Raw genomic sequence first — 114,923 nt, forward strand, 5'->3', positions numbered from 1 at the left:
AGGTGCCAGTGGTGTCCCCACGATGGGCATAACTGTGGCCACCCTCCCCTCCTAGGCACGTACTGGGCTCCAAGGGTGTTTTGTTCCCCCTGAAGTTAAGCAGACACATAAGCACTGATGGGCAGGGGTGCATGCTCATGTCCCCAAGTGCACACTGATGTCCTATCACTTGTGGCCATCAGGATCTGCCTGGGCTCAGGTACCTGCTTCCTGGTTTCGGCTTGGGGCATAGTCTTAAGAAAAAAGACGTGGTGTGGCATCTTGCCCCATTCCCCTCCAGCAAGACCCCTAAATGTGCGCATTGTTTAAATATCTGCTTGGCTTTAAGGAGGAGAATAAACGCAAGCATCAGCTTCAGCACCCCATACACCTGGGCGCTTGGCCCTTGCAGACACCTGGCTGCATCCCGCTGCAGCATGCAGGCTGTGTCCACAAAACCTTTTGGCCTTCTGACAGTGACCTGATCTCTCGTTCACACTGCCCTAGGGTTGTGCGGGGACACGGTCCTGGGGAATTCAGGCTGCGCACTTTGATTTGCTTGAGCATAGCACGCCGGGGTGTTTGGCTGAATGAAGATGCATCGCTGAACTGGCGCCAGGAGCCGGCACGCAGCCGGCACTGAGATGCAAAGAGCAAGCGGGGAGGGTTCCCCTGCTCTGCAGATCCCACCGAGGTCACATGTCAGGGAGATGAACCCTTCGTAGCTGTTAAAAATCTCAAGTCTGGAATTGCAGGGGATTATCTGGCTGTTTTATTCTCCGCTTGTTTTCCATTGAACACGTTCTGCAGACGAGGAGAGGGAGAAAGAGGAGGTGGAGGCGAACAGGAGGGAGGGGAGGTGGGAGAGAGTCAATTGACAAAGTGAGGTTATTAATTTTTCAGAAAAGAAAATGCATTCTACATTTTGAGGAGAAATATTGATACGTGGTTTAACGCTCTTTTATTTCTTTCACTCTCTTCTTCACCACTCTAGTTTGTGTTCTGCAGGTCTTGTGTTTGCAGAAGCCCCTGTCTTCGGCAGTCATTTCTTGTCTGTGAACCAAACCTCCTTGGAGGCAGCTTCCCACTCCTTTCTGCAGGCTGAGCGGAAGGAGGGTGCAGGATCAGTGCCGCGGGATGACTTCAGGGGCACGGTGCATCTGCCTTCCCTCAGGGGCTTGGCATCCTCTGGGCTGAGGTGTTGTTTGAGGCAGGAATTCTTGCAAGCCACCAAACACCTGAACACCTCCTTTCAAATTCCCTTTGAAGCTGTGGTTATTCGGGGGGCGGGGGGGGGGGGGGGGGGGGGGAAGGGAATAGAAAGCCCACGGGTCTATTCCCATCCTCCCTCGCTTTCCCTGCTCAGGTCTCCGTGGACATCATGGCTGTTGCTCTGGGTCAGTGCAGCTTTTCCAACCTCTTTTTGCTCTTCAGTCCCTTCTGCATCTTTTTTCATCCTTCTCCATCTGCTCCTCTGCTCCCCTGCTCCTTCCCCCTGCATTATTTAACTCCTGGAGGTCCTCACCCACCACCATCGGCCCCACTGGCCCAAAGTCTTCCTGAAATGCCACAGCGAGGACCCCAGCACCTGGCGGAGAAGGCAGACCTACAAAACCCCCGGCACATCCAGGTGACACCCGGATGTTTGTGCACCAGCTGGATAAACTGGCCAGAAAACAGAGTGTCTGGAGCAAACGTGTGCATTTAGCCCTTTTAACGCTACATAAATGAAGGGCAGGAAACAAAAACTTCATCCATTAACGTAATGACAGGTATTTCCCTGTTCTTAGGCTGGGCCTAGTCGAGCAAAACACTTAAGTACATGATTAATTTGAAGTCTAAGAGACTTAAGCATGTGCTTAAGCGTTCTGCAGCTCTGGACCTAACAACAGAGGTTTCTACAGAGCAATCCATGCTCATGACATGTTACAGTGGTAGTTAGATGTATGGATTAAGGGTGCCATAAACAGTTGAGATATTCTGTTTAAACAATCATTTGTTGACAAGACTATTCTAAGCCCATCGAATCCCTAAGTGATAGATGTATGTTGTCTTTCTGAGTCTCATGCTGTATCAGCCATTGATTTTTTCAGCCTGGATGCTAAGGTAACCTTTACCTGAGAGCTTAAGCAGAAAGCAATGGGTGTATGCTCACTGTGCCAGCCACTGTTTGTATTGCTGGAGCGAGAACAAAGCGAGGGCTCATCTTCACATCCTTCCGCACTGCACGGGGCTGCCCTGGGCTGCTGCAAGACCGGGGACGAAGCAGCCCTCCCGGCTGGGGTTGCTCAGTGCTGTCACAGCACATTCATGGAGCCAGCTTGGAGCCCTGGCCAGGGGATGTTTCCCCAGCCGCAGACACGCAGCCCCTCCCCAGGGTCCTGCTCCGGCCCCAGCCATGTCTCGGGGTGGTTTCCCGTCCCCAACCCACCCGGACACCCAGGGGAGGAGCCCCATGTCCTTGCCATGCCGGCAGCTCACCACTCAGCAGCCATTTCAGATGTTTGTCCCCAGAGACCCACAGGTGTCCCAGCAGCTCCATCCCCGTGCGGGCACCATGTCGGATGCCCTCCTCTGAGATCTGTTTTAATCACATTTATACAGTGTAACCAGGGGAAGGAATCTATTGACAGTCTGTCTTCACATTTCTGTCAATTCTTCCGTAGACATCATTAAATCCAAGAGTGGATCTTAATTTAACATGTTAGCTAACGGGTTATTTAATTAGTTTTCAATACCCCCCAAAAAAAGTGGGTGGTGGGGAAATGGACTATGTATTAAGGGGAAAAAAAAAAAAAAAAAAAAGGAGAGAGAGAAAGATGATGAGCACATCCAGGTTTCCCGGATCTGCAGAGAAATTGTCTCCTCAGCCCCTTCGCCCCTTCTCTCTCACAAGAAAGAGCCCTGTTGCGTTTCCCCTTCTCCCCACTGTGTTCAATAATAAATGAAAATGGTAAAAAGCAATTCATACACAGGCTAAGTGTCTGGATTTATTATCAAGACAATTACACCGAGGAGAATTCCCGGAAAATTACTCTTCGAAGTCTTTCTCTGCCACCCCCTCCTAGTTTGGATAAATACAGCAGCAATTACTGCTGCGGGAGAGAGGAGGGCACGGGGAGAGGGGTGCCACCGCTCCATGCCCCAGCCGGGCTTGCTCTCAGGGTGCCACCTGCCATCGGGGTGGATTTGTGCCCAGGGCAGGGGGGGACTTGGGGTGTGGGTTTGGGGGGAGCGGATGCGTGTTTCCCATGGATGAGGCTGTGAGCTGGGTATCGATTATGGCCAGCTGGAGCTCTGTGCGTGTGTGTGCATGTGTGTGATAGCTGCATGTGGCTGTGAGCTGCCTTGGGTTATTTTAGTGAAAAGCACACCATGACCCAGGGTTGGTGCGGAGCAGGCCTGGGCACCCATCCCACAGGGGACCCACGGCCCAATCCCACAGAGACCTGGTGCCCAGCCCCACTGGGCCCAGTGAGACAGCTCTGGTCTGACTGGGGGCGGCAGGTCCCTACCTGTCCACATCCCTGCTTCATCCCTTGATCCTGCCTCACTCCCTGTTTTCCTTCATCCCCATCCCTGCCTGTCCCCATCCCTGCCTCATTTCCTCTTTTTCCCTGTCCCCAACCCTGCCTGTCCCCATCCCTGCCTCATTTCCCTTTTTTCCCTTTACCCTATCCCTGCCTGTCCCCATCCGTGCCTCATTTCCCCTTTTTCCCTTGTCCTCATCCCTGCCTCACCCCTGTCCCCATCCCTGCTTCAGTCCCATCCCCACCTTTCACCCATCCCGTCCTGTTCCTGCCTCATTTCCCATTTTTCCTCTTCCCCCAGCCCTGTCTTGTACCCATCCTCACCTTGTACTGCTCCCTGCCTGTCCCTTGTCCCTGCATCGTGCTCATTCCTTGTATTCATCCGCGCCTTGTCCCCATCCCTGCCTCATGTCTCTGCACCGTGTCCCCATCCCTGCCTCATGTCCCCATGTCCCTGCCTCATGTCCTCATCCCTCCCCATCCCATCCCTTTCCTGTCTCCTGTCCCCACCGCTGCCCACCCCGGGCCATGCCCGGCAGCGGGGCACATCCCCGGGGAACAGAGGCACCTGTCGCGGGGACAGAACCCCAGGGACCAGGGAGGGGGACAGTGCCCCCCGCCCTGCACCCCCTCCCCGGGCCGCTCCGGTGTGACCGAGCCGGAGCAAACGGCACCGCAGGGGCCCGGCCGTGCCCGCCCCGCTGCCCTGGGGCTTGGGGAGAAAAGTCTCCAAAAATAGGATCGGCTCTTTTCGGAAAGGCAGAGATGCTTCCCGAGCTGGGAAAACGAGTCCTGCTGCAACAGGAAAAAAAAATGCCGAAAATATTCAGAACCGCGAAACGCGGATAAATACACTCGCATATGGATAGAATAAATACAGTCTCCATGTGGATATATACCTTGTACATACACAGCATGTATGATACATATATTATGTACAAAATAAGTGCGTTGAATTCCTGATTCCGGCGCACAGCACTGGGCAGAGCCGTGCTGCGGAGCGGAGGACAGCGCCCGGTTCTCCTCCGCACGGGCGTTTTCCACCGTGCCGGCACCGGGCGCCCTCCCGAAGCCCCGGGACCCCGTGCTGGGGCACCCCAAAGCCGCCCACGATGTGCCGGGGCTTGGGGGGGGCATCTGCAGCTTTTGGGGGGCACCCGCGGGTGCCAGGCACCGGGCGCTGCCAGTGGCACCGGGCGTTTTAACGCGCGTTGTTAAAAGAAAGGTTTTACCGAACATCGCCCTAAATGCTCGGCCCGGCCCCCCTAAAAGTCGCCCTTTGCTGGTTTTTAACTTTTTTTTCCTTTTTTTTCTTATTTTTTCTTTTTTCCCCCCGAATGCCCAGACATTCGGATTTGGGGATCCCAAATTGCACAAGGAGAGAAATGGCAAAATGGGATGGCCGGACCCGGAGAGGAGAGGGCAGAGCTGGGGACAGCCCGAGGGGGGGTCCCAGCCTCACGCACCCCGCAGAGCACCCACAAACTCGCTGCACTTCCCTCTTCTAAGCCTCTAAATCCTGCCCGGGCTCCGGGACGGCCGAGTCCGAGCGTGGGAAAGGCGGAAGAGGGGGCAGGAGGGAGGGAAAAAAATAATAATAAAAAATAAAATAAAATAAAAAAGGAAAGGAAAAAAAAAGGGGGAAAAAATCCCACCTCGGGTCTTGACGATATTCGAGTGGTTTTCACTGCTTTTCCCCAAAAAGCCCCGGCGGGGCCGCGCCGCTGCCAGGGTGTAAAGTTCAGGGCTGGTCCGCTGTGAACTTTGAAAACAAATCGCGGGTGGAAGAGGCTCCCGGAGGTCCCCGCTGCCTTCCCCGGCGCTGGGGGCACGGCGGGGGGGTGCAGGGAGGGGGGCCGGGTCGTGGCCGCCGGTGGGTGCGCGGCCCCGGGGAGCGCGACCCCGGCCCCAAGCCGCGCTGCGCCGGAGCTCGGCGGGGAAAAGCTCCGGGGGTGACATCGAAAAGAGCGGCCGCGGGTCCCCAAACCGCCCCCCCGGCGTGAAATTGGATGGGCCCCCGGCCCCCAGCCCGCTCCCCGCCGCCGCCGCGGCCCCGCCGCTGCCGGCCGCCGAGTTTTGGGGGGACTCAAAGTTTGGGGCAAACGAGAAAAGTGGGCGGCGAGCCCCAGGAGGGGCCGGCTCGGCCCCCACCCCCCTGCAGATTTATTTCCCCCCCTTGCTGCGGTTTTTCCTCCTTCCCCACCGACCCCGGGGGAAGGCGAATGGCAAAAGCGGGCGGGGGGCACCTTCCGACGCCCCCCCCCCCCCCCCGGCCTGTCCCTCTCCCTAAATTCACCCGGTGCCTTTTTTACGGAGATGGAGGAAATTATTCGCCGAGGGTGGGGGGTTACAAATATTTCTACATCCCGCAAAAAGGAAAGGAAAAGAAGCCGCGAGCAGCAGGGGAAGGGCCTGAGCTCGCAGCTAAAATTTTCTCAAAGAGAAAAAATAAAAGAAAAAGAAAAACGCCGAAGGTGCAAACGGGCAATGTGGGGCGGCCCGGGGGTGCGGGGGGTTGGGGCCAAGGAAATGGTTGTGGGGGAAAGGGCTGGAGCCCCCCCGCCGGCCCCGCTGCCGAATTCCTCCCCGAAACGCCAGAAAGCCGAGCTCAAGACGCAGGGAGACGCCGTGAAATCGGGGAAGGGAAAATCGTACCCGAAAAGGTCCGGGGGGGGGATGTGGGGGGCGGCAGGAGCGGGGCTGCCCCCGCCGGGGCTGCGCGGAGCCGGGGGGCGCGGCGGGACCCCCGCGGGACGGGGCCTCGGTCCCGGCGCTGCGCCCCCCGGAGCGGGTTTTTCCCATATCCCGCTTGAACAACCCCAAATCCAGGCGGAACTTTTTTGTTCCGGCGTCGCTGGCTTTTCCTGCCTTGTTTTGTTTTGGAAGTGAAAGCGTTTGAATCCCCTTCAAGAACCGGTATCAAAGTCTCTTTTTTTAAAAGCTATTGATTGCAAAAGTCTTATTTAAACCAACACATTTTAGTTTCTCACATTTTAAAACATCATCTGGGGCCCATTGTATGGAAAATCGATTAGCAGAAATTGCCACGCTCTTTGCCTCCCGCTTGATTGTTGTAAAATCGAGACATCCATAGGCAAAGGCTGGGCTGGGAAAGATTTGGAACCGAAATGAAAGGGTTTGCAAGGAATCTATAGGCACTAAATAATTCACCTGCCAGGCGATGGTGCTGTTATTTTGAAGCCTTAAAGAACTTTAAGGAACTTGATTTCCTATAGGGAAGTGCCATGGCGGGATGCGCGGGGCTGCGCGGGAGCCACGTTGCCGCTCGCTCCCGTTCCGTGCCTGGCAAAACCAAATGCTTTAGCCCCTGGGCTGTACCTGTCCGCCGGCTGCCACAACCCCTGCCCGCAGGTGCGCGTCCCACTCCTCTGGATGTGTTTCTGGCCGTGGCGCTTGGGTTTTCGAGCTCTTCCTAAGTGTGCGTGTGCGGGGGGGAGCGGAAATACAGCGAGATTTGAGCGCAAAACCAAACGGCTGGAGCGCAGCGGCGCGGACCCGGAAGGCAGGGGTAGAAGCGGGGAGGGGGCAGCAGTGCCCCCCTTGCCCTCTACGCCCCTTCCCCACCTCTCCCGGAGCCGCTGCCCCCTGCCCGAGCTGCCCGGAGCACCCCGGGGGAGGTCCCGGGGGAGCGGCCGCGAGTCCGGTGCGGGCAGCCCCGAGCACCCCGCTCCCCCCGGGGGGCAGCGACGGGCGGCCGGGGGGTGCTGAGGGCGCTGAGCGCTGCCAGGATTAATTTTTTTTTTTTTGGGGGGGGGGTGGTTATTGGCTCCCCCCTCACTGCGCCTCTCTCCCCGCTCGTCCCAGCCGGCGGTCCCTTCGGGTGCTCTGCCCCGTCCCCCTTGCCCCCAAGGCCGCGGGGTTGCGGGGGGGGGGCCGGGTGAGGGCCCCTGCTCCCCCTCCGCACTTACCGCCCCCGGCTCCGCGCCTCGGGGTGCCGGCACTGCCCGGCTCCTCTCGGAGAGCTGCCCGGGCGGCTTCGGAGGAGCGGAGGGATGGGAATTAAATAGAGAGAGGGAGCTCAGGAAGAAAGAGGAGGCGAGGGAAGGGATCAATAGCATCCAGCTGGCGAATGGAAAGAGGGGGAGAGGGCCCCGGCCGCCTCCGAGCGGGCTCCGCGTTGGGGCGCGCAGCGACCGCGGGCAGAGCGGTGCGGTGCCGGGACCCCGCCCGGGCACGGGGCTCTGCCCCCGGCCATCCCCGCGGCCTCGGGGCGCTCCGAGCCCTGCTCGGGAAGGCGGAGAGGGAGGAAAAGCCCGGCGGGGTTCACCCGTGCCAGCAGCGGCTCGGGCCCACGGCCCGGCCCCGGGCTGTGCCGCCGCCTCCCCGCTCCCCCGGCCCCGCACGGCTCCGTGCCGCTCGCCTAATGATATTGCATCGATCGGGGAAGAGCCGGGGGGAGGTGGGAGGTGGGGGGGGCAGGGGGGGGGGTGCGCGGAGCTACCGCATTACTCAATTACGTCGCACTAATTACTAAAAAGTCTCTCTCTTTTTTGTTGTTTGCTTGGTGCAAAGCTCGGCGGAGGGCAGAGTCCAGCGCCTGCCCCGGGGGCCCGCTGCTCCGGGCCCGGTTGGGGCTGGGGAGGGGGGTTGTGGGGTTAGGGGGGGGCCGTGTCGCCGTCCCCCACCGTCAGCCCGGCCCGGGGCCGCTGCGCGGGACGGAGGGCGAGCTGGGCAGCTGCAGGCTGGGATCTATCGATGGGCGGTCGATGGGCCGATCGATGCGCTATCGCCATTATTACACTCGATGAAACCGTTTCAGACGCGGCTGCTTCAGCCCTTGCTCGTTCTCCCCCCTCCTCCTCCCTGCGCCCCCCCTCACCCCCCCCCCACTACCCCCTTAGCCCCCCCCCCCCATCCTTTGATCCCCTGGCGCTGCCCAGCTCCGGACCCCCCAGCGCAGCGCTGCCCGGCTCCGTGTCCCGTTACCTGCCTGGAACCCCCTCCTCCACCGCCCCCTTCACCCCCTCCCGACCCCCCCGAGGCCTCCCCTGGGTGCTGGGGGCTTTGCACCCCTCCCGGAGCCCCACCGCCCCCCGGGATGGGGCTCGCTCCCGCCGCCCAGACACGTTTCGGTGGGGGGGGGGGGGGGGGGGAGAGCTGGGAGCGGGGCTGGAAGCTATGACCCCCGGGGTGGGGGGGGGCAAATTCTTCCCAAATCCCAGCCCGGCCTGGCCCAGCCCGGCTCCGGCAGGCCGGGCCGCGTTACAGCGGGGCTACAGCCCCGGCTCTGCCCCTGCTCCGCCGGTGACTGCTCTGCGCCCGCATCCTAGGAACTGGCGGGGCTTCATTTTATGGACTTGGGAATTTTGTGGAATTCGGCACTAAAGCGATGTCCGAGGGGCGCGGGGGCGGCCGGGTGTGACACCGGTCCTTGTGCTCGGGAGAGAGGGGAACGAGGGAGCGGGGCTCCCACCCGCAGCCCCAAATTCAGAGGGGAAAATGACCGGCGTTCCCCCTTCCGTTTGGAGAGGGATGGGATGGGATGGGATGGGATGGGATGGGATGGGATGGGATGGGATGGGATGGGATGGGATGGGATGGGATGGATGGGATGGGATCGGATGGGATGGGATCGGATGGGATGGGATGGCATAGGATGGGATGGCATAGGATGGGATGGGATGGCATAGGATGTGTTGGGTTAAACCGCACTGTGCTGGTTGGGATGTTCCCATCTGGGAGCCCCCAGACCCCCCCCAAAAGCCCCTCGGCCGCCGGGGCCGCCTGGAGCCCCCCTTAACCGGGCTCTAACGGGGGACGGAGCCCGGCCGGGGCCCACGCGGGGAAGGCGCCAGGGGAAGCTGCGGATTTTGTGTTTTCGCGTACTTCAGTAAAGCTTCGGCAAGGGGCACGCCGGGGCCTGGGGACCGGGAGCCGCTTCCCCGGCGCTGGCCGGGAGCTCTGGGGGCGGCCGCCGCGCCCCGCTCCCCGCAGGAGCCCGACCCTGCGGGGCACGGAGGGGGGCACCGGAACACGCCCCGGGGGGGGGGACAAACCTGGGGTGGACACCAGGAGCCAGCCCACGGCCTAAAACCCGGCTCGCCCCGTCCCTGCCTTCCTTCCCGTCCTCCTCCCCTTCCCATCCCACATCCCCTTTTTTTCCCTTCTCCTTTCCCTTTTCCCTCTCCCTTTCCCTTATTCTCCCCTTATTCCTCTCCCTTATTCCCCTTTCCCTTCTTTCCCTTTGCCCCTTTCCCCTTCCCTGCCACCCCTGCAGCAGAGCGCCGTGTGCCCCCCCCCCCCCCGCGTGTCCCTGTCGCCTTCCCGTGCCGAGGCGCCCCCAAACCCCCCCTCCGTCCCCAAAAAGCTGCCCGGGACCCGGGGTGGGGGGCACAAGTGTGGGTGCAGGCAGGTGGGGGGGACACGCGTGGGGACATAGGTGCGAGAGAGAGGGAGTGTTTGGGGGAGATGGGGGGGGGGAGCGGCTGGGGGGGGTCATCCAGGCCCTGGGTAAAGAAAGAATTTGGGGGGAACTCTTGGGGGGGCAGCAGGTGCGGGGGGGAGCAGAGGGGGTGCGGGGGGGTGCAGGGGGGGCGTTGGGCACAGGCGCTTTGGTAGCACACGCAGGGGTGGTGACAGCCAGATGTGTGCGGCGGGGGGGTCAGCCAGATGTGCACATTTTTGGGGGGGTCAGCCAGATGTGCGGGGACACAGGTGTGTGCGGCGGGCACCGCGCAGCGCCGCCAGATGTGCGCTGGGTGCCCGGGGGGGGGGGGGGGGGAGCACCGACGATGGGGGAGGTCACCCTGAGGGGTGGGGGTCAGCCCCTAGGGGGGGGCAGCTCTGGAGGGGGGGTCACTATGGGGGGTGTCACTATAGGAGGGGGTCAGTATCAGCGAGGGGGGTGACTATAGGGCAGGAGGGGTGCTCAGCCCCACGCGCCGGGCACCCCCGTTCCCGAGGACCGGGGAAGGCGGGGGGGGGGGGGGGGGGGCGGCACGGCTCGGTTCGGTGCGGGGGGGCTGGGGGGGGGGAACGGGGGGGGGCGGGGCGGCGCTGACGTCACGCCGCGGCCCAGAGCGAGGCTGCCGGGAGCCGGCGGCCGAGGCGCGCCGCAGCCGCCCCGAGCGCACGCCCCGCGCCCCGCTCCGCTCCGCGCAGCCCCCGCGCAGCGCAGCGCAGAGCCGGCAGCGCCCCGAGGCCGGGCTGGGGCGGCGCGGCATGCCGGCCTGAGCGCGGGGCGAGGGAGATCGATCCCCGGAGCGCGGAGTCTGAATTAATCCGGGCAGCGGGGAGGGGGGGGCGGTGGAGGAGGAGGAGGAGGAGGAGGTGGAGGAGGAGGAGGAGGAGGAGGAGGAAGAGGAGGAGGAGGAGGAGGAGGCGGCGGCGGCGGGGCTGGGGGAGGAAGGCAGCGAGCGAGCGGGCGAGGACAGCGGCAGAGCCCGGCGGCCACCATGGAGCTGGCGATGGAGAACCTGGGCAGCCTGCACGGCGTCCCGCACTCGCAGCCCGCCGAGCTGCTGAGCCCGGCGCACGGGCGGCAGGGCTCGCACCGCAACCTGGTGCCGCACGGCCGGCCCGCCATGGTGTCGGGCATGGCCTCCATCCTGGAGGGGGGCGACTACCGCGCCGAGCACAGCCTGGCCGCCCCGCTGCACCCCGCCATGAGCATGTCCTGCGAGTCGCCGTCCGGCATGAGCCTGAGCAGCACCTACACCACGCTGACCCCCCTGCAGCACCTGCCGCCCATCTCCACCGTGTCGGAGAAGTTCCACCACCCGCACCACCACCACCACCACCACCACCCGCACCAGCGCCTCGCCGGCAACGTGAGCGGCAGCTTCACCCTCATGCGCGACGAGCGGAGCCTCGCCTCCATGGGCAACCTCTACAGCCACTACCCCAAGGACATGCCGGCCATGGGGCAGCCCCTCTCGCCGCTCCCCAACGGGCTGGGCAGCCTGCACAACGCCCAGCAGCCGCTGGCTCCCTACGGCCCCGGCGGCCACTTGCCCAACGAGAAGATGCTCTCGCCCAACGGCTTCGACTCGCACGCCGCGATGCTGTCCCGGGGCGAGGAGCACCTGGCGCGGGGGCTGGCGGCCCCCAGCTCGGCCATGATGCCCCCGCTCAACGGGATGCACCCGCACGGCCACCCGCACGCCCAGCCCGGGGGCTCGCTCCTGGGCGAGCGGGAGCGCCAGGCCTCGGCCGCCGGCTCGCAGCCCGGAGCCTCCGGGCAGGTGGAGGAGATCAACACCAAGGAGGTGGCTCAGAGGATCACGGCCGAGCTGAAGCGCTACAGCATCCCGCAGGCGATCTTCGCGCAGAGGATCTTGTGCCGCTCGCAAGGGACCCTCTCGGACCTGCTGCGGAACCCCAAGCCCTGGAGTAAGCTCAAGTCGGGCCGGGAGACTTTCCGGAGGATGTGGAAATGGTTGCAGGAGCCGGAATTTCAGAGGATGTCGGCGCTCAGGCTCGCAGGTAGGGCACGGCGGGGGTCCGAGGGGACCGACACGCGTGGGGACCCCTCCCAGGAGCGCCCCGGGTAGCGGGGAGCCGGGTCGGGGCCGGGCCGGGGGTTACCGAGCCTTACGAAGACAAGGATGGAAATATCGCAACCCCCCCGCCCCGGGCCTGCTCCTGACAGCAGGAAACAGGAGCTCGGAGGCGGCAGGAGCCGGGTGCTCCCGGCACTGTTCCCCGGTGGGCTGCCTCTCCCCCCGGGGGTCGTTTCCCGTGCGGTCACACACGCTGCACCGGCCCCGTTCTCCCCCCGGAGAGCCACCGGTGGGGCCGTGTCGCGCTTGGCACCGCCGCTGGGTCCCCGCAGCCCCGGCTGCGCTGAGGGCAGGCTCCGGTCCCTCCTCCGTTACCGGGGGCTCGCACCGGGGAAGCCGTGCTGCTGCTGGGGGGGGACGGCGAAAATCAGGGGGAGACACCCGGGGCTGCGCTCCGCTCCCCGGGGCACCGCAAGCGCTGCCCGCAGGAGAACCGCCCCGGGGGGACCGGGGGCTGCCCCGTGGAGGCACCGCGGGTGCGGAGCGCACGGAGGCTCCGCGCCCCCCCCAGCCGGCGAGGCTCGTTCGGCCTCACCCCGGCGCTGGGCCGGGGGACGTGCGTTTGCTGGGGGAAGAAAAGAAAAAAAAAAATCACACACACACACATGCACAAAAAATGCGTTTTCTGTGTGCGGGGGCTCGGAGGGGTCACGGTGTCGGTGCGCGGACGAAAGGGCAGGAGAGCTGGAGGACGTGTCGGAGCCCCCCCGCCACCCTCCCGCATCCCCGCTCCTCCGCACCGGCCCCGACAGAACCGCTCTAGGGCTCCGCGGGGCCAGGCGGGGGTGGCCGGGGGCTGCCACTACCCGGGGGGGGACGTTGCGGAGATCGCAGCTCCCGGGGGGACCGGGCAGAGTCCGGCCCGCTGGGGGCTGCGCACGGCGAGGAGCCGGCCGTTATTTATGGAGGAGAGCAGCGTTCATATGTATTTAGTGTAATTCAGTTGCTCTTTAATTAGGGCAGGGTAGTGGCATCTTTTAGTTCCAGTCGATGCCCTATTGAAAAGCAGTTAATAGAATGCAAATTGTTCCTGGCTTTACAAGGTTCTGGTAAATAAAGATTTAAACACTGCCGCGATCGGCCGTTTAATGCCCCCGTTGTTCGGGCTAATTGAGCGGCGGGTGGCTGCCTCCTGGCTCGCCAAAATTTGAAATAATACCCGTGGTTGTGAGGGTGGGAATGAATCCCCGGCTCGGGGAGGCTGCGGGAGCTCCGTGCCCCTCGGCCCGGCCCGGTGCGGCGGAGGCCGGGGGAGTCGGGTTCTGCCCCCGCTTCCATCGCTCCGGTCGTCCCCGAGCTGTCGGGGGAGATTTCTTTTCCCTAAAATGGTTTTTAATTCCTTACGCCGCGTTTCCCTGGGTCCCAGGGGCGCTTTGCGCCAAAGGACGATATTTCCGGAAATAGAAAAATCCAAATTTCGTAGGGACGGGGGTTTAATTCCCTGCTTTCTGCGAGGACAATCAAATACAACGCACCCCGCGAGGAACTCGCCTCTGCCAAACCCCGGCGACCCCGACTGGACCGGGCCGTGGCTCTCGCCCCACCGGGCCGCCCCACGGAGGATCCGCCGGCCCGGCCTCCACGCAGCCCCGGGCCTCCACGCAAGCCCGGCCTCCCCGCGGCTCTCCCCGCTTTGTTCCCGGCTCCCGGCCCCGCTGGGGCCCGGTTTCGTTTCGTTCCCCAGCCCCCCGTAGCTCTCGCCCCCCGACGGGCGCTCCGGGAGGCCGGGCGGAGGCTCGGGGGACGCGGGCCTTCCCCGGGCTGGCTTTGTCCCGCCGGGAAACGAGGCCGGGGGAGGCCGCCGGGGGAGCGGGACCCCACGGCCGCCACCGACCCCGTTCCTCGACGGCGCGGCCGCGGCTCGGCCCCACGCCCACGGAAAAGGCGCTTATAGGGGAGGGGGCGCGCCGGGAGCCGGCGATCCCCAACCCGCCCCCCCCCAACCCGGCCGTCCTGGGGCCGCGGCTCGATCCTGCTCGCTTCTTCCCACCCCGCCGGCGCTGGAGGGGCCGTAGGGCCGCTGCTACCGCCCGGCGAGCAGCCTGGCAGGGACCGGCCTCGTCCCCCCGGTGCGAACACAACGGAAGGGGGGGGGGGGGGTCCAACCGGGGGGCCCGGGCCGGTCGCCGTGTTCAGGAGCCCACCCGCTGTATTAGTCCGAGGCAGTAAATCGCGGATCGATAAACACGCCGGGCCCCTCGAAATGGCAATTGCTGCTTTTCTCCTCTTTCCACTCCAATTCCCCCTCTCGCCGCCCCGTGCGCAGATGAACCATTAATTATTCAGCCGGGGCCCGGGCAGAGCCGCAGCGGGGGTGGGGGGTGGGAGGTGGGGGGCTGCGGCCCCCAACGGCCCCGCACAGCTCCCTCCGGTGCCGGGGGGGCTGTGGCTCCGCTCCCCCCGGGGGCTCCCCGAAATAGGGGTGCCCCACGGGGAAGCATCTGGGCAGCAGCTGGCGGTGCCCGTCCCGTCCCCTCGGGCCATCCATCTCGGCCACCCGCTGTCACCGCCGCATTGTGTCCCCGTGTGTGTCCCCCCCCCGGTCCAGACGCAGCTCTGCAAACTTCGTGACCCCCCCACACACACCCACCCGTGATCCTCGGGGGGCGAAGGAGGCCCCACGGCTCCGTGCAAAGAAGTGGCTCCGTTTTCGTGGGCTCAGCTGGGTCCCCGCGTGTCCGCGGAGGGCAGTGGGAGTCCCCCCACCACGCGTCTCCGTGGGCGCTCTCCCATCCTCGCATGCTGACAGCCGGTGGGTGCCCTCCCACCCTGCGTGCCCGTGGGTGCCCTGTAGGAGCCCCCGCTCCTGCGCACCCGCGTGTTGGACACCCCGTCCCCGCCACGGGTTTATTCCTGCACGCAGGATTAGGGAATCCTCCCGTGGTTAGCACCTGGGAGAGCCGAGACCTCGCTGTGGCCCTTTAGCTCCGTGTCCATTTGTGCTAAACTCGGCCAGAAACCATCGGCCCGTGGTTTTCGCCTTGCCCCGCGGGAACGCAGGAACACGCGTGAAATTCGGCCGCTCGCCCCAGGGCTTTGAGCCGCGGCTGGGATTCGAGGCCGGCCGAGAGCAGCCGGGGTCGCCCGGCCCGGTGGCAGCGCGGTCCCGAGTGGGTCCCCAGCACGGCCCCTCCCGGCCCAAACGCCCCCGGTTGTGCTGCCCCGGGGGGGCCGGGACGGAGCCGCCGCTCGCTGCGGGCCGGGAGCTTCGCTGAGCGCTGTCCGCGCGCGTTTTCGTTTTCGTCTTTTGCTTCTATGTTTCTTTCCTTCTCCCTTTGCCATTTTTTTTTAATTTCTTGTCCCTTTATTTTTGTTTAATTTCCTTTTTCTTCTCTTTTTTTTGTTTACATTTTGTTTTCGTTTTTTCATTTCTTCTACTTTTCGTTTTCTATTTCCTTTCCTTTCCTTTCCTTTCCTTTCCTTTCCTTTCCTTTCCTTTCCTTTCCTTTCCTTTCCTTTCCTTTCCTTTCCTTTCCTTTCCTTTCCTTTCCTTTCCTTTCCTTTCCTTTCCTTTCCTTTCCTTTCCTTTCCTTTCCTTTCCTTTCCTTTCCTTTCCTTTCCTTTCCTTTCCTTTCCTTTCCTTTCCTTTCCTTTCCTTTCCTTTCCTTTCCTTTCCTTTCCTTTCCTTTCCTTTCCTTTCCTTTCCTTTCCTTTCCCTTCCCTTCCCTTCCCTTCCCTTCCCTTCCCTTCCCTTCCTTTCTTTTCTTTTCTTTTCTTTTCTTTTCTTTTCTTTTCTTTTCTTTTCTTTTCTTTTCTTTTCTTTTCTTTTCTTTTCTTTTCTTTTCTTTTCTTTTCTTTTCTTTTCTTTTCTTTTCTTTTCTTTTCTTTTCTTTTCTTTTCTTTTCTTTTCTTTTCTTTTCTTTTCTTTTCTTTTCTTTTCTTTTCTTTTCTTTTCCCCTTCCTACTTTCTCACCTGCTCTCCCTGACCGATTCTCCGTCACTACCCGACCGGGTGTCGCTATTCAAAAAACTAAAAGCACCCGGACAAACGAAAACCCCGAAGGCATCAGCGCGGGGCTCTGCCAAAGCAAAGGGCCAGCAAATGCCCGAGAGCTTTGGCAACGCCGATAATTAATGCCGCTAATTAATACCGCGAGCTAGCACTCCGAATCGCCAGCACGAGGGAGAGGAACACGCTGCGGAAAACCTGGGGGAACAGGGGAACATCGGCCGAGTTTTGTTTCAATTTCAGCTTCACTCCAACGACTTCGGCCCAACCGCGGCGCCCCCGCGGCAGCGGCCCCGGGCAGGGAGCGCGGAGCCCTCCCGGGGGTGCCGGGGAGAAGCCCCCCGGCAGCGGGGCGCCTCCGTGGCACCGGAGCGATTTGTTTCGCTGCTGTAAAGCGGGGGAAAACGGCTGTGAAGGGCTGCAGCCGGGGCCGCTCCGCACCTTCCAGCCCCGGCAAGGGGCCGAACGCCCGCTTATAAAAAAAAGGAAGAAGAAAAAGGAGGAGAAGAAGAAGAAGAAGAAAAAGAAGAAGAAGAGGAAGAAAAAGAAGAAAAAGAAGAAGAAAAAGAAGAAAAAAGAAAAAAGAAAGAAAAAAGAAAGAAAAAAGAAAGAAAAAAGAAAGAAAAAAGAAAGAAAAAAGAAAGAAAAAAGAAAGAAAAAAGAAAGAAAAAAGAAAGAAAAAAGAAAGAAAAAAGAGATGGTGAAGGAGAAGAAAAATAATAAGAAGAAAAAGGAAAAGAATAAAAAGGAGAAGAAGAAGAGGAAGAAAAAGAAGAAAAAAGAAGGAGGAGGAGGAGAAAGAGACGAAGATGATGAAGAAGGAGAAATAGAAAAAAAGAAAGAAAAAGAAAAAAGAAAAAAGAAAAAAGAAAAAAGAAAAAGAAAAAGAAAAAGAAAAAGAAAAAGAAAAAGAAAAAGAAAAAGAAAAAGAAAAAGAAAAAGAAAAAGAAAAAGAAAAAGAAAAAGAAAAAGAAAAAGAAAAAGAAAAAGAAAAAGAAAAAGAAAAAAAGGAAAGGAAAGAGGAAAAGAAAACGAAAGGAAAACAAAAGAAAGTAAGAAGGGGAGAAATCCATTTCCCCCAGGGAAACCCCCCTTTTAGCGTTATTTATTCTTATTTTCACTTGGGAGTTCAGGCGCTAATAACAGCACCTTCCCTCCGCCGGCGCGGAGCCTCCCGCCGGGACCAGCCGGGACCGGCGCCTCCAGCTCCGCGGGGGCGGCCGCCCCGCACCGCGCCCCGCATCCCGCACCGCGCCCCGCATCCCGCACCGCCCCGCACGGCGCCGCACCGCGCCCCGCACCGCGCCGCCTCCCTTATCAGCGCGCCGGGGCCGCCTCGCTCCGCCCGCAGCTATTTTTCTGTTTGCTCCTAATCTGCGCGTCAGAAGGGGCCAATAAACCTCCCGTCGGTTAAATATTAAATCTGCCTTCTCCCCCCCTTCCCCACGAGGAAATGGGCTCCCCGCTCCGCCGGGGGCAGCTGCGCACCCCAACCCCCGGACCCCCCCTCCCCAGCACCACCCCGCACCCCAACCCCAAAACCCTTCAGCCCCGCCGGGCTCCTCTCAGCCCTGCCCTGGGGGGGGGCCCAAAGCCGAGCCCCAGCCCGCGGCTTTGCATGCAGCCACCTCTCGGCTGTCATTTTTTTGGGGGGTGCCCATTTGGGGTGGATTTTTGTTTTTTTTTCTGGGCGTACGAGGCGGGGGCAATTTTTTTTTTTTCCTCTGTCCTGTCAATCGCCACTGAAACCATAAGGGAGAGATAACAGAGAAGAGAAAACTCTCGCAGTGACCTTTGAATCAATTTGAAAAACCTCATTTAACTGATAAGTCTTGAAAGGCCCAGAACTAATTTGAAAATACATCTATTAAAATCTCATTGCCGCTGCCTGAGAGCTGCTGGGCAGGGTGTGCAAGGCAGACTTCCTGGGGTCGGGGGAGCCGGGAGAGCAGGTTTAAACCCTGGTCAACAAAGAGATTGCAGCACTGCCTGCAAAATGATGGGGCTTAAACCAGGAGAGAAAATAAGAATATTAAAAGAGAATTCATCTTTCTTCCCCTGCTGGTGGGGAAAGGGGAGATTTACAGCATTTTCCTGCCATAACCAGGCGCAGAGTCTGGGATTGCAGACAGAATATTGGATTTTTTTTTTTCCTCCAGAAAACAAATCCAATATTTTCTCATTCTGCTCAGTTGCAGGGCCGGGCAGCTTGCGCCATGGAGAGGGGAGCCGTTGCCTCCGGAGAGGTTGGGGCCACCGCGGGGGCTCTGCCACACACCCGCCCTGGGAGCTTCTGTGCGGGTTCCTGAGCAAATACCAAAATGGGGACAAAACGTGGGTCTGGGGCTTGTGGGACCTGGACAGGCCTGAGCAGCGGCAGATTTCTGGGCTGCTCAGTCCCCGAGCTGCCAGGGTGGGAATCCCTCAAGCCACCGTGCAGCTCCCAGGATCGGATGCTGCAAATCGCAGGCCTGAAGTTGCAGGCGGTTCGCAATCTCTGCTTGGTTTTTAAGCACCCAGTGAACAAAGTGGAGAGAGGGGAGGGATGGTTGGAGAGGGGAGAAGCCCAGCAGCAGAGCCCAGGCTCCCTTCTCCTGCTCTGGAATTGTCCCCGTCCCCTCTGTACTGGGCATGGCACCTTGCCTCTGCCAGCAACCCTGCAGCAACGCCTGGGTGTACAGGAACCAAAAATCCTGCACAGAACCCCCCCACACCCCGGGCACCTGAATCTCCCCACGCAATCTTTGCACAGCACCAGTGAGGCCGTTGCCTTGCAACGCGAACAGAAAATTAAGAGGAAATTTTTAAAAATCCAACCAAAAGTGCTGGAGCTTTCCAGATCCCTACAAATTCGGGACACAACCTGTCCCTCCCATCCAGGCTTTGGGGTGCGGTTTTGGGGTTGGCTGTGTTTCCCACAGGTGCCACAACAGGAGCACCCCAGCCGGGTGCGGTATTTAGGGGAGAAGTTTCCCACCATGCTGCCTAATTCCCCGAGGATTTTCAGCATGCAGCCCTCCACCCTGGAATGCTGTGGAAGGCTTTGATCCATCCTAGCCCCAGCTCCACGCGTGCACACAGCTCAGCCCCAGCTCCCTTTTTGGAGCTGAGCTGCCACGAGCGAGGTACGAGCCCGTGGCTCAGCATCGAAATAAGGATGTTTGAATTCCGATCAATCCAGGATGTGCTTTTGGCTGTTGCCTTCTACCTGCACAGCATGAAAGGCAGCGGAGGGGGGCTGGGGTCAGCCTCTGCCTTCAAACACTGCTCAAAAAGGGAGCAAAAAAAAAAAATCCTCCTGCAGACCATCTGTCCGCAGCCGAAAGCAAAGCTGGGTGGGTGCAATTGGCAAACGGGAGACCGGCAAGCAGCGCAGGGCTGCAGCGGGGCGGCCGGGGAGCAGCGAGCCGGCGGCACGTTTCAGCTGCCGCCGCCTGTGAGTGAATTTATTAATGGCTCCTCCGCGCAGGACTGTGGCAATCGAGTGGCAAGATTTGCTGATTAAACGGAAATTCAAAATCTCGTTAATACCTCAAATGATATAGATCATCTCCAGCAAGATTTAAACCCAGGAAGGGGCGGACAGGCAAAATGGATGATGGATTTTAGAACATTTTGGGGGTTGTTAAGGAATAGCGAAACAAAAAGCAACCTGGATTGTCTTGTGTTGAAAGGAGGGGACACTGAATGTTTTAAAAAGATGGGGCTTCCACTGAAATAAAGACTTTTTTTAAAAAAAAGTATTAAAAAAAATGCATATTTACACGGACATGGTTAGGATTTCAGGATTTACATTGTTATCTATCTTAAGTTATATGTTCAGTTAGGGGTATGCACTATAGCTCTTTTAAGCACTGGTGGCTTTTGGAGCGCAAGAGAGGTCCAGAAATCATTTAAAACAGATTCAGTGCAGTCCAATGCATTTTGCAGGCAGCAAAATTAAGGCCTGGAGTGGTTTGCTTGGCTCCGGTCAAGCAGCTGCAATGGGGCCAGCGATGCTGCACCACAAGAGCACGTACAGCGACCTCCGTCCTTGTCAGCTGCGACGGGCAAGACGTGGGCAGGGATGCTGCAGGGATGCTTCTGTTCCCCTCTCCCTGGCGGGTACCAATTTTTGAGTCCCGGTACTTGGAGATTGGTGCTTGTCCTTTCCTTCACCTTCTTGTCCCCCGGGTTTAGCTTAAAAGCTCTGCCCTGCAGGACCACGCTGCCCCGACCAAACCGTGCCCTTATTTCCTCCAGCGTCTCTTGTGTAGAATACGGTGTCCCTGTGAATTTGGGGTGGGGGGGAATTGCTGACCTCGGGGAAGCAGGGGTGCCCCACTGATCCCTGCTCAGGAGCCTAAGGAGCGGCTCGAGCCTTTAGAAAGCACAAGGAGAGACCTGGACCCGCCATCCTGGCTTTGCTCTGAACCTCTGTGTTCATCGCTCTTTATTTTCTCCACCCAAACCTGACGCAAACACACATGTACAGAAATCACTAAGACCCCCACCCTATGGGGTCTTTGTGTCCCCTGGGGCTCAGCATGGTCCCATGGAAGATGGAGCCAGAAAATCCCTGTGCAGGAGAAACCAGCGCTGGCTGTGCGAGGGGACTCGCCGGGCCTCGCCTTGGGTTCCTTGCTTGCAGACGGGCAAGAAAAAACGTGAATGACAAAATATTGGGGGAGGAGGGAAGGAAGGAAAAGCGAATTGCAACCTCTTCTGTTGCTTATGGCACAGGCAGGGCTAACCCCCTCTCGCTATGGGTGCTCCAAATGCAGCGCTGCCAGGGGAGCACGGAGAGCAGGGGCTGGGAGAAGCGGCCGCTCGGCCCCATCCAGGCAGGAGAACTGAGGTCTCCTGGTATGGGTGTCAGCATAGGGAGCCCTAAAATCTGGGGCCAGCGGGCTCGGCTTCGGTCCCTGTGCCCCACATGCAGTGCCACAATGTGGCCGAAGGGATGTGAGGGGTGGCTTTGCCATGGGTTGGCTCTTCAAGCATCCACACTTCCCTCCCGGCTCACCCCGTGCCTCAGTTTCCCCTCATGTACAGTGGGGATGACAACACCTTCACAGAGTATATCAAGTAAGCGGTGCCGGGTTACTAAAGCCGATGAACTCTGCGATGTTTTGTAAAAGGCCAGGTCTTTAAGCAGGAAGATTAGCTCCAGAGAGCGATGCCCCTTTGTGGGAAGTCATGCTACCCGTGGCTGATAAAGAGCAGGTAATGAGCAAACTCTCTCCATTAGGGATAAAATTGCAAATGTATTCGGAGCTGCTGACGGGTGATGGTATCAGGGGCTGACAGAGATATCAACGCGTCTGCCTCTGCAGCCGGCAAAGGCTGCTCCCATTACAGAGCTTTGAAGAGCACAAGTGACACTAGAGTGCAGCCTATCCCGGGGATGGGGACAGTGTGCCGCGCCAGCCCAGTGCCCACGGGCACACGTCTTGGCCACGCTGGGGGCATGCGTAATTTTTGTAGCAATCTGCCCGTACTCTTTATTTTGTACCATCTGTTATTTGGCCTGCACACGACATCCACACAGAGAAATTACAGCCCTTGATGTCGGGATTCAGGATGGATCTCCGTGGGGTTTGGTGCGCTGGTTGTTGGTGGACGGAGCAGTGGGATCAAGGGCAGCATCGGACCCAGTCTGGCTCTAAAAAGCGATGGAGCTGGTGCTGTGGGAGTTTGTGCTTCCAGAGCCTCTGGGATGGAGGGGTCCCCACCCAACCATTCCCCAAACTGCAAGGAGAAGGAGCAGGACGTTTGGCATCGTGCTGCTTTTTTTCCGAGTTACCCTCCCGCATGGGCAGAGAGATTCAAGATTTCAGTAAAAGGCCTCTGAAAATAGATCCACGGATCAATGCCTGTCTGAGAACTTTAGTTCTTTTGGGTGGGTGGGGGACAAATTTCACGTGTTTGGTGACATTTCTGATGTGAAAGTGTCCACTGAGTTCTCCCATGGCTGCAATGCTCCAGCTCAGCGAAACCCAGGCGCCTCCACCAATTCTGGTCTGGATTCTGCTCCAGACACCCGCAATATCCCAACCCAAAGACAAATGCATCAACTCCAATGTTTTACTGGAACTCCAGGAAAATTTGTCTCTCCAAACACAGAGGTTTGCCAACATTGGTGTTTGTGGGAGAGCTCCGTACAAGCACCGGTACCGATGTGCAAGGCAGCCAGGAGTGGGTCTGTGCCTGATTTGGGGCGTTTTAGTAGCTTTCTGTCAGGTGTTTATGTTTAGGGGCTTGCTTGTATCACATCTGCCTTGCAGCTGGTCAAGATTTTGGATGGTTCACCAATGGGGTAAAAAATGCCAAGTCAAAAAATGCCAATGTATGCTGTTTACATCAGATTGCTTGCACATAAAGAGAAAAAAGAGAAATTGAAAAAAGTCACCCAAAATCAGTACTCTCATTCAGAATAATGCTGATGTCAAAACGCCTTTCTTTAGCCTAAGAAAATTTGAAAGGATCTCCAAAACTGAAACAACCTTTTCCACCCCAAACCGATCATTCCCAGCAATGCAGCTGGCTTCAAGACTTTAAGAAATAAATGGGTGATTCTTTTTCTCTCTTTTCTTTTCGGAGCCATCCCCGAATGAGGGGTGATGTGGGTGTGTGGGCAGGAAGGATGAGCGCTGTGCCCATGTGTGCGTGTACCCATACAAGACAGTTACTCGCAGATGGTGATTTCTTTGAGCTGGATGTTTTTCTGCATGCTTAGGACCGAAGCCAGGGCCATTTCCAGCATCCAGGATCTTTTCGAGTTGTGTTTTCCATAGGACTTGTGCGTTCTCTTTGGAGACGTCTTTATCTCACGCTGGTGCCTCCGGCTGTGCCAAGCATCAGCAACGGTCTGGGGGACCCAGTGGAATCTAGTGTCCCTGCTGGGGCAACTGAGGGGGCAGGATCTGGCCCCAGCTACCACCCCCGACTGCAGGAACCCCAGCTGTTATTTAACCTGCCTCCGTAAAAATGGGAGAAAGGACAGGAGGGAGAACGGTGGTGGAAAACCAGTGAAAAGAAAGAGCACCGCTGGGCTGCATGCAGCTGAGCCTTCAGTAGAGCCGCAACACCCACCAGTGATTGCTCTCCTTTCAGTCCTTTTTCTCTTCTTTTTCTCTTCTTTTTCCTTTCCTTTCCTTTCCTTTCCTTTCCTTTCCTTTCCTTTCCTTTCCTTTCCTTTCCTTTCCTTTCCTTTCCTTTCCTTTCCTTTCCTTTCCTTTCCTTTCCTTTCCTTTCCTTTCCTTTCCTCTCCTCTCCTCTCCTTTCCTCTCCTTTCCTCTCCTTCTTCCTTTCCTTTCCTCTCCTTTTTCCTTTCCTTTCCTCCCCCTCCCCCCCCCCCCTTTTTTTCCTTTTCTTCCCCCTCCCATTTTTTTTCCCTTTTCTTCCCCCTTTCTTCCTTGGAACATTTTTCCCCAAACAAAACCTTTTCCAGAACACAACTACATTTATCCAAGGAGACAACCTCCTCTGACCAGACCACAGACATCCAGCCACACTCCCCCAGCCACGGTGCTGTGCCCCCGGCTCTGGGGGGTGTCCCCGGCCTGGCAGGGCCACTCCTGCACCCACAGACCTACCAAAGACCCCCCCAAGCCCCTTTGTGCCACCTCCCTCCTTGCAGACCCCAGGGCCAGCACCCAGCCAGGCACGTCGCCATCAAACTGATGTGCCAGCAATATCCGACGCGGAGTTAAAGCCACTCGTGGGAGTTTCAATAAAATCGACCGGGCAGGATCAATGCTCTGCACCAGCTCCTCCCGGCCTCCCCGGCACACGGTGTAGGGCCGGAAAACATCCAGGGCTGTGAAATGCGGGAGGGGGCCGGGCAGGGACCTGATTACAAATCCATCCCATGCTTGCCATGATTAATTGCTTCGTTACCAGAAGCAGCAGCTCCACGTGGGGGTCATCTTTAAAGGCAACGGCGGGGCAGAAGTTTCCTTCTGTGCTCCCAATCCCAGCGAGGGGAGGTGGGAGCCCCCTGCCCACCTCAGCCGGGCCGAGGGCGAGCCCTCAGCACACTCTGGGGCCATGCTCAGCGCTGTCTCCCCCACTAGCTCTGTTGGTTGTTGGAGCCAGCGCCTCCCCAGCCACTCAGGAGCCACCTCCTGAGGCCGGGGAGGGGTCCCTGAGCACCCCCCCCCCCCCCCAGCTCATGACCACAGGGCGATGCTGAGCCACGTGCCTCTAAGCCAGCACGGCGAGGGCAGGATGCGGCCCCAGGCCGCCTGGGGCCTGGCTCATGGATCCCTGCTGGGTGCGTTGGGTCTCCATCTTAGGGGACGGGCTGAGCGGCTGTGGGGCAGCCGTGGGGCAGTGTACACAGTGTATGAAGTGACATTGGGGCAGCCGTGAGGCAGTGTGTAGAGTGACTCTGGAACAGCCGTGGGGCTGTGTATGCAGCACATACAGCAACTTTGGGGCAGCCATGGGGCAGTGTATGCAGTGACACTGGGGCTGCTGTGGGGCAGTGTATGCAGTGTATGGAGTGATGTTGGGGCAGCCGTGGGGCAGTCTATGCCGTGTACACAGTGACTTTGAGGCAGCCGCAGGGCAGCCATGGGCCTGGTGCAGGCTCCTCGCCCCACACAGCCACCCCGCCACCAGCTGCCATTCCAGTGCCTCCCGGGGCTGCGTGACCACTTCCCCCCCCCCGAGATACGAATGGACCGCCCCAGCCCCGTGTACCGGGGCGGTGGGAACGGCCCATCGCGCCGAGCAGGGGGGCACTGGGGACGCCCCAGCCCCTCGGCGGCAGGGGGCGGCCGCCACCGCGCCATTGGTCAGCGGCAGGGGGCGTGTCCAGCCGTGGCCCCGCCCCGCGGCGGGAGTGCCGCTGTCCATCCGCGGGGGGGCGCCATGGCGGCGGGGACGGCCCATCGCGGCTGCGGCGGGGGGAGGGGGACGGGCGGCGAGGGGCGGGCCGAACCATTCCGTGCTGCGGGGGAGGGCACGGGGCGCACCGGGCGGCTCCGCGGCCCCAAAATGGCGGCGGGGCGGGACCGGGGCCTCGACGGCGGCCGGGACCTGGGGGCAGTGCCCCGGCCCGGCCGTGCCCGGCGGTCCCAGCCCCGGTGGGGCAAAGCCCCGGTGCCCAGGTCTGAGGGCCGCAGGCTCTGTGGCTGCGCAGTGCCGCAGAAAAGCGGCTGCCATTCGAGAGCTGCCTCAGCCCAATGCTGCGGGAGCTTCCCACCTGATACACCCGCTGGGGGTTTAGTCGGGAAATGCAGAAAAGACAAGGAAATGCAGAAACGCGTGGTTTTCTCCCCCTTCTCCTCTCTCCCACGAGGCGACGAGCTGCCCTGCCGATGCCGTGGCCGGTGGCAATGCCGGTGTCACCCGGCCTGACCTGACCGCAGCACTTCATTAGCGCCAATTTGCGCCGTCACGCTAAGTGGCGGTGACCGGGGAGCAGAGACGGGAGCGCGGAGCGTGGCCCTGCTGCCGGGCACCCTCACCCGGCCCTACCAGCTCCCCGTCACACAGCGGAGTGAAAAGCACAACGGAGATGCTGTTAGCAGCCAAACCCGGTTTTCTAGGCAGATAAAACTTGTTTCTTCCTGTGCCCAGGAAAGGGGGCAGACACAGCCCAGGGCTGGCAGGGCCGGAGGAGGTTGTGTGGAAAGGCCAAGAATAAAACACGGCAAACATTGCGGGATGGTGACGAACACACCTGGAGCCGCTGCAGCTTGTTTTCGTGTCCCCTCACACATGCTCAGACCAAACTCGTTAGCTCCAGGATTGGAAAAGCTGAAAATACCCTGCCATTTAAATACAGACAGTGCTTAGAAAGTACAGGAGAGTCAAAAGGTGTTCCGCAGGGCTGGCATCGCCGCTCTGCTTTGCTTGCTGTGGATCAGGAGGAGCTGTGTGTCGGTGCGACGTGGCTGTGCGGTCTCCACCAGCCTCTGCAGCTCCCAGCCCAGGTGAAGGGCTGAGGATTTGTTCCTTTGCTTCCAGTCCCTTCCATCCGACTGCCAACGTGCATGGCTGTAAAAGCTGTTGGGGACTCAGCTGGGGACACCAGTGCAGGTGGCTGGTGATGCCTCACAGCACCGTGCATGTCCATTGGAGCCGCTTGTTGGCACGAGTTGCCAAAATCCTTCACAAGGAAGGGAAATACACCCAGCAACGCACGCGCGAGCACTTCATCTCATCTCAACTCCTAATCTGCAGCGTTCAGAGGAAGATTTAATTTGCTGGGCTCGAGGAAGCGCTCACCCTGCAGCATGCCAGCTGCATGCCAATGACCAGGGGTCTCCCCAGCTGCAGGAATCATCCTCCGGCAGCTCCTGGGGACACCCAGGGAGAAGCCAAAGCCTGAGGGGCTGCAGAGCGGCAGCACACAGGAGGCTCTGCACCAGTGGTTGCGTGCTTAACACTGAAGAAGACCGAATTTCCGCTGGGGAATCCTATTTGTGACAAATCTCCTTGGGCTTCTTTCCTACACCATAAAGAAAAATCAAACAATTGCAGTCACTAAATCACCCCAGCTCTGAGCATCCTGGCCAGCCCAGCTGTGGACCAAGGGGTTCCTCTTTTGCAGATGAAGCCCCCTGAGCATTGTTCCAGACTTTGCTCCAGATTTGGGGTGCAGATGCCATGATGTTGATTCTGCTCAGGATAAGCCAGGGCTCATCCCAGTTTGCTCATAGCCACAGACACCAAAACCTGGAACTGAGACAGCCCAGGGGCTATAGCGTTCTCCACTGGAGCCCCCAGATGCTCCTCTGCCCCTTCACACTGCTGCAAGCCTATTTGACAGGGAGAAACAGAGAAAAGCTGGTGTTTTTTTCCCCCTAACCTCGCTTACAGCCAGCATGCTGGCTCTGAAAGCCCCTGGCTGTCTTTTGTGATTTCAACAAATCACCAGCACTTAAGCAAAGTGGGCAGAAAATTACAGGTTGTATTGCAAGTGAATGGAGAGGGAGAGCACGCTGGGGCTGAGAAAACAGAGGTTTGCGGGTATAATAGAGAAACTAGTGTCTGGCAGGCTGCGGAAGCCTACAAAGCCATCAGGTATTAGTTAAATGCTTCGCGGAGTTCATGCTGCGAGGCATAATCGCAGCTTCTGAACAGCAGCCATTTGATTGTCTCTATTATGCCCCTTTAGAAATGATTTGGGAGATATTTTGCTTCGAGCTGTCAAGGTTAAGTCAAGGAAAGCGCTGTCCCTCTGACATAAGTGTCCAAGGAGGCAGAAACCCTCGGCAGAAGTCTTCGGGGAAAGCGGGTGGGATGCCGCTGCTCTCGGAGGGCTTTCCTCATGCTTCTCCCTCTGAGCTTGCTCCTTGACTGTTCTCCCTGTGTTTTTTCTGCTGCCAGATGAACTGTCTTGGGGATGAAATACCGGTCAGATTGCATGCCTAGTGTCCTCAAGGAAGGGTGTCCGTGCAATCGCCTTGTCCAAATGCATCTGTCATTCCCTCCTTGTAAGTCCTGCGCTTGTTGGCTGCTTGCAGCCAAGCCTGGCTGAGCTGTTGAGGTCTCAGAGGTGCACGCGTTCAGTGAACCAGGAGGCGAGAAGGAGAGGAGAGGAAGGCCTCCGTGGTGGGGATGGGTGGGCTCAGCCCCACACTGCCCACCTCTGCGCTATGGGGAACTCTGGTCCTTTTCCCCCAGCATCAGTCCTGGTACTGGGGACTAGCCAGGGAACAGACTCTGTGCTGTGGGCATTTGCTAAATAAATATCTCAGAGGCAGGCATGGAAGCTGTCCCCAAGGACTGGGGTCAGACCCAGAGACCCCAGAGGGACAGGAAGGAGAACATCATTAAGCCAAGGATGAGTGATTTGGAGTTCAGGACTTAGGGAAAAAAAAAAAAAAAAGGATTCAGAAGCACAAAATGCTGGCCTGGGTGGGAGTCCAAGCCATTCCCCGCTGTCCCCTGTCCCCACTGCCTTTGGGGATGCCACAGCCACACTGAGGGGGGGAAGCAGAAGGACCCTCCGCGGGGGGGTAGTGGCTGTAAATAGATCTGACCAGCGTCACTATCGATTTCTGCTGTGCGGAGCTGTAATTAGATGGAGCTGGGGAGGGGGGTGCTGGGCTGCGTCAGCAGGAAAATAAATTAATAAATAAACAAACGAGCACAGGAAACACAGGATGCATCCACCGCCGCATCACAGGCCAAAAATAAGGAAGAGGTGGGGGGGGGGGTGCACAGCGGGGCATCACCTCTGTCCGTGCAATGCTCGGCACCAGCCTTAGTGCTGGGTCATGGTTTGGCCAGCAAGACCCTGATGGTCGGTGTTTGCCTCGGAGCTGTGGGTTACTAATGGGCAACTGGTTTGTGATAATTATTTGTAATAACTGAAGCAGGGAGTGAGAAATGTGGGTTTGCAAAGCCAAAATATTGGGTGATGGGCTGGCAGTCCAGCACCACCGGTGGGAACAGGTGCTGCTGGGCAGGGCAGCCTGGATGCCGGGGGCTTTACTGGGATCGCAGCAGGCAATTCGCGTGGGGGCACGTCTGTATTTACACACACACACACACCGATATGCACCAGCTGTATGTATGCTGTATGTGCCATCCCTGCGGAGCAAAAGGGGTGGGTGCAGGGTGCCCACCCACGCTGCTGGCACGGGGCCAGCGCCCAGCATGCCGAGGGGACACCGGGGGACACCGGGAGGGCGCGCAGCGGTGGGGGATGCAGGGTCCATCAGGGAGAGGACGTGCTGCTCTGCGTGTGCACGCACCAGGGCGGGGGGACTTTCTCCATTTGTTTTTGGGGGGGCATTTGGGTGGGCATCTTTTTTTATTTTTAATTCATGTCTGAAAAAAAAAAGTCAAGTTTTCTATAAAGGCTTTTTTTTGTTTGTTCTTTTTGCAAGCATCTGATGGTCATAGGGTAGGTTTCCACTCAACCCTTCTCTGCTGGCTGTTTGAGTATGGTACCCCTGGGACAGGCTGCACCAGGGCCGGGACTGTCCCTTGTCCCCGCGGATGCTGGTTTGCAGCCTCTGGACTCGGGGCATTTTGCAAACCCTGCTGGGGGAGGAGGAAGGGAGGGGGAGGAAGGCTCTAAGGCTCTCTGCTTTACCGGGGACAGCTGATTTTGACTGAGTGCCCACTGAGGACCGAGCCCAGCAGCCAGGGAAAGGAGGTTAAATGCGTTGGGTGAATTACCTGCTTTGCTGAGCACAAGGCCTCCCCAGCTTTGGGTGGAACGGGGGGAAATCATCCTTCTCTGTGAGCTCAAGGTGGTGCAAAGAGGACCTGTAGAGTAGGCCAGCCGCAGAAAAAAAAAATCAAAGAGAGACCTTGCTCATTCTCTCGCTAGGAAGAAGTGACTTCCAGCACCCTCCTATTACTACGAGGCTGCATGGCTCCCTGATGTTTTACCCAGGCTGGCAGGGGAGGTGCGTCTGTAGGGCAGGCAGGTGGTCACCCCAAGGCAATAACCGGCCGTGGACCTGCCGTGTTGCCCCATCACTGCCCTCAGCCCTGGCTTCTGGCCCCTCCAAGGTGTGCAGCAGCTCGGCAAGGCTCCTGGAGGTGCCTGCAAGTGGAGAGCTGTCATCCAGCCACCTCCCAACAGAAAACGCCTCAAAGTTCCCTGCCTGCACAATCCTTTGGAAGAGCCAAACCAAGAAACCCACAAAAAAAAAAAAAAAGAAAACTGGGGCAAAGGTGGGACTTTCCTCAGAAAGTCTTTACAACACATTTTCCTGGCTCTCTTGTGAGCTTCCCAGGAAGAAACAACATGTGCCCAGCCTTGCCCAGGTCCTGCCCCAGCCAGGTCCCTGGGCACCCTGATGTCACCTTGAGGCTCAGCACAGCTTTGTGGTGGACCTGCTTTGAGTGGGGACAGTAACCTCCACCAGCTTCAGTTATTCTGTAATTCTCTAGAAAAATATCATAGCAAAGGGCACTTTTTCTCCCCATTCCCACTAACCGTGTGCCTGATATTCCTGCAGCTAACGTTCATGTATTTACCAAAATGTGCATGCTGACCTCCCTCTGTTCCTCACACTCCGTGTGGTGGTGTCAGAGGGGCTTTCCTGGCCCCAGCTGCCTGTCCCCATGTGCCACCCACAGCCCCTCTGGCCTGACCTACCACAAAAGACAATAGGCAGGGAAGGCTTTTAATTAGGTGCAGGCTCAACCTGATGCTCGTGCCAACAGGGCTGGTCATGAAGCCACGCAGGGAGCCTCAATATCCTGGAGCTGCAGGCGGCTCAGGCTCTTCTTCAGCCTCTGGAGGCAGGAAAACCCTTTCCAGAGCAGCTGCAAATGAGACCGACCATCCAGCCCGTGCCATGAGACGTCAGCTGCAGCCCAGCCAGTCCCCACGGTCCCCATCCCTGGCTGTTCCCCATGTTTTGGAGCTGGCAGCTGGACGTGACGGCCAAGAGATGGTCCCTGAGGCCTCCGGCGAGATCTGCAGAGGCGATGAGGAGGCAACGGAGACCAGAGTGCAGCAAGGGAGGGAGGCTGATGGATAATCCCCATAATCTGGGGATGGAGCAGGTCCCTGTAGCCAGGCTGTGGGAGCAGAGGCAGCCCGGTCCTCAGTCTCTTGTCCCATGGTCAGCAGCAGATGCTGAGACTTGGGTTTTTCCTGGGTGGCCAGAGGTGCTGGGCTTCTCGCAGGCTTTGCTCACGCTGGTGCTGCAAGGGGCTCTTGTCCCACCCCAGCAGATGCTTGGGAGGCCCAGGGAGGAAGAGGAGGGAGGCATCCAAGGGAGTGGTGGGCAAAAAAGCCAGCAGGTTCCCTGGAGGGAAGGGCCTGGTTTTGGGAGGCAGCCAGGCAGCCTGCCAGTGGGCCAGGGTGGTCAGCACCGATTAATGGCCCTATTCTCTCTTTTGAACATCTAGCTTGCAAACGCAAAGAGCAAGAGCAGCAGAAAGACAGGAGCCTGCAGCCCAAGAAGCAGCGGCTGGTCTTCACGGACCTCCAGCGCCGCACCCTGATCGCCATCTTCAAGGAGAACAAGCGCCCGTCCAAGGAGATGCAGATGACCATCTCACAGCAGCTGGGCTTGGAGCTCAACACTGTCAGCAACTTCTTCATGAATGCCCGCCGGCGGTGTATGAACCGCTGGCAGGAGGAGCCAGGCACCAACCCCGGAGTCCCCTCTTCTTCTACAAGCACTTTCTCCAAAGCATGATGTCCCCCAGCCCTCCCCGGACGTCCCTTCCCGGACATCCTCCTCATGACAAAGCCAACCCAGCCTCACACGCATGCCCCAAGCCAAGCGGGGTGGGTGCTTTTGGGTGCTGCAGGTCCCTCGGCCTCCCGCCCCCTCAGCTGGGTGTCACCCATGGACGTGAGCCTGGTGCCACGTCCTGCTGCCACCTCCTCCCAGCTCGAGGAGCAGGGACAGGGCTTGCAGCCGGGCCAGCTCCTTCCCATGGGGTCTTGGAGGAAACCCCCGTGGAGCGAGGGATGTGGGATGGGGTGAGGGGATGAGGTGCTGCTTTGGGAGACCTCGTAGACCTCATCTTTACCCAGCTGCCAGGGTCTGGTTTTTGGGGAGAGGGACACCCCATCCCCTCCTGTCCCCGCCCACAACTTTCACCTCCACCACAAACACCTGTAGGGTGGAAGGGTAAAGGCGGAGGGGATGCAAGAGGTGGAGTCGTGGGGCCAGGTTCTTGCACAACCCTGCTTTGCCAGGGCCAAAACCCTCGTTGTTTAAGGCAGGGGATGGGCAGGGAAAATGCTCCCCGTGTGCCTGGAGGTGACCCCAATCTCTGGTTGCTGAAGCTTTTTGCTTCCCTAAGTGCAGCAGGCTTTCCCAAAGCAGCCAGACCCCCTTTGCCATTGAAACCCGGGCTTGCCTCTCCCTCAAAGCTTTTGGAAACCCACACAGGGGCATCCCACAGCCTCACTCTCCTCCACAGGCTCCTTCCTCCACTCCCCTTCGCGGAGACCCCCAGGAGCACCCACCCCACCAACCCCCAGCCCCCCCATGCACATGAGCACCCCGACCCCATCCCTGGGTCCCCTCGAGTGGCTCCACGGGCCCGAGCATCCCCAGCGCCACGGCCGGCAGGCACCGCGGCCGCACCGCCTCGCACCCACGCAGGTCAAGAAGCACATTTTAGCTACAGAAATCGGGTATTTAAAAATACTAATTGTTTGAGAGGAGACAGGAGGAGAGACTTGGAGCGAAGGATCGCATCTTTCATGGCGACCAGCTTGGGGCCGGGCTGGCTCCAGCATTTGCCATGTGATTTCTGGTTCACTTTTGGGTTGAGGAAAGAACTCAGACAAAGCAGTTTTGTTGGCTTTGTGTCTCGCCCCGTCCTCCCCTCCACACACACTATTGCCCCCTCTCTGCAACCTGTCTTCATCTCTGTTACCAAAGAAGTTGCAAAACCAAAAACCCAACAACAAAATCCCTCCTGGGAGGCAGCGTCGGAGCACGGAGAAGGAAAATCCCATGGACCTGGTTGCAAAATCCTGTGTGTAAGAAGGGGAAAACTCCCCAATGAGCTCGAAAGGGAAAAAACAAACCCCAACAGAATAACAACAGAAACCACAACCAAGCAAGCTCAACGCAAAGACCGGCAACTTTACAAAAAGACAAGAGAATTTTTTTTTTTTTTGTGCCAATTAACAACCTGCCTTAAACGCGCAATTCTGGAGCAATGGTACTAGCTTCAAAATGGTCGTTCCCTCCGAGCTCTCGATGGTGACTTGTGCCATATGAAAAGCAATCACGAGGCCAAACCGTTGTAATCGGCCATCGCCCCAGCCCTGCGGGCTCCGTGGTGTCCCCAGGGGGACGGAGGGGCCGCGGGGATGGGGAAGGGCTGGGAGAGGCTTGGGGATGGAGGGGAAGGCCAAGTCCCCCCCTCCCGCCCCCATCACTTGGGGAAAAAGAAAAATCCTCCAAAACCAACCAAAAAAATAATGGAATACACTATTGAATTTATGCGGGTAAAATAGTACCATCTGTGTTCTAGCGCTATGGTTTCTTCGATTCACTTTACTTTGAGAGCGATCTGTTGTGTAATAGGAAGGCACCTTGTTGAAAAGAAGGAAAAAAGGAGAAAAAAAAAAGTGTCGTGTACACAAAAAAAAAAAAGCACCCAAAAAATGAGGAAAGAAAGGACAAAAGAATGACAGAGAGAAAGAAAAAAACCTGCAAGAGAAGCCCCGGCCCGCTGTGCTCGCCAGTGGGGTTAGGGGACGACTTTTGGACAGTTTTACCAAAGAGCTGATGGGGCAGGTGGGAGGGGAGGGGAAGGGGGCTGGAGCGGGCACGGCCCCCACAAATGGCCCCGAGCCATTGCCAGAGGGAGAGGCTGGGCGTGAGGGAGGGTGATGGAGAGGAGGAAGGGCCAGGAAGGGGCAGGTGCCAACCAGAACCGAAAAGGAACGGCAAAGAGAATCCCACCCCCGGCAACCCGCTCCCCGCCACTGGTGTTCCCCTAACGTTGTTTCTTCTTGTCTTGTCGTGACGTGGTAACGATGGGGGTGGCTTCCTGAACCCCATCGGGTAGTATTCAAGGGCTGAAAAGCCAGGAAGGGGGCCTTGGTTTGGGAAGTGAAAAACATGCAGAAAAAAAAAAAAAAGGAAAAAAAAAACACACACACACACACACACAAAAAAAAAAAACACAAAAAAAAGTAAACGCCACAGGCCCTCAAGGATGCAAAGACATTTCTAGTGAGAACCCGAGAATAAAGGCTACCTCACTTGAGTTTTCAATTTTTGTGATTTGAAAATCACGTCTGATACCAAAGATTTTGTTGCCTTGTCTGGTCTGTGCTGGCAGCGCCGCTTTCCCTGCGCCCGTACCCCACGAGTCCCCAGAGAGCGAGAGAAGGCGAGCGAGCGTCCCCGGGATGGCAGCGTGGTCGATGAGTGCCTTTTTCTTGTACCAAAGGTGTGTGGCCATTTCTTTGCTCCTCCGCTTTTGTCCTGAAGACTCACTGTTACCTCAGCTCTCCGAATGGATGGATTCTGGCAACTCTTGTAGTCTTTGGGTGTTGGGATGGAGAAAACAAAACAAAAAATAAATAAAATCTAAACCTTGTCCTAATGGAAGAGAAAGCATCGCCCTTCCCTCTCGCTGGGCTGTATCCCTGGCGTGTTCCCCCCCCCCGATGTCCCTGTTTCCTCCAACCCGCCCTGATCCCCAGGGTCCCCCCTCCAGCCCCTGTCCCCAGTCTGGCCGTGCCCCAGCAGCACTGACCTGGTGGCTCTGTCCCTTCTTGTGGGGACAGGGCTCACTCCATCGCTCTCACCCACCCAGCTCAGTTCTGGGACCATGAAGACGTGGCTTCCACCACAGGAGGTTTCTTCTCCGTTCAGCTCAGACTTGAGCCTTGGTTTCCCTTTTTGGTAGCACAGGGAGGGCTCCTGGCATTTCTCACCACTGGCGTTCTCCAAGCCCCTCTTTTAGCGAGCAGTTTGGAGCCTGAAGTGTTTCAGCAGGAAATGTTTCCAGGTTCCTGCAGAAGCGGTTTGGGCTTGTTGGGCGAGGTGGGTGCAGCTCTGCTTTAGAAAAAGGCAATGGGAGGACCCTCAGGAGAAGATGCTCTTCTAGAGAAATCCCCAAATGACTAGCTTAGGGAAACCTCGGGTTGAATCGTACCTACCTGGTTCTTTTACCTACTTGGTTCTTCTTTTTTTTTTTTTCCCTTCTTTTTGGGTAAAGATTTCCAGCCGCAATGGGAGCAGATTGGTGGCCTCACCATCCAGACGGGCTCCATGCGATGCAGCTTGCAGGAAATCACTCCTTTCAAATTGGACCAAACTTGGCCAAAATCGTGAGCCTGGCTGGGACCCCCGCGGGGGCACCACGAGCCTGCCCCAGCCCCTGCATGCCTCTGAGATCAGGTCAGAGCATCCCCCCCTCGCCTCCCCTGTCCCCTTCCCCTCCGCACTATTGCCTTGGCCAGATCCTGCCCGACCCTGCTTCTACCTAACACCCACATGGCTTGTGATACCAAAGACGTTCTCTATGCAGGAGAAAGCCTTCTTTTCCACCCAGCACAGACCTTACAAGCCTTTGACAATGTTCTCTGAAATACCTCAAAATATTTAATGTATAGTTTATGTGATAAAAAAAAAAATTACTTAGCTAGTTTTTGGAATTTGTGACTTGAAGCTTTATACTGTTAAATTATAATTTTGCAGAAGACGGCATGTTCTTATTTCTTTGATGCGTTCAATGGGAGACATATTGAATGTTAAGGAAATGAAAGCTGGATAGTTTCACGATGAAAAAAAGAGAGAGAGAAAGAGAGAGAGAAAGAGAGAGAGAAAGATTAAAAAAGGACCCTTGGAGTTTACAGATTTCGTATTTAAACAAGTCCTTTTAAAAAAAAGAAAAAAAAAGAAAAACTAATAATGATGATGATACCTTTGCGTTCAGATGTGTTACTTTTCTCTGAGTCATGTCGTACAAGAGTATTTATTATATGTGTTCTGTGTTCAAATGTAATTTAAAGAAGACAAAAAAAAAGACAAAAAAAAAAAAAGACAAGATGAGAATTTGATTTATGCATGAAAAAATATACTCTTTCTTGAAGTAATGTAATAACTATTCGGGGAGGGGTGGTCGGGTGGGAGCGGGAGGGGACAAACTGTGCTTTTTTTGTCCACGATTTTGGGTTGATTAGGACTTCTCTGCATGGATCACCTTTTTTTGTTGTTTTTTTTTTTTTCCAAATCACACAATCACGGGAGAGTCGTCTTTTAGCCCCTCGTTGGTTTGCTTACCTCGTTTCTTCCTTTTCTTTTCTCTGCCCATCGCGTTGCCCTGGTGGAGGGGCTCTGGGGGGATCAGGGGGACGCTGCCCTGTGCGTACCCCAATCTGGGTACAGGCGTCTGGGGCACAGGACCCCACTGTGCGCCCACCTGTCCACCCGCGCCAAACCAACCCGCCAGGTCCCCCGCCTCTCGGGGTTGGGGCTTTTTTTTGTGCTTTGTCCAGATCTGTGTCAAACCCCAAGTGTCTTCGTGCAGAAGAGAGACAGAGACAATCAGCCGCCGCCACCTGAGTTTGTGAAGCCCCAGGCTCCTCGTGTGCTCTGAGACAAGGGAAATGGTCCCGGCGCCCCAACGCTGCCCTCCTCCTTGTGCTGGGACCTTCTGGGCACTGGAAGCTTTTCCTGTTGATGGTGACAAGGTGCTGGATCAGGCTGCCCAGAGAAGTTGTGGATGCTCTGGCCCTGGAGGTGTTCAAGGGATGGGGCTTTGGGCAGCCCGGGCTGGTGAAGGATGTCCCTGCACATGGCAGGGGTGGGACTGGGTGATCTTCAAGAGTCCCTTCCACGCCAAACCATGCTGTGCTTCTATGATCGCCCCAAGTCGCTGTCCCTTGGAGTGGCCTTGAAGACCTGCCTCCGTCCTTGCCCTCCATGGGAAGAGGCACTGGAGGTGGTGCTGCATCAATGTCAACCTGCCCCAGAGATGGACTGGAGCGACCTGTTTCCAATGGCTTTCTACCCAAGGATGTGTTTGGGTCAGTGGCACCGTCCAGCTCACGGCATCTGCCCCTGCAAGGCTCTCCCATGCCACCCAGCCTGGCCCCAGCCCTTCACAGAGACACCTTCTCCATCTGAAGAGGTACGAAGAAGATTTTGGCCAGAAGAAGTGGTCCTGGAGGACCCCATCCCACCAGCAGGTCTCAGAGGACATTGGGATGGCCCCCTGCCTGCCCTGGGGAGCTCTCCCCGAATGTCCTCCTGAATAGGCTGCATCCCCTGGTCCTCTTCTTCCATAAAGATGGGAGGAGTCGTGTCTTTGGGGGACAGGAAGGTGATGGGGCCTGGAGGAAGCAATGTTAACTGCTTGTTTCTGCTTTCCCAACATGAAAACAGCATTTACTTGAAAATGCTGATTCTTCAGTCCCCTTCTGCCTGTTCACCTCTCCATCCTTCACCTCTGTCACCAGATGCGGCTCCAAAGCTCAGCCCACTGAGAGGAATGAGATCTCAGCTTCTTCAGGCCGCACCAACGTGGCCCCCAAAGGCATAGCAGGGTTTTTATCTGCATTTAAAGCAGTGTCCCTGCAGCCTTCACCTTCGTGGCTGGCACTAAGCAAGATGCTCAGTACCGGGTGGAGGGGGGACAGACAGGACTCACTGACCAAAGATCTGGGCTTTAGGAGATGTGGTTTCTTCCAGCAGCACCATCCATCTACTAAACATCCCTTCTCCTGTCCTCTGGGGAGCTCTGCATCCCCTTGAACCCCAGCTCTTCCTGCAAGACCTCTCCCAGGGAGAGAAGCTTTGGTGTTTGGCTGCCAAGACCTTGCTTCCCCCCACAAGAAACTCTCACCAAGGCTGGCGTAACCCACAGCCACGAGTCCTCGGCCCCTGCAGAGACCGGCGGGTTTCCACCTCCGGGCAGGAACTGAGTGGCTTGGGAAACCCTGGAGGAGCTGAGCACTGAGCGTTGTCCTTGTCCTTCAGCCCACCAGGACCCACTGGACCAAAGCTCTGCCCCACACGGGATCCGGCCTTGCCTGCTGCCCACACCTACCAAAAATGCCTTGAGGAGCAACTTGCCACGATACCAAAGATTTTTTTTTTTTCCCTGCAGGTAATGACAATCCAAACTCTGTCCTAAAGACAATTCTCTGGACCAGGGTTGCCCCAAAAGGCATTTTTGTGCTATGGGGAACAGGAGCAGAACCGGGGCCCCATGTGGCACCTTGGAGGACAACGAGAACAGCTCCTGCCCAGTGGGGACCATGGGTGAGCAAAGCCTGGGGCTCCGGCTGCTGATGGAGGGCAAGGAAGAGGAGGGAGCCCGGGACCTCCTGCCCCGCTGAGCCCCGTGGTTCAGTCCGGCCATCGTGCCCTATTCCACTTGTGGAAGTTTTCAGGGATTGGGGTCATTTCATTACTTGTGAAGCCTCAGGCTGGTTTTCCCCTTTGGTCTTCACTGTAGGCTTTCGCGCGTGCCAAAAACAAATAAATAAATCACTAAATTCACAGCAGTGCAGCAATGTCTCCAGCCTCACTGGAAGGAGCACAGGGCTTGTGGGGCCTCAAAGCTGGGCTTTAGGCATAGATATTCCATTATAACACAGCCAGAGCTGAGCTTTCCCAGCTCTAACAATGGCTCTGATGATGGGACACCAGCACAGAGTGGGCCAGCAGCTCGCACCTCTCCATGCCAAGCCTGGGAGTATCGGGGCGAGGTCCTTTTTTGCAATGCCTTTTCCTGAACAGAGCTGACACCCATGGCCACGTCCAGCCCTGGGTCTGATCGGGAGGGCGATGGGGACAGCGTGCAGCCAAGAGCGGCCAAGCCTCGCTGGCCAATTCCCAGGTGCAAACCCCGGGTGTGCACTGGGGCCTGCTTTTGGAGAAGGCTACACCAAAGCAGCCCAGGACTGTGGGAACATCAGCATCGTGCATCCCCGGTGTTAAACTTGCTCCTTTTCCCTTGTCTCAGAGGACACCTGCAGCAAAAGAGGCGCTGGAGCTGGGGCTGGGGCTGGACGTACAGATGCTTCAGTTCCTTTTGCATATTTCTTTGTTCATGGTTTTTAAAGAGAGGAAATTAAAAATGCAAAGAAAAACAAATCTTTTTTTTTTTTTTCCACCTCTTAAATTTCTAAAGGAAAACAAAAAGTCAAGCTGAATTAATCCTGGCCAGGAAGAACCCGCAGTGCCGGGCTTGCCAGTCCAGCCATCTCTAGAAAGCATTGCTCATTTTTCTGCATAGCAATAGGCAACGCTTGCCCCATCCTGTGTGGTCTGGGGGCTGCATCCCTGAGTTTTTAAATGACTTTTTCCTTCTAACTAAATTGGATTTTTTTATTTTTATTTTTTGCCACTGCTTCATTGTTAATCTCATGGGATAGGTTTTACTCTACAGCAAAATGCAATTGTTACTCCTCTGTGTCTTGCAATTATATTTGTTTAAGCTATTTACAAATGCTAAAAAAGAAAAAAAAAAAAGAAAAAAAAAGTCTTATGTGTCAGGCACTTTATCCAAACTGTGCTGTGTGCTCTGGAGTTTGTTCCTTGTTCTTTGCAATGACTCATGCAGGGGAAGTTATCAGGAAACGTAACTCCAGCCTGTCAACAGGTTTTAAAAGAGAAAAAAAAAATCTCTATTTGTTCATCCTCTACTGGTCATGACTGTGTTGTATTTCTGCAGCTTTCTGTTTCTTCAATAAATTATTTTCTAGTCATTCACTCTGGTGTGCGTGTCCCGCACTGGCATGAGGACCCTGGCCATGCTTCCGAGGCTGCACCCACGTCCCCAGAGCATCCTCTGGGTCCCCTGGGACAATTTGCTGGAGCACTTACATGTGTCCACACTCAGAGATGAGCGGGGGGGGGGGGTGAATCCTTTTTGCTTTCAGCAATTTACACATGGGGGAATTTTTCTACCTGCCTGGGGAGGGAAACCTGCGTTCCTTTTCTACATTCTTTTGTTGCTTTTCCTTGCACTCGGGCAGCGAAGCACGTGGGTCGGTTCCCTTCTGACTGCTCCGTGCTCCGCAGAGGAGAGGGAGCGATGTCGGCGAGGAACACAGAGCTTGGCCCAGGAGAACCCAGCCCAGTCCCATATAGGCAGCCCAACTGCCCTCCATGAGCATCTGGGTGCAGATTTGGGGAACATCCCCAAGCAGCTGGGAGAAGTTGCTTCCTGGGATTTCCCAGCATATATCTGCAGGGGCGAGAGCTTTCCCACAGAAAGCCTCAGATGCATTTCTTCCTCTCTTGGCACCACCCAGCACCGTCCTGGCCAGAGCCCAAAGGAAACACTTTAATTCTCATAAATTCAGTGCAGATGAGACCAAAGCACTTGTTAAACAAACACATCAAGTCGTGTGCTGGAGGCAGGTCCAAAACCCTAAGGCTGATATTTTTTGATATTTACTTGATTATCTCTTCCGACCATGCATTGTGCCATGGCACGAGCATTGGTGAGTGGCAAAGAGCTGCCTGCACACACCAAGGGACACCAGCAGCCCCTTACTTTGCAGCTTTCTTCCTGGGAAATATGCTGGTAGCACAGCAGAGAGTTATAGGAGAGGAGAGAAAAGCCAGAGTCCTTTTAATTAAAAAATAAGAATAAAAAACAAGGTGATCCGGTCACCAGTCAGTTGTTCACACACTTCCCCAGCAGCCGCTGCTGTCCCCGAGTGGTGGCTCTGCAGGACACGCACGCAGGTGCCTGCTCTGCAGCATCCCTTGGGCAGTGCATGGTCCCTGGCCACCCCAGCCCTGCCGGGGGGGCTTTGGAGGTTTTGCAGCAAACAGTGTGGGGCCACAGCTGTCCCCAGGATGGGGACATTGGTCCTGGGGAGCAGGATGTGGTGGGGATGGGACATGGTACAAAGGGCACAGCATTGCTGTGGGCTGGGGCACTGCTGTGTGTATCTCATGCGGAGATTGCAAAGATGTGGAGGGATAAGGAAAGGACACCTGCAACATCCACCAGCTGACGGCTGGTTTTCACAGCTTCCCAGGCTCCAGTGAAGCCACAGAGTTGGTGCAGGAGATGGAGCTGCTGGCGGGACAAGCCCCAGGGTTCTGCAGCAGACCACAGGGGCTGCCCATGCAGCAAACCCATCCAACTTGGATTAAAATGCCCCCAGGAGGAGGAAGCCCCCCTGCCCCAGCAGGACGTGGCCGGGTTGGCTATGCTGAGGGGCTGTGGCAGGAGGGTGAAGGCGGGGCTGTTCCCTGGGGATGGAGACCCCCGGTGGCACAGGTGCCCTTGGTGCGCAGGCTGTCCCCGCGGGTGATGAGGCCGGCGTAGCCCTCCTGGTGGGAGAAGGCGTAGCTGGAGCGGCGGCGGAAGGAGCCACGGTGGACATGGGCACGCAGCTCCACCGAGGGCTCCGGCTTACGCCTGGCCTTTGAGCAGATCTGCTGCAAGGAGAAAGGGGACATCAGGGCTGTGGGCACCTCCTGGGCAAGCTCTTGCCCTGAAGATGGGTACAAAGCAGGGACACCCTCCATCGAGATGCAGTTTGGCTCCCGGCTCCACCATGGCCCAAGCTTCTTGGGGGGGATCTGTAGGGTGGGAATCTTCTTGGGGGTCTCTGAAGCTCACAGATCTCTGGAGCACAATCCCCTCTGTACCACCGGGAAGGGGTGACACATGGATAGAGATGGACCCAAGGCTGGGGGGAGGCAGTGGGACCTGCGCCAGACCTGATGCCTCCTAACTTGGGAGTCCTGAAGGCCAATTCCTGCCTGCAGGCAGAAGCAGACCTTCTCCAGGAGCTGGAGCAGCCTGCCCACAGCCTCCTCCTCATGAACTGACTCAGGGAGAGGGCCATGGAGCCAGACTTGAGCACCAGTGTCCTGAGAGCAGGGTGTCCACCAGCTGTGGTGCCATCAAGCAGAGGTGACATAGCCCTGGTGGCTTCCCTAGGGATCCTCACCCTCCCCAGCACCAGCAACCCCCTTGCCAGCCCCAGACTGGTGCTGGTTGGAGGCACGTCCTCCTCCCCGGAGCCCTCACCTGCTGGATGCTGTGTCTGCCTGTGATGGCGTGGTACGAGCGGACGGTGAGCGAGGGAACAGTGTTCACCACCAGGGACAGCAGGACCACGAGCAGGATGTAGGGATCTGTCAGGGCGTTCTGGCTGGCGTCTGTGGGCAACGGTCAAGCAGAGGAGGTGGAGAGGAGAGAGAGAACAATGGGGAGGGAACAGGCCCCCACCTACAATGGTGCTGAGGGGTCTAAAGAGGAGATGGCTCCTAAACTAGAGTCAGAAATCAACACAGCAAGATCAAGAGCCAGCAAGTTTGTCCCCAAGAACCATGCAGCAGGAGGATCAGGCCAAGGGATGTGACCCAGGCAAGAGAAGCCGTGATCTACAAGGTGGGGGGCAGCCCCTAGCGCTGAGTCCAGGCTGGGCTCCCCTGGCTCTGGGAGGGAACGGTGTGCAGGGATGCTTGGGGTATCCCACCTGGGAAGCGGAAGATGGCAGGGGCTATCCTGAAGGCATCGATGCTCTGCGTCAGGTAGGAGAAGAGGCAGAAGAGCAGCAGGCTGGCTGTGACCATCAGGAAGGACAACACCGTCCAGTGCTTGATGTCCAGGATGATCTGCAGGGGCAATGGCAGAGCACACTGTGCCTCGTGGAGGCTGGGGGGACCCCCCTTTCATTCGGACACTCGTCTCTAATTCCTCCCCAGTCTCCTCGGGGATTGTCCCCCAGCCACATTGGGCAATGCTGGAACATGCCTGGGGTCCATCTGTCCCACAACCCACGTGCCATTTGGCCTGGTGGCCTTCAATTCCTCGTCCTTGCCAGCAGCCTCCAGTACCACCATGCTCCACCCATCCCCAACTCGGGCACCAGGGATCAGCGTGGGGAAGGGCAGACCGGTGCTCACCTCCACGAGGACTGACAGCAAAGCCGAGGTAGCTACCGTGACCGAAAAGGACTCATAGTCACCCACGACCTTGCTGCCAACACAGTCCTTGAAGGCCCAGAAAGCGATGTAGAAGCTGGCGAGCGAGGTGCTGACACCGTGCAGGAGCGTCACGCCGAAGATGCGGTAGTTGAAGAGCTCATCTTGCTGCCCGATGGCATAGAGCTCAGGGAACTCCAGGCTCTTCTTGGCACTCACGTCCTGCTGGGACAAGGAGGGTGCTAAGCATCACCCTGCCCACCAGGATTGGGCCACACCACCCATGACACCCTTTGGGAGATTTGCGGCGTGTCCTCCGCCTGCTTGTCCCGGCGGGGTGGGGAACTGGAATCCAGCCCACTGCTGGGCTGATTTTCACCCACTGAGGATGCAGCCTCCAGGTACAGGGGCTGGTTGCAGCCCGAGGAACCTGTACCTGCTCCAGAAGGCCCACAGAAAGCACGGGGTGTGCAGTGTAGAAGACGTTGTAGAGCGCAAGGAACCAGCCCTCATACAGAGGCTAGAAGAGAGAATAAAGTGGCTGTGAGCTCAGTGCTGCTTTGGAAAGACTCGGAAAGGATGCCCAGGCACTGGGGAAGATGCAAGTCTCACATCTAAACCCCAGGGAAAGCCCTATGGACTTGTTCTGAACTCTGCATCAGCCCTGAGTTGTCCTCAGTGCTCTGCAGGTCCATGGGACTGTGCTGCAGGGTCAGGGAGCTGGAGTCACACCATGGTGGTCAAGTCATGCTGATGACCCTTGTCCCTAGGTAAAAGCTTCCATTTTTTGGGAAACCAGATTAAGGCAAGTGGCATCTTTCCCTACATCTGTGTAAGGTTGAGCTGTTGCTCACAAGAGCTGCCACTGCCTCCAAGGACACCCTGAAGCTCCTCACGGTGCTTTTCCCAATCCCACCAGCCCAAATGCAATTAACCAGCTACCCAAAAAATCCAGGGAGAAAGGAGACCAGGGAGGTGACGGGGACATGTGCCCATCAGGTGGTACCAGGCGTGAAACCTGCACCGGGTCCCCAGCAGGTGAATTGCGAACATCCACGGAATGAATGCCAATACACTCCCAGCGCACCAGCAGCAGCCCTCACCTGAGCCGTGAATCCGCTGTGGAAAGCGAACCAGACCTGGGCCATGAGACCGGCAAAAGTCTTGTAGAAGAAGTAGCGGAGGAACTTGCAGATGCGGAGATAGGCCCAGCGGCCGTGGACGAGCAGGAGGCACTGCAGGTAGGAGAACTGCGCCAGGGCGTAGTCGCTGCACTGCACGGCTTGCATGCCCTCCAGCCCGCTGATGCCCACCCCAATGTCAGCAGCTGCGGAGGACGCGGGAGGTTTTTGGGGAGCCCCTTGCGACCTTTGGTTTCCCAGCAGGTTGCTCCCAGGCTGATGGACAGGGGGAATCCAGAAGCGATGGGCAAAGGGAAAAAGCCCTCCTGCGTGTCCCACAGCTGCAGGAGTGATGCCAGGCACAGCTGGGCAAGCAGCAGCCCTTTATCAGGGGCTGCTGGAGGGGCAGGGAGTTCTTTGCCAGCTGCCCAGGCTGGGGCTTGAAGAAACTTCAAGCCATCTCCACTGCCAAAGCAAGTGGTCTGCCCTGCTCCTGCCCTAGGCTGGTCCTGGCCTCGTGCCTCTCGCTCCCCCCCCAGCACAGCCACGTTGGGGACTGGGATGGGAGCTCCCCTCCCAGCTCTTCACCTCGGAGGAGTGGGTGACAGGGTGGGGACGGCAGATGGGACACCCCACCCCCATCAGAGGGCCACGCTGTCCAAAACCCGGTTCTACCACAGCCCCCCGCCTCACTTTTGATCATGTTCACATCGTTGGCGCCATCCCCGATGGCCAGCGTGGTGGCCTTCTTGTGCTTCTTCACCAGCTGTACGATGAGGGCCTTCTGCTTGGGGGTGACCCTGCAGCAGATCACAGCCTGGCAGCTGGTGGCCAGGTCCACGAAGGCCTTCTCCACCAGGCTGCCCTGCTCCTGCGAGTCCATGGCCCCGCGGCAAGGCAGCCACTGCCACAGCCACCCCTCCTCCTTCATCAGCACTTCTCCCGTGTGGAGGATTTTGTCCTTAGGAGAGAGCACACGTGGTTGGGGCCGCCTGCCATGGCCAGCCCAGAGGGATGGGGCCCAAAGGCTCTCCCACAAGCAGGGAGGGGTGGAGCTGGTCTCAGCTCCTGCACATTCACACAAGTTTTGGGCAGGTACAAATGCGCTTCTTCATCCCCTCAGGTGTAGGGACACAAACATGGGCAAGGAGGGAGGATAACATTCAGGGCTGACTTTTTCTGAAGACCACCAGGGGTGTCCAGCATGAGGGCCCCCAGGGTCTCAGTGATGCTCTTGAAGCTCAGAAAAACAACCCGTTTGCTCCAAGTTTCTCATGCATTAGGTACTATGACCATGAGACCAGTTTGTCCCAGTAATGACCAGCAAAGCAAGATATCACCCACCAGCAGACCAGTTGGACATGTGTGGCTGAAGGCCCCCATCATCAAGCGATCAGTGTGAGGTCATCTCCTCCTCCATCGTCCATTCCCCAGCCCAAAACAGGGTTCCTGTGGCTTTTCCCACCCACCCCGTGCAGGAGGGGTGTCACCTCCTCCAAGTGCTGGTGCCACCGAATGCTTTGATAGCCCCGGGGCAGAAACAACCACCTGCCAGCAAGGACAGGAGCAGGGGTGCCTCCCAAGTGCCACCTTACCAGGAAGTCCCCACTGATGACGAGAGCTCTCTTCTTGTGGCACGAAGTCCCTGGGTGCTGCTGGGAGAGGCGGCCGCTACCCGGGGCTTTTCTGCTGCTGCTGCGGCTGTTTCTCACCCAGTGAGCCTCGAGGATCTCGCTGCGTAGGAGGGGACATTGGGCACGCTGAGTGGCTTTGGCCAAGGAGCACAGTTGGCCTTTGCCATCTCAAAGGCAGCTCCAGAGAGAAGGGGCTGTTACCCAGTAGTGGGAACAGGGGGGACAGAGATGGGGCACCCTGATATCAGAAATCAGCCCTGGCCCATGTGGTTTGGAGGCAAGAGAACCAGGCTAAGCACTTTATGGCCAAATCCTGCCAAGCAGAGAGCTATAGGGGCATAAACAGATGGAGAGAACTGAGAAGGCATCAGCAGATAGTGATGGCCATGGCCATCTGGGCTGGGATGGGGAAGAGTGAGTGTCTTCAGCATGGACAACCCACGCCCCCCCACCAACCTGATGTCCTGAGCCAGAAGGTCACGAAGCCTCACCTTACTTCCTTCTCCTCCAGGATCTCCATGTCATCTGTGAGCAGCTTGCACGCATAGCCGATGTTCATTGCCGTCTCTGCAACATGGGCACCAGTGGCCTGTTGTGCCCCCCTGTCCCAGCCCCCTGCCCTGGGGTCCATCAGCCCTGGGTGGGCAGCAGATGCTGGGGGCTCTGCTCCAGCTCTATGCCAACATGCAGGTGGCTTCCCCTGCCTCAGTTTCCCATGGGTGACATGATCTGTGGGACATGCTGTTGTTGTATATTAAAGGCAACAGCAGAGCCTGGTTGTTGCCTCCTCCCAGGGTCTCGTCCACTCTCTGGCCCTGGCTAGGGGAGAAGCTGAAATGCATTGGCTGCTTCCACTGACCTTGTTTGTCTCCCGTCAGCACCCACACTTTAATGTTGCCCAGTTTCAGCAGCTGGATGGTCTCAGGAACTCCGTCTTGCAACTTGTCCTCAATGGCTGTGACCCCAAGCAGCTGGAAGGAAGGTTGGAGGGGGTGTCATGACATGGGGCAGGGTGCCAGGGCAAGACACAGAGGTGGGAATTACCCCTGCATCCAACCAGGGGTCTTGTGTCCCTGCACACTCCTTCCCATGGGTGGACATGACCCTGCAGGTTTCCGTCTGGGTGTCTACTGGCATGTCACAAAGTCACCCCAGGAATATCTCCACCTGCCCTCCCACCCAGGGTGTGGGTGTTGGGCTGAACACCCCATCACCCCAAATAGCTGAACCCCACCCTCCTGCCCTTCATGGGGTGTGGGGACCAGTGCAGGTGCTTCCTCCTAATCCCCAGCTTCATCCCACCTCCAGGTTCTGCTCCATCTCCTCATACAGGCTGTCCAGCTGCCACGCGCGGTCCTGCAGCAAGATGCTGGCCTCCTGGTGCCTCCGGCTCCACTCGCAGTACTCGGCCTCGCTCACCACCTTGCTGGCCAGGCATAAAGTCCTCAGGGTCTCCTCTGCAAAGCGCTGCAGGGACGAGACATCGTGGCTCCCTTGCCTTGACCGGGACGACTCAGTGTCTCCATGGGCAGAGCTGGAGACCCACCAGGGTTTGAGGGTCTTCTCTGGGCGCTGGCTGTCCCCCCACCCACTGTCATCCCCAGTGATGCAACCAGTCCGTGCAGAACCCCGAGGATGGATTTGATGCCCTCTTAGCCCCTGTCCCACATGCAGGTGAAGCTCCTAGAGCAGAATGGAGCAAAGAAGAGCCAACTCCTGAAGCCAGAGTGGGAGGAGAGCAGCAGGGGACCCCAGGGCACCCAACCCAAAGCCAGCAGCAGGGACCAGCCAAACCCACCACCCCCGGCTGGCATGGGACTCACATCCAGCGCCCTCTCGGTGAAGGTCTCACTGGGCCCTCGGCTGCACAGTCGAGCCAGAATCACGGTGTCAGCCCCCTTTGTGTAGAGCCGGATTGTGCCCTGGGGGTCTCGCACTGGGAGGAGGGGAAGGACAGAGAGCTGCCACCCCATGCTCGTCACCGTCCCCATGCAGGGCCCTGGGGACACAGGCCAACCTGGCCGTGCTGCAGGAGGCACCTCGGGTGACACTGGTGGTTTTGTACCCACAGTCACAGGAAGCACAGGAATTTCTCCAGATCTACATCACCATGAGGCAGAAACAGGCCTCAAGGGCTGTCAGTTCCTTACATACCTCCGCTGGGCCCCTGCTTTACTTGCTCTCTCAGCTCTTCAAACCCTTCTCTCTTGCCTTCACCAAAGTATCAGGGCAAGCAAAACCACAGAGATGACCAGCACAATCTTTTGGGGTTCCCGTGCCAGCTGCCATCACTTGCAGACACCCTGGTGCCACCCCCTGTAGGGCTGAGAAAGGAGGGGACCCTCCGTAGGTAGGGAAGGTCCCCCTGAGACACCCCAACCCGCTCACCCAGGACAGACATCCTCTTGCGATCACTGTTGAAGTCCAGCATGGCCAGCACTTTGTAGGTCCTCTTCACCCCCAGCTCACTGATGGTGATGGTGTCTTGTGTTCGGGACAGAAAGACATACCCCAAGTCCCTGGCTGCCAGCACCAGCGCTTCTTCATCCGGTGAAGCCGCCTGGTAAACCAGCTGGCCTGTGGAAGAGGAACAAGGTTTGGGCAAGGAGAATCCCATCCGAGCATCTCTTACACACCTGAAACATCTCATTCTTGCCCAGCACCAACATTATCTATGGAGAGCCTGAAGTCCAAGCCACCAAGCTAGGGAATCTCAGCCCCTCTTGTCTCTCTTCTTCTGCTCCCTGGGTGGGAAAAGTGTCCAGACAGGGATGGATTATCCTCCCTGTGCTTCTGCTCCAACTACGTGGCTTTAAAACAACCCCAAAATGCCCATGTCTGGGCCAGAGGCTCAGATGCTAAGACTGGCCCAAAGCATCCTCGGGCTCTTAGGGCACCTTCTCCTCACCACAGCAGAGCTTTGCCATGTGGTGGAAAAGCCACCATGCCTCCCAGTGTCCTGAAGGGGAGCTGGACCCCGCACAGAACCGACAGCGCAGCCAACCCACCGCCCCTCTCCTCAACCATGACGGTGTGGCAGAGGGCCAGCAGCCGCAGGAACTCCCTCAGCAGAGGGTCGCTGTCCCGCCGGGCGGCTTCCAGGAGTGTCACATCGTTGGAGTACGACATCTTCTCCCCACGGTGGCTCCAGGTCATCCCCAACCCCTGCAAGAGACACAGGCACCTGAGACACCAAGAATGGGGCCACCCTGCAAGGCTCTGCCATGGGGGTGCTGCTAGGGTGAGATACAGCAACCCTGCGCTGGCATGGTCTGATCCAAGTCAGAGCCCATGAACCTTACTTTCTGCTGCCGACACTAAGGGGGAGACTATTAAGAGGCTGCAAAAATCAGATCTGAGGTGTTCTATAACCCTGTTCCCTTGTCCTTTACCGGCAGCTGAGGAACAGCAAACCCGCCAGCCCGAGGAAGCACATCCCTCCATCTCACAGGATGGTACCCCAGTTGTCAGAAAGCCATGCTCCACAGCAAAAGGCTGCTCCTGCTGCTGCCGTAACCAGTAACTGCTACGGCTTTGGCCCCAGTGACAAGCAGCGTTTGGCCCTGAGTTACGCAGGAGAGGGGAATTACGCACCGATGGCTGTTTGTTCTCACGGCCCGTGCCCAAACCTGCCAAAATAAAAATAATTCAGTTACTAGAGAGCTGGCAGGGAGCATGACTAGCAAGGGCTTCAAGCAGTTATTTCTACAATGGACTGCTTCTTTTGCTGGCCAAAACACTAGCAAGAAGGGACAGATTTTCAGCACCTGCTTGGTGTCTGTCCATTGTGAGCCACACTCCATTAGGACATCCACATTTGATTTATTTGGCTCTTGGACAGTTCAGACTGTTCGAACTATATGTTTTTCCTGTTAAAAATGCAGGTCTGGCTTTCATCCACATTTCCCAGGAGACTGGAAGGATTATGGCAATGCTGCTATCAGAGGTGCAACATGATGCATCAGATGGAGAAAAACTGTTTTTATGCCTGCTTAAAAACTTTGCTAGATTTTTTTTCCGTTCTCTTTGCTTTTGTCACTATCCATTTGTCTCAAGTGGTTGATAAGTATCTCAGGAAAAAGAAGCTCCATACTAAAGCTCTAGCTCTCACTACTTTCACTAATTAAGCACTGTGGCAGCCCCCAAAAGGCAGCCAAGAGCTCAAATAAATGGAGCAATAAGTGAAGGAAGGACTTGGAAATTCTTAGGATTCTAAGGGGGAAAAAACAGGCAGAATCATTAAAAAAAAAATCGTTACATGCATTTGCCATAAAGAAACAAAAGGAAGGATGACTTCTTCACCTCCTCCATAGGTCACCCGAGAGTCTCACAGTACCCAGACTTGGAGACAGTGCCTTCAGCCCACACACCAGGCCACCAAGATCCACCCACATGCCCCAAGATTTCTAGGAAGCCAGGAGGATAGGAATGAACCAAAGCATTCTAAATTCAAGGTCTACCTCACTCAGGAGTCCCCACAAACTTGCTACCACCAAAAGTTACCATAGACAGTCCCATTGATGCAGCATTTCTTGAAGCTCATAATATTTTGTGTCAAGGTGCCAGTCTTGTCCGAGAAGATGTATTCGATCTGGCCAAGCTGGTCATTGAGGCTGGTGCTTCTGGCCTTTGCTGGAATGTCCTTGACAGCGTAATACATCTCCAAGTCCCAGTTGATAAAGAAGCTGTTCACCAGATAGATGAATTCAAACCTATGGAGCGAGAATGGAAGAAAGCTTACACCAGGGAAGGAGATTGCATTACTCACAGCCCAGGGGGACTTGGGGATCTGCCTCCGAGAGAAAGGGCAGAGAGGAACTGCCTGCCTGGGTCCTGCTGCTCTGAGCTGGGGATAAGCAAGTTTTTGTTGGTGGCCAGATTTCCAGAAGGCACATCACACCAGACAGGGAGCCCACTGGGTCCCAGGCAGCTGGACTCCTCTGAAAATCTGGTCCTTGATGTCAAAATTCATAGATGTGGAGATCTGGTGAAGGGTTTAAAAGTTTGTCAAGGGCTTTTCCCAGCACAAATTGTGATTACCACCTGCTTGCAATGCCTGTGCCCTTCTCTTCCCCACCCCTGCTGCTGCTCCATGGGGAAACACCACCTTTATCAGTCTGTCCTCTTCAGTCTGGCCCCAATTTCCAACATCAGTACGCGTCTTTACATCTCTTTTCTGGCTTTCCTCTGAGGAGACCTCAAAGCATGCTATCAATGTTTGTATTCCACCCATACCCTCTTACAGCCAACGGAACACACGGGAATGACTTGCTCAGCTGGGCCTTGCATGCATCCCCATTTTGTGGCTACAATCCAAGGCGCCAGACGAGGCCCAAGGGCAGGGAGAGGGGTGCTGAACGCTGATTGTTTGCAATCTCTGTCGTTCTTACGTTATGTACATGGACATGGGTATGATGATGCTCAGGAGGATTGCGAAGCCCCAGAAGCTGAAGAAGGCCTGCTTGGCAGGAGCAGTGTGTTTGTAGAGAGCAGAGAGGTAGGTGTGCTTCTCCTGGAACGTCTTGGCCCAGAACCCGGAGGCAACGGCGAGGCACAATGACATGGCCAACAGCACCAGGAAGATCTGAGGTGGGAAGCCAGGATGAGAGCACCACGTCACACAGAGCCCACCAGGCTCTTCTAAGGCCAACCACTGCCCCTTCCAGTCTGTCTCATCTAACTGTGTGTTCGCACTGCACTTACTATGATCACCAGCCGGTCCATCATGCGGTCCAGCTTGGTTTTCTTCCGCTTGATCTTCCCACAGTTCCTCATAATTTTGGAATCAAATCCTGTGCGAGAAACATTTTAGAAGTAAAGACAAGTCCGCAGTCCCCAGAAGGTCACCTTGCAGCTAAGAGATGTTGCTTTCCTCCATAACATTATCTCCCCAGCTCTGAAGGATTCAGAGGACCACATCCCTTGATCAGTGGTTAATGCAGCCATGTCTGCACGCTCAAAGTGCTGCTTATACCAGAGCTCATCCCTCCTCTCTGCCCAGAGTTACCCATGGCCAGGCTCTCAGCTGTCTGAGCCGTCTGTGCAGGAGGCCACAAAGTGAAGTGGAGTCAGGACGTGATGCAGGTGAAATATAACCTGGAACAGGGGGATGTTTGGAACCACCACACCACCTGCCTACCAGTGAGCCCAACACCAGGAAAGCTTGGGAGAAACTTTTGGGGGTCTGTTTACTGCAGCAAGTTCTCCTCACTTTGCATCAGCAGAGAGCCGGACCTCCTGACACTGAAAGCACTTGGGCAGCTTAAAATCCCCGGGGCCCTGGATGTTTCCTGCCCCCCCTGACCCGGGCACTCACCTGCATAGATAACTAAGCCGTAGCAAAAGTCAGTGTTGCGAAGCTTGCAGCCTCGCAGCAAGATCCTTTCACTGTCAAGCGCGTACGTCTCGCCCCGCCACTGCAGCGTGCCGGTAAAGCTGTGCATGCGGCTGTTGGGCTCCTCGCAGGTCACTCTCCCTTGATCAGAGGATACGATGCAGGTGTTGGCTTTGGGGGAAACATGAGGTCCTTCCTCTCCTCCCCATGCCTGTCCCCTCCAGGGAAGAGGGGAAATTGAGGTTCCTCCAGTGTGGTTGTCATACGGGTGACTCAGGTTAAGGCTGGCTGAGCTGGAGCACCAACCTGCAGTACTAGGAGGGTGCTCAGCCCAGGGACCACAGTGGGCTAGAAAATTGGACACAATCCCCTTCACTCCCAGAGCCCCTGACAGCACCCTATGGAGGACCAAAGGGGAAAAATCTGGGGTCTGAGCTCAAGTTTGGGAGCTAAGTGCTCGATTCTGGTAGGGAAAACAGAAGCCAAGGCAGGGGAAAGGCGCACAACCCCATCGCAGAGCCACGCTGCTGGGGAACGGCCTCCACGCAAGGGCCTGCAGCTAGAGCCAGCCTCCAGCCTCGTGGCAGGGACACGTGCAGCCTCCTGGTGGAGTGGTGGCACTTGGTGCCCCAGGGGACAGCGTGAGGCCAGCGGGAGCACGGAGACCTCCCGAGGCTGCACGGGTGTGATCCCGGGGGGACGGACACATCCTGGCCTGTGCGGGGGCTCACCATCAAAGGCGGCCACGCTGCCCTCGCTCGTCAGCTCCCGGTGGGTGACTGGAAGGGCCTGCCTGAACTTCAGGTTCGTTTCCCTGCGAACGAGAACCGGGGAGGGGAAACTGAAACAACCCTGCAGGGTGACAGAGCTGTTAATTGTGCTGTCAGACCCATGGGACAGAGGCTGGCATTAATTATCAGGCGATTACATGAGTGACAGTAGTGCTTGGCGATGGAGAGCGAGATAGGGACCTATCACGGCAGACATCGAGCACTCATGCAGGGAGAAAGGCCTGGCCCCGAGACCCTGTCATTAAATCACCCTGCAGACAGGCACGGCGGACGGGCAGGCAGTGTCCCCGTGCGGCCGGGGGGAACTGGGGGATGATGAGATAGACCCAAGGTCACGAGCTGCTCGGGATTTTCCCCAGCTCTGGACAGGCCCCAAACTCTTGCCTCAGAAATTTCTTGGCCCTCCATTTTCAAAATGTGGGGCCCAAGATTAGGGTTTAATTGCATTTCTGCAGTGTCTATAGATTTAGCTTTTGGAGGAGCCCCCCCAATGCCCTGACGTCTGCTGGACTTGGGCCTTCCCAGTATTCCACCCCCCCCCCCCCCCACCACCTCCCAGTGCTGGTGGTCCCCAAGGCTGGAGGCTTCAGCTGGGACATCTCCTGCCACCCTCCTCACCCATCGATGTCAGCGGTCTCCACGTAGCACAGGCTGCTGGGCTCAGAGCTGCACAGCAAGAGCATGTCGGCCTTGGAGAGCAAAGGGAAAAGAGCACGCAGCTGAGCCTCTCCTTGACGAAACTCTCTCCAGGCATGCTGCTGGCCCCAGGGCATCACTCACCGGGACAAAGCTTTCCTTGCGCAGGCGGACGATGTCCCCAACACAGATGTCACACCATTTCTGCCAGCGGAAGCTGAAGGAGAATTTAGGGGAAAATATGAATATTGCAGACCTGGAGGCTGCGTTTTACCTTCACGGGGCAGTGGGAACATGGATCATAGCAGGGCAAACACTGTTTCTGCCCTCTGGACCAGTGTGTCTGCCCCGGCTTCTTGCATGAACTGGGGATGCAGACTGTTGGTTCCTCTGCCATCGTGGTGGCCTCCTATTTGTGTGACCAAAGCTGAGCTCTGAGAGTGGCATGGGACCCATTTGTCCATATCCCCTGTACCTATAGAAGGCAGTGACTTCCAGCCCTGGCACCTGGTGGGAAATACTGGTCCTTCCCTGGACCAGTTCTTTTGCTAGATCAGAGTTTAGCAGAAATGCAGCAATGGGTTAGCTGTGAAGACCCGGAGGAAATTCTGTGGCTGGAAAACTCTCCTCCCAGTTTATCACAGCAAACCAGTGCTTCTTAGACCTGTTGTCTGTGAAGGGATATGATCATCCCTACAGGGAAACACCTGGACCTGCAACAGATTCTGGGAAGTGGTGCTAGTTTGCAGAGTCAGGCACGGTCCCATCAAAACCCTTCATAACTGCTACACCCAAGGGTGCTCAGCACCATGATGATCCATTGTTCCACACGTCTTCACTGCAAGATGGTAAAGAAAACACAGGTAAAGCTCCCCAAAGCCCCTCACCTCTTCCCAGACAGGATTTCACATGGCCTGCTGTTGATGTTTCTGTCACTTTGGTGACGGCCCTGCACAAAGGAAAGCAAAAGAAGAGGGCAAAAGAAAGGTATGGGCCACGTCAGACTTTCTCGTTCTATGAAAACAACCCTCTTAAATGTCATAATCTCTGGGTTCCTCAGCCCTGTGACAAGATTTGATTTTTGAAGCAATTTGAAGATGTATTCTGATGAATAAAGAGGCAGAAATCCCCCAAGATATTTCTGGGGACCAAATTGGGAATACAGCCATTGGCTGGGATATTAAAGATTACAGGGTAACAGAGATGGAACTCCAAGTCTTAAAGGAAAGCAACTGTCTGGTCATGTCCTTTCAAAGGGAACAAACAAAGCACTTTGGACATGGTAGAGTTGATGGTACCTCAAATGATGGCATCTCCCAAACTTTCCAGTTCACCCCAGAGCAAAAGGGCCCTTCCTGCTGACCTGCTCCCCAGTAGCTGTGCCCGACACTTCCAGCCTCCCTCCAGCCCATACTCACAATGTCATCGATCAGGTCTCGTAGGGCCCGGATGGTGAGAAGACAGCTCAGGGGGAACAGCAGGGTGTACCAGGGCAGCGTGGAGATCTCAGGAATGGTCTGTAGAAGAAGAACACTTGCAAAACATTCATCCCTCCTTAGGACACTTTAGGTCTCAACTCTCCTCCCTAGGCAGTGCCCAAGGATGGCTGGAACCTAAAATGAACCAAATTAGCATCTCTGTCTACACAGAACTGCTTTGTTAAATTTCTACCTCTTTTAATGTGGAATGTATGTGGATCACTGAGTGCGGAGGGTAGGAGTTTTGTTTAGGAATTGTCTATGTGATCTTAGCTTATATCCAAACCCAACCAGTTTAAAATAACCCAAAATAGCCAAATAACGAATATTTTCAGCCCCTCAGAGTTCCCAAAAGGCAATGAACACCAATGAAAACCAGTATGTTTGACACCGTTTTATACTATCAGTGCAAAAGAAGAACTGACTTCAGCTCTAGTGAAGCAAACCAGATGTACCAAAATTGTGTGAACTAACTGCAGAACAGAATCTTAAATCATGAGGCTACTATCATTGTGAAAAGCTCTCAAAGCACCGTGTAACCTCTCGAGCGATATTCCTTCAACATCTGGTTCACCTCCATGCACCAACAGGACTTCGGTCTACTGGCTTTTGCTGTGAACTGTGCTTTCTTACTCCTTTACCTGCTCTGCAGTCATACCTCAAATGCCTGGAGGGTATATGAGTTTGTCCTGGTCTCAGCAACTGATCTTGTGAGACACAGATCTTCCTTTTGCTCCTCACACAGAAGAATTGTTTCTCATAATGAATGAGGTGGTTCAGTGGATATAGTTGCATATTTTGGGGCTGCATCTAATCAGATAGAAAGCCCAGGAGAAGTAACATGTTGAGATCCCACTGTGGTCCTCTAGAAAGGTTGGAGAAGGGAACCCAAGCACCCTGCCAGGCAGCCCCCTACCCTAAACACCAGCCAACCCTCCTTTGCTGGACAGCCTCTCACACAGGAGCTTTTACCTTGGTGTCCATCTCACCTGTAAGAGGATGACAAAGACAAAGTAGACGTTGGCCATTCGGTGGAACTGCTCATAAAGGTTCAGCGGCAGGAAGGTCAGGATGTTGTACTTGGCTGTCTTAATGGCATTGCCCTTCCGGGGAAAAAAAAAAAAAAGGTTATATGACTTAAAAGTGAAATGAAATATTGTGCCTCTGATCATCTGTAACTTATCTAATTGATCCCCAAAAAAATGCTCATTATTTAGCTCTGAAAAAAGATGTTTTTGTTCAATCAAAACTTTTTTCATAAATCTTTCTTTTGATTTGATCATCAGATTAAAGATTGTCCTTCATACAGTTCTGCTCCTTGTCTCAGAGCCCCAGTGGGCATTTAGGGCACAGGGCAAACAGCAGCCCTTCCTCTTCATTGCGGATTACGTTTGTGACTCTCCATCCTACTGGGGATCTCTGTGGCACCTCTGTCAGGTCACCCCCCCGACCACCACCAGCTCAGGGCATCAGGGGCTGGTAGAGAAATGGCCCAGGACTGACACAATCTGACTCACTGCATACTTCTTCTTGGTCAAGCAGAAGGCAAATTTCTTCTTGAACTGCATGTGGTAGCTTCTGTTGTTGGCCCTCACTTCCCAGGTGAAAGCTGGAAAAGCAAGCGGTCATCAGCCAGGCCCTGGCCACCAACCTCTGGCCTCCAGGGACAGGAGGACCCGTTTTGGTGTCACTGGGCTCTCGGTGACATACTTCTGCTGAGATGGGCTTTCTGTAATGCAGCAACACCTTAGGAGCAGACGGGTATAGGTGGGACAGAGCTGGGTCTTGGGGACAGCTGGGTTTGTGGAGTGGACAGAACAGGCAGGAGAACAGAAGTTTCCAGAGGTGTAGGACTGCTGCCCACGCTTCCCCTTGGAGCCTCAGGGTAAGCATTTGTGCTCAGGTTTTGGTTTAACAGTGAATAATCAGGCCAGGTTAATGACGACTCCTCCAGGCACAGCTCTTGCTATTATTAAAGTTATTTGTTCCCCTCCCAATTTCATTTTTTGCTATCCCAGTGCAGATAGCACCAAGCACAGGACACCACAGCCGTGTTCCCTGGCTCCTGCACCCCAGCTGATGGCCCATCCTTCCAGACCATTTCCCCAGGACCTTTTTGCCCACCTCACATTCCCTGTCCTATACTCAACCACCTCTAAATAAAGAAAAACCCCAAGCAACACTCATTGCATGCTGACCTGGCAGCTTCTTTTTTTCATGCAGGCAGCCTGAGGCTGGGTCATGGTCATCCATGCTGACACCTCTAGGAACAAGCTGGACCTCGGAACAAGCACAAAAATATTTGCAATGCTGAGCAAAAACAATGTGGGCCCACCAGAAGGCTCTAAAGCTGGGGGCTTCGCCCCTCCAGGGCAGGACATCACACAGAAGGGACATTTCTTCTGAGCACAGCAGGGTGACTTCCCTGAAGCTGCAAACTAACCTAGATCTTTTTACTACTCCAGAGAGTTAAAACTGCACTCTCAATGTTGACATGAGGGCCTCAGTGGCCACTTGAATGCCACAGAAGGGGTGGTGTCAGGCTGAATATTTGTTATGAGAAAACTTCCTTCTCTCTTTGAAGCCTGATTTCCTTTTCCTTGCCTTTTGCAGGACCAGCAACAGCTAAGATCCGAAGTGGTGTGAAGCCTCTTTCAGACCCACCTTGCCCAGTCCCAGCTGCCTGTGACAACTCAAAAATTTTCTCTCTGAGGAAGTTATGGGAAATCATTGAAGTCAACAGCACAGAGGAGAAATTCTCCCCATCCTGCCATCACACCCAAGCATCCGTCATGCCGAGGGAGCAACCACCTTCATCAACGACAAGAATTTCCCCTACACTCAGTAGCTCAGTGACCTCCCCTGCAGGGATGTTAGGGAAGATTAATTAATGTTTGTGAAGTGCTTTGTGATCCTTACATGAAAGAAGCCAGTGAGGTGTAAAGCATTAATTACCTTATTATTAAATAATCTTACACAGAAGTCTGTGCCTGCCATTATTTCTTATCTCATACCTTTGATCACGTCTTTTTCCATTCTTTCACTGAAGTGGCTACTCCTCTCCCTGTCACTCCTCCTGGTACGAGGCAAACTTGATATCAGCTGGCCCTGACACACACCGCTGCCCTGAGGTGCTCTTGGGTGACACCAGCATCTCCAGCACTGCCACCTCACCCTGGGTCAAGGAGACCCCAAACACGGGCAGCACCTCAGCCCCAGGTTTTGCCCGTGTCCAAGAGCTTGGCCAAAAAAAAGTTTTATCCACATCCTACTTTACCACTAAAGACTCTGCATTTGTACTTGAATCCTAAACTGCACCCGTGGAGTCAGGACATTTGGGTCCCATCAACATTTTCACAGCATGATCGAGGAGGAAGATGCCGCAGAGAAGAGCTGCTGCGCGTGGTGGGACACTCGTGCCAAGTCCCACAGCTCCAACACCCTCCCGTAAGAGGGAGCAGGAAGAGCAGGGATGCCTGGAGAGATGAGATTCCTGCACAGAATGGGAACCGGGTGCCCAGCCCAGCTATTTCCACTTGGTTTGGGTAAAATAAGTTGGCGAAGGATTTGACACAGAGAAACGCAGAGCTCCGACCTTCCTCCCTGAAGCTGAACACTCATAACCACGAAGCTGTCAGCTGGGGACGTTTTCCCCTGCAAACAGCCAGTTCTGGGCTACACCTGGTTGCAAAGAGACAAAGGAGGCACAGCGAGGTCCTCACCAGCTCGAGCCCCCCCTGCGGTCCCCAGCGGACCCAGGGATGGCAGCCAGGACCAGCCCCAAGCCCAGCTCTGCAGGCAGGTGATGAGACAGGTCCAGAGCCTGGGAGTCAGCAGGCAGGTCGGGGTCGGCTCTGGCCACGGCAGCCAGCTGAGGCCATTAACCCCTGTGAGTGCCCTTGGGACCCTGACCCATCGCTCACAGCATCTCCCGGCTCCTTGCTCCAGGGCATAGGCATGAAAGCTGAGGCTGGCAGAGGTGCGTGCCGAGGTGTTTGCTTGGGCTTGCTGCCTCCATACTAACAAAACGTGTGATTTCTTCGATCAAGAGTCTAAGTCCGTGCTGCCTTGAGTCTCACTGAAACGCACTGGAAGACCTCAGCTCCGCTGGTGGCCATCCCTGCAGAAGATGCCTCTGCGCTCAGGATCAGGCCTGAAGGTGGATGTCCACCACGTCCCCACGTGCACGAGCCCCCTGGTACCATCTAGTGATTGCTGTTAACCCCTCCATGCTTTGCTCCTCGGCTCCAGAGGACCCATGCTCCTGGATGATGCCAAATGAAGGTGCGGCTAATTAAGCACTGGCAGTCGGCGGATGTGGGGACCTCCGAGGAGCTGAGCACTGTGCACAGACAATCTGGAAAACAACCCCTGCATCCGAGCCCTGAGAGCAGGGGAAAAGCAAAAATAGGGGAAAAAAACACTGATTCAAAGCACAGCAGAAACAGTTCCGAGGAGGTACCAGCAGCGAGCTCACATTGATAACTGAAAATAAAAATTACACCTTGGGCATGTGGGAACAAGCATTAATCTGGTGCCAGGGCAGGTGGCAAACCTGAGCACGAGCTCCATCCTGGGGCAAGAAAGGGCTGGAGATGGCCAAAGGCAGAAGACAGCCTCCGGCTGCACTGACAGCGATTAACGAGCCCACGGGAAGCTCCGCCAGCTGCCGGCGCTCTGACCCGGCGGGGAACGGCCAGTCCTGCCGGTCCCCGGGGTCTCAGCAGCAAAATGCAGCTGCAAATCAGCGAGGCGAGGCTGCTTCATGCTGACAAGACATTGCACTTCGCCCTGGGCAAGAAGCAGGGCTTTCTCACCCAAAACTATACTTTTGGGCTAGTGGAGGTTTGCATGGATGAACACAAATAAACCAGATTTAAATGGGAAGAGGCACTGCACCAAACGGGACCGGCTTGGGAGAGTGTAACACATGGAGGTGACTATCGGGAGCTGAAGTGCCCTAGCTCCCTGTTACAGGGCCGTACAGCACATTTTGTGGTGGTTTTGCCTCTGAAATGACCCCATAAATGTTTGGTTGTTGCTTTGGTCAGCACGGGTGTTAGTATGAAAAGCGCTTGCTTCCCTGGGAGCATCTGTCAGACCCACGGCAGCCGCCGGCCGGGACTAGGGGTTTCTGGTTGTGTTTCTTCCTTGCCTGCTCCCCCTAACAAAAAAAAAAAAAGCTCCAGCAGTGCTTGAGGGAAAAAATGACAGCATGGTGTCAGCTTCAGCTGACCTGAATTTTCCATTTTAAAGAAATCTGTGGTTTTAAATCAAGCATCTGCTTAAGTTGTCTCCCTGACTTCCCATGTTTTGGCAACTTCACTTTTCATTGAGGGTGAGCCACCTCCTGGCCGAGATGCCGAAGGATCTCCCTGGGAACCTCACGTCCCCTCGGGACAACAAGGGGGTGAGGGTCTTGGTGCCAACCCCCCAGGGACCTCACCTCTACCGGATCGTGGGCACTGCCGCAAGCAGCCTCAGCATCGCTGGGGTTGTTTACCTGACTGCCATGTCCCTGTGGGGCCCCAGCTGGTGTCCTGCCCCCCGGGACCCCGACCCCACAGCCCTGGGAGGTCCTCACCTGCCCGCCAGCACCCCCAGCATCGCCCCGTTCCCGGAGCAGAGGGCACCAGGGGCTTCTCCAGCTCCATTTTCCCACAGGCTCAAAACAGGGTGATTTATCCCAGCACACACATTCAGATTTTCACCAGAATTAATCACACTTAGGTTTCAGCTCCCGGGGGGGCTGCATTTCTGGAGGAGGCTCAGCAAAGTAGGGTGACTGTGTCAGATCAGAGCCTGCCCGCTGCTGGACATGGCCCCACTGAGCCCCATACATGGGGGCCCCTGCAGGCAATGTTTAAAAGAAAAAAATATGTATATATAAATACATAGGTTTAAAATATGCTGAATATATGTATAAATAAATAGGTTTAAAATATGCTGCTGGTTAAATAGGGTTAAAACAAGCCAGAGATGCCTTGTCCCATGGGCGACGCCGTGCGATGAGCAAGTGGATGAAGATGCCTGGCAGCAGCCAGCTCATGCTTATCGCACTGGGCGGAAACGCCCCCGCACCGCGGCCAGATCCAGCCCAGGAAAGCCTCTGGGGGCTTCCCAGATGTGCCCAGGCCATAAATCTCCTTCCACACACCGCTTGCTCGCCCTATTATTCCACCTGCCTGCTGCTTTGATCCAACCCCACGGGAAAATGCAGCATCCCTGTCCCCATCCCGGTCCCTGTCCCCATCCCGGTCCAGGAGAACCCCAAATCCTCCCCTGTGCCCAGCAGCCAAGCAAGGACCAAAGTGCTCTTAGAGGGGGGCTCCCCCTTCTCCCCAGGGTCCGCAGGGACAGACACAGCCCCCAGTAGAGCACCCGCCGGCCACGAGCCCCCCGGCCCCCGCCCAGTGCAGGCAGCACCCATGGGTGCCCCAAAGCAGGCAGGATGAAGGGGGGCTCATGGGGAGAGTAATAGGGAAAAAGCAGAAGGGGTGGCTGTGCCACACTCCCCCAGGCTCCCCGTACCTGCACCGATCCTGCCCGTGGCCCTGCTGCCAGCTATGGCTGCCACCGCCCTGCCCACCGGGGCCGTGGGACAGCCCCTGCCACACCTCCGGTGCTGGCCTCCCTGGGGACCCGCCTGGCCCTGGCACGGACCCAGTCTGCACAGCTTGGCCCCAGCACCTCCTGCTCCAGTGAAGCGTCAGCACCCCCCCAAACCACAGCCAAGGATGCAAGGGGTGGGCAAAGCGTGGGGGTGTTTGGGCAGTGAGCACGCAGAGGGGGCAGGAGGGCACTGGAGTGGGGAGACTGGTTTCACTGGGAGTGCCCCAGTCCCTCCGAGACCCCAGGTTTGGCACTGGCTCCACCGCTCCACGAAGAGCAGGGAAGGAGCATGGGCCAGGCATGACCCTGGGGATGGGGGGTGGAGTTTCAGATCCCTGGAAGAGGGGAGAGGATAAAAATCAGCTCTTTGGGGCAGCTCAGTGGCACCAACCCCAGAGGGCATCCCCGAGGGGAAAGCCAGCCCGTTGGATCCCATACTCCCATCCCTGCCCCACACATGTCCCCCAATACGCTCCTCTCGCGTCACCAACATCCTTGAAGCCTCATCGTGGGGCTGGGGCTGGTTCTCCAGCACACCAGCAGAAATGCCCCGCTGTGGTGGTCCTGCCTTAGCCATTGTTAGATTAATTGCTCGCTGCAATTAACCACAGAAACCTGGAGGTGATTAAGCAAGTGCTAGGCTAGCAGTCCATAAAGCATTTACAGCGCAGCCATGAGTAACTCATCTGAGGTCCATAAACAACGCATCCACACCGTGTCCCTGTGTCCCCATGTCCCTGCTGTGCACTGGGTGACACAGCCCAGCACCCAGCCTGCGTGGTCAGGGCTAATTTGGGTGCATCCCTATCTGGGGTGACATAAACCCATCCCGATGCTCCTTGCCTGCTGGAAAGGGAGGGGAAAAGCTCACCGAATGACTGCTGTGAGCCAAATTAACAGCTTACTGCCATTTCCCACCCAAATTTGGTGAATATCATCATGCAGCATTTCGAAATAAAACCACGGGGCTGCCCCGGTGCTGCAAAAAAACAGGTCAGGCACCATAGCAGCAGGCAGGGAAGTGGCAGTGAGTGCCTGGCACCACTCCGGCACGGTGCGGGGCCGGTGATTCACACTTCCTAGGAGCTGCTCTGCTCTCAGGCCGCTTCTCCCAGCCCCTCTGTGCGGGCACAGCCTGGCCCCTTCCCGGCACCGCTGGCTGAACGCAGTGAGGCAACCCCGGCGTGATTCATGCTCTGCGCCGCCGGGGTTTGCTGAGCTCGGGGGTGAAGCCATGCCGGATAAAACCATGGGTGAGCGTGCCTGGCCATGCCTTCCCGTGTTGCATGTGCTGTTTAACACACCCCAGCACAGCAGCATCCCCCTGTCCCCCAGGGCTGCTCACTGCTCTCCCACCTGAGCGAGGCTGGCGATGGGCACGGTCCCTGAGCTCCTTGGACTGGGCCCCCTGGGGAAGGAACACAGCGGCAGCGGGCGGGAGGGGAAATTGTGGTTGAGTGTTGCAAAAAGCATCAGTGACAGGAGGATTCCGAGGGGCAATCTCCATCCTTGGAGGTGCTCAGCCCTCGATGAGATGCAGCTGGCCCAGCCAGGAGAGGTTTTGGGCAGTTCTGCAGCCCTGAACATTCACCACTAGACATAACCAGCCCCTCCCCACAAACAGGAAGGAATTTCTCCCTTCCTGCCCCCCCCGGGCCCATCGCTTGCCTTCGGACCCGCTCTCACCAGCAGCTCCTCCAGCATCGCAGCCATTCCTGGTGGCTCCTAAGGCCCTGGAGCAGCACCCAAGACAAAATTCAGCATTTCAGCCCTTTCCTGTAGTCCCCCATCTGCTGCCCTGTCCCTGCCACTCTCCTTTCGCCCCTGGGACTCTCCCATTTGCCCACGCGCTGGCTGCACTGCACGGCCCCACTCCGAAGCAACCTCCCTGTGACAGCTCCCTGCTCTCTTAACCCCACCATAAAATCTGCATTTTTTCCCCCCATGCAGCCTCCCTTTCTCACCGGCACAAGGCTCAGAGCTGGCGCTCCCACCTGCAGCTCAGCACCAGGGCACACACAGCTCCGGAGACTCGAAAGAGCCACTGCTGGGACAGGCCAGCGGCCACGGGGACGTGGTGGGGACAAGCCTGTCCCCAAGCCTCCGCGCCCCCCCCAGCTTTCACCCTTGCTTCCGGCTGCGGGGGGCAGAATCCGGAGGAAGGAAAGGGCTTCCCACATCCTGCCCCGACACCCCCCGCAGGGACACGTGGCGGGTGATTTCGGGCCACCATGGGCACCAATAACGCCGAGGGACAACGGCCGAGGTCACCCTGGTAACGGCAGCTGGCAAAGATGACATTTTTACCAATCGATCGCTCCCTGCAATTAGCTGGACCCACCCAGAAGCAATTAAACAAGTCCTGGGAGGCTGCGCACAGCGCCGTGCTGGGGTGCAGGGACACCCGTGCGCTGCGGTCACCCTCCCGGTGCATCCCCCCCTCTGGGCACAGGGGATCCCCATCCCCAGGGCTGCCCCGCGGTGGCAGCAACCCGTGCCTGGGCGGAGAGGAGCTGAAGCTCAAGCCTGGTTCGTACCAGGGGAGCTGAAGTTCAAGCCTGGTTCTTACCTTCACTCGTGGGTGCCTCGGGCAGACCGAGCAACTCCGGGTGCCCTGCTCCGAACGGCTGAGCAGCTGCCGGGCCCCGTTTGCACGGAGAAAATAATTTAGGGAAGATCCCCTGCGGCACAGAGGTTGTTTCTCAGCCCGGAGCAGCCTCGAGCCAGCACCTCCCCAGGCTCTGGTTAATGCAGATCCTGCCCCAAGCTTCAGTTCTCGTTCAATCCCCAGCAGCTGTGCCCACGGGGGCCGTCACCATGCGATGGCATCGCGGCACTGGCCCTGGGCATGGCTGCGTCCGGCCCCCGCCACGGCCCCCCAGAGGCTGCGGGCACCGGGGCTGCCCCATGCAGGGCGGTGGCAGGAGCACGCGACGCCCGCGGCACCCAGCAACCGCCTGCACCACCCAAAATCTCCCCCCCAAACCTGCACAACCAGTCGGCAGCACCCTCCTTCCGGCCCGGTGCCCGCACCCTCCTCTTCCTCCTCCTCCGCTCCCGGCCACCCCGCTGCCACCCGGGGACAGCGATAGAAGGGCAGGAGGTGACACGGTTCCTCGGCCGCCACCAGCCCCTGCTCCCCCCTTCCCCTCTGTCACCGGGGAGGTGCAGAGAGACCCCGATCCCTGCAGTGACATCGGTGTCACCCTATCTGGCTCCGGATTTAGGGCTGAGAACAGGGACCCCCGTGTCTGGGCACTGCAGGGCACTTTGGGGGTCCGGGCCATCGGGGGTGTGACTGTCCCCACACAGACCTGCACCACGAGCTGTGACACCGGAGAGTTGGAGCCAGAAGAGACCTGGCAAATCCGGGCCCCAGAGCTCCCGGGGAAAGCAGGAAAATCCATTTATTGAGCTGTAGGAGAGGCTGCAGCATCGTCCCAAAGGCCCCCCAGGCCATCCCCCCCCAGCCCTTGGGGAGGGGACGCGGGGGAGCAGGACTGGGGCTGTCACTGCCCTTCCTGCCCCCACAACCCCACTTTGTCCCTGCTTGAGCCCTATTTAAGAGGCAGCAGCAGCCACCCCCCCTCTCCATGCCCCCTTGCACCAAAGGCTGGATTTGGGATTTGGGTCTCTTCCTCTGCAAAGGGACTTGCAGGAGTGGCCCTGAGCAGGTGGCACTGTCACCACCCAGGCTCTCCCGTGCCTCAGTTTCCCCAGCAGCAGCACCATCCCCACCTCCTCCTCCTGGCTTCAGAGGCAAAGCTCCCCCGAAGAGCAAAAAATAGCAAGAAAGACCCTCGCTGTGGTTTCCTTGGGTAATGAACAGTTCTGGCAGCGTCCCCTGGGGCACAAGGTCTTCCAGGGAAAAACGAGGTGGTTCAGACCAACAAGACAGACATCAAACACACACCTGCACCACCGGTGTCCGTCCGTCTGTCCAACTGCACATCCATCTGCACGCCCGAGGCTGGGTGACCTGTGCTTTCCTGGGACCAGAGCTCTTGCAGCCCTAAAATCCTGCCTGGCTCCACCCTCAACCTTTGCAGTTTCCCCGAGATGAGACAGCCTCTTCCGTCCACTGGGCTCCAGAACAGCAGCTCCGGGCACCACAGGGAGTTCCCCTTGGGGCCGATGATGGGTCTCACCTCGAGGCATCCGTCCCCTTCCAGCCACGCCCCCCCCAGCAGGTGACCTGCAGGAGGGGGACACCGGGGAGGGACAGAGACCACCCACCCCATATGGGATCACACCAGGGGAGGGGACGCCAGAGCTCAGCACCTCGCAGGCCCGTAGAGGTGGCTGAGAACGCAGCTGAGCCGTGACTTTGACAGCAGCCTAAGTAACCGCTGCCATCGCCAAGCCATCACCAGCACGTTAAATAAAACACATTGCCAGTGAGGTCATCTAATAGCCTATTATTTTTTTATTTGAACTTTTTACCTTCACCTCTTCCTCCGTGCTGAATCAGCTCCTTCGCTTGGCACTTTAATTCCTGCCCCATTTGTGAGATTGATAGGGGCTCTCCCGAGGAGCCTGGTCAGGCGGCGACAGCAGCGGGGCAGGCGCCAGCTCCCCGGGCTCTCGCCCCAGCTCGGGGGCAGAGGTGGGATCCGGGACCTGCCCCGCTCGGGGCTCCACGGGCACCACCTCGTCTCGGGCACCAGCTCGCAGCCCCAGGGGCGCCCGGATTTCCGCAGCAGCCGAGGGGCAGAGATCGCTCAGAGCCACAAAGCCGGTTACAAGGCTAGCAGAGCCACGTCGGCAGGACATGGAGGGAGTGACGGATCAAGTTCAAGGGATGCTCCAGGGAAGCCTGTCCAGGCTCCCCCACCTCTGGGCTGGCTCCAGCTCCCCTCCCCAGCCCAGCTGCAGGTAAAGCAGAGCCAGACTCAGGAGCATGCATCTAGTCAACACCCTTTTATTAAAAACAATTACAAAAAGTTACAGGTTACAATATTTATATACAACCCAAAAACCTCTCACCAACCACAAACCTATTTTACAGTGTTACAGCGCCCAGGGGTGCGGGGGTTCAGGGGCTGCCCATCATCACGCTACGGGGAGGCAGTGACAGCACGCGGGTCTGACACTTGCTCTGACCCACACCAACAGCGCACGTCTCCTTTCCCACCAACATGCCACGGAAGAGGCAACCTCCCCCCAGTTGCATCCCACCCTGAAAGCCTCATTTTAGGGCATCTCAGCTGAACCGTGGGCAGACAAAGGGGAAATGACCGAGAGCCCTCCTGCCTGCCTTCACGTGCGCTGCAGAGACACTCTGCCTTCCCCGAGCCCAGACGCTGGGATAAAGCTGGGGAAACGGCTCCCCAGCAGGACACAGAGCACGTCCTCGTCGGGAACAAGGGTGCTGGCTCTGCTGGGGAAGGCAGCTGCTTGGGAAGAGGGGAGCTGGGCCTGCATGCCCAGCACCTGGGGAACCTGGAGGCTTTGAAATCAGTGGGCTGCTACAGACAGGCACCATCGCTGCAGCCAGGGGTGAAGATAAACGGGGGGATAAACTAGGGAAAGAGGCAGCAGCAGGAAAAAAGCTTCCTTCCCTGGTTAGGAAGCTCTGAACTGTCCCTTTGTCTCTCCCATGGCCTGGACAGAGACAGCATCGTTCCCTGCAACTCGCAGCTTGCAAGGGCAGGCTGCAAGGACAGCCAGGTGTGACACGGCCTGCAAAGCTCTGGGGAAGCAGCAGGGAGCTGCACGGCCCCTGCTTTGGGAAAAGAAGAGGCTGGGATGCCAAGCCACTGCCCACCAGTGGAAACAGAGCGGGGATCACCAGCAACAGGAGCTGGAGGCATCCCACTTGTACGCAAAGGGACCACAGCAGCCAGCGCTGGGAACAGATGCTGTCCTGGGAGGGGATGGGGCGATCTCTGCTCTCACACCTGCTGTCGCAGTGCTGAAAGACCTCATCTACCAGGGAAATCAGCGCTCTTGTCCACCACGAAAGCAATTAAGCCTTGGCAGAGAGAGACCGCCAGCACCTCCGAGTCTGCCCAAGCTGCTGCAAGCACAGCAGACACTCAGCAATTGCTTTTGTCCAGGGGAGCCAGACGGACAAGTGGGTCTTCTGCTCTCGTTAAAACTCCCAACATGTAAACTAGTTTAAAAGAGTATTTTCACCTATTGTTTTTGGTCTGACCTGCATCAAGTCCCTGCTATCAGGAACAGCCTGGTGAGGAGCTCTGCGTACCTGTAGATTGTTGGGGCCACGAAGTACAGTCTTAGCTGCCCCCACGTGCCCCCCAAAACTTTGATCCCTACACATGAGCTCGCGGGGGATGCTCTGGAAGCTCAGGGTGAGAGGGAGGACTGCTCATCCTGACCTGCAAAGATGCAGCGCCCGCTTTCACTGCTGTCCTCCTCTGCACAGCTCCCACCCTGGAAGGCTGCACGTCCCGCCTGGGCGCAGCGAGCCCAGCTTGTCACAGCCCCGCTGCCCCTCACCTCCCTGAGGTCCGGGCAAGGTCTGAGGCTTGTCACTTCTCCCTCATCCAGCTCCTGCAGAACCAGGACGCCAGCACTCACCGATCACTTGGGTCACAGCAGCTGGGCACGACCCTGACCCAGGCTCGTTCCTCAGGCCTGCTGCTCCACACACACTCTCAGGAACTGCTTCCCTCTCTCGCAGCTCTTTCTCCTCCACGGTGGGTCTGCATTAGGATCTCTTTCAAGATGGCTTGGTCCTCGGCTCTCTCCACACCTCGCTCGCCATTCACACACCAGCTACATAATCCACTCACTTCACAGCTTCCTGCCAAACTTTATTCCATTTCCCTCCCTCTCCAAACCCTGCAGGAAGCTAACTGCTTTGGAGTACAGAGGCAATTTAAGTTACGTTTGAAAAAAAAAAATAAAAAATAAAAAAGATCTACCTTTAACTGAACCAGAAAGATCCTTCTGCATGTATCCAACCTACCTCTAAAAGCTTCTCCTACCAAACAAGGAGTTCTCTCTGGTTGTGCTACTCAAAACCACCTTGCCATGCCTACAAGGCAACTGCTGTACCACAGAGTACCCCTCGGGCAGAGTAAAGAGGATCTGAGAGCCACTACCTGGACACAGGGACCTGCAAGCAGTGAGCTGGTGCCTTTCAGCTGCACCAGCAGCAGTCCGTAAGTCCTGTAGATACCTGCAAGTGCACGGGGAGTCTGGGGTAGCATGCTGCTGTGTACAGGTGGACAGTGTTACTCTGAGCATTTATTGCACTGCTTCGAAGAGGTGGAGGAGGAACAGGAGAGAGAGAAAGCGCAAGTCATCGTTTCACTTTAGCATCTTCTTTGATCTTCCAGACCATCAGCTCCATGCAAGCTCTGGCATCCTCGCTGGAGTCATGCCCTTCCACTGGGGACAGAAAGACAAGGACAGCAGTTACCTCCCTTGCTGCACGGGGCTGCTGGCAGCACAAAGCCCAGGGGAAGGCTTCCCCAGACCAGGTCCTGCCCGACACGGCTGGCTCTGTGGTGCATCTGCGATCACTGTGAACAACACACGGACTTGGAAGTGGAAGAGTTTTCACTAAACACACTTGTGCTGGACTTCAGCCTTGCACCATTCTTGTTTAACTAAGGGCTGAAGCGCTGCTACTCTGTAGGCCCTGAGGCTACTGGCCAGTGAGGCCTCAAGCTGCCCAGCAGCATGGTTACAGCGCGCTTGTTGAAGGCTGAAGGGAACATTCCATGCTTCAAACAGAAAGGTCAGTCCTACTTTGCCAGAGAGAGAAGAGAGACCACGACGTGGCCTTGACAGAGCTGCCTCTGGCCCTCTCACCCCTCTCCCCTGGTCCCCGCTTAGGGCAGAAAGGGAAGAAGCAAGCGCTGCTGGCCCTCAGACCAGGGTTCAAACAAACTGGCAGAGCCTTCATACGCTGGCCCTTTCACAGCTACTGGCAGGCACTACGCAGCAGGAAGTTCAGGAGCAAGAGGACGGGGCCGGGGCAGAGCAGGGAGGGAGGCAGGTCCAAGGAACCGCATCCAGGTGGGATGGGATGGCAGACCCTCACTCTCAGCCCCGCCTCAGTCTCACCGTTGTCCTGGATGATGCGCTTGAGGTAGTCTGCCATCAGCGTCCGGAGAGCCCGCTTGTAAGGTAAACCCAGCCGGTGGGGAAAGACAATCGCAGTATCCACCACTGTGCCATGGATAAGCTGGAGAGGGAACAGGAAAGAAACGTGTTTATTTTCCCTCTCCCACAGGGATGGGCGCTCCTCAGGATTAACCACGCTAACGCAATCTTCCGGTCAGCCTTTCAGGCCCTGCGCAATGCTATTGCCGAGCTCCAACCCGACCAGTTTTGCAAGAGGCTCTGGCTGAATCAAAGATGACTCCCCCTTCAAGGCTGCGTGCAAACCAGCTTCCCAGTGCTCTGCCAGCCAACGTACGTGCCCTCAAAGCCCTGCCTACCCGGCGCGTTCAAAATGGCAGAAATTCAGGGCTGCTTCAGTTCATGTAACTCAAATTCAGGACAGGTTACTCCTTACTACCCTGGCCTGGAGAAGCTGGCAGACCTCCAAGGTTGTCTTTTGCAATGAAAAACAAAGCCAAGGAACCAGTTGACCCCACAAAGCTTGTTACAGCCTTCCAACTGCTTCTCAGGATGTGAACCGAAGCAGGAAGGATGTCCAAATGGTACCCAATGGTACCCACTGCGTATCACACTGCTTCTAGAGGAAAGGCCTAATCTTCAAGGTGCACACCCGCCTGAAAATTGCCAGTCTGTCAGCAATGAAAGTCAACAGGAAGTTTTTAACCAGCACAGCTGAGCGAGGCTGTAATGGGACAAGTACATCTTGTACTCCTGGGCATACAAATATACAGTAGATGGGAGGGAGGCCCTGAGCAGCCCCATGTTCAGGTCCAACTGCCTGGGGCACGCAGGGAAGACAAGAGGCTTTCTGTCCTCCAGGGTACGAAGTGTCATTGCTCATCACGCTTCGCGAGGAACTGAGGATGCTGAACAGGTCAGCACGCTGCCTTACCCTGCGCTTAGGGTGTCTGTGGAAGGCCTAAAACCCACATCTGACAGACACCATAAACATAGGGTAAGCTGATTTTTTTTTTTAAATACGAATTTCTTACTCTCAGGCTAAGACAAGATTAATCCTCTGTTGACCAAGAATGTATGCTCAGTGACAGCTAAAGGAACCTGCATGCAAGCAGTTCCACATAACGAGCACAGGAGCAAAACACGAGGTCCAAGAGATAAATTTACATGCCTGACCAAAAGAAAGCTCTGTAAGGCTCAGCACAGCGTGACTCAGACAGGACACCGATAATCCAGTCTCCTCATCTGCCTCAACTCTTCGTAGGCACCAGCTAATGTTGCGTGACAATTCGTAACTTCGTCATTAATAGTTTCATAGCCCAGCTCCATAAATGCCTGAAAACAGCTGCAGTTTAACAGAAACAACCTGCTACGCTCTTTGGAGTGTAAAACTGCCAACATTATGGATAATCTCTCCTAGACTGCAGTCAAGTTTGGCACCCACCCAGGCACAATGATAATTACTTATGTAGATCAGGAAGACTGAGGAAACGGGATAATATAGCTTTAAATAAAAATTGAAATGCTATCACCATTTGGAGCTTGCCATGGCCATTAGCGAGATGTCGACTTTACTGCCACAGCCCTCAGACATTACGACTTGACATGCCACTGCCTGTCACGCTCTGCTATATTGCTCTCGGGTTCGTTCTCTTGGCAGCGTCTGCGACGCTAAGAGAAAATCATGCTTCTAAGAAGCCAACAGTCATCTTGTGCTGATAAAACTGTAAATAATTTTTTTTTTTATGATGATGACGAGCTCTCTGAGAGGCTGGGATAAAGGGTACCACGGAGAGGTAAAGCGCTTTGCAGACATTAAAACCCCCTGCTTCCACACCGCTGCCGTGAGTTGGCAGCCCCAACTCCTTCATCGAAGAAGCTGCATGACAAGGAACGGCTGGAGGAAGTTCTGGCTTGTGAGCACAGACTAAAGCCTTGGCTCCTGCCAGCGGCATGCTTTCTCAGTGACCCTAGCCAAACCCCCTGGGACCCGTGTTCAGAAGGCAGCCCTCCCTCCAGGACAGCAGAGATGGCCGAGAGATGCGCAGAGCAGGCTGACGCAGCCCAGGCAGGAAACAAGACTGCTGAAAGGTCAAAATAGCTTGATCAGAGTAATGCCACAAATCACAGCAAACAAGGCAGAGAACCTCAAGGACAGTTCACAATTAGAAGAGAAAGGCAGTTATCTCCAGTGCAGAGGCAGAGAGACTTGTCCTGTTCCTACAGCAGTTACTGTGGACATCCAGAGGGCACAGGGGACTCCTGAGCCCGCCCTGCTCATGCCCTGATCCTGGCTGAGCACCCCTTCAGGCCAGTCAAAGGATGCTGACACCACTGGAGGATGCTTGACTATGTACACAGGTGAACAGCAAATGATTCGAGATCAGTCCTTCCAGCCAGCCCTGATCTACTCACCCCTCCCAGTCACCCCAGAGAGGTCTGTCCCCCAGGGCAGCACCAGTCACTAAAAGCTGGGGGGAGATCAGAAGCGATGCACACAACCCACTCCCCTACTCTTCCGTCATCCCACTGGCTCAAAGACAAGAGAGGCCCACTGTGTCCTCCAGGTTCTTCCTACAAAAACACTTCCTAAATTAAAAGATGACACGTAACAGTCACTGGGGTGGGAAAGAACCAGAGAGAGATGCAAACACAAGACATGCGAATTACCTTTAGTGCAAATAAATCGCTTTCCAAGCTGTGCCCTATCAATATGGTATCTGCACTGAACATGTTCAATAGGACGGCTTGGACATCCCGCAGGGTGATACTAGTGTTCTCCAGGTCCTCTTCTGTCACACCTGAGAATCTGCAGTGTAAGAGCAGAGAGGAGGGCTTCCTTCACCAAAGGAACACCTCAAGACCCAAAAAAAGTTCTAGCTTTTAGGAAGTAGCGCTCACTGGAGTTTCAACAAGTTCTTCCAGAAATTCCTCCTAAGTTCTTGATGCTGACCACAGAGCTCTAACCCAAGGAAGACGGTCCTTACCTGGTGTTATAGTCCACCACCTTGGTGTCCGGTTTGACGAAGGTGTCATAAACCACTTTCAGGTCAGAGTTGATCACAGTTACTCTTGTCAACTCCAGTCCTTGCTTAGTGTAGCACTGCAAGTGACAAAGCAGACATGACGACAAATGCATGCCGACCACAGCATGGTATCTACAGGACTGTTCACCAAAGCACTGCAGATCCCAAAATGCAGTTGGTCCATTGCAGCAAAGCCAGCCAACAACCACTGCTCAATACAGGCCAACTAGCTACTGCTTTTCAAGGGTAAATGTGGTCCCCAAATGAAGCACACAGTGCCCCAACTAATTAAATTTATATTTCAATTAACTCTTATTAATGTAAACCTCTGTGGCTTAGAGTCCACAGGAGGAAGGAAAGAAGATGGTAGGGAAAACGAATTTTCCTTCAGACACAGCCTTCCTCAAAAAGCCTCATTTTGCTTGTGCATTGGCCCTCTGATTAGGAACCCACCATTTCACAGTCTAATGCGTAGATTCCAGGGTAACCATCAGTCGTAGGCAACTTCTCAAAAGTCTTCACAAAGCCATCAAGGCTCTCTTTCCGCCCATCATGGACATGTTGCTTAAAGGAAAAATAAAAAAGGAAAATGATTTGTTGATGGAAGGAACAAGAAACCCAAAACTCCACTTCAACAGAACAACCCACTTAAACAAAACCATCTTTTAAATCATTTCTAACGAGAAATAAGACTTGCCTACCAGTTGGTCTGAGAAGTTCACCACAAAAGCAATGTAGTAGCCATGTGTGAACCCAATTCCAAAGCAGGATCAGAACTAGAGGCACTGTATTAACAGTTCACATAGTAGCAATGCATCACACATCTAAGGACTAGGAGATGGCAGTCTCAGGTAGCCTCCAACTTTCAATTCAGAATAGAATTACTCAGAAAGGCTCACTTGGTGGTCTTACATAGATCTACTCCAGCTGCTGGTTCCTGGATTAGCCTGTGACTGAGACATGCCCAGCTGCAGGATTCTAATGTCAAACATCGCTGTCTGAGCTTTAGTATCAAGCGTGTCATAGCCCACAGATGACACGAGAAGCTAGTGAAATGAAGCAGCAGAAAATGTCAGTGTGTACAGACAAATAAGAGCCACTATATTCTGAAACCAGACAGTTCACAAACATGAGCTTACTGCCTACCAGCACTTGAGGCAATAAATGGAAACCATTTCCAGCCTCTCCTCATCATCCCCAGCTAAAGCTCTAGAGTCAACAAGATTCAGCGCAGAAAAGCTCCCCAAGCTAGCAGGAAAACTCAGGGAGTGTTTCCATGAGTGGCTTAAGCCAACGCAAGACTAAGCCACTGTTGCAAGAGGCACTCCCACTCTCCTCTCCTCCACAGCCACAGATCCCACCCTGCCGGCCCTGGTACTACTCAGACTGAAAGCCTTCTTCTCTGGGGTGTTTTAAACTGGATCATTGCACTGAGCCAGTTACCTTCATCACTGTGCCTGCAAGGAAGCAGGAACACAGAGGGCAAAGCAGAGGTTGTGACTGCCCACTAGCATGGTTTTAGGTCAAATTAAATTGCTGCACCACACCCAGAGGTGACACGCTTTCTCCCTTAGTTCCCAGTGGTTTCCTTTGTTTAAGTTTTGTTTATCCCTAGATCTCAACATATTTGTGCATCATCACAGCAGCCTGCATACAGCCTCCGCCATGCTTCTGACAAATCTCACCCTACAAGGAATCAGTCTGCACATGGCATCATCTCAGAACAGAAAGGCTAGAGAGGACAAACCCAGGCAGCTGTAGAACTGAAACCTGTAGGCAGAGGGATAACTGAAGTGGGGATTTACATAATTTCCTTCACTGGTCATTACTGTGTGTAATACAGTACATAATAATAAAACCAGCCAGAGTAGAGAGAACTGCATCATTTGAGGTTAACAAGGCGGCTGGGCCAACACCGGGCCTGACCTCTCCCTGCATCCAAAGCCAGCACTGCTCAAAAGGCTGCGTGGTTCAATTCCCAGGAGCAAGAGGCCACACTTGTCAATTCTGCATCTATGCCCATGAATCTGGTCGTTTTGCTAAAGAAATGGGTAGAACAGACTACCAGGCCAACAAATAGTCAAAATTCTCTCCCGTTCAGCTTGATCCTTTCCCTTCTCTGCTATGCAACATAACTGAGCAGTGAAGGAAAAAAAAATGAGGTGTTTTTCTACAACAGCTGATGTTCTACAACTGTCCAATTCTTCCTCGCTGAGAAGGAAGCAGAAAAGTTGTTTCGTTTTTTTCAGACCCAAGAAAGAAGCAAGCAGACTCTGCTGTCACAAAGAACAGCAGCTCGACTGGTCCGCTCCTGGGGAGCTGCAGCTCCACGCACAGCTCCATCCTGCCACCTCCTGCCACACGCGCTAACTGCACCATGATCCAAACTGCCACATCTCTAATGCGTTTGGAAGCAAAAGGCACGGCAATGCTTTTCTAACCAGCTATGCACCCAGTTACTTAGAATAGTTTATTATAAATATTTGCTATTTTCAATGCCTTCAAAGCTGAAAGACGCTGTGCTCTCCAGTAGCCCAACCATCCCCAAATCCCACTGCATATTCTCATCCTGAGCAGAATGGGGACTCTGACCTTAAATTTACCAAAGAATTCATTTGGATGAGAAAACCAAGAAAGCCAGAATGTAGTGATCTGTAGCAACACAACAACTAGGAGGCAGATGTGAAAGGATGCCTGAGCCCTGGAGCACTGACAGCATGCTTCATTGAGTAAGAGGCTATTACAGAAATTGTATGTTTCTTAAAAGGCCATGAGGTTTTATGGTCTACAACAACCACGTAAAAACATGCAGAGAAGTCATGTTTTTATAGCCCCATCAATTTCTCCCGACTTCCCTGCTGGATGTTTTTTGGAACACTGATTAAAAAGAGATCCTAATTTCAAATGAAAAAGAAATCGGAGAAGCAGCCGCCTGCCTGATCCCATCCGTGCTTCAGACTGGGCAGGACAGGCTTTTAGGGTTCATGTGCTGACAGTTCTGCCTATCTTGACAAGCCTTGAATTTTGCCCCAGAATTCACTTCCTAGTTCTAGCTTTTGGCCAGAACAATGATGGCACACACCTCACCAGAGCTCTGCTGGCTCTGTATCACCTGAGCACTTTCAAACAGCAAGACAAAAAGATGCCCTACAATAAATAGCTGTGGGAGCCCCTTCCACTGGACGTGACCCTCTTAGATCATTTGGTTCTGAACCATCTCTCTCCGCATGGCAGCTGCCAAATGTAAAAATGCCACTGAAACAAGTGACTAGGAGCATCCCCAGTCCTTGGGCAGAGGCCAGAGACAGATTGTTCCCTTCAGTCAATGGATTGAGAGAGCCAATGGTGCCAGGCTGTTGCGTAAGGAAACAAGAAAAAGCACCTGTACAAAGGTATCCCCGACAGCATTCAGCTCGACCAAAGGGCCAAAGCTCAATTCCTGAGCAGGTTTTAGATTCTGCTTTCTACTGCTGTGATCCTTTCCCCACCCTCCTCAAGAGGAAGCAATATTTATGGGTTACAACAGGCTCCTTGGGAAGGTTCCTCCCCTTAATACAACAAAGGGCATGCAATAAATGGAAAACTAAGAAAGGATTTGGCCTACAGCAGAAGGTTACCTTAGCACAGGCATCTCAGAATAGAAAAAAAATGGGAAAAAGGTTCTGGCCACTGTTGTCAAGGCCCCAAGCCTGCTTCTTAAAAGGAATTCCCTTTTATCTCACTTTTTCAGTGTTTCCCTAAAGAAGACTGTATCCAAGTTTTTGCTGGGCAACTTAACCCGCTGTCATTTGCTTAGAAAAAGTGCTTACGTTTTGCTTAAAAAAAAGTTAAAAAATTTGCATCTGCAAAATTGAAACCACTTCAACTCCAAACATTTGAGATTCTTCCTTCCTGCCAAACACCGAATTTTCTTACCTTTGCATAGCAAAAGGCATTTAAGAAGTACTTGCTTTTTCCCCCCCAGGGGAATCTACCATTCTTCTAAAGGCTCGATGATCACACAGCCACCACCATTGCAAGCAGAGGACAAATGTCATTGAGAATAAAAAGGTGTTGCTCAATAACTTACTTTAGCAACCTGGCAGCCTGGTGAACCCACAGCTCCTGAGCAGCAGCTGTAATGAGTTTCCCATCCACCTGGCACTGAAAGAGCAAGAGTTAAGAGTCAGAGAGAAGAGTCCTGTCAACAAGAGACCTAAACTTCAGCTGACAAGTGCAGAGATGTCCTGAATGAACACAGCAACAATAATTTGCAAGCAAAGGGAAAAAATAGAGATTCACAAGTCTCTCATATTCAAACTGCAGAAGCCACCTACCAGCAATGACACAGATGAGCAAAGCAGTTTGACTTATTTACCCAGCACAGCAGATTCACTGCTCACGGATGCACTGGCAGAAAACTACAGAGTTCCAACTAGGCTACTGTCTTGCTGCAAACGAGTTTAACCAAGACCAGTAAACTCACTCAGGCAGCAGAGGTCTTAAGTCTCCTAAAAGAACGATTTTTGAAAAGGCACAAGATGGTTTGTGCCTTTTACTTTTTCTTTTTTTTTTTTTAAGCTAAAAAGATGAACCACCTCAGCTCCAGACACATTTTCTTATTTTAGGGACTGTACCACTGCTCCCCAGCAGCTCTTTACAAGGCTATGCCACCCAGTGACAAAACTAGGAACTGCCACCATCTGTGAGCGTGACAAGTCCCAAAGCCACAAAACATTTCACAGCAACTCCAAGCCAACACAGACTCTGTTTTCAGATCTAGAGTACGTCTAACACGTAACTGAGCCCTCTTTGAAGAGATATACCTCTCTGCTTGCGTAGCCTTCCCCAGTGATGGACACACTCCTCCTTGCGAATGCAGTTTCCAGAGGCTGAGACCATGTACTCAGTGCCACAGCGACAACAAATCCTGCAGGAGGCTTTAAGAGAAGAGAGAAGTAAGGGTCAGGCCTCTCTAAGTCCTGTACCTGCTTAACGTGCCCAAAGCACAGGTAAATCAATCTCACTTAAAGCCCCAAACACTGCTGAAATCGGCAAACAACAGTTCCTGTTAAGGGATGGTAAATTTCTTTTCAAACTCTCAAAGACAAAGCAATCCCTTATGAAAATGGCAGTCTTAATCATAGAACATCCCGAGTTGGAAAGGACCCATAACTCCTGGGTCCCCAGAGGACCACCCAAGAATCAGACCGTGTGCCTGAGAGCGATGTCCAAACGCTTCTTGAGCTCCAGCAGGCTCGGGGCCGTGCCCGCTGCCCTGGGCAGCCTGTCCCAGTGCCTGACCACCTCTGGGTGCAGAACCTTTCCCTAACCCCCAGCCTGACCCTCCCCTGTCCCAGCTCCGTGCCGTTCCCTCAGGTCCTGTCGCTGTCCCCAGAGAGCAGAGCTCAGCGCCTGCCCCTCCGCTCCCCTCGTGAGGGAGCTGCAGGCCGCCATGAGGCCTCCCCTCGGCCTGCTCTGCTCTGGGCTGAACAAACCAAGGGACCTCAGCTGCTCCTCATGTCTTCCCCTCCAGACCCTTCACCATCCTTGTAGCCCTCTTTTGGACGCTCTCTAACAGTTTTATAACTTTCTTATACTGTGGCGCCCAAAACTGCACACAGTTGCAGCATTTACTCCAAATCACTTCTCAGAGGCAAACATAAAACTCCCTGCTGGTCTTGGTGTGCGGCTCCAACTCCGACTGTACACGTTTGCTGTGCTGTTTCTCCATCCACAGCAAATTATGTTGTACTCTAACATGGTTATTTTAAGAAACAGGATAAGTCATTCTTCGGACATGGGAGCTAACGAGGCCTGGTTTCCAGGGGGTCTGTGACTTGTCACTTCCAAGTGACATTCGGGTTCTTCCTGGGCACAGCTCTTCCGCAAGGGTTCCCTGGCATTTAAAACAGGGAACACTTACAGCACAGCCTGGCCCTCCAAGAGGCAGTCAGGGACTTCTCCGTCCTGTCCCCTGTGCCCTCAGTAACGCCCAAAATTCAGAGAAGGGCGATGCAGAAAGACACAGAAAAGGAGCTGACTGTCACACACCTGCTCTCCTAGCAATTCCCTGAGTTCCACTGTGAGCATTTGAGCTGCCAGCACATTGTCAGGTCCCTGACAGCTTGGCATACATAACACCAGCTTAGTCCATTTTCATCCACTGACCACAGTCACAGCATTAGCAGACTGGCAAGAGATTCTTTCAAACAGGAACAACCTCAAAGATCAAAAAATATCTGCAGAAAACTACAGAAGCAGAACCAGCAACACAGCCTTGGATCCCCTAACGGAGCTGGCTGGGTAACTGAAGAAAAGGGCTCTAACAAATACAGTACTTAACAGTGTTAATGCAAGAGAGCTTTCATACAGGTTGCTTCAGCAACCACAGGACAAATGTAGACACAAGGTGTTAACATGGATGAGCACTTAACACACTTTAGCAAGGTCTCTCCAAAGAGATGCTCGGAGAAGTGTGGCAAAGCACCTTAAAAAACACCCTAAGTGCACATTTTATCCCTACTGCATCACAGTCTGCTCTATTCAGCATTTGAGAAGCATAAATCCTACCACAGGATACCAAAAAATTCAGGGAGAGGACGACCCTACCCTGTCCAGAGGAAACCAGGGGGATTGTTTTGTCCAGCTGCAAAAAGGGCTGTTGGAAACTACTTTGCCCAATGCCATCAAGTGACCAGGCCAACATCTGTGCGGTCCAAACCAGCACAGCACCGCCCACTGCAAAACCAGCCTGGCTCTGGATCAGTCACTATCACACCATAACAGCAATTTGTATGCAGAGACCCCAAAGAAGCCTTCCCCTGGAAGAGGGGAGCATCACCAGATGCTGAACAGGAGCTTCTCTATGCATTTCCCTGCGCCGGCAGCAGCCAACCTCCTGGTTGGTGCCTGGGGTTTGTCTAAGTCCTAAAACCTGCGCTGAGTGAGCAACTGCAAAACGTGCCCTCACAGGGGGTGGCCAAAGGCAGCTTGCTGAGGGAGACAACCTCACAACTCACTGTCTTTGGCAGCAATTAGAAACCTCACTGAGCCCCACATGCCACAAACTATAAACCTTCTGGAAAAACTAACGCTCTCATGGCATGCTAACTGAAGAAACTCATCCTTCAGAAAAGCAGCAGACTCCTGCAGCCACGCTCCTCTCCTCCACAGCAGGCTGGGTTGCACAGGTCTCAGCCAAGGAGACCCATCACAACAGGAGCACCGTGCCGAAACCAGTAATGTCTTTATGCAAAAAGACCGGTTGCAAGCAGGACAGGCATCTTCACCTGTAATGTCTCTAGCAAAGGCTGCAGAATGAAATAGCCAGCAGAGCTTACAGTCAGTGGTTTTCTTCTCCTCTGCTGTGAAGAGGACGGCCCGTCCTGGCTTCTCCGGGTGAGGCATTGGGTAACCATTTTCCTTTAGCTGCTCCTCAGTCATGAGATATTCCTTCAGTCGCCGGTACAAGGCAGCTCCTGCACATATCAAAGACAATGCTTAAGCCAGACCACAGAAGTGGATGCTGTTTCTCTTACTATTTTCTGCTTTGTCAAGCCACCTGGCAGAAACTCCCTCTATTTTCAACTTGCTTTCACTGCCTTTGTTCAGTATCGAGAGGGAAATAGGTATGGGGTTGCACTTTTCACATCTGGTCATCGGCGTACAAGCGTATTATTAACTTCAACAACAGCCAGAGTTAGGTTAGTAAGTCTGGAAAATGCAACTGAAACAGAATTCTTCCACAGGGCCCACCTTCAGGTCTTCTTGTTAAAATGGGAGAAGTCTCGCTCTAGTAATGTTTAAAATGCTTCAACAGATCATTTGTAACACAGCCCAAAGAATACCCCTCAAACGCCACCCACAGTGAGCTAAAAAATTTCTTATCAGAAGCTTCTTCCTGCTGTTGATTTTATTTTATTTTTTCATTCCACAGAATAATTAAACTTCTTGCACTCTGCTCAATATCTCTTCTTTCACTGCTATGCTAAACTCGTCCAATATTGCCGTGCACCCTTTGATGTTGCTTAGCTGAGCTCTACAGGCCCTTTTAAGCTTTCTTCATGTCAATTCCTTCTGCTCTGTGGCATCTCCATCTCTTCTCTGATCTCCTCAACAATTTGCCTATATCTCCTGGCAACCTGAATACCCATAACCGATTTGACCCCACGTAAATAACGCTCGTGGCACAATCCTTTGGCTGTGATATGACCTTACTATGACATTCCTCAATGTGAAAATGAGCCCCGCAGAGCAGATGGAGATATCAGCGTGTTTGTCTTGGATGTGACAGGCACGTTGTAAAGTACTCCTTCAGGGCAAGAAAATTAAAGTAAAATCCAGACAGAAGAAAGCCTAAAAGTCAGCAATATCCAAAACACAAGAGGCAGTTCTGAACAGCTATTGATGCTACATCAAAGCCACATGGAGTACATCAGTGAACTCAGCCCAAAGCAGGGAAAGCAAGGAAGGTGCTAATCGGTGTGGCGTATCATTTACTGAGCAAGTCTGCAGCACCGCACCGCAGCTGGGTAATAACTCATAACGTTATCCGCAGATAAATCACAGCACTTCATGCATCAGCAAGATCCTGCTCTACCCAGTCAGTGTGTTATACCTCCAGCTACAATTGACAGGTTACAGCCTCGTGGGAGCAGGGTCTTACCTGTTAAATCCTCTGCTCTCAAGCTCCCTGACCGGTTTAGGGTAAAGCTGGTCTTAGCAGCAAGCTTCCCTCCCAGCACAGCTTCATGGGACACCACTTTCTTGTTACTTGTCTCTGCAGCGAGAAGAGGGAAGAAGCAAAACAGGACAGAGATCAAGTACCCAGGTGTAATCCTGGAAGAATCAGAGACTTCAGTCCTAGAGTTCGGGGCACTACACATAGGCAAAAGGAGGACTGCATTTATCTTCTTGAATTCTTGCTCTGCTCCAGAATTTGGTACACGTACAGTGGTGACCTATTCCTAGCATTTCATTCCAGCGCTACAGGGACCTTTCTTTTCGCACTGTCAGCCAACAGCAACTTTTTAAGGACATACAAGGACATTTTTACAGTTTCCCCAGAGACTTTGGGAGCTCTACCTGCTTACTCTGCACACCAAGCCCCCAAGCAAAGAGAGGACTGAGCACAGAAGCAACTCGACCCAGTCAGGTGCTGCACGGCGGGATCATCCACCCCCAGCGAGCAGCTTTGTTGTTAGGTCCCCACAGACCAGACTCCCACACTGAATCTTTCAACTTGCTTTAGAAAGGCCTTCAGAGCTCTAGAATATGCTCAGCACATCAGATAATGGCAGATAGGTGTTTTTTACTAATCATTAACTGGCAGCCCTCTCCTAAAGGCCAGCCTCCCAAGTTCAGCCGCTCTGACTAATGGCCACAAAGGTAATGAAGACAGAGGGGAGAAAAAGGAAGAGACCAGGAAAAAAAAAAAAATCACAAGAACAGCACAAATTGATTGTTTAATGTACCCTCTCGAGAGCCAATAATGAAATGTCTTAACCCTCTTCGTTTCTCTCTTGAAGCTTAATGTGTGTAACAGATTTCTGCGGTGATGGACGAGTCTATCACTTTGAAGGCATCATGTGAAAGTTACTCCATTAGCGGGGCTTTTCATTTTAAAGAACTTGTGCTAAAAAAAAAATCCATGTGGCATTATCTCCATTTAGGCTCAGACAGCCAACAAAGCATTGCAGGACTTGCCTCTTGAAGGCCCATTAAAGCTTGCCAGACTATAAAAAGCTAACTGGAGTTGTTTGCCTTTCAGCATAATGCTTCTGAGAAATGGGTCTGTCTTTTCAACAAGTTTCTCTCCGTGGCTTCTAATCCAAGCAGGGCTCCAATTATTAAACCACAAACGTGGTACGTACTGTTCGTACTGGACGGGGAATTGGGCACTAGGCTTCGGAGCTTCTTTAAGGTGTTCACTGCCACGTTCAGGTAGATGTTGCGACTGGTGCTGCGTTCATAAGCTACCTTCTCTTCTGCCAGAGCCTGCAAACAATGCAATTCATTACCACTCTTTCCACTGCTGCTTTTGGAGAAAAGAAACACTTGCATCTTAAAACACAGAATCCAAGTAAAATAGCAAAAAAAAAATTGTCTGTCACATGATCAAGTAATAAACTGGAGCACGGTACAAATATATCCTGGTTCTTGGGCCTGCTTAGGTGAGTCAGAGAAAAAACACGTTTCGAACTAAGCACTAGAAACATTTTCACGCTAAACCTTCCCTGACAGATTAACACCGCAGTTCTGGAACTCCCTTGGAAAGGCTGTTTTCCCCACTTCATTGGCAGTACAAGGCAAAAGCAAAGCTCGGAACTGGACAAGAAAAAGATGACTGGTAAACAGCCACTCCTTGAGTGCGATAGGAACATTGTCCCTAAGGAGCTGTGAAGGTGAAATACCACAAAACGTCCTCATAGCATCTTTTTCAGTTACAAAACATGTTGTGATGTCCCATACTTAACCAATTCACATTAATGCCAACGTTTTCTAATAAAACACATGAGATTCTCAACTCTGCTTTTGGAAATCCTACTGTAACATTCCCTATTGTTAAAAGGCCCCTTAAATGCTGCACAGCTCATAAACAGCAAGTTTTGCCAATTATATCTACCTTACACCTACTGCGTGCTCAGATTCCTGCAGGTGTTTGCTACTCTACTAGAGCAAAGGGACTTTTGTCTACCTTGAACATAACGTGCATTCCCCCTAAGCCCCTCTTCTGGGCTCATTAAAAACAGCATGCACGCTCTCCTAATGAAGAGAAAGATGTTTTTTTCTACTGGAAACCTCCACTGGAATTTTATTTTCTGTTGTCCAGTCTGGAATTATTTAGTGCCTGTCTCCTCTGACATGTGGATAGGAGAGTTTTCTGGGTTTGCTGCAATTCTGGAAGGTTTTGGCCAACGCAGAGGACTTCATACTCTACTGCAGATTTTATTCATAAGAAGCAAGCACCGGTACAGACCTTGTCAAACGCTTCCTGGGAGGAGGAACAGAATTTCAAGCACTCATCAATGAAGAGATTGAGATATCTTTGACGAATGTTTGTTGGGACTTTAGCACCAAATTCTGTGGGAATAACAGGCCTCTGTAAGCTGGCGCTCTAGAGACGAGACAGAGAGAGAGAAAGAGGCTATTCGGGGTTCAAGAAGCATGTTGCTTCAAGACTCTCACATTTTCTATTATGTTACTAACAGCAGCATGACTTTCTTTCTCAAAACCTGCTCAAAGCTGAACATAACATGCATCATTTTGGTTCTAAAAACACTGCTTGAAGCTTTTGTGCTCCCCCACCCCCCCCTTCAATATTTGAACTACTTCAAAAAGCAACCACATTTCTTTATGCAACTCATCCAGCAGCCCAGGAGTCCCAGCGGCATTAGTCACAACACAACATTTACATATACAAGCATCCCAGGCCATGAAAATGACGACATTTACATTAAGAGAGTCAAGATTAGCATAGTACGAAGCACCACAATTTGAGCTGAAGGCATGAACACACACCACCAGTTAAGTGCATGACAAACATGTTTTTTCTTGCCAGTACTCTAGTCGTAACAAGAGGATAGAGGCTCACACTTCTGGCAGGCTGGCAGCCAGCTAAGTCATCACGCTTTCTATGGGATTCCTGTAACTTTTCTGAAGTGCTTTTGTCCTCCTTTTTACTGCCAATCGTGATGTTCCTGAAAGGATTTTCCCTCGCATGACACGTTCTTTGTGTACAAAAACTGCATGTTGCAATGAGTTACGACCTACCACTGTAGTTTTCCCATTTAACACCAGTTTATCTTCCAGATTACACACTTTGCCTCTTTTTTTTTGAGGAGAAACTGTATGTTCACCTCTAAAGCACCCAATTGTTTTGTCAAGTCTTTCTTCACCCCACCCAAGAGACGTACGTTAACTAAACCATCTGCTGCAATCTGCAATAAACATAGCTCTAAGGAAGATACAGGCCGGCTTGAAGGGGAGCAACAGGACCTAGCTTAGCAGGAAGAGTGCTCATTTTCTTCATGAATCTTCTGCTTCCATCTATCTCTTTCTATTCCTTCATCTTGTTTAAGCCTGTTCAAGGGGCTTGGTCCTTTTCATTATATATGTACACACATTTTCTCAGCCTCTAACACGACACTCTTAAGAACCTCTGTAACAATGGCAAGTATTTTATGCTTTCAGTTCTTTCTTTTTATTTTTCAGTTCTTTCTTTTATTTTTCTTTAGCTTCAGCTTACACGTCACTATCAAAAGTATGCTAAAGTTGGGCAGGTATCAAAAAGAAGGGGAGAGAGAGAGCTTTTCCCCCAAATATTAACTGCGGCATGAAGTTTACATGATCACATTTTAACTACAGATGTTACTGTGGGACATTATTCATAAACGCCTTCCTGAGTCTGACCCACAAAGGCTGGGAAGGCCTTTAATCCAGCCATGCCATTTGAACATGAGACTCCCTGATACAAACAGCTACAAACCTAGCCAGACAGCACAACAGAAGACTGAAACTGAAAATGAGAGATCAATATTCAAAGAGATCAGAGCAGCACTTAAGTATTTCTATCTTTCTAAGCTCCTACCCCTCAAGTGTTTAATTTTTTATACTATGCTATCGAGGAAAACCACAGGAAGAGAGAAACCCATTTAATCAACCTAATCAAATCACCACTTCTCAGAGTGCTAAGTTTGGAACAGCACGGTTAAACATAGCACTCTCAATGGGGAATGACCAGAAAAGAAGCTGCAAAGGCAGATGTCACATCTCTTTTACCTGTAAGGAGGGAACGTGAGCTATCCTTTTCTGCACAGTGGTGCTGGTAGTCTTTGAAGCCATCCCAGCTAAGGTGCAAGCTTTCAGAGAAAGGGTGGGTGCTTCGGAGTCATTGGAAGGTGTGGGACTCCTGCCAGCAACAGCCTTCTTGCCGCTCACGAGGCCTGCAAGGAACAGAAAACATATTTAGGTAGAAATCCTACCACTAGGCATCAAGTTGTGAGAAGGAACTTACTGTGCTGCGATTTTCAAATGGAAACCTCCCAAGGGATAAAAATCGGGTAATTTTACCACCTTCCAGGCAAGGATGAAGGAACCTTCTGCCAGGAAACATGCCTTGTTTTTTTTGTCGTTGTTGTTTTGGGGCAACTGAGTCAGTCGAGTTTAAAGAGTTAACCCTGTCACCTACAATGCACTACCTGCCCATCAGGTCAGCGCTGAGGCCTTCCGACCACAAAGGGATGCTGACGAGCATGAATTAGTACTTCCCCTCTGCTTCAGCCACCTCCTCAAAAGCTTCAGTGGAAGCACGAATGAGGAGCAAACACACTCCAAAGATGAAACAGGAAAGAGATGCACACTTAGCCTGTTGCTTTTCAGAAAAGGATGGCACTTGTCAGTGGAAAGACCTTCCACTGGTCCCCAAAAGCAACGATTAAAACTGTGGCCAGTACTACACCTCTTCTGATAGCTTAGCATCTGTATCTTGGGAGAAATTTAAGCAGAAGGCAGTGTCTTTTCAACAGCGGGGAGGACAGGACAGGGATCACAAGTATTGCTGCTGGCTTACTTTGTTTGACTGCTGCGGAAATGGCTACATTTGGCACATGAGCAATCCTCCTCTTTTCTCCTGGCAAAGAAAGGGACGCCTTTTGAACTGCCACAGCCAGCTGTGCCGCCTGCTGCTGAGCCAGCTGGATCCTCTGGTAGCAGACCTCCTGAGCGGTGGGCGGACGGTACGGCCGGACTACGGGCTTGCTCGGCACCTCTGCCTGCACAGACAAAAAGGTTTCTACAGCCACCAGTCCCCACCCTTTAGCTTTCATCCACCCAAGCAAGGTCTCTATTCCCTGACCCTTCTGTGTTAGCAAATACGGGTTTTTGAGAGGAGACCCCAACCATCTCCCAGAACAACTTAGTCACCCACCAAAGCGCAGCATTAATGAGTTGCCCTCTGGCAAGACCTCTCATCGCTGTGGGATCTTCCTAAATTGGTAGGTGGCATTTGAATTGCTTGTTTAATGGCCAGGGTGCCTGTTCTCCGTCACTGTGCCTAGCCCACTTCTGGGCTCCATCACCACTCTCAGCTCTACATCTCGCACTAGAAAACCAATCCGGCCCCGTGCTCCTGAGCATCCCTGCGTGCTTCTTTACTTTACACCGTGAGGAAAAAGCAGCCAACCATCCTTTCCTCTTTGCTACATGATGGGGGAGGCTTGCAGCTCACTCCCTCTCCTCCTTCACTGTCTTCCCCATGCTGAATTACCAGTGTCATCTCCCCTTGCAGCAGTTCCCCACCTCCCAACAGCTTTGTTTTAACACTCTAGTTCCTGTAGCTAGCTACAAGTTGCACATGCGCGCATTTATGGGATTAGACCATTACATAAACGGAGCTCTGAATTTTGAGCAGCCTCTGCCCCTGCCTGCTTGTGGAGGCATTTCACCGTGCAGCCGTTACCGGCACAACCACATTACACATGCATTTCCTCTGATGTCCAAATTCAGGTTGCAGGAAAGGTGCCAAACATTATGTCAACAAAGAGAGAAGTTTTCTAGTAGCAGAAATACAAGAGAAGCAGCAGTAGTACAAACTTCCCCACGTTACTCAATAACCTCTGGTATCTGAGAAATGGGCCTTCCCTCCTGAAACGCCTTCAGGGAACAGTGCGCTTGCTCAGCCCGCATGTAACACGGCATTTCTGAGACCGCAAATCTGGGGCAAGCTGGCTCCTCCTGCATTCCTGGCCTCTGATGCTGACACCAGCTTCTGGAAACCAAACTGAGCGCAGCCAACCATTAAACGATAATTACAGACTTCCTAGCAGGACAGGACACTCATTTTCTGCCTCACCTTCAATTCCTTTGACCCACCATTCCCCCCCCCCTCCCCCCGAAAATTAAACTCAAACTCACACAGAACAGAATCACAGAATAGCTTGGGTTGGAAAGGACCTCAAAGATCATGTAATTCCCACCTCCCTGCTGTGGGCAGGGACACCAGCTCGGCTCCCTCCCCTTCAGGCTGCTCAGTTTTTGAGCTATAAATCACAAGCAAGGCTGAGCAAATATTAAACTTGGAGGGACGTGGCAAAGCACGAGCCTCAACTCTGCACGCAAAAGCAGCACTTCAAGTCCTACAGCACCTCCTGAACAGACTTGGCAGCGGCAGCGCTGAGCTGAGATACTCCAGGGCAGGCACGTCCTGGGGCATGTGCACAGCAGCTGCTGCTGAGCACACCAGATCGGCTCTGTTTGCCCGTGCAATGACTGCACTGGTGCTCACATCTTTGGAAAGCATTCTGGGATCAGTTGTCACATTAAGAAAATGCATTTAAAGATTTGTACACGTCTAAAAGGCACCTATTTGCAATAAATATTTGAGTTAATGAATTTCCAACCCATTTGTTTCAGTCTCTTATCTCTTCACTTTGGAAGAAAGGGTCCTTATCAAAGCACATGGACTGGCTGAAGATATGTAGTTAAATAAACAGCATTGTATTGACCTCAGGGCTTCAAATTATTAAAAGCAAAGAAACCTTTTTCAGGCAGAGCGGAAAGGAAGAACAATTAATTTGGGTTTCCCAACTCAAATCAGCGCTTAAGCTTCCATTCTTATCCTGCTGGAACATAAAACTGACTATCTGTACTCAGCACCTGGAGGGAAACACATTAAACCCTCAGAGAAAACATGAATTAAAATCCTAGTGAGAAAGAAAGAAAAAAAAAAATCAGAATATCGTTTTTTTTCTCCTCTCTACTTAAATTATTTTCACAATTGCAAAAGAACAGTATCAAACAAGATACTGTTGGTATCTTTCTTGAATCTGAACAGATATAAATGTAGTAAAGGTTTTCAACATCTGACAAGATTCTTACAGCTATCTTTTAGTTCCACAAAATAAGGAGAAGTACCATCAGACTCAGACTGACCTTGTGTAGATTTAATTATTTAATCTTAGTGATTGAATAAAGTTATACTACAGAAAAATGAACTCCCCACACTACCCCAATGAGTTACAAGGTGCACTTACTCTTCCTCAGCTTGTACTTGTTTTTATGAGAGCTTACTAGAGTTCTGCTGCTGTTTGTAACAGATGCCTAACCATGTTTTTCAGAAATCAGAAAGGGGAAGAAAGACATCTGATGTAAGAGGATTCCAGTGCAAACAGTTCGTGCGATACCATCACGGCGGGGGGGTGAAACTATACGATCTCTAATGTCCCTTCCAACCCAAGCTGTTCTATGAACCTGGGACTACGCCCTTTTCCAACGTCATAACAGGACAGAAAATCCTCACTTTAGACATCTAAACTTTTGCTCCTGAGAGCTGCACTTACATTTCCTTGTTTGACAAGATGAGAGATCCTTCTTTTTTGGCCAGGAAATAAGGTAGTTAAATTATCTTCTGTTTTTTCTTCATTTACTTCCTCTTTCGACAGCTGGAAAACAAAACAACAAGCTTCCAAAATTGAACGGACTCGAAGATCCCTCCCAAAAAGAGCTGAAAAGCCTCCTTTTGGGTTAACAGAAAGTCCTTGCAGGTGGCAGGTGAAAACAACACGTGGTCGGCTGCTGAACTACAGAAATAAGACTTGTTTGGAAGCCCAGAGCCGCCAGCGAAGCCAATGAACAACAGCACCACCGTTCCCACCCGGGCAGCCGGCCGGGAGCCGTGCAGCGGGCAGCTCTGGCACCACTCAGTAGAGCCCCTACCTGCCACGGAGACGGGAGCGCCCTTCCCTGCCAGCCGCTCACACCTCACCTTTCACGGCATGCTTAAAATCCAGGATGTTTTGTTGCTTAGTTTTGGGGGTGGCTTTTTTTTTTTTTTTTTTTTGGAAGAACTTCTGAGCTGACTCATTTTCCCGTGGTACAGCGTGCTTCCAGAGCAGGTCCTGAAAGGGTGCCCAGAACCAAACCACTCTGCTCTCACGCCACATTTAGGGGAACCCTTCTCTGCAGTTTTATCTGTGGCCATATCCACAGAACGGCTGCGGTGACAAATGCCCAGGTAATAGGTCTGAACGGCCAGAAACCCAGGAGAACATAAGAGCACCTCTCCAGCTACAGCAGCTTCTGAGCTAACGTCTCAGGCTTACTGCCGGGGGGGGAAGAGAAAGAACAAACAAAAAACAAACTTTAACATCTTCTTTGGATTTGACTGGGCTGTTCATTTATATAGACATACTTCACGGGTTTATTTCTCAAAACTCTAGCTGCTCTCCCCTCAATCTCGCTTTCAGTTTTCCAGCGCAGCCTCTGGCGAGGCTCTGAGCCGAGGCAAGGCCGGCAGCCCTTCAAAAATCGGGGACAGAGCCGAGGGCGGCTTTGGGACGAGCTCAGACACCTCAGCAGAGCTGCACTCGTCACCACGAGGGCATCCTGGAGGAGCACTTCACGCTGAATCACTTCGCTCTCGAGGAACTTGCTGGGCCTGTTAATTCAGTCGCATCCCCTAACAAACTCTCACAAAGTTATCCTTCCAAGTGGAAAAGTACCGCGCTGCTCCTAGGGACCTTCCCTCCAGACCAGCTCGTGGCTGAGACCAGGCCACAGGGGCTCCAGCTACAAATAACTGCAGAAACAAAACCAAATCCCCAAATCCCCAGTGACCGGTGCCACCCTCCCAAAAAGCAGCAGGGAAGCAGGTAACCACCGGCAAGCACCCCCCCAAGAAAGCACCTCCCCACTGCAGCGCGTGTTCCTCCCCTCCAGAAGAGCACGGAATTAAACTTTGGTGCAGGAATATACGGGAACTGGTGAGGAAAGGCCGGTTGCAACGGGAAACGCAGGTGGCTGCTGACAGCTGGGCATTGCCACCAGATGCCCGGAATAACTGCTCGAAGAGTACCGCAGCCCCCGAGTCGGTGCTTTCTGAATCCAGCCCATTTCGAGTCTTCTCACTTTTGGAAAGCCCTAAATGAATAACTGTTTCCCCTCTATAGATGGCGTGCCCTTAAAATATTCTCGCTTAAGCCCTTAAAATATTCTCGCTTAAGCCCTTAAAATATTCTCGCTTAAGCTGGGCAATTTGAAGAAACAAATCCAAAAATAAAGCTCTCTTTCCTAGCCGAGAATTACCCTGAACTGAAAAAAAAAAAAACAAAAAAGAGCAGCTGAATTTTAAACAAGCAAAATCGAGTAACGCTAATAGTTCGGAAGAAAATCGTTATGCTGAGAACTGCTTTATACTTAGGCACTTCGTATCAGTGTAAAAAAGGTCTTTAGTAGTCAGCAGGACAGAAGAAGCGTGAATGCTCCAGCTACTCCCCTCCCCACGCCGCAGATCCCAGCTCACTTCATCCTCCACGTACGGAGTCGTGGCTGGGAAAATTTTGTTCACGGCCACTTCACCCTCCCAAATACCAAAAGCCTCAAAACCAGCAACAGTTTCTGATGTCGTTTTCAGAGAGAATAAAACTCAACAAACAAAGCCACTGGGAGAAACGGGTTTTCGACCACGCAGTCGCGTGGCTCCTGCTGCAGTCACCCTGCCCCTCTTCCAGACCAATAACCCCAAAGGGAGCCTCGCTGGGTTTGAAGGGGTCTGAACTGGAACTCACTGGAAGCCCTGGTGGAGTCCCAGTACCCCCACTACCTTTTGGATGCGGGACGGATGCAGCTGAAGCTGCTGAGCAATTCCTTGTCACTTGGAAGCGCTCGTCCTTCCGCGCCCCCCAGCACGTCCCCTGCCTTTGCCAGCTGCCCCCGTTAAGGGAGCTCCCGGGCGACACAGCTGGCTCGGCCACCTCGGTACCTGCGGGCTGCAGGCAGATGTGCCAGCTGGGTAACACCAGAAACACATCTGGGCTCTTTGCTCGACAGAGCCAAATTTGTCACTTTTCTTTTTTTAAAGCTCTTTTCACTCCAGCTCCACGAACACCTGCTGCGAGGGCAAGCACAATCCATCCCAGCCAGAAAACCCGGGCTCGACAGCAAGCCAAACAGCCCTGCCCGCGCGCTGCCAGGTCGGAGGCTTTGCTCCTGCTGCCCGGCTGAGCTCGGATGTCAGGAGATGAAGGATGAGTTTTGTCTGCTCCTACTTCCGTCTCTCGGAGGCTGGCCGAGGATCGCCGCCAGCAGCTGCTTTCCAGCCTTTTTTACTTGCTCAGTTCTGTTTTAAACCTTGGCAAGTGAGGTCCCCCCTCTTCCTCTGGGGACCACCTCACAACGACAGAAACCTTTTTAGGTAAAGGCCGTCTTTTTACCTCCTTCTTCCAAAACCCCTTTCTACCTTTTGAAGCAGTTTTAAAGCTAATGTCTTACCTACACCCCCTGTGAGGTACCCAGAGATCCCGACACAGTAACTGCAGCACGCATTTAGAACAGGGAACAGCGATGTGGGGAGTCCGAAGTGCCCGGCGCTGCCTACGCCGACTTGCTCCAACACATCATCCTTGTCCTAGCTGCCATCACGTTCCCCAAACTATGCCACAACAAGGAGGCATTACTCAGACCAGCAAACCTGAATTAGCTTTGAAATACCCCAAAAAATACTCCCCAAAGCCTCTTCTCCAGCCAGCCACAGATCTTAGGCCAAATGGAGACAGAAGTACCTGACAACCCTGAAAGGTAAAGGCCTTCCACACAAAGGGCAGTTGAATCCTTACATTTCCCAGGGGCTTTCAATCCAGCAGGTAAATTCAGGTGCAAATTCTTCAAAGCACTCAGTCAGGACAAGGATGAGATTCGTCCAACATGTGGAGTCTCCCTCCGTAGCCCTCTTCAGCTACTTGAAATCAGCAACACCGCTAAACTAAACCAGAATCCTCTCACATTTAGATTTCTCTCACATTCAGATTTGAGACAACCAACCAACTCAAACAAGCATTACCTGCTTCCCCAGCCTCCCCTTGTCTTCAGTTTTCACATCTGTAGATTCATTAAAAATCCTGAGACACTCTTCCATTGGGTCTGACTCTAAGTCCAAGTCTTTCTCAAGGACGGAATAATCGATGTCATCAGATGTTGAGGAAGAAGATGACGACTTTGACAATTTAGACCGCTTCACTTTCTTTGTCCCTTCATTTTCACTCTGAGAGCTTGAACCACAGTCATCACCATCCGAATCTGAGCTCACGTCAAGTAAAGTGGATGGCATAGGTTTGCCTTTGTCATCCTCGTCCCCGCTCTCATCTCCGAACAGGTCAACGTGACTCAGGCTCTGCTGCTTCCGACTCTTCTTCGGCTCTCCTTTTTCAGCAGAGCTGACCTTTTCTTTCTTTCGTTCCAGTGCTGGGGTCTTGGTCCCTTTGTCTTTGTTTTTACGACCAGAGGTTTCCTTACCATTTTTCACATCGGCTGTTTTCAGTTTGGAATCCTTCTTGCTGCTGCCCAGCTTTTCCGTGCTAGAGCCTTTGATGACGCCCTCACCCTTGCTTTTCCCTGAACTACTGCTGGCAGACTTGGATTTTTCTTTCTTAAGCCCATCCACTTTTTCTGACTTCTGTTTTTCAGGTTTCTTTAAATTCCCATCAGTTTTAACTTTGACACTTTTATCTTTGCAGTTTTTCTCCTCGTTCTTTGTTTTTAATTTTTCTTCCTTCTTGAGTATTTTGTCTTTTTCCATATTTTTACTTTTCTCTTTCTTACCAAGCTCACTGAGGCTAGGCACTTTACTAACATCTGATTTCCTCCTCTTTGTTTTGTCTTTCAAGTCTTTGTTTTTATTTTCAGTTTCCTGGTCATTCTTACCAGAACATGATTTCACTGCTTTTGCATTCTTGTCTGATAAGTTTTTGGCAAGGTTTTTCTGTGAACTTGAAAGGTCCTCCATGCCATACTGTGCTGCCATTTCTTTGCTATCCTGAGAAGCAAAGTCATCCAGTCTGGTGCTCCGCTCTTTGCTGGATATTCCATCGTTTGATTCACTTTCAGAACCAGCTTTTGATTGCGAACTAACAGAAGTTGGCTTATATTCTGCATCAGCCTCATCTTCAGAGGAGGAGAACCTGGCATAGACTTCATATTCATCAGGTATTTCACACAGCTTCTTTCGTGAAGGAGAGTAAGATTCCTCATAACTAGGGACCCTACCTCTTTTAGACCCCTTTGACTCCTTTGTTGAAGCTTTGCTCAGAAGCCTGGCTGAGTAATTTGAAAGTGGGTCGTATTCCAAGTCTGTAGAAGGCTTAGAGTCATCAATCACGTATTTATTGTTAGTGACAGTGCTACTGTATTTTTTAGTCTGCGCCACAGCCTTGGGAACATATTCCAGTGAGCTACCTTTAGATCGCGCAGTATCCAAAGTATATTTACTTGACTGGCTAGCAGCAGCGAGAGGAGTAGGATTGTAGTCTGGGTTATTATTAAAGTTGTAGCTACCTGGATTATACTCTAAGGAGGTAAATGAATCATTTTGTGTCACAGCAGCTGACACAGGTGTTTTGGAAATGAGCGAGGAGGCCTCTGAAGCACTGAGCTCCTTTGTTGTTTCCAACAGCTCCTCATACTTTTTCTGTTCTCTCTCAACTTCATTTTTGACTGCCTCGATGGCCTTGTTGACCAGCTCTAGCTCCAGAATGCCAGGTGGCATGTCTGTAACGTCAGCCAGGGCATCATCCTCCGCTTCCAGCGAGGGCCTCGGCAGCTCTGGGTTGTAGGGATCATAGCCCCGTTCTGTAAAAGAGAAGGGAAAAAATAATTTATCTAAACTGCTGGCAGTGAAACGTTCGTTGCAGTACATTTTGAAAAGGTCTTTTCTAAGGTTTACTCTCATCAAAACCCAATCCTGTCAGACAACGCAGAGAGCCGTGCTCTCCTTACTACACAATACACATTTGAGAGTGAAAGCCACCAGTGACATTCTCTGGCCAGTGGCAGGTACGTGGCTAGACTAGGTTTCCCAAACTTCCTGGGCCTTAAGGACTACAGATCTGTTAACAAAGTGCTGTTATTATTCATGGAAAAGCTCCGTAAGTGAAATATTCTTTGGGGCATTAAAGGATAATCACTGTATTAGGACCAAGAGGAACCGAGTATGCGCAGAATTATCTGCTTAATTCAATGAAGTGAGCAAAGAAGGACAGAGGATTCCAGTACGAGAACTGGGGATTAGGTTCTCATTTATCGATGCCAATGCCCAAAGTCCACTGAAAAGCCTCCAATATTCCTCGAAGCTCAGCATTTCTCACAGCAGCAGCAGGAAAACGAGTCTTACTTGGACCGACAAATCGAGTGCTGCTACGAAGAAAAAAATGCAGGTACAGAGGGGACACCAGAACTCAGCGGCAAAGATCCGCCACCGAGATGTGCACACTGAACACTCCCGTTTCTCTTCTCACACGAGCCCTTGGGCGGCCTGCCTTACCCAGGCACCTCCCGGACTGCAAGCCGTGGGGTACCAGAGCACACATCAGCTCAGCAGTCACCGCTCATCGCCAGGCCTGCAACGCACCTGCTGTTTTCTCTTTTACTGATGAGCAGAGAAGAGCTGCTGAGAAAGGATCCACCCCTCGGTGTTTTGGTGTCCCTTGCAAGCTTGTTTATCGAAGTGGGAGTGACTCTGCCTTCAAAGGAAGTGCGGCAGAACCCAGCAGGTCAGAAAGTCCCCGCGCAGCTTCACGAGTTCCCAATGCCTGGAGAGCAAACTGCACCCCCCTCCTCTCCGCCCTGCCAGCCGCCGCTCCCCCATCTCTTTTTCCCCTCGCCATTCTCTCCTTGCTCTCACGACTTTGCTGCCCTCCGCGGGGTGGCTAACCTCACCATCAACTGGGCTCCACTCTGGGCCTCGTGCCGAACGTCGCAACCGCTCGCAAGAAAGCTGAGCTGTCAGCTGGGACCGGCGCTGCACCCGGGGCATGCATTTCCATAGCAATTAGGTGATCAGCAAGCAACCACCGAGGGGTATTAGAGCGGTATTAGCAGAAGCTCTCGCAGGAATTCCCAATTACCACTTGATTCAGGAATATGGTACGGGCTGCTTACCCCCGTGTACCTCTAAGGAACAAATAAAAGCTCTACATCACAACGAGTCTCATGAAACCCTGACGGTCATCTGAAATACTCGATGCTTTACAGTGAAGGCAAAGTGCATTTTAGAAGGAAAACAGAAGAGCTTGCTCACGTTCAGAAAATGAGGGCACTGCAGGATGAAACCCATTCTGTTTGCATGTTGCTGGCTCAGCAAGGACAGCAAACTGGGACAGCAAAAAAAATAAAAATAATAATAATAATAATAATCATACCACAACAGGAATTGGGGTGTGCACCAGGCATCTAAGTTTCTTCTCTGCTATGGGCTAAAACTTGGGCTGCACTATGTCCTATTGTCATAGCACAGGTTTATTGCTTACAATCAACAATAAAACACAAAATACAGACTACCCTATGGCAAGAAGCTCTAAAAGCTAAAGCTGTCACCCTAAGCTAGCAGCTTCAACTCCTCCTGTTCTGGCTGACCAAGGACCATGGAGAAAGCTCAGAAGAAAATGCTGAAGAGGGGGCTCCCCCGAAGCCCCAGAGGACAGGACACGCTCTGGCCATGCCGCATGGCCCTTCCAACCCCAGCTCCACAGCAGCGATTTTGGCAAGCAACGGCCCACCCTAGGGAGCTAGCATGAAAATGCTAAAGCAACCCATCCATGGTTACTTACGTCTGGAGGGTCTGTTAAAGCTCGTCCTGCAACGTTACTCTTGACAAGGAGATGGAAGCGGTTCACAGGTATAAATGCTCTCTATGCTCTACGACGCCCTCCCAAACTTTCCCACCTACTTTTCCAACTCATGGTGAAAAGGAAGGGCTGGAGTATCTCACGTGAATGTGCGGAGCAACTGGAATCCGCCTGCCCCAGGACAGGCAGGGAAGTAACTTCACCTGGAAGGACTACGATAGTCCTGGAGGAACCCAGCAATGAAGATGTCTGCATTTAGCAAGTTACCGGCAGCTAACTACTGCTTTTTGACTTTGAACAGTTCGCAATGCTTGTTTTATCGCAGCGCCTGAATGCTAGTGTTCCAAAAGAATGTTGTGTTCCTTGCTAGGAAGATAGGAGTAAAACTGACTCACCCGACATGAATATGTAGAAGAACTGAACAATAAACAGCCTGATAAAAGATAGGAAAAAAACCTCTCAGGCCTAACAGGGATGAGAGAATTTCTTTCAACAGCCGGAATGAGCAGTGTTTAACAGGAGTTGTTTCTACCATTCTCACAAGACTGAGGTTTCTCCTGGTTTATTTTTTTGGCAGCTCAGCTCCCTTTGGCAGTAAAAAAAAAAAAAAAAAGAGAGAGACCCAAGAGACCCTGTCTAGCAGTTGGCAGAACTAGCCTCCAGCAAAGAGAACAGCAGAGACTGGGTTAAAATAAAGGCTCTGGTTTCATAAAACACTTTTTACCCCCTTGGGTTTGCAAAGGTTTTTTTTGCAAGCCAATTAGCTCCTGGTTGAGTGGAGACTCTGGGCAAACACCACGTGGTGATCACCTTCCAAGTGACAGCCAGAGCTGGGCTCAGGACCAGAAAGGTGGGAAAAAGGAGCAAGGCGGTGTATTTGTATAACCACCCACTGCAAAGTGCTTTACAACCAAGACACAAAGAGGATTCCCGAAGCACAGTCCTCACAGGCACCATGGACTTCAGTCCTTTCTTCCTGGCTCAGTTGTGCAGGGATCTGAAACCACCACCTCCACCCGCTCTGCGGAGGAGGAGCTGCTCCCTGCTCTCCCCATTGCAACACCCGGCACAAATCCCGCAGGAACGCGCTCACTGCCTGGGGGAGAGAGGGAGGGCCAAGGTGGCAACCCTGAACATCTCAGGGGATGGATGACACACAGCAGGCAGAGCAATACCCAGAGCCTGCTCAGGAGAAGAAGCCATGAAGAAACACGGACAAAACAGGAACAAAAGTAGATGCAAACAGCATCGTCATCAAAGCAAGTATATACAAACAGAACATCAAAGTAGTTAGGTATAAATATTAGCTGACAAAGAACTGGGAGCCCTCCAGACCCCCACTTCATTTCCCACCAGCTCTGCCGTGGTAGAAGACCAGCACAGCGACGTCTGGAGGAGGCAGCTCTGACCCCCTCGCTCAGGGTGGGGACCTGAAGTTTAGCGAAAGAGTTGTTAGAGGAACAACAGAGAGGCTGGTAATTTGTTCAGTGTGAAGTCTTTGGTGCCCTGTGAACATAGGCGAGAACACAGTCTGGAGCTAAAGATTTGCTCACAAAAAAAAAAAAAAAAAGCAAAGCTACTCTATGAACAGCATTTTGTCCACACAGAAAGGAAAAACTGTTTTAAATCTATCAGAATACAGAGAAAGTCGAAGACAATCTGACTCTGGTGCCCTGAGAGGAAAGCACGCCCAGCAGAACGGCTCTGTACATAAATGAGAATAAACACCACCAGCACAGCTGCATCCCTGCCAGGAACCATCCCAGCCAAACTAACCGTAGAGGTTAGCTGCAATTGCTTTCCTGATGTAGCCCGACGTACATCAGGATATATCCCTACAGCGGGTTTTCCATACAAACTGCCCGATTCTGTCATTCATCTAGGGTATAAAACTCGCACCTCGTCTTTCAGTGGAACAACCAGGTGTAAAAACACATTACAAACTCCGAGAACGCCAGCGGGCTTTGAGATACCGTCATGAAAGAGCTCTTTTGTAGGTGTGTAGGAGGCCTGATGGATTACCCCAGCGCCGCCGATCAAAGGCTGCCTTTTCCATGAAAGCCACTTGTGTAAGGGGGCCCCGCAGCACTAAGCAGGACCGTCACCTTTGGCCACGATGCATTTGCAGATAATGTAGCGGAAACGCACGCGGAAGGAAATTTTGTATGCACGGAAAGCCACACAGACATACACGCAGGTCCTCGAAGTCAGAGGGATTAAAAACGCCATCTGAAATCAGGCCACCTTTTTAGGTGCTTAATTACACTCCTGGGAAGCCGGGAGAGGAAAGGGCTGCGGGAAGGGCTGAGCCTCGTGCCGCGCAGGCAGGCACCCCCGGCCACGCAGCCCTTCTCGCAGCCCCGCAACTCACAGGAGTTTTCACCGCCTTTTGTATTTATTGCTTTCCATTCCGAACACTAATACGAAGATCCACACGGTCACGGCAAGGAAAATTACTAAAAATTGAACTCTGTTCTTCTTGCTGTTCCGATACGCGCGATGCCCGCAGCACTTCTGCTACAGCGAAATGAGTAAGTGAGAAGCACTTCGCAAAATGACTCTTTTTGGAGGATGTAGAACTGAGAGTCTGCGCTCTCCTGAGAGTCACGAGATAATGAGCCTTGAGATGACAACTCCTTGTAGGACTGGGAACTGAACTGTGATCGGGACACTCTAAAATGCAAACTATTTTAATAAATTAACGTACCTCAGAAATATGGAATAGTCCCTCTGAGACACAGAAGGGTGAAGTTAACGTCAACACTATAAAAACCAAGTTATTAAGAATTTACATAGCACCTCGGGGAACAATTTATTTAAACCAGAAGACAGCTTTAGAAGACACCGAAACGAATCACATTAAAATCAGCCGGTTGGGCAAAGAGTACGCAGAAGCATAAAAAAAAAGATCCTCCTAAAAACCCAAGGCCGCTTGTTTTGCCAGTTACGGCCATTTTGGTGCTAGAAAACGAGGCCTCCGCTCTGAGGCGGGGGGCTTCTTACAGACCTCCTCCAGGCCAGCAGCTCCTTGCTGCGCCCCGGCCCTTCTGGGTTTTGCAGCCGGCGAAGGCAGCCAACAAAGGGCGGCATTACAGGGGCAACGGGAGGCATCCAGTACAAGGTCACCTGTTTGACGTGAAAACTTATTTTACGGTGAATCATTCTGCAGAAGAAGATGTCTGTTTGTTTTTTGTTTTTTACCAAGCACCCTGGCAGAGCGCATATTTCAGATGCTTTAAATACACAAGAGCCCGAAAGTATGACGGGTGCCAGTCACCGCAAGCCTGCAGGTTTGGGGAGAGGAGCGAAGCTCGGCACGCACGTGGGCCGCGGACGACAACGTCTTCCCTCCGGACAGATCACCAGCCGGAGCTGCTGAGCAGCAGCGGCTGCTGCTAAACGAAACGGAGACGAAAATGAGAACCGTTCACATTGATGGCGACCCCGATCTCGAAACGGACAAACTGCAAAGACACCGGCACAGGGCAGGCAGCAACCACTGCCGATCGCCCATTCCCCTGAGTCGCTGGGAGCCGGCGACAAAAGGTGCATTCAACAGGAGATGGGGAAGGTGGAAACTGTTGGGAGACCTCTTCGGAAAAAAAAAAACTTTTTTTTTTTTAATTTTAATGTTGTCAGAACAGCCTTGTTAGCTTAACAGCTTGCCTGTGTTTACCGTGCCAGTACTTAGCAAACGGCCAAGCTTTGCGATTACAGAAAAATTATCACCGTTGGAAAATTATTTAAAGCTTTTCGTCTTCAGCCTCACGGAAAAGACAGTAGTTTCACGGAACAAAATGTTTCAGAAGAGCTTTGTCAGCAGGCTGAGCTTTTGCTATTCTTCGCTATTAAGCGGTGCAAAAGAAACGGCAGTTTTTGGCGCAGACCTCATTCGCAAGTGCCCACAGCAAATTTTCAACAATTAACAATATCCAACTACTTGGAAATAATTAACATTGAGATTTAAAATAGCACATCTCGACCACGTACTCAGAGTAAATGGGCTAGGCGGGCAGGTGAGAGGAACTAAGAGAAATGTTTATTCCACTTTCAACATAACCACGGTCCTAACGATTTCTCGCGCCGTCTCTCTAAATGCTAGCTTTAATTATTAACACTAAATAATAAAAACGTAGGTAACTTTGTACCAGCCTAAGGAGAGCAGGGTAGGAGAGGTATTACTGTCAGCCCGGTCAAAGCTGGCCTCTCCCCACGCGCCCCACTCCCTGCGCCTGTTACTCCGTACGAGGGATCGGGTGCCAGAGCTTCAAAGCACGTTATGAACCCAAGCGATCATTTCTTCGGTAGAAAAAAAGGAAGCAAACACGAGAAAAGAAAGTCTTATATTAGCAAGGCCGAAAAAAGGTTGAACAGTCATCCATCACGCTGCGGTATTTTTAAACCGGCTTGTGACAGAGCCCGGGGATGGTTTCACCAGATGGTGCCAGCCTCCGAAGGGCCGTCTCGGCGCGCCGAGCTGGCCGGAGCTCCCGCGAGCAGCACCAGGACGGGTGGCTCGTGCCAGGGGCCGAGAGCGGCCGGGGACGATCGTCCCGGCACAAGCAGCAGCACGCTGCCGAGCAGCAGGAGAGGAGGCGCAGCGCGGCCGTGTCAAAGCCGAGCAGGCGGCGCTCGTGTCGGGAGGGACACGGCGGGGCACAGCGCGCACGGCGGCTCGCGAGGCAGGACGCGGCTCCTGCTTTCATTCAAGAAAACGCGACTGTGCAGAGGTTTGCCTCCGGTGCAGCAGAAGAAGCACCTGGAAGGTCCTCAAGCATGTGATGCTGCGCCCTCCTGACAGCCTCACTGGCAGTCCCGGAGGGAGCCTGGGACCTCCACTGCTTCCCCCGGCGATGCCAGCTAACTCTAGGATGCAGAAGGCAGAACAGGATGGTCTGGCCCGTGCAAAAGCCATCGCTCAGCCCGTGCAAAAGCCATCGCTCACACTCCCCTATTGCCGCAGTGATTTACAGTCCAGTCCGCTCGGGTGCTACAACAGGCAAAGAGCACCAGAGGCACGTCGATATCTGTGTTAAACGGAACGTTTTCCGAAGGGGAAACAGCACGTTAGCGCGTTTTTCTCCCCTAGCCTCAGAAAGGACACGGGAAGTAACCGGTGTGTTTACCGGGGGGCGGCAGCAAGCCAAGGCTGGCACCCGAAGTATCGCGGTTCTTCCCCAGGCTGCCACCCGACCCAGCGGCACGGCACCACGCGGGCTACAAGGCGTCTCGCTGCTTTAAAACCGACGGGACACAAATCTGGACAGTCAGTGTTTGGACTCTTCGGAGAACTTTTCCATTCCCCTTCTCGTTTTAGCTTTAAAGTTAGTTCTCAGTATGCAAGAAAAGTTGGAATTCTGTTTGGAAAAGAACAAAATAACAGACTTTTTCTGTTTCCGAGAAAGACACAGACCGGAAAACATTTCCACCTCTCTTGTACAAGCACGAGGTAAAAATAAGGATCTGCTTCACAATGTAAACAGCAGAGCAACTCTCCATTCAAAGAACGAAGAGAAAAAGAAATACCACCAAGTATTCTGGTGACCAGCATGGCCACAAGCAGTAATTCTACCCCTGACCCTCCACTCCCTCCGTTTTCCAGCCTTTCTCTGACTTGCTCAAGATAAGTTATCTTCTCAGCACCTGTCTTACTTCTTTAACTATTTCAAGGGAAGAACTCCCATTTAAGAAAAAAAAAAAAAAAAGTATTTCAATACAGTCACAACTGGACGCTTTGAAAAACAAAGTTAAAAACTAAAGACAAAAACCTTTTAGGCTATACAACATTGAAAAGCTTCAGCTGTGACCTACAAAGAGCTAACACCAAAATATAAACTGGTTTTAAAACCCGTCCAGCTTTAGTTACCTCAAAAGCCTAAATTAAAACTCTGCAGCTCCTTTACGACGCAGACACCTGCGGCTCCCCGGGCTCTTTTAGCCAACACGCTCCCTGGTTCTCAGCACGAATCCTCTCTCGACACAAAGGCGAGCTCTCACCGTGAAACTAAAATCCTCGTGCAAGCAAACCTGCCAGAGCAGGGCTGAGTTTTTGCATAGTCTGTAGCTTTTAAACACAGGCACAACGCCGAGGACCGAGGTCTCATGTTAAATGAATGGCTAACAGGGGAAGCCTCTCTGGAGAAGCTGCCTCTCCGGCAGGTGCTTCACATCCTGCAACCCACACAAAACCCAAGTTCGCTTCCCAGGATGTCCAAAACTTCAAAGAATTACCTGAGCTCCCCGCGGTCAGTAAGTATTGCAGATACTTGTTCATGCTGTACTCGAGGCTTTGAATATCTGCTTGGCACAGCTAAGGCTCCGGCACAGGCTTATGGCACGCCACGCTGACCATGTGCTGACACAGCACTTTCTGGGCTGCAGAGATAATTAGGGCAGGACTTCCCACCCCAAAGTCCCGCCTTCACCCTCATTTGCTCCAAAGTCAGATTGGTTTTTACTCGAGTTTCTGCAGGGGCTTTTTGACTCTTTCTTTCTTTCCTAGTACCATGACTGTCACCCTGGGGACTTCTTGGCATCTCCTTCCCCCCCCCCCCCACCGTACAAGTTGTTTTTCACTCCGTTTAAGCAACACAAGGTGGCAAGCAGGGTGCTTTCCCAAGCTGCTGGCCTGGGGTAGTGCTGAGCAGCCCCACAGGGCCGCCCCGAGCCCAACGCCACCCTCCTGCTCCCAGTGCTCCCAGTGCTCCCAGTGGGGAAGGAGCTGCGGGGCAGGGAGAGGGCCTGGCGCGGCTTCCCCCGCTGGAGCGGGGAAGAGCTGAGCACAGCTCACGGCCAAGGGGACGCCGCTGAGCGGCTCTGCCCCCCGCACCTGCCCTTCCGAGTCAGCAGCGCTCTGCCCCACAACCCCACGCAAAATCACAGCACGCAGCGCAGCTGCGCCTGCCCGCTCAGATAACCTGCCCCAAGCACGGCTCAGTTAAGGGGCGAGAAGTCTCCCGCTGCTGGAAGGTCGTTACTCTGATTTACATGAGGAGACCCGTCCTGACCTCGCCATCGAGTGGGTTTTCTCTTCTTCATTTCAAAACTCGCAGTTCGAAAACACCCACCAGCAACGATTTGGTAATTACTGTCCTAAACGCAACCGAGGAAAAAACGCGGCCCTGGCGAGGTCCCCCCACAACCCGTGAGGGGAGCACCCGGCCCTGAGCCACGCGACCTCCCCTCCCGGCACCGAAATACCGACCGCTGTCGGCGGCTTTCTCCATTTCTGCTCATTCCGTTTCCCTTCTAGCAAATGTGCCAACAAAAGCGCTTTCCTACAAGAAGCTCGCCTCGCACAGCAACCACAGGAAGGAAAACACGTTACAGGCTTGTCATCCTTCACGCGGCACCAACCCGCACGGCGCGATGCGTGGCACGAGGGCGGTCACAGAGCACAGGGGCTGCTCCCACCCAGCAGCGCTGGGTTCACCACGCGGCCCCGCATCGCGCTGAACAACGCTCCTGACGCCTGGAGGCTCTTCCACGGCCTCGGTCCTACAGCGACGCGTGGGCTGAGGATGGTTAAAGTTCAGGTTTTAAAGCTTAAAGAGCCACTTTAGGTTTTATCGAGCATCATTTTGCACAGCATTTCGCATACAAGTCACGGCCACCCCGTGCAGTTGGTTTTTTTTGGCTGAAGGGAGAGATGAAGCGTCTCGCTGGGCCCTTGCCACTCCGGCGGCAGGACCGACAGAACCCAGGAGACGAGCCCAAGGACTTGTCAGCGCCTGCCAGGAGCCAGACGGCACTGTTACGGCACCTCACTCGGGGGCTGGGTGGCACAAATCACCTGGAGGGGAAAAGCTCTGCCGGACAGTGCCACAGAAACCTGCCCAGACACCTTTCAAAGGTGCCATCCAGAGCTGCCCTGCAGAGCTTTGCCCATCCGGACGGCAAATCCGCGCGGCCAGAAAGCTTTGGGCCGTAGGGGAGGACTGCCGCGTGCTCGTCCCCACACGCTGCTCGAGGCTCAAGTGCTTCAAGGCAGGGTGCTGAAAGCCTCGCTCCTCCACCGCCGCGATCAGAGCCGACAAAGAGGGACCGGCACCTCCAGACCCGGCTGCCGCTTTCTGCTCTGCGCTCAGAACACAGCCGCCTCTCAAGCATCTCCCGACAGCTACTTCCAAACCCACCAAATCAGGGCTGGGTTTCCTTCGGATGTTTGTGAGGAGATGCACTGTGCTTCTTTTATGTCTTTCGGCATACTCAGGACCTAGACTTTGAAGAGAGACCTATTTTTCTCCTCCACAGCTCTTGAAGAGACGCTTTTAGGACTGAAGGCAGTTCTTCCCTCCTACTTAGGCAGCACGCTTTCAAGGCACTTCACACACATTCAATAATCTTTTCATCCTGCTCTGAAGCAGGTGGGTTTCAGTCATTCGGTAGATGGAAAAAGCACTTCAGCCAAGTCAGGATTAGAATTTGCAACCCCCAGGCTCCCGGCCCCGCACAGGCTCACGGCCCATCTCTCAGCCCACCACCAGCACCGTGGAAACACCACAGCCGTGAGGCTGTCGCTCAGCACCGGCCTCAGCTTTCAGCCGGTACTGCGTTCCCACAAGCCTCGGGTAGCCGCGCAGAGCCCTGCGCCACAGACGCTGGAACAGGCTTTGCACGAAGCACTCGCGGGACTTGGCCGTGCACCATACGCATCGCACCGGTTCCCTCCTCACCTGCCCGGTTTGCATTTACCGAGCTGCTTTCGGAGGGGAAGGAAAGCGAACGCCTGCCCCCCGCAAACAGCGGCACAAAGCGGGGAGCGAGCTCCGTCCTCCCGCTGGACATGGTCCCCGCTTCGCTGCTCTCTCGGTGGCTGGGACCACGAGAGCGCCGCCGAAGAAATGAGGATCACCCATCGCCAACACCACGCTGCTCGGGAAGTCTGCAACAGCGACAAGGAGGTGGGGGACGGCGCTGCAGCCCACTAATTCCTCTCCCCTCCGCTCCACCCGGCACATGTCCCCAGCCTCCTCCACCACGGCCTGCTCCCCTCCCCAGTTTTCAAAAGCTACTTCAAAGCCACAGAAGTCCTACTAGGAGTTTTGGGGTTGTTGCCAGTCCTAAGGTGATCCTCAAACATCAAAGTGAACACCAGCCTCGAATCAATATGCTTCGCAGGCCGGCTCTTTAGATGTTCTCTTTTTTTTTTTATTTAGGCTCTATCCCAGAAAACACAGACCTACACTGGGACTCTTGGTGCAGGAACCACCTGCTCGGCAAAAAAAAAAAGGAAAAAAAAAGTTTTTAAAGCTTATGTGTTAAGCATTGCAATTAAATAGGTGAAAAATGCCTCTTATAAGGCTGCTTTAAAACCAGACAGGCAGCTTCGCTGCCCAGGAGCAACCTGAGCTGGATCAAGAGGCTGCTTTCAAGAAGATGGTTGCCTGCTTGCAGCTGCACTACTGCACCCTCTAGTGTAAGTCTTCAACACATCCTTCCAGGCTAGGTGGCTTCAGCAGGGAGGGCAGGAGCACCGCGTCTGAAGCCATCAGCTGAAGCTAAGCCTCGGCACTGCTTAAAAATAACAGCAAAAGCATCCTCTGTTCCTACAGACGTTTGACACCTTACAGAGCACCCTTCTAAAGCTTCAGCACTCCGCAGCAGGTTCCTCGCTTATTTTCCATTTCTCAATCTAAAGTAACACAAAAAAACGACTCAAGTCCATCCCTCGGCGGAGGCAGAATGCGCAGGGCCGTGGCTGTGAGAGCCGCGCCGAGGTGCCAAGGGGCTGGGGAGGAGGCAGAGCAGGCGCCGAGAGGCAGCGGCTGCAGCCAAGCCTCGGGAGCCGGCTGCTTTGGCGAGCGGCAGACACTTGACCTGAGAAAACTAAACCCCTGCTGCAGCTTTTATTTTTCAAAAAGCCGAAGCTTCTCTAAGAGCCGTAACACAACCACCAAACCTCTCTCCCTCCCTACAACACGGACTGCTCCTGGGTCGCCAACGCATCCGAGCCAGGCCCAGCAGGAGCGGGACCGGGATCACTTCTTCCAGCGACTGCCACTCACGCTCAGCTCTCACGGTAACGCTTTTAACCACCATTAGAAGCTGCACAAACTTTCCAGGAGCCCCGAGAGGTTTTGCTAGACACCAACCTTTGCTTCCCCATTTCGTAAGCAAAAACTTGAAGCTGTTCAAAAAGCAAAACCAGCACCAGGTTTATTTGGTACAGCAGCAGCTGTTTCAGGTGGGAGCCCAGAACGGGCAAACCTTGTTCTAAAACTGACGTTCTGCAGATCTTTAAAGGCGCTGAAAGGTAACTAAAATATTAAGCACACCTAAAGGGCCCTACCGAGCTTTTCAAATTCAATAGAGCACTGAAGGAAGCAGGAATTTTTGCTTTTATAACAGTGTATGTGTCTGACTGTGACTGTCTTGAACGTGCTTATTTATTTTAAATTAGACAGCTGTCATGGTAAGATGACCTGGTGATCCAGGGACACAAAGAATCATTAATTTTTCAAGTTTATGAATAAGCCAACGTAAAGCAAGCACAATTTAAAAAAAAAGTGATAAGCTGTGCTTTATTTTGACAACTTTGGCCTGAGGTCGTTAGACCACATGCACGAGCACGTATGGCCTACCGGAATAACACAGCTTTAACAAGAAGAAAGCGAGCAGCAACCTTCTGGGGGGAAGAACGAAGGCTTCTCTCTGCCAGCACCATAAGCAGATCAGCAAATAATGACTAAGTAAAATGACGAGAGTTGCTGGAAGAAGCGAGCAGAACAATAGCTATCTTTTCCGTAGCCAAGCTTCTTTTTGAGAGAGCTGGCGGCGCTCCACGCCTCGCTGAAGTCCTGCTGGGGCTTCCCACGGCCCCACCGGCAGGACCGGCAGCCGCCGGCGCAGCTCCTGCATCACCTCCAGGCCCACGGGCGGCGCGGCAGGTCGGAAGGCCGCCCCGACGCCTCACTGCCACGTGAGCTCGGCTGCCTGGGGGGACAGGGAAAGGGATGAGAACGGAGCCGTCCTCCGGCGGCCTGGCGACAGGAGGAGGCTGTCCTCGGGCGATCGGTTATTGCAGGAAGCTGCTCCCCATCGCCCGTGGGCCGGGCGGTGCCTGCGGGATCCTGCCGGTGAGCACGGGATTGTTTGGGTTGGAAGGGCTCCTCGAAGATCACAGCCTTCACCAGAGCAGGGTGCTGATCAGAATCACAGCACGGCTGAGGCTGGAGGGGGGGGCTCTGAGGATCAGCCAGTCCAACCCCCCTGCTGGGCAGGAGCACCCAGAGCACGTCACGCAGGATGGCACCCAGGCGGGTTTGGGCTATCTCCAGAGAAGGAGACTCCACCACAGCCTCTCTGCGCAGCCTGTCCCAGTGCTCTGTCACCCTCACAGGAAAGAAGCGCCCCCTCATAGCCTGCCGGAACCTCCCGCGCTTCAGTTTGCGCCCGCTGCCTCTCGTCCTGTCGCTGGGCACAAACTCCAGAGACCGGCTCCGTCCTCTTGCACCCTCCCATACACACTGAGGAGCTCAAAGCCCTGGGCTAACCCTCTCCAAGGATCACAGAATCACAGAATCATTACGGCTGAAAAGGCCTCCGAGATCACCTGGTCCAACCGTCCCCCTCCCACCACTGTCACCACCAAACCATGTCCCCAAGCACCACGTCCAGCCTCTCCTCGAACACCCCCCGGGACGGTGACGCCACCACCTCCCTGGGCAACCCGTCCCAACGCCTGACCGCTCCTTCTGACAGAAACGTCCCCTCGTTTCCAACCTGAGCCTCCCCCGGCGCAACTCGAGGCCGCTCCCTCCGCTCCTGTCACAGTTACCTGGGAGCAGAGGCCGACCCCCAGCTCCCCACAGCTCTCAGGGAGCTGCAGAGAGCAGCGAGGCCTCCCCTGAGCCTCCTCCAGACCGGGCACCCCCAGCCCCCTCAGCCGCCCCCCGCAGGACCTGTATGGAGCACCCGCGCCTCGTGCGGGCCGCCCGGCAGCGCCTCACGGCCCGAGCGTGCCAAGCCCGCTCCCTTCCCCCCGGCACAACCCCTCCGTCCCGGCACCGGCCCCGCTCACAGGCCCCCGTCTCCCCCTCCGCACACCGAGCGGCCCCGGCGAGGCCCGGGGGCGCCTCCTCCGCCCGGGGCTGCCTCGGGCCGGGAGAAGGGAGGCGGGGAGGGGACGGAGGCCGCGGCCGGGGCCGTACCTGCGCCGTGACCCAAGGCGGCGGCCGCACCGGGGGCTCCGCAGCGCGCCGCCACCGGGGGGTGTCGGAAATGGCAGTAGGGCCGGCGGCAGGGGGGGCCCCCGGCCGGCCCCGACCCGCCGGAGCCGAGGAAGGGGCAGTCGATGCCGCGGAAGTAGCCGCTGGAGCGCAGCATGGCGGCGGCGCCGGGCGGCACCGGGCGGCACCGGGCACCGCGCTCCCGCCTCAGCGCCCCGGGCCCGCCGCCATCTTGGGAGCGCCGCGGCCCGGCCCGCGAGGCCCCTTCCCCCCGCCCCCCCCTCCCCCGCGACGCCGCTGCCAGCACCGGGCTGTCCGCGGCGCGCCTGAGCGGGCGGGGAGGGGAAATGGCGGGCGGGGCCGCGGGGGGGGGGGGGGGGAAATGGCGGCCGGGCGGCGCGGAGTGGGGGGGGAACGGGAGAGCTGGGGGCTGAGCCCGGCTGAGGGCACGGGGTTGTGCGGCTCGAGGGAGGCCTCGTGGAGGTCTGCGGCTCCCTCACGAGGGGAGCGGAGCTCTGCGCTCCGGGGACGACGACAGGAGCCGAGGGAACGGCACGGAGCTGGGACAGGGGAGGGTCAGGGAAAGGTTCTGCACCCAGAGGTGGTCGGGCACTGGGACAGGCTGCCCAGGGCAGCGGGCACGGCCCCGAGCCTGCTGGAGCTCAAGAAGCGTTTGGACATCGCTCTCAGGCACACGGTCTGATTCTTGGGTGGTCCTCTGGGGACCCAGGAGTTGCGCCCAGCGATCCCTGCCACTCGGGACGCTGCGTGTTGCGGTGATGCTGGGAAGGCTCGGGCCTCCCTCCTTCTCCCCACGAACACTTGGCACGCCTGTGTTCAGCGGGGAAGCTGAGGCACGTCGCAGCGGTCATTTGTCAGCACCAGAGCAGGGACTCGGGGCTGGCCCTGAGGGGTCGCCTGAGGTGAGGGGCACCCGCAGCCCCCAAAATGGCCTCAGCCTTGAGGTTTTGGAGGAGGGAGCCTGCCCTCATCCCACCCTGGGAGCGGTGCATCCCCAGCAAAGGAGGCCGGGTTGGGACAACAGCAAGAAACCAACCCCTTCCAGGAGAAATCCCACCACGTGCAGGCAGAAGCCACAGTTCAGAGACAAGGGATGATCCAGGATAGCTTCATCCCACATGAAAGTGAGGATAGAAGACAGAGTGGAAAGTACTGGGGAGGTGCAGGGAGCCAGCTGGATGACAGAGAAAGGTACACAGCTGGTGGGAGGAGGAATTTGTGGCCCCAAGGAAGGACAAAAGAAGGATGACAGAATTCATAGTTCATAGCCATCTTAAAACAAACAAACAAAAAACCTTTATTTTCAATGATCCTTCCTGTATGTCATCCCCCCCACCGCCCTAGTATCTCAGCAGAGCAAACCCAGCTGCTCAAAGTGAGGTAGGAACCCACCTCCTGCTCCTGGCCAAAGCACAGAGAGAATTGAGCAAGGAACTGATGCCCCAGCTCTTCCAGGGCTTTGGAAAACCTGAATGATCGATGAAAAGCATCGCTAAAGCTCCTCCCAGCAGAAGGAAGCACACGTGCACCACCGCATACCTCGTTCCCTTTCAGACTCTTCAGTTATAGTCCAAAAATGCAGGATAGAGATTTTCCAAAAGTTTAACACAGATGCTTCATTTAGAAAATGATTTCTGACCCCCAAACCTGGTTATTTTTGGCAGCAAGGAATCCTTTCTGGTAATCCCCATCCCTCGCTGCTGGAGCAAGCGGCACCCATTAGGAAAAGTCACACGAGCACACGTGGGCTGAGGGCTCCTCTCAGCACCACTTCAGACAAACACAACAACTGCATATACGTATTTTTTTAAACCAGGAGGGTGGAAACACCAGGGGATAGCAGCTTTCCTCGGGCAGAAACATGCCACCAACACGAAGTGCTTTACGAGGTACCAGGCAGTGCTCACACTGAGCATCCCCACGCACACTCCTGCCAGCCAGCCTTCTGCCTCCCACAAGCACTAAAAAAGAAAGCCGTTCTTTCCCCAAAAAGAGACAGCATTTTTATTTTTATGAGAAATAAATTTATTTTATATAACATCAGCTCTAATAGAGAAGACTATATAGAAACATCGCATATGCAGACACACTAAATAGTGTTGTTTCCCTGCCTTATAATTCTTGCCCCAAGTTTACTCAACTCAGAAGCTGACAAAATAATATAAAATACTATAAGGTTTCTGCCCAGACCTGCAGGATCCAATGTGGAATAACTACCCCAAATCGATTCAGGCTGTCTCTTCCCTCATGTGTGTACGTGATGGTGCTGGCCCAGCTCCTCTGAGCGTGCAGACGCTGCAGTCGGACCAGGTACAGGGAAACAGGCACTCGCCTTCAGGGCAGAGAGTGAGGGGGGCAAGCACCTTTTGGGGGGGCTCAGCACCCCAGATGAGTTCCTCCAACACTGCTGAGGGACCCCCAGATCAACTACTGGGTTCCCAAGACTGACCCCATCTCCCCCACAATGCTCCCACCTCTTCACAAAATACCCTGATTTAATTTAAATAAGGAACAGGGCTGGGACAGACAGACCTATGCGTGTGCCAGCTTTTAAACTGAAAGCCTGGCTGCAAAACTAGAAGTGCTGGCTTAAAAATGACACATGAAGGGGTTTCACACCTTTTCACCACCCTGTTTCTCAAGGAAGGTTGCTGCTTGCATTTTCCCCATCCCATTTCAACCCTCTTTTAAAAACTAGCGTACTGCAAAGCTGTGAGCACCGAGCCCTGTAGGACACACCCTGCAGAGGAAAAAGCTGCCAAAAAGCCATCCCTGGCCCTCCAAATCCCCCCTTTTCTATCTCCCTGGCTTGGCCCAGGGGATTTGCAGGGGAGGCCAAGGCACCGGGCAGCCTCCACAGCCACCCCACCTCCAGGGAAAAGACATGGGGTGCACGGGGTGCCCACAAATGCCTCAGCACCCACTGGGATGCGGAGAGGGAACCCAGGTGCCAGAGCTGCACCCTCCAATTTGGGCTGCCCAAACTCAGTCCCAGGTTTCCATCCCATTACAAAGCCCGGGCCGCCCCGTTGTGGGGACGGCACAGGGTCAGCACCCAAAACACCTCCCACAAGGAGAGGGTCTCTGGAACCCCAGCAGGCACTTGGTCCCCCAGTTCTCCCCTATTTCCCACCCAAAATAATCTCACTTTCAGGAGCAGAGTGAATTTTATCAAGTTTTTCAGGGGAAAAGATAAAAAAAAAATCAAACAGAAATCTTCATATTTGGGTCACTGAATGCTTCTCGTGTTGCAGATCTCCATTTGTTGCATGTTATTGTGTGTCGCCATAAAAATGTAACTCCCAGGGCAGGTTTCTGCTCCGCACGGCAAGTTTATCACCTTTTCTCCACATCCGCATGGAAAATTTCCCGTTGTCCCAGCACAGGCCCTGACACCCAGTGAAATGTGCCACCAAAGAGTTTATAAAGTTAAAAAATAAATAAAAAGAAGAAGAAAAGGAAAAAAAGAAAAGGTGATTTCTCAGAGCTGCTAAAACGTCCTCCTGCAGGGTCGTCTCTTCGCAGGGACCGGCTCTTCAGTGCATGGGGCGATGCCTGTCCTGTTCCCCCCATCCTGGCACCCCCTGCCCTGCATCCCCCCAACCCCAGGGCTGCTCCAGCCCCCCAAGGATGCCCCCAGCCCTACAGGAGGTGCTCCAGCCCCCCGGGTGCTCCCAGCCCCGCCGGCTCCCTGGTCCCGCATGCACCGTGTCCAGGCGTCGTCGCGGCAGGGCTGTGGCAGCCCGTGGGCCTCCCTTCACCGTCCCAGCCTCCAGGCATCGCTCAGGCATAGGATGACAAAGGGAAGCTCACAGGGGGCGAGGGGCCGCCGGCCCCGCAATCCTCTGGTGGGGACGGGACGCGCTCCTGCAGAGGGAGGAGAGAAGTGAGCCGGGAGGGGAGGAAAGCGGGCAGGAGCCTGGGGGAGCCGAGGGGTCCCCAAATCCGCGGCCATGGGAAGCGGCAACCAGCCCATGGCCAGTGCCAGCCAACGGCCCCGGCGCTGCTTCTGCCCGGGGGGCGGTTTGGGGTGCGGGCAGAGGGACGCGCACATGGGCAGCGCCGCGTGCCGGGGGTGTGCGTCAGTGCGTGGGTGCACACGAATGGGTGTGCAAACCGAGGGGGTGAGGAGTGTGCCACTGAAAAAGGCAGCGTGGGGACTGCGTGTGTGTGCACGTGTGCGCGTGTGCCCCCGTGGGTGTGCGTGCAGGTGTGCTCACCTGCCTGTGCACACGCGGATGCCTGTGCACACGCCTGCGGGCGCACAAAGCGCACAGACGTGAGTGTGCCGAGCTGTGTGGGTACCCCCCATGGGTGCACACCCGCAGAGGCCTGGCCCAGGCACTTGCCGGGACCAACCCGCCATAGGGGGACACCGGGGACCCCCAGGACCCCACCACCCCCTGCAGTGTGGGGTGGGGGTGCCCCGGCTGCACCCCGAGCTCCCTCCTGCCCAGGACGCGATGCTGCCGCCGCCGCCGCCGTCTCTCCCCAGGGCCGGTCTCTGCTCCAGGATGCTCGCAGCAGCGTTCCTGCCCCGGGGCAGGTGGGCCCTGCTCCCCCAGCGCCACCGCTGTCCCCATCCGCTGCTGTCCCCGCCAGCCCCCAGTTCGCTGCCTCACTCACCTGGTGGGGCAGAGCCGGGTGCTGCTGCCAGAGCATCGCGTCCTCTCCTCTCCTCGTCCTTCCCTTCCCTTTCCCCTTCCCTCCATCTTAGCCGGCGCCGTGCAGAGCCCCTCGCCCCGGCTTCCCTCCTCCAACGCCCTCCTCAGTCCCCAGCCCCAGCGCGGATGGGACCCTTCCCCGCTGCCCTTTTATACTGTCTTTGTACATATGACAAGCACGTGAAAAACCAGAGCAGGGCTTGGAAAAAAGCTCCTTAAGACGCTTGAATTCAGTTTCCTGGATCCCATGACTGAGCTCGGGCTGTGAGCGGGGTCTCATGACTGTGGCACACAGGCCCCGGCCGTCAAAAGGCTCCTTTATGCCCCAAAAGCCTTAAACCCCTCTTGGCCGGTCACTCGGCGAGCCCCAGGTCCTCCGTGCCCAGCCTGGGCCGCAGCCCCATCGGCACCGGCATCGCGCCTCTGCCAGGGGCGCCCCAGCAGGGCCGTCCTTGTCCCCCGAGGAGCTCCGAGGTGTCTGGGGCGTCCCCTCCCACAGCCACTGCACGCACATGTACAGACGCACACACAAGTACAGACGTACAGACGTGTACAGACACACACGGGTACAGACGTACACACTCCCCAGCCCAGCCGTGTGCCCGTGACTGCAGCAAGGGGAGCAGGAGCCGCGTTTGCTTCCAGGCTGGGGGCTTCCAGGTGGCCCAAGGGGACCCCCTGCCCTGTCCCCTCTTCTGTGCTGAGGGAACCTGGGCACTTGGAGGCCTGACTCTGCCCTTTGCCTCCTCCACGCCCTGCAGGTTTTGGCCGGGTCCCCCAGCGGCACCCCCAGGACACCAGACCCTGTCCCACCCAGCCCGTCTCCCTCCCCTCCCGGTGTTCCCAAACTGCGGCACCTGCAGCAGGGCGAGAAGTGACATCCCAGTGGTTCCCAGCCCAGCGTGGCCCCAATGGTGGGGGACACCGGGCCCAGGACCCCTGAGGTGGGTCTGGCTCAGGCATTTTGGGGTCTCTGCAGCTCCCTCCTTGGGCCTGTGTAAGGACCAAACCCTCTCGACCAGGACCAGCAAAGGGTCCGGCCCCAGAAAGCCCCAATCTCAAACCACTGGGGAGCCCTCACTGGGTCTAAACTTTATGGATTGAGCTGAACTTTTCTGCCTTTTTGCTTTTTTCTTAACTGAGACGCAGCAAATACGACCGCAAGCTGCCCTCATGTCCCCCGCGAACCCCACCGCCAGCCCCGGGACGTCCCGCCGGCGATGCAGAGCCGCTCCAAAGCATCTGCAGCTCAACAGAAAACAGGCAGCAGTAAGAGGATAAAAATACACTCAGTGCAAACAAAACACCTCTGTGCCGGGATTAGGGCGCTGCAGGCTGCTCCAGCCCCGCTAATCGGGGTCGGGGCTGGCGGCACTGCCGGGGGCCGGGGGCAGCGGGGCTGGGTGACTGCAGCGGCTTCCAGCACACGCGTGAGCCCGAGGCTGTCGCAGCCGCACGGCGAAATGAAGGGAAGGCTGGGGGACGCTCAGGGAGAGCTCGGGCATCCCAGCTGCCAAAATCCCCCGGGAGAAGGGGAGACAACCCGAAGCTGCCCCCCAAATCCTCCTCTAGTGCCTGCAGAGTCCCACTGCCAAGGGTCCCCCCACCTCCATCGCACAGCAGAGGGGACGTGGCTTCGGATGCCACAGGGGCGCTGGGGGCGGCAGCTGAAGTGTGCGTGGGGAGCAGGGACCTCTGTGCCCCCCACCCAAACAATAGGGGCATTTGAGCGCTCCGAGTGCGGGGCCACAGCAAGGCCCCACCACGAGGCCCCTCTGAGTGCAGCTTAAGGAGATTATCGCTCCTCACATGAGCAATAGGAGAAGGGGACAGGAGGGTGACAGGGACAGAGCGGGGAAACGGCACCTAGGAGGCCCCCGAGTCCCCACTGGCAGCAGGAGAGCCAGAGCGGTGCTTTGTGGTTTGGGCCAGCGACGAGGGATGTGCGGGAACACCTCAGCCACTTCCAGCAGCTCATCCCGGGGGGATCTCGGAGCAGGCTCGCACCCCAAAAGCACAAACCTGAGTGCTGTGTCCTTGTGTGGGGCAAAACAGCCCCATCCCCAGGCAGGAGGGGGACATCCCACGCATCCATCCCCATGGCCAGCGCATGCCCCCGCAGCCCCTCGCTGTACCTGGAATCAGAGGGGTCCCTGTGCAGTCAGCAGCACGGCTGGGAGCAGAGCCGGTCAAAAACAAGATTTGCCCCTGCTTTCCCTCACAGACCTGAGGGTGGTCCCAAGAGGGGGGTCCACAACAGCCCCCCCGCAATGGGGACACATCCAGGCACAACCCAGGAGAGGCATCGGCTGCTGGGGGAAGGAGAGGGGCTGGAACCGTGGGGCTGGGGCAGGGGGAGCAGCCCCAGGCGGCCCCGGAAGGGTGCACACAGGTAAAATGTTAAACCTCAGCTCTTTATTTGGTGCCCGGTTTCCTCACCCCGCTCCCCGAGGGAACCGAGAGCAAGGGGCAGGGGAGAAGTGTCAGAGGGGGAG

General features: G+C 54.6%; 3 protein-coding genes across 22 annotated transcripts; 1 reads left to right on the forward strand and 2 right to left on the reverse strand.

Annotated features, from left to right (window-relative positions):
• The first annotated feature begins 10,822 nt into the window (after nt 1-10,822).
• ONECUT3 (one cut homeobox 3) lies at nt 10,823-39,823 on the forward strand. Of its 5 annotated transcripts, none has more exons than XR_014575275.1 (3): nt 10,823-11,954; nt 30,801-34,780; nt 35,881-39,823. XR_014575275.1 is itself a non-coding variant. In XM_083810849.1 (2 exons), exons 1-2 carry the CDS (start codon nt 10,925-10,927, stop codon nt 31,091-31,093), a joined length of 1,323 nt encoding a protein of 440 aa, XP_083666975.1. In that variant the 5' UTR covers nt 10,823-10,924; the 3' UTR covers nt 31,094-39,823. The 5 variants fall into 5 exon arrangements, 3 of the variants coding, with proteins under 3 accessions (XP_083666975.1, XP_083666974.1, XP_083666976.1); XR_014575276.1 differs by having other exon boundaries at nt 30,801-33,824; nt 34,599-39,823; XM_083810849.1 differs by having other exon boundaries at nt 30,801-39,823.
• Nucleotides 39,824-39,954: 131 nt separating this feature from the next.
• ATP8B3 (ATPase phospholipid transporting 8B3) lies at nt 39,955-65,769 on the reverse strand. Of its 13 annotated transcripts, none has more exons than XM_083810740.1 (29): nt 64,809-65,769; nt 63,465-63,576; nt 56,482-56,563; nt 55,801-55,892; nt 55,273-55,386; nt 54,224-54,322; nt 53,693-53,754; nt 52,950-53,022; nt 52,788-52,858; nt 52,110-52,192; nt 51,361-51,519; nt 50,748-50,836; nt 50,435-50,628; nt 49,548-49,756; nt 48,639-48,673; nt 48,053-48,209; nt 47,433-47,621; nt 46,868-46,980; nt 46,347-46,511; nt 45,904-46,015; nt 45,536-45,611; nt 45,006-45,144; nt 44,104-44,371; nt 43,393-43,616; nt 42,726-42,809; nt 42,272-42,511; nt 41,842-41,980; nt 41,391-41,521; nt 39,955-40,789 (listed from the first exon to the last, which is right to left on the reverse strand). In XM_083810740.1, exons 1-29 carry the CDS (start codon nt 65,051-65,053, stop codon nt 40,559-40,561), a joined length of 3,987 nt encoding a protein of 1,328 aa, XP_083666866.1. In that variant the 5' UTR covers nt 65,054-65,769; the 3' UTR covers nt 39,955-40,558. The 13 variants fall into 13 exon arrangements, with proteins under 13 accessions (XP_083666866.1, XP_083666858.1, XP_083666864.1 ...); XM_083810732.1 differs by having other exon boundaries at nt 39,955-40,792; nt 45,536-45,680; XM_083810738.1 differs by having other exon boundaries at nt 39,955-40,792; nt 45,536-45,680; nt 56,482-56,557; nt 64,809-65,768.
• A 31-nt stretch (nt 65,770-65,800) lies between these two features.
• On the reverse strand, nt 65,801-108,018 carry REXO1 (RNA exonuclease 1 homolog). Of its 4 annotated transcripts, none has more exons than XM_083810749.1 (16): nt 107,726-108,017; nt 91,796-93,579; nt 88,299-88,400; nt 85,532-85,733; nt 84,742-84,905; nt 82,940-83,077; nt 81,834-81,957; nt 80,627-80,740; nt 79,302-79,439; nt 76,785-76,898; nt 76,049-76,122; nt 72,433-72,543; nt 71,941-72,056; nt 71,624-71,762; nt 68,936-69,056; nt 65,801-68,254 (listed from the first exon to the last, which is right to left on the reverse strand). In XM_083810749.1, exons 1-16 carry the CDS (start codon nt 107,898-107,900, stop codon nt 68,166-68,168), a joined length of 3,705 nt encoding a protein of 1,234 aa, XP_083666875.1. In that variant the 5' UTR covers nt 107,901-108,017; the 3' UTR covers nt 65,801-68,165. The 4 variants fall into 4 exon arrangements, with proteins under 4 accessions (XP_083666875.1, XP_083666876.1, XP_083666877.1 ...); XM_083810750.1 differs by lacking the exon at nt 107,726-108,017 and adding an exon at nt 101,805-102,077; XM_083810751.1 differs by lacking the exon at nt 107,726-108,017 and adding an exon at nt 95,556-99,073.
• Between the last annotated feature and the right edge of the window lie 6,905 nt (nt 108,019-114,923).

This window comes from Anser anser, assembly GCF_964211835.1.
Source record: "Anser anser genome assembly, chromosome: 25".
Taxonomy (NCBI): domain Eukaryota; kingdom Metazoa; phylum Chordata; class Aves; order Anseriformes; family Anatidae; genus Anser; species Anser anser.

What these genes read in the sequence shown, in the direction of transcription:
- ATP8B3 (XM_083810732.1), bottom strand. Translation starts at nt 65,053, where the DNA reads ATGCCTCGAGGTGAGACCCATCATCGGCCCCAAGGGGAACTCCCTGTG. An exon ending in GAGACCGCTGACATCGATGG is followed by an intron (nt 52,193 to 52,787) that starts GTGAGGAGGGTG and finishes TCTCGTTCGCAG; the next exon opens with GGAAACGAACCTGAAGTTCA. An exon ending in TGCCATCTTCCGCTTCCCAG is followed by an intron (nt 41,522 to 41,841) that starts GTGGGATACCCC and finishes CGTTGCCCACAG; the next exon opens with ACGCCAGCCAGAACGCCCTG.
- ONECUT3 (XM_083810848.1), top strand. Translation starts at nt 10,925, where the DNA reads ATGGAGCTGGCGATGGAGAACCTGGGCAGCCTGCACGGCGTCCCGCAC. An exon ending in GTCGGCGCTCAGGCTCGCAG is followed by an intron (nt 11,955 to 18,172) that starts GTAGGGCACGGC and finishes CATTCTGCTCAG; the next exon opens with TTGCAGGGCCGGGCAGCTTG.
- REXO1 (XM_083810749.1), bottom strand. Translation starts at nt 107,900, where the DNA reads ATGCTGCGCTCCAGCGGCTACTTCCGCGGCATCGACTGCCCCTTCCTC. An exon ending in CGCCTTGGGTCACGGCGCAG is followed by an intron (nt 93,580 to 107,725) that starts GTACGGCCCCGG and finishes TCTCTTTTACAG; the next exon opens with AACGGGGCTATGATCCCTAC. An exon ending in CCCAGGAAGCGTTTGACAAG is followed by an intron (nt 81,958 to 82,939) that starts GTCTGTACCGGT and finishes CATTGTTTGCAG; the next exon opens with GCTCTGGCAGAAGAGAAGGT.